Genomic DNA, 139,212 nt, shown 5'->3' with positions numbered 1-139,212 from the left:
GAAAGAGCAGAGCTGGGGGTACATACAGCTCCACACAGCCTGAGAAGAGCCTCCTTTCTGCTTGTGCCCTGTACAGGTGTGACACAGGGAACAGAGATCTGCAGGTTCACAACACTTTCCCTAGGTCACCCATCCAGCCCCTGGAAGGGGCTGCCTGCTGATATCTCAAAAAAAAAATCCATCTTGGCTCAGTCAGGGCCATCTAAGGGGAACTAAACCCCACTGCAAAGGTGGGGAGCTGCCAGGTTTTCCCAGCTGAGGAACAGCATCAGCCCAGTATCCCAAACAGTCCCATTCTAGCATTTCCTAGTCTCTTGCCCAGTGTCACCACTTTCCCACCTCTTCCCAGCCACAGACACATCTTGGGGCATGGGTATATATAAAAAGTAGAGTTTATTGCCATTTCTATCTAGATTTACACAACAGTGTCACCGCTTCTGACATCAAAAGCAATGTCCCGTCACATCCCAGAGAACAGGCCAGGGACAGAGGGGAGCCCAGGAACATGGGCTGGCTCCTCCACCCCAGTGGGTTAGAGGACAGCCTGCCTTGTGGCTCTGCCCAGTAGTCAGTCCAGATCCTTCCAGCACTGCTGCATGGTTCTGTCAGGTGGGATGCCAGAGAGGAGTGAATCTGCCCCCTCCTTGGTGCCACTTGCAACAGCTGGCTGTCCACTGACAGGTGCTCACCCTTCCAGTCTGCCTTCGAATTCCCCAGATGCTGAGATGGGCATGGCTGACCCAGAGCGGGCACCCCACAGCCTCAGAGGCACCTCTTGTGCGCACGTTTATACAGAGATACAGCTACAGAAGATGCCCAAACTAACAAAACAAGCTTTTTTTCCTTGTAATCCCCACACTGCTGTGCATTCGACCACGGTCTACGCTGCAGCTGCCACCCCTGGTGCTGCTCAGTCTGGGTCAGGTTCCAGTAGGCTCCTGGTTGGCCTGCGGGACATATCTGCTTTGCTCACTAAACATCGATCTCCCTCCAGTGCCAGGCTTTGCCAGAAAGAGACCCCCCCTGCAGAATGTGGCCTGGGGCTTGGCGTGCGCTCCTTCCAACCGCAGTTACCATCACGGTGCCAACGACTGCCCAGCTCTGCTCTTCAGCAGAGCCCAGGACAGGTACCACAGATCTCCTCCTGGCACCTGGCGGGCAGTTGGATGGGGAGGGGGGGGTCAGCTGCCCCTGTCTTCCTTGCAGAAGAGCATCCTCATGAAGGAGACGGCCACTGGCTCTGCGGGCTGGCCAGGGCTGCCCAAGGGGCCTCGGCTCAGTGCCAGGATCTGGCAGTCCTTCGTGTGAGATGAAGGTGGAAACGATTTTGCAGGAGATTAAGTAGAAAGAGTTCTGTGGCTCTGCCCACCCCGAGGACAGAGCCACCTTACACCGCAGAGCCCCCGGAGTGCTGGGCCGGGGCAGCCACCCCGGGGCTCTGCTCCTCAGGGCACAGGACCTCTGCTGGGAGCCGGGATTGGAACTTCTCCAGCTGCTCAGGGCTGGCCAGGGTCTTCAAGAGGCTGTTCTCACGCTCCAGCTGGGAGTTTTTCTCCAATAGTTCCTTGATTTGCTCTTTCAGGACCTCCACTTCCTCCCGCACAGCGTACATCAGATGATTTTTCACAAGATCCTGCAAAAGGCCATGGAAGAGACCAATCAATGGAGAGTAATGCCCGGGGAGTAGATCCCTCCTGTTCCCAAGTGCTGGGGCAAATGCCAAATGCTGCAGAAGCTTTCCCAAGGACCATCCCTCCCCAGCTCACTCTTGGAACCCTGGCCAGGGCTTGGTGCTCATCCAGCAGAGCTCACTCAGCCGCCATCTCTCTGGTCTCTCTGCATCCAGAAGCACTTTCCAGCCCCCTCACCTACTCTGGCATTTGGGGGGCTGGAATTCCCGAGCACCCAGGGAACCCGGCTCGGGCAACCCCAGACCCCAAAAGTCCCCCTCCATGTCCACCCTCGCTCCCTGCGCACTGCGGAGTGGCTGGAACCAATGAGCTTCACGGCGGTCGCAGACAAAGAGCAGCTCTGCCTGGCAGCGGGACGGGGACTGGGGACCCCCGTGGGCAGAGAGACCCCCCCACCCTGGGCCGAGCACCCACCCGGGAGCGGGAAGACGATCCCCGTGCAGAGCACCCGCGGGGTGACGGGGAAAGTGTGGGGGAGAGGGGGCAGCGCTGCAGCTCACCATCGCCTGCTCGATCTTGTTGTCAATGGCCACCACGCTGGCTCCGGAGGCGCTGGAAGAGAGCGGAGAGGCCGAGGGTCAGCACCGAAAACCTCCCTTCCATAGGGGTCCGTGCACGGCGACACCACCCCCTCAACCAGTGCATCGCCCTCCTCCCCAAGGGAATTCCTTAATTCAGGCACCGGTCGCGTACGTCCTTCGCTCCGGAGCGGCAATGCCCCCCACCTCATCGATGGGTTTCGCAGCAGCACCCCCGGACACCGAGACGCCCCTTCCCCAGATCTCTGCGGCGAATGGCGGGGACGCCGCGGCGCACCGGGGCTGTCCCTACCTGTTGTCGAGCTTCACGGAGACTACATCCCCCCCGAGCAAGGAGGAGAAGAAGGAGATGGAGAAGTTGTGGAGCTGGTAGACAGCCACCTCCATGGGGTACTGGTACATGCCGGTGCTCATGGCTGCGGCCGCAGGCACACACACTCGCAGGGACGGAGCAAAACGCAGTGCCGGCGGCTGCGCGCCGCCCCCGCTTATATCGGCGGCGCCCACCCTGCCGGGAGGGGCGGAGGCGGCGGGGCCCGCCCGCCGGTACTGCCCCCGCTGCGGCACTCCGCCCCTCGCAGCTGCTCCCTCTGCAGCCCCCCGCTGAAACCACAGCGCGGCGCCGTCCCAGAGCACGGGCCCCGCGCTTCAGCACCGTGTCCCACTCAGTCTGCACCCCCACTCCACACCCCTCGTCTGCCAGCAGAGTCCTGGAACCCCCGGCACCCCTAGTGCAGCACCCCATAGCCCACAAGCCTCAGCATCCCATTCCTGTGTTCCCGGGCTCCCAGGCGGGGGGACACACGCATCTGCCTGGGGGCTGGGAGCAGGCATGAACCCGGTCTGCGTTTGGAGGTGCAGCCTGCAGGTCCCGCACAATGAGAGCCCGTGACTGTGAAAGGGAGGCAGGAGGGAAAGAGGAGCCATGGGCATTCAAAATAGAGCCCGGAGTGCAAAATAGAAACGTGAGTGAAAAACAAAGGGATTGCTAAAAAACCGGGGTGCATTACAGAAACGGGGCTGTAAAACAAACGTAAACAGGAGTGACAACAGAAACCAGAGCAGAAAAACAACCCAGGCGTAAAAAACAACTCCGGGAGGAGAAATGAAAACCTGCGCGCAGAGAAAACCCGGGGTGCAAAACCAACCCAGGGTACAGAACACGCCCTAAAGTTACAGAACAACAACTGCGGAGTAGAGAACAAACCCGGGGTACAGAACAACACCGCAGAGTGCAGAACAGTCCCCGGATACAAACAAAGCAGAGGTCCAAAACGAACTCGGGGTACAGAGAAAAACAAGTCCAGGGTTCAGAGCCAACCCCGTGTGAAGAACAAGAAATCTAGGGTGCAACAGAGTGACCTTGTGATGCAGAACAAATTCCGGCTACAGAACACGCCCTGGTTGCAGAACAACAACCATGCAATGCAGAACCAGCCTGGGGTCCAGAACTAAATCGGGGTTCGTAACAAACTCGGCAGCACTAAACACCCCCCCCCGGGCTGCAGAACAGTGCGGGGTTACAGACCAAGGCAGCACTAAACACCCTCCCCGGGCTGCAGAACAGTGCGGGGTTACAGACCAAGGCAGCACTAAACACCCTCCCCGGGCTGCAGAACAGTGCGGGGTTACAGACCAAGCCCGCGGCCCGGCCCAACCCGGCGCGCTCCGGGCGCGCCCCGGCTCGGCGGCCCCGCCCAGCGTTGCATAACGGACGCGCGGCACTGCAGCGCGCGGGGGCTGGGCGGAGCGCGTCCCCGCGTGCGCGCACTCGCGCGTGAGCCCCGCGGGCACGGCCGGCCCTGCCCGCGTCCACGCGGCGATTCATACACAGAGCAAGCGCGTCTCCTCCGAGAAGTGGAAGCAGGGTCCTAAAACGCCCCCAACATCCCAGGGGCTGCGGTGGCACTGCCCACCCAGAGCTGCCTCCACTGCCCTCGGCCGCCCACTTATCTCTGCCCTCTGGACCTGGGGGAACTTTGCTTAGTGGTTGCCTGCCGCCCCTGACTCCGGGGGCTCATCCCCTGCTGGGCATGGCGAGGCTGATGCTGGATGGCAGACCCCACACATGGCATAGTATCCAAGAAAGAGTTAATGCTGGCAGGACATGTGCACCCCAGGGATGCTACAAAGGACACTGAGCACCCAGATCTAGGGGTACTGATCGTGGCTGGCACTTCGCTGTTGGGAGAGGCCAAGGAACCCTGACTTGTGGGTGTGCTGCTGTGCCCCTTCCATGAGCAGGGAGGGAGAGCAGAGTGGATTTTCCCCATCAGAAAGGGAAACTGAGGCACAGTGCAACACAGCTGCTGCTGGGAGCAAGACCTCGCCAGGCAGCTCTCCACAAACCCCACCCCAGAGAAGGGTGAGGATGCTGTGCTGTCTGTGAACTGCAGCGGGGGCATATTTGGGTGCCCTGGGACATGTGGGTTTGAGGTCGGGATGTGAGAAAGCATCTTCTCCCTGGTGGGCCTGGGAGGGGGCAGGAATTATGCACATCCCCCTGTGTCAGCACTACTCCGGCTCATGCAAAGCTGCTGAATAGGGGCTGAGCAGGGTGCTGGCACTCAAGAGAGTAGGCAGGTGTCTGTCCCCCAAGCCCCGAGGCTGGCCTGTGCTCCTCCCCTCACCCATACCAGGCCCGACTTACCAGTCCCTCCTTCTGAAGAGGCTCGGGGAGTATGGTGGCTGGAAGGCCATGCCACCCTGTGACCCTGTTCCAGCCGCTCTGTTCCTAGCAGCGATGCTGGCTCTGCCTGTGGCTGCGTCCCCCCAGCTTGCAATGGCAGAGACAGCCTGGGTGTTGGCTGCATCCAGGGGCTCCAGCCACAGGGTAAACATGCTGGGAGATGACCTCAGCTGCACTCAATTGGCCCTTTCAAGGCCAATGGCCAGTGTGCCATCCCGAGCTGCGCGGGTGCCCCCTCCCTGGGGAGATGAAAGGCCTCTCTGTGCACTTGTCCCCAGAGTGGCTGGTGGTGGGCTTGGTGGCAGCCCCTGGGACACAGCTTTGTCCCCTGCTGGGAGAAGTCCAGACCACTCACATCAGGGGTCTTTTGACTGAGTTTGCCACTGCAGCTCATGAAACATGCTGCTTTCACTGGGGAGAAGACAGGAGAGATGGGGAGAGCATTTTCTCACGCAGTTGTGCCACCTCCTGTCTTCTGCAGAGAGGTGTCAACAGCAGGGAGATGGGGTGGGTGGACCCCAGCCTGCCCTCAGCCCTGGCAGCTGTGCCTGTGTCCCCAGCTCCTGCGATATGGCCGCCCCAGTCCTGGTTCAGCCTCCTTCCCAAAGGAAGCCCTAACATCTTTAGTGGCAGGGACCAAGGGCTCCAGAACCGGCAGACCAGAGCCTGGCTGGTGGTCCTTGTCTCACAGCTTGAGGTTCCTGCTCCCTGCCTGGTACCTTTCTAATGCAGCACTCAGACACCAAAAAACCCCAAATATTTCTGCAGCTGCTGGAGTGCAGCTGGAAAATGCTTTGGGGGGAGATTGCTTCAGCTCTGCCACCTCCAATATTTTTCCCATGGAGCTGGGACTATTGCAAAAATAAACCGGAGTAAGTCACTGATTTCTCTGTAGTCTTCCTGGGTCTTTCCACCCAACCCCGCCCGCATCACTGCTCAGGGCATGGGCTCCTCACCTAGGCTGGGCAGGATGCTGTTGGCCATCGAGAGGCCGCAGCAAGGGATGCTCTAGAGGGATGAAGAAGCAGATGTTTCTTTCCTGGCATTCAGTAAATGAGGGATCTCTATGCAGCCAGTGGCCAGGGCAAGTCAGGCTGGGCAGGGGGCTGCAGCCCCCCTCGCAGCCCCACACCTCATTTGGGGGTGGGGCTCCTGAACGTGTCGCGGGGCACACACAACCACGGTGCACCTTGCAGCCCCTACAAGAAAGTCCTGCCTGCACATGTGCATGCACACATAGCACACCCACATGCCCACATCCCTGCATGCACATGTGTGTTTGCAGCCCACACGAGCATGTGCTCTGCACACAGGGCACACCCTGCACATGCATGTGCACATTGGTGCACCCTGCTTGCACACATGTGCAAGCACATTAGTTTAGTACCTGGAGCTGATTATCTTGAGGGTCTTTTCCGACCTGAAGGCCTCTGTGACCCTGTGACACACACTTTGTGTGCCAAACAATTGCTGCTGTTCTGCATGCAGATGCAGGAGCGCTGCCGGCACCCCCTGCACACCCTGCCCTGACTAACAGCTGATGCACAGCCTTGCCTGCACACCCGCGTCAGCAGCATGGCACAGGGCAGCTCTGTGTGCCCCTGCATAGTGGGAGGGCACCCCCAGAGCTCAGGTATCACCTGCAGCCCTGCTGGCACCTCCCCAGTAGGAGCAGCAGCTCCCAGCTCTGCTGGATCCTGCTTTGTGCCAGCTCTCCCCAGGAGCCCCTTTGAGTTGCCCCAATGCCCCCACAACAGCAGGGTCCTACCTGGGGCTTCAGCTGCACCCCAAGGAGGCCCTTTCCTAGCACACCACAGCCCTAGCACACACCAGCTAGCAGCCACCTCCTCCCCTGTCACCTGCTCCTGCTCCTCCAAGTAGGGCAGGGTGGGCAACACACCACCTTGCTCTTCCTAAAGAGCAGCTCACCATGGACTCACAGATACCCTATGGCATCAGAGCTCTGGGAACAGTTACCCTGCGGCACCAGTGGTGGCTGAGAGGGGCCAGTGGTGTGAACTGCACCCCTGAGGCAGCAGCATGGCACCTCCTGCATCTACACACAGTGACAGGAGGTTCATCCGGCCAGGCCCGGCTCGTGCCTGTGGTTATTTTGGTGACAGCGACAGCAGCCACAATACAGGGTAGTTGTGACACTAATTGTTGTGCTCTCTGGGGAAAAAAGCACCCACGGTTGTCATCAAGCAGTGAGGAGAGGTGGCGACACCAGCCAATGATGATATCACCCCAGCAATGGCCCTGCAGGACACCCCAAAGCTGCCAGCAGCCCCCAAGCCCTTACACAGCCTGTGCCTCAGCCAGAAGATGCCAGCCCCCTACTGGGTGACATTAAGTGACAACTCCCTCCTCAGCAATGGGACTTAGAGCTCTGCAGCCACCACAGAGCTCTGCCAGGCTTGAGCAAGGGGTGATAGGGAGGAGGACAAGAGATTTATCTCTTGCTGCCTGGCATCCCACACCTGTGCAGTGCTGTGGGTCAGGGGACATATCCTCTCCCCACCGCCCCAGGGACAATCTGTGCTTTTGTACTGAGCCCTGTGTGTTGGACCTGCTCCAGGCACTGCAGGGCCACACACCAAAGGATGCTCCTGTCCTGGTAGTGGCCAATAGAGCTGAGAGGTGCTTGGGGCTCAGAAGCAGCCCCGGGGCTGGGGCTTCAGGGCTCCCCAGACTTGGCTCTCGGCCTGCTCCAGGCTCTGCTCATGGCTCCATGGCAGTTTTCCTGGCTTGCTCTCTCCCAAGGACTCAGCTCAATGGGAGGAAGGCCCTTCAGAGGGTCTGAGGCGTGGGAAATGTTTATAGCCTGGCCTCAGAGACACTGGAGAGCAAACTGGGAAAGGCGCCGAGCCAAGGCTGCCCAGGCTGCTCTGCAGAGCCAGATCTCCTGCTCCAAGGGTCAGAGCAGAGTGGGAGAGGAAAAGCTACTGCTTGCAAACACAGCTAAGAAAACTCTGCCTGTCATGGCCCAAAATCCTGCAACTGTGGTGGTACCAGCCAAGGGACTGGGAATGCCAGCACCAGGGCATCCTAGCTATGCCCTGCAGGAGCAGAGGGAAGTGTGGCTGGGGACACTGGTGATGGCTGGGGCCTGTGGTTGTCTGTGGCAGGAAAGACTGGGTGTGGGACAGGGCTGAGGAGCTCCAGGTCTTGCCCAGCAGCTCTATCCTGGCTCTGGGAAAGGAGAGGTAGTGCTAGGGGCTGCCCATGGGGAAACAGGCAGCTGAGGCATCTGCCGCAGAATCCCAGCATCCTGAACAGCAACTGCCTGCCCTATGGCACTGGCATGGAGCTTTTGTGTCAGTCCCAAGGGCTGTGGGCCCAGCACTGCCAGAGCACACCAGTTGTCCAGATCTTGGTTTCCTCCTCCTGGAGATTCCCTGGCTGAGCTGCTCCCTGAGGCCTGGGACTACCCTCCAGCTCAGCTGGTGCCTCCCAGGTGCTGTGTGAGACATGCAGAAATCCCATGCAACCAGGAACCCTGTGACATGGGGACCCAGGTCATGCCCATCAGAGCCCTGGCGGGGTCATAAATGCCCCAACCCAGGGCATGTGCTGCTCCAGAACAGCAGGTAACCACTCCTGGGCACACCTGAACATGCCTGGGTGAGGATGCACCCCCTGCCTGCAGAGCTGGTGCTGCTGGCCTTGCCTGGTCCCAGTCTCAAGCCAGGGGACACCAGAGTCAAGTGTGGCCTGCACAGAGGCGGTGGCCCCTGCCACACTGGGGAAGCCCAGGGACGGTTTCAGTGAGGGAAGGCCAGAGGGGAACCTACCCTTGGGAAGGCTGACAGGGAACATGTCCTCCTTCCCTTCATGCCCAATGGAGACAGAGTGAGCTCTGTGGCCATGGGCAGGGGACACAGGTGACCCACCCCACCAGGCAGCAGGCATGGGCAGGGATTGTGGTGTGGAGACTCCTCCAACCTGTCAGGCTGGAGGCAGTGTGGGGTGGTGGAGGGAGCCCTAGTAGGCTCCTGTGTCCAGCTGTGGGGCTGACTGCTTCCTCTGATAAAGGTACTTGGCTGTACTCCCAGTTCTGTTTTTTTCTAGCATGCAAGTGCACACCCTCAAGCCAGCCTGCTGAGAGCTGCAATTTTTCTTTAACTTTGTCACCAGACCCTCTTCTTCCTCCTGTGCCCCTAGCAGCAGTGGCCTCCCAGCAGTAGTGTGAGGAGGGGAGGTCAGAGAGGACCCAGTTTCAGCCGTGTTGGAAGCCAGAGAGGACCCAGTTCCCTTCTCACCATGTTGGAAGCCCCCAGAGTCACAGCTTCCCCAGGCATGCTGCTATAGGAGAGGAAGAGTTAAAAAGGCTCATTTGGTTGTTACCAGCCCTGGATCATGTGGCCAAACATCCTATTTTGCTGGTGTTTGGCAATACCAGCCCCATGCTGCTGCTGCCAACCCAGTGCAGACACCCCAGTGGGTGCCCTGCCAGGGACTGTGGGGCACCCTTGCAGCTCACTGCTCCCCACAAAGGGTCCCACAGCTGCCAAATGCTGAGGTGAGAGTGCCAGGCATGGCACAGCCCAGTGAAAACCCTGCAGCTTTCTTTGAGCACCATGCCTGGCTGTTGGGGCAGTGCAGCCAACCCCCCATGCTACCTGCTCCGATGGACCAGGCATGTCCAGCCCCAGGGAGGATTGCAGGCTGAACCCTTGGCAGAGCTTTAATCCACGAATCTGTCTGCAGAGCAAAGTGTTTCACACCCAGGGGCTGGGCTGGAGTGCTGTCATTGAACTCGGTGTTATTGCCTCCTGGTTACCTGTGCCCTGCCCCGGCGCTCCTGCCAGCTATGGCTCTGAACTCCAGAACTGTCCTTGCTTCTTAGCTTACTGTGTTATCCTGGACAGCCCCAACTGGGTCACCCCCACATCCTGGGTGCTCTTTTTTGGTCCAGTTTCAGGGGGTGGGGATAGAGCACAGGTGGTTGGAACACTGAAGGGACCTCCCACAGCACGAGGGCTACGCGGTGCCCTTGCACCCCACAGCAGGTAGGCTGGGTTCTGCCTCCCCCAGCCTCTCCTTCAGCTTTGCAGGGATCCTCAGCCCGAGAGAGGAACCCCAAAGTAGGGCCTCTGGCATCCTCCAGAAACAACCCCAGGCCCCTTTTCAGGCAGGAGCAGGCGCCCCAGAGCCCTGCTAGGCGCTGGCAGCTGCTGCCCTGCAGCGTGCAGGAGTGCCCGCTCACTAACTGGGAGGCAGCTCGTTATGTAATGAGGACAGAGGCAGGGGAGCTGCAAGAGCAGTGCAGCGCACCCTACGCTACCCAAATCTGCTCTTCCAGCCTAGAATAAGCCCTGTTTATGGAACCCCTCAAGCCCTTCACTGGCCCCTTCCCCAGGTGCTGGAGCCTGGTGCTCTCCTGCCTGGCCCAATGCTTGAGCGGAGTCCCAGCAAGAGCCCCAGCAGCCCCACAATATCCGAGCGACGGCTGAACCCCATTGGGGGTGCAAAGCCCAGACAGACCTGACCCGGCGGGGGCTGGAGACAGAGGAGCTGTGCTCGGCTGGCGCGTGAGCCAGCTCCCACAGGAGGTCAGGCAAGGACACGTAGGGCAGCACGGCTTCAGCAGAGACGGTTATTAATACCCCGCCTGGCCTTTGCATGGAATCCCGGGCATTTCAAATCAGGGACCTTTGCTGAAACCCTGCCGTCACTGACATTTCAGAACAATAACAATGTGAAAGACAATCGGTTCCTGGCAGGACGTATACCTGTGGGGCTGCCGAGGCTCTCTGCGTGCCTGATCTCAGCAGCCAGATCCCAACTTGCTTGTGCCAGCCCTTGGGAACAACCTGAGACCATCCCCTGCCTCCAAACCACCCCAAGCAGTCCTGCTCTTTTTCACAAATATATCACTGTGATGGTCTCACTAAAGGACATGGAAACATCTTGTCCTGCCCCATGGCATCTGCCACCCTCTGCCAATCTGGACAGGGCTGCCATCCCCAGGGAATTGCAGGTGGGGGTGGCAAGGACTGGATCCCACTCTGATCCTGGAGTCTGAAGGGCCCAGAGTTTCTTCTCTGCCACTAGAGTTGTTCTGCAGCAAAAGCCCCCTCAAATATATATATAAAACTCAGCACACAGACAGAGGATGATCTCCTGTCCCAAAGCCAGCCATGTTCAGCACCTGGATAAATATAACTCAGAGCTCACTTGCAAAGCATTGGAATGGGTTGTAGCCTCTCTCGCCTCTCCAGTCCTCTTCCCCCAACACACGCCCTAGGGTAACGTCGGAGATGATGACCTCAGAAGTCTTTTCCACCCTAATGAGTTCTGTGATTCTCTGTCCTCTACCAACAGGGTCTCAGTCCTTCCCAAGAGCAGGATCCACCTGGAGCCTCACTGGCCTTGGCAGTCCACTTAAAGCACCCGGATCCATTCACGGTCACGTCCCCTGGGCACACACACAGCTGCCAGGCTCTGACAACACATATCCCAAGCCTTTCCAAGTCCTTTGGTCCCATGCAGGTCACGGTGCTCCCCAGAAGTACAGAGTCAGCTTTAACCCTCTTTGTGCTGGGCAGTGGCCAAGGAGGAGGTGTCAGGTCCCAGCAGAGACTGTCCAGGATCAGGCCATGTCTCACCAGGAAAGGATACTGTGATGCTGGAGAGAGGAGGCACGATGCTGGGATCAGGGCAGACCCCTGCAGCCTCCTTCAGCTCCAACTTCTTCCTCATCTTTAAAGTTCAAAGCTGGAAAAAATCCTGTCCAACCTTTTCCCCATAGGGCCATGCTGTCATCCCTGCCTGACCTTGGGACACCTGCCTGCGCAGAGCCAAATGCCTGCCCTAGGAGATAGGCAGTGCTGGAGAATCCACAGAGAACCAAGATGACAGGCTGCTGGGAAGCTGACATTGGCATCACCAGACTGGCTCATCTGTGCCAGTCCCCTTGGCCATAGCCTTGTGGTCAGAGGCAAATGATTCCCTCCCAAGGGGCTGGAGGGGCTGAGAATGGCTCTCCTGTACTCCAAAGAGTGTTGAGAATATCCTTTTGGAGGGAGCTGGGTCTTGCAGGAGCAAGCAGGGACAGGCATGGTGCATGGTGTGGCATGTGCTGCTGCCAGCCCTGCTGAGCCATGCCAACACAGTGTGCTGTGGCAGAGCCCCTGTGAGCCTGGTCTGCTGGGACACAGGCCCCAAGTCTGCTGGGTCATGGGGTGGGGGTCGCAAGGTATTGAGATGCCCATGATGGAGACCACAGCAGGCTGAGCTGGCTGCCTGCCTGACATCTTCCCAGGGGTAGGAGGATTTGGGTATGCCAAGATCAGCACCTCCCAGCAGTACAAGCTACTCCCTGCCACTGAAACAGCATCTCCCCAGCACCTTGGTGGTGTGCAGGGCTTGCAACCAACACTGCAGGCCACACATCAGGCCATGTGCAGCTCTGTCTTGTGGGAGCAAAGCAAAGAAAGCCTGGTGCACGGTTCTGGAGGGCAGGGGGACTCTCCCGGCCCCCTCCATGGCAGAGCTGTCCCAAGGCCAGAAGAAGGAGAGTGGGACAGCTCAGTCCTACACCCACACCTCTCTCATGCTCACTCACGGCCCCTCTACCCATCAATATGTCCTTGTTGCTTCAGCCCACTCAACCAGCTGGAATGTCTGCCCTGGCCCTGCCACCTCGGGATGCCCTTTATGCCCTGGCTCCTCTCCTCCTGCATTGCTGCCGCAAAATGACACCCGACAGACAGGAACAAGTGGTGCTGTGACACAAATGCCATTCTGGTACTGCTGCCCTGGCAGCTCTTCCTTGCTGGCCTAACCTTACAGCGGGAAAGGCAGTGCTGCCCTTGCTTTGCCCAAATTCATGCTTCCCCAGCCCCTCACACAGAACTTCCCTGCCTCCCTGTGACTCCTGTGGCTTGCCCAGGCCTGGGAGAAAGCGGCCCTCAGCTCCTTTCATGGCTCCGACCAAAGGATGGGTCCTGTTGAATGGAGCAGCAGGTCTGGCAGTGCCTACAGATGATCTGGCTATGCAGAGGTATCCCCTCACAGCCTGGAGCAGGATGGGCACAGGCTGGCCAGGCTGCCAGGTGTTGCCCAGGAGTGGCTGGGCAGGAATGCTGGCACGGCTGGCTGATGTGGGCAAGCGGGCTGGTATGTACCTCCTCTTCCCACCCAGAGCCACGCAGTGCCACTTGGATCACAGGCTAGCACACGCCCAGCGTTCTGCTTCCCCTGCAGTGCCGACCTCCTCCCACATGCCTGGCTCCCCTCAGCCACCTGGCCCAGGAAAAGGTGCCATGTGGTCATGGGCCTGCTCTCCCTGGTCTACACTCAGTTGGGCTTGTGTTTGGGTCTGGGATAATGTTGGCATTACAGAGGGATGGCAAAGACTTTTCTGCCCCCTTCACTGGCACCTGCAGGGAGAAGGTGTGCCCAGCCAGGGTGGTGGCAGCTGTCCTCCCTATAGCTGGTGCTTCCATGTGCGCACGGTCCCTTGGCACTGCTGAGACTTCCCTGGAAAGCAGTTTGTGATGCCCTATGTGATGACATGGTGGGAAGAAGCCCTTTCTGCACAGGATCCCATGCACTCCTGAAACAGCAGGGCTTTCTGCAGGAGCATGAGCCCTGGAGGCAATTGGTCCAGAGTATGCCTTCCTTGTGCATCCCTGACAACATCCCTGCTTTGAGTAAAGGGCATGGAGAGCCTGGCAGGGACCACCCAGCCAGAGAAGCCCCCAGAGACAGGTTAGACATGCTGAAATGTGTGTTGTCTGAGAAGCCCAGCATTGACCTGACCCTGACTGAGTTGTCAGCCAGGGCCAACCAGGCCCAGAGCCAGACTCAACTCCGGGTTTAGGATCTTGGGCATCCCATGCTGTCCTGGATGTCAGCCACACATGAGGATGTGTATCCACACAACTTTGCCTTCCTCCTGTATTGCTGTAGGAGCACATCAGCCAAAACAGTGGTCACCAAATGGTTTGGGTACCCTGGTGCCAGCAGCAGGGTGCCCTTAACAGGCATGTTATCGGGGTGTTCCTCTGACACCCACAATCCTCTGCTGTGTATGCTATCTCCTCTTGGATGTGTTGGCTCATTCCCCAGAAGGAGAAAGTTCAGGCTGGAGCAAAACAACTGCAAACACAGGTGTGGGCACACCTGGCTCCAGTGCCTGGGGCCATGCACCTAGCTCCCCCATGCTGTGCCACCTAGGGGTGATGGGAGATCACCCAGGCAGCCTCCAGACCAAGGTGCCTGGACACTGGGTGTGACAGAGGGACATAGCTTTGCCACCATAGCACAGCCAGTGACAAACACAACGCATGGAGCCTCTTGGGACACATCACACAGCAGGGCATGGAAGACAGGCAGCAAGGAGTGCTAAGGCACACTGACAAAGAAATCCTTGTCCCTTGGCATCTCTGCTCACTCCCTACCTCACCAGGAGCACCACAGATCCCACTCCAGCAGCGATGAGTTTGAAAGCAGCCTGCTGTGCCCATATCAGTGGCCTCTGGCCCACAGGCACTGTCACTGGCTGCCCCAGTGAGCCGCCCAGGTGCTTGGCTCTGACCCCAGCCCTGGCAGCCCGTGCTGAGGACAATGTCTGTCTTTCCCCTTCACCCACGGTGCCAGTTTGCTGCAGCCTCCCAGGGAGGAGGGGAACCTCTCACTCCTGTTCCTTCTCAGCTGGGTAGGTTCACTGCTCCCCGTACGGGCCAGGCACCAGCGCTTTGGCAGGTGTCCCAGCTCCTCCCTTCCCACCTGAGCGGCAGCTTGGCGTTATGTAAGTGCAGGAAGAGCAAGGCTGGCTCGAGGCAGCAGCCTCTCGGCGTCAGACGCTGCTGGGCGAGGAGGCGGGAGTGCGCCGGGGTGGCTCGCGCATGGGGCAGCCACGTGTGCGCCCACCCGCCTGCCGCTCCGCGCACAGCCCGCGAGCACGCCCACGGCGCGTGTGGAGGGAAGGGGAGGGCGAGGTGTCTCTGAACGTGTGGGTGCTGCTCCCCGTGCACATTTCCCACCCATGGCGGAGCAGCAAGCCCCAGAGCCGCTGCCCACCGTGCCAGCCAGGCAAACATCTGTACCTGACACACTGATGGGCCACAGGTCTCCTCAGGGTAGTGGACGTGTCCCACCTGCTGAAGACACTGGAAGTCTCGGGCACCTGCGGCACTACTGGCCCAGTTCGGTTCTCTCAGGCTGAACTGGGGATACCCAGACCTGCTAGACCCCGTACAGGCTGCTCCCCTACAGGGTGTCACCAGCTCTCTGTCACCAGAGCCAGCCCCACACAGCGCCAGTGCAGGACCTGAGACAGCTCTGTCCACTCCTCGCCTCTGGGGTTCACCTCATCAAGGCCGGGGAGCCTGCAGAGTGGTAGCACCTGGGACCTGCTGTTCAGTCTCCTCTGTTCTCACTGCTAGAGAAGGGAGCAGGGCAGACCCCACAGTCCTCCCTCCTCAGTCTGCCAGGGAATGGATGGGAGCAGCCCCCAGCACATTCAGCCTGCCCAGAGCAACCCCGAGACCAGCTCGGGCAGGGCAGAGCCACTTTCCAGGGATGGGAAGTACCACTCCGGGCCAAACCTGCGTCCACTCCGGGGAGGGCCAGGGAAGCTGCCAAAAGGGCAGGAGCTGGCACTGGGACTCTCGGGCTCCCTACCCGGGCTCTCAGTGACGCTCAAGATGGCTTTTGAGGCAGCACAGCTGCTTCCCAAGGAACCTGCTGCGCTCTCCACGAAGGATGGGGCCGATGCCTGTGTGCCGCTGGACACTGTCCATGCCCCTGCGGGCAGTGTCTGTGTAGACAGAGGTAGCCAGGGAGATGAGCACAGAGTCCAGCGGCCAAGACACACAGCTGGGGGCTGTTGTCACTGCCCGGCAGACACAGGGCACCACAAGACAGGCACGGCGGGCATGGCAGAGCACCCAGAGATGGGCTGGCACCACGTAGGGACTCTGTGCCAGACGCGGCCTCTCCCCACCCAGATTCCACCGCCGCTGACACCCCCCAGCCCCGGGGTGACACAAGTCCCTTTCTCTTGCCAGCCCCGCACCGCTGCCAGCTCCGAGCCCGCTGCCCCGGGGCGCCCGGCCCCCGGCAGCTCACAGGCTCCTGGCGGTGACACCCACCTGTGGAAGAGGAGCAGGATGGAGAGCAGGGTCTGGTCGATATTCCTGTTGCAGATACCCTGGTTGAAGAGGTAGCAGGGGTCCCGCACGACGGGTTCCAGCGAGTCCTGGCGCATGATGGAGCTCAGCTTGTCGGTGTTGAGGTTCTGTCGGACCAGCTGCTCCCGCAGCTGCCGGAAGCTGCTCACGGTGGGGCTGCCCGGGTTGTTGTTCTCGCCGCCGGCCCCCTCCTCCAGCCCGCTCCGGTTGGCCAGATCCAGGCAGCAGCTGCAGCAGTCCAGCCCCACGGGCGACCGGCACTCCTCCGCAGGCGACGAGGACATCCCGGGGGGCCCCGCGCCTGGCCACGGCGGCGCCGCCGGGGCCGCTCCCGGGGCCGCGGAGGGCGAGCGGCTGCAGGACGCCCGCCCCCGTTCCGCCCCGTCCCCGTTCCGCCCGCCCCGGTTCCGCCCCGTCCCAGCGCATCCTGCCTCTGCTCCGCTCCTCTCCTCCGCTCGCCGCTCCGCCCCGGCCCCGCTCCGCCCCGGCCCAGCCGCTCTCCGCCCGCCCCGAGCGGCCGTTCCCCGGCAGCGCACCCACCCCACGCTTGGGTCCGGGAGAAGCTGGCGAGTTGGAACATGAGGTGACGTGGGGTGACGAAGGACCACGATGCCCCTTTCCCGGTGGGGACCCTCGCCCGGCTCTCTGCTTTCCGGGGGTGGCGTGGGTGCTCAGGAGGCTGGCGCTGCCCGCGGCATCACTCCTAAAGCATTGGCGCGGGCAGCCCGCGTGGCTCCGGAGACGGGGCAGGAAATAGGAAAAAGGGGATGAAAGGTCCCAGGACGGGGGGGAAAGCCAGGAAGGACCTGGCTTCACTGCTGGGAACGTCTGGTGCTGTCTCGCCCGAAGCCAAGCCAGGCGTGGGTGAAACGCACGAAGCCTTGTGGCTATGGATGTTGGGCACGTTGCGAGTCTCGGCAGATGCCTGGGGATCGGGGATATACAAGGGAAAAAGGGATTTCTAGAAGGAGGAGTAGTGACTTCCTGGCACTGTTGCATCTCAAGGTGAACATTTCTGCCACCACTGAACCGCAGTGGGGGGCTAGTGAAGAGTGATTGGGGCACATGGTGCTGTCCTGGTGGAGCTGGGGTATGGGACAACACCTCGGAGAGGTGGGGACCACTGGGCCGGGACCCTCGGAATGAGATTCGGGAAGGTGACAAGGTGCTGCGAGGCTGGACTGCTATCACTGCAGGTCAGTGAGCTCCGAGGACCAGCCCGAGTAGCCCTCACCCCTCAGAGAGATGAGGAACTGGGAGCTGGTGGGGAAGGGCTGGGCAAGGGTCCAAGGAAGCAGAGCTGTCGAGGGGAGGAGCAGGCAGGCTGGGGAAGCCCGCCATGGGCAGGCAGGATGCAGGGACGGCAGGTGGGTCTGTACAACGGGGTTGCGAAAGGGCTGGTGGAAGGAACTGCAGGAAGCAGTGATCAGAGGATTGCAGCATGTCTGAAGGGCACGGGATTGATAAGAGGTAAACCGGGTCAAAATCTGGCTGGGCAAAGCCACTAGGGCACTTGAACATCAGAGGTCCTGGTGGCAGCACAGTGCCCGCTGGGGTTGTTAACGGGGTAGCTGCTGCCACTGAAGGAGTGGCAGGAGCGTCCAACAAACATTCCTGTTCTCTGCTTCGCATGAAGAAGGAAGATGCATGCCATGAGAATGAAGCAGTTCCAGGCCATTATTAACCTGGGGCATCACGAGACTCCCAGATCCACCACAGATCCACAGCTGGGAGAGCGGCCACGGTGAACTCGGGCAGGGCTTCCCATGCCAGGCCCCATCGGACCTGGGGACCAGCAGGATCCAGCTCTGTGGAGGTGGCACCAGCCTGGGGTCCAAGTGTGGGCAGGGGAAACTGTCAGCCTGGGATGGTGCTGAAAACAGGTGAATTCCTAAAGGACGGATGACCCACAAGTGCTCCAGGAGTGTCCTCTCCTATGCACTGGTGGATGCTGAGGGCTGTTTTTAAGGTGCTTCCTCAGCCCTTCTTGTGGGCAATGAAAGAAGGAAGGGAATTGAGTCTTACCCATCTGCCCTGTGGCATTGTTGCGAGGACGCACGGAAACAGGAGGGCGCTGAGATGTCTTCCATCTTTTCGGTTTCAGAACGGCCCCCGCGAGCTGCACTCGGCTGCACCCAGGGCGGAGCTGCGCCCCACGCCGCGCTCCGTGGGCGGGTGCCCGCGGGCCCGCGGGAGGCTGCTGCCATCCCGTGGGCACAGGGGGAAGGACGAGCTCAGGGCTGGCACCCCTTCCTCGGCCCCAGCTCCCCCAGTGGCTCTGCCCCGGGCCCGCAACGTCCTGCCCGGCCCTGACGGCACTGGAGGTGGCTCCGGGTGCAGGTCGTTGACTCCTCCAGGCTCCTTGTGCCCTCTGGCTGTCGCCCCCATTCCCTCTAGCTGCAACACAGCTGCCCACAGGGCTTGGGGCTGCCACCCAGCCATCAGCTCCTTGCTCCTCATCGGCAGCCAGCACGCATCATGGGCTACCATCTTCTCATGTGCAAGCCACGATGAGCTCTCTAAAGCCCCAGATCCGAGAGCCACATCCTGGTTCAAGGTGATCAGCTGGTGGCGGCAGCTGGAAAGTAGGTTTCTTATGTTTAGCTCTGGCCTTTTTGGGTCCTGCTGTTCATGGGACTGGGACAGTGCTAGTTTCTGCACTCCCGCTTCCCTCAAGGGCACCCACGTGCTCCACACTCAGACATGTCATTGCAGCCCTAAGCCACAACTGGCACATGGTAGCATGCTGAAGGCAGTGAGGACTCAGAGCTGAGGCTCTGGGGCAGGGCAGGGACAGCTTTGGCCCAGAAGTCTATTGCACACAAAGGGGCAAAGGGGCTTTATGTTAATCCCTCGGCTCTGAAAGGGATTCCCTACGCCTGGCTGAAATGCAGGATGTTCTGCTCCCAGCTCAGGGCAGGGACTCTGGTCCTGCCTCGACTTCTCCTGCAGCCCCCTGGACAAGAGGGGGTAGTGAATTGGGAAGGAGAGAACAGGGGGAATGTGTGGGGCTGTGGGGGCCTGGGTTCAGCCAGCCCTGTGCCAGCCATGTCCCCAGCCATGTGCCATCTGTCTGTCTGGTGCCTGTCCAGGTCCCCCAGCCAGAGCCCCTCTCCCCAGTGCTCACTTTGGGAAGGCCCTCCCTGTGGAGTCTGGGAGAGAAGATGCAGCAGCCTGTCCTGTTCTCAGGTGGTATCCAGATCATCTCTCCTCAAAGACCCCGCTGCAGCTGCGTCAGAGCCAGGTAGGACTCTGGGTGCAATCTGCCTGTCCTGCCTTCCCTGTTCCTTCCCCATTGGTGCAGTGGTGAGAGCTGGCTCATGCCACTGGGCCGTCTGCTCCAGGGGAGCCCACCAGTGCCAGGCCCCCTGCCAGGCGACCCCCCCGCGCCTCCACGGGTGCTAAGAATAACCAGCGCCGTCAGCAGCCGTGGTATTTGCAGGCACCGCCAGTGCCACCCCCATGCCAGCCTGCTGGGCACAGGATCCATCTGCTCCCTGACGTAAGTCAGCAGCCATGGGGGGAGATGGGTGGGCAGTCTTGGGGCCACGTGCGGCTGTGAGGCGTGGTCCTGTCTCCCTGCCCCCCGACCTCAACAGGAGCCAGGATGCTGTGGTGGGACATGGAGGCATTGCTGCCCAGCGCCCAGTATGGGAGCATGTGGAGCTGCCTGCCTTTCTTTTGTCCTGCTTTTCCCAGTGTTCCACAAACAAACACCCTGTTCCCAGCTCTGCAGCACCTCTCGGATATCGGGGTAGCCCCCATGGCTGGTGACAGTAGCTCTGCCTTCCTGCCTGCAGAGGGATGGGGAACTAGCAGGCTCAGTCACCCGGAATCTCCATTAAGGGAGATGAGCCATCCCAGAGGTGGTACAGAGCAGTGTGTGGGGCAGCTCCCCTGAGCACCAGAGCAGCTGTTTCCCTGTGCATGGGGCCACAAGGACCAACGCAGCTCCCTGAGCTTCATGTGTGGTGGAGTCAGAGATCTGCAGCTGGCAGAGGAGTGGGCTGGGGATGCCTCCAGCTGTTGCCACTCTATTATTGGGGTGTCCCACCTGGACTGTTCCCCAGGAATGCAGAGCTGTATTCCACAGGAATGCAGAGCTTCTCCTCTGGGACCCATATGAGCTGCATTTGCCCCTGTGCCCAGGCTCTGAAGAGAGGATTCTGCAGGGACACTGTGCTCCTACCAAGGGCAAACTTAGTGCAGAGCCTTCTTCCCAGGCAGTGATGGTGAGTCATGCAGAACCAGGCTGGGATGTTTTCTTCTCTCTGTGTGACACTCCAGTAAATCATATAGGATGTCCTAGCACTGGGCCAAGGCGACCTCTGGCATGTGGGGCTTCTTGCTCTCCTTTCAGCATGGGGACTCACACAGCCCCAGGAGTGGCCCTGGGCACAATGGTATTGTCAAGGGGCATTTCCTACTGAGACAGAGGGTAGTGAGCTATTCCAATGCAAGGCTTTTCAACTCATTGGTGGGGGGGGCGGTTAAAACCAAGCTGGCATTGATGAAATGCCTGGGGTTGTCTGGCAACAAAGAGGTTAAACTTCCTGTTCATCCACATGGCAAGCACTAATTGTCGTGGAGAAACCATCTTCAAGCTCTGTGAGGAGCACAGCAAAGGGTCATAGGAGCTGCAGGGATGCACTGGGGAAGTATTGAAATCATTATGGCACCCAGCAGTGTGGGTGCTGCTGGCCAGTCTGGCAGAGCATGGGGTGGGCAGGCAGGGCTTAGCTCTGTGCCACTTCGCCTGTTTGGAAATCGGGGTTTGGAGTGAGCAATCTCTGCCCATGGTCTGAGACTGGGGGCACTCCCTTGCAAAGGACAGGTGAGGTTTGGGGTAGAGGTTCAATACGGATGGAGCCACACTGGTCGTTTGGGCATTTTCAGATTTAACTTTTTTTTTTTATTATTGTAAAATAGCCTATGCTTCCCTCTGGTGGGGAAGAATTGCTGTGCCAGTAGGATAAAGTCTATGGCTGCAATTGGACAAGTCATACCACAGTGAAAAACCTTTCCTGGGTACCCACTGCTCTGACAGTGGCTGTGGGCAATGAGCCACCTGCGATGCCACCCACAGGTAATGCCTCTGTCTCCTATGCCTGGAGCCTTGCACTTACCCACTTTCCTGCCTTTATTCCTAGCCTGTGATTCTCAACATGTTCCCAGGTGTCCAGGGATGTTGCTTCCCTCACTGGTCTTAGGAACAGCCGTGTTCCTGCTTGGCCCGGGTGAAATGAACCCAGCGGGTCCCGGAGCTGTTGGTTCTTGCACCACTGGAACAGAGGACACACAGCATGGGGGAAGCTTGGGGAGGAGGTGGGATGGCAGGATGTGGGACATGGGATGCTGGACTCTACGAGGATCATCCCAGGTCAGGCACAGATGGGGCAGCTGAGTTGTTGCAGAGGATACATGAGGTGGTGGGAGCCATCCCTCCTTCCTGCAGTGGACTCAAGAGGACAGAACCTCCCAGGCACGAGTGTGTGTGTGTATGTGTGTGTGCATGCTTCCCTTCCTCATCCTCACTTCCGTGGGGCTTCTCTGTGCTCCAGCTGGTGTTGGCAGTCATGGCAAGTACTGGGAATATCTTATTTTTGGTGGCATTTGAAAGAATGCAAATATTCAATGAGACATTACATCTTTGCCCTGAGACTTGTGAGCTGCCTCCCCACATCAATAAACTCCAGTTTTGAATATTTTGAATGAAGAAGTGGTTTTGGCTGTGAGTCCTTCTTTCCAGCCCTTTTGTGGAAGGGGAAGCAGGGTGTGTGAGTGCTACCTCATGGCTTGCCAACACACCCACCCTGCCAGCTCAGAGCAGCAGCAGTGGATTTAGCCTGAGGTGCTATTGCCTGGCACCTGCTGGTCCTGCAGGTAACCCCATTACTGGTGCCATCACAGACCTAGTGCTGATGTCCCACTCCTCTGGCAGGGCTGCCTGGCATGTTGCTGGAGATGCAACAGATACATCCCCCTCCAGGCTCATCTCTGGGGACTGAATGTCACACGACGGGAGCACAGTGGGCTGCAGGTATGTTTGTTTGGACTGACCCAAGAGCACATTGGACTGTCCTGGCTCCTCCTGGCTGGGTACCAAGCACGCCCTCAGACTCTGAGCCTTGTCTGGAGGGATTTTGGGGATGCTACCCCACTCAGACCCTTCCCTCAGCCCATTTCTTTTGTCCAAACCTCCTATACCTGTCCTCAAATTCTCATGGTGGGCACACAGCAGGTAGGCAGCCTTGGAGACCTTCTTGCCCTGGAGATCTGTGGCAGCATCTCAAGGAGCAGTGCCTGATTTGGCCACCCTCGAAGACACAGAGCTTCTCCTTCAGCCCCCATCTGCCCTGTGCTCACAGCATGCTGGCACCAGGGATCGGGGTTTGCTCAAGGCTCAGCGTAAAAGAATCCCCCCCACCCCTCACCTGGGGTCAATGAGTGCCTCCATCCTTCAGTTTCTCCTGTGAAGGTGGAAGAGCCTCAGTGTCAAAAGTTGCTGGAGGAGGTGTGACGCAGCAGCTGGGCTTCCAAAACCGTCTAATTTGGGACATTAAAAAATAATCATCCCTGCAAAGCAATTAATTTCCCTGGAAAGCCCCTGCAGTTTTGGGATCATTTCTTCCTACACTTGTTAATTTATGGGAGACATTATAAGTGTTAATTTACAGGAGAGATTATAACTTATCACAAAGCAAAAGCAGAAAAGATATGGTTACAATTTCCAATTCTGCCTTTAATTAACACTGGTGGTGCACTGCCCAGCTGTAGCAGTACCAGGAGCTGCCACACAGTAAATCCTGCCTGAAACACTCACTCGAGTGACCACAGAAATGTGGGCTTTATTAATGTGAATAAAGTTGCTTTATGACAATTTAACAATTTAATCGTGTTCAGTGCTTATCCAGTGGATGCCCAAGTGAGTGGACAAAGTCTTGCCCTTGCCAAGTTTTCCATGGTCAGGGATGAAGACGGAGGCTGGCCAAGCTGTGGAGATGAGGTAAGCCTGTTCTGGATGCAGGAATCAAACAGACCTGTGGCTCCAGCTCCTGTCTGAATGTGTCTAGGTGATGGGGGTCTGTGGGGACAGTCCTGCTCACAGCCTGGCCAGGGAAAAGTAAACCTGTCTCCCCCAGATCCTTACATGCTGAGCTGGCTGGCATGGGGCAGTGCCATGGCAGAATGGGGCCTGGCTGCACTGGGGTAGCTGGGGGCTCCCAGGGTGGACAGTCCTTTGAGGTTACATAGAGAAGGAGCTGTACTAATTAATGATATCTCTGTGCTGCTTTTTGGGGAGGGGATGAGTGGGGCTGCCTGTCCCATCGGTGCTGGGGCAGTCTCCCACCTTGGAGTTGCCTACAGTCTTCCTGGGACCAGGAACTGGCTGCCATCTTCCTGTTTATGACACCAGAACGCACACCTTGGAAGATGGGTAGGTAGCAGGAGCTAGAACATGGCACACTGAGCTCTCTTCTGAGGGGTGCGTCCCAAACCCTGCATCCAGACGCAGAGTTGTTGTGGACCCAGCTGTGCTCCAGTGACACCCACATGGCTGACCTGTGCTGTCCCCCACCCAGATCCTTCTGGGAGAGGACATCCTGCTCAGTGCGTGCCTCTGCACCTCGCTTGTCCCCAGCTGCAGGAGCTGGGACCTAAAATAGCCAGCAGGTGTGGCAGGCACAGGGAAGTCCCCGTCCCTGCTCATAGCACAGCCAGCACACGCAGGGCGGAAATAAACACGCCTGTGTGCAGACACCGACACGCGTGTGTGAGCAGCGGCACACAGACACGGACACGCGCGTGGGTTCCCCGTGCTGGGGCAGCTGCAGCCGAGTTTCCATGCCCGCGGAGCAGCCGCTGGATGGCAGCAAGGCCCCGGCAGAAGGAGCGGGGCTGGGGGTGCCGGGCGTGCGGAGCGGGGCTGGGGGTGCCGGGCACCGGGCGTGCGGAGCGGGGCTGGGGGTGCCGGGCACCGGGCGTGCGGAGCGGGGCTGGGGGTGCCGGGCACCGGGCGTGCGGAGCGGGGCCTTGCGGAGCACGAAGGGACCAGAGGAGGGGCGGGCAGGCCCACCGCACCGGGAGTGTCCTGGTGCCAGGGTGTCCTTTATGGAGCCTGGTGAGATCTGAAGGTGAAGGATGGCTGTTGGGCAGCGGTGAACCGGCAGAGCCAGGGAGCTGCGGCAGGGCAGAGGCAAGGGGCAGCCTGGAGGCAGGATCTGATGGGCATGGCACAGGTCCTGCTGCACAGCCCGGCAGTGCTGGGCATTCCCCAGGGGCAGGGGCACAGCACCTACCTGTCCAAAGGCCAGGGGTACAAGGTGCCACAGTGTAAGGGATGGAATCATAGAATCATAATTTTTGTTGGTAAAGACATCTGAGGTCACGGAGTCCAACAATTAGCCCAGCACTGCCCTGGTGCTATTTGGCCCACAAAGCCTCTTGAGCCTTTGATCCTAATTATTGTAGACGTAATGAAAGCACTCTGGCTGCCATCCCTCTGGTAGCCGCTTGTGCAAACACCAGGGGGAAGAACAGCCCTAAGGAATTAAAATTTTCTGGCAGATTCTGTAGCAAACGGCTTTCTGTAGCAAACTAGCTGATTCTACCGATGGCCTTTGCACAGGAAGATGCCTTTGTGCAGGCATGAGCACGACACCCCAGTCTGATCCAGGTGTTTCACACCTCTCTGGCACTTCTGGACTTGGCAAGAGAAAATCAGGTCCCAGGCTGTTGGCTTCAGGAGCCCAGGAGAACATGGAGCTCTTCTGGAAATGCTTCCAGCGAATGAAGGATGCTCCTGGTTCAGCTGCAGAGGGCTCTTTGGATGAGAGAATGAAGGCTCTTTGCATCCATTGAAGTGTCCCAGAAATGGTTCTGGGGTGATGAGGTGCTCTCACAACTGAGAAAGGTTGGGAAAAGCACTCAGGGCAGCTGTAGCTGAGGACAGCAATGACAAGAAGGATCCAGGCCAGCATGGCAAGTTTGGTCCTGCTGGCAGCAGAGTCCCTTGTTCCCACACTTTTGAAAACAGGAAGACAGTCCCAGGGAGATGGTGGGGAGGAAACCAGCGAGGGAGGAGCTCTGTGAGCCACTGGATCTTTGCAAAGGGCTTCTTGTTCCCACCTGGATTTCTGGTCTTGCTTGGACTCTGTGAGCTGCTGTAGCTCTCTTTCTCAGGCAATGTCACTAAGCCTCAGAGAGGAATTAATGGGCTCAGGAGTCTGAGTGGCTTAGGGAGAATGTCACTTCTAACACTTCCCCATGGGAACCAGGTACAGGAGTGGCTGCAGGGAGGTGATGGGTGGAAGAGCTGGCGGAGTCCAACCTGGCTGCAGCTGTGTGGGATTCACAAACACCCCCAAAGTGCTGATGAGGTAACTGGGGCACTGTTGGGATTGGCACATTGTTAGCAGTATGGGAATTAGAAATTCCAGGGTGAAGTAAACCAGGTAGCACAGGCTGTGCTGTGATGGGCTACTATTCAACCAGCTGGGAATTGCTCATCAGAAGGCTGGGGCAGAGCAAATGAATAAACAGCGTAAATAACTTTGGAATGAGGTAAAAGTGTGTTATAAGTTTAATATAATTAAGGTAAATTAGTCATTACATGATGGTGAGACATGGACATGTAACAATGCCCTTTAGGCATGTCTTATTTGTGTGGCCTTTATGAGTAAGGGCTGCTGGGATCCCTCTGTGGTGTAGGTGGGTGCACGAAGAGGGGAACCCCTGCACCCCACGTGATTGGACTTGTGTTCCTGAACACAGCCTCTCTCACTCTCCAACATCCAGGCTGGGTTTCCTCAGGGACAGGAATAGTCTCAGCACAAAGAGAGAAGACAAGGCAGGATGCTTTCCTGTCAAAGACTCATTATTCAAATTCAAGCTCCTCTTCAAAAACCAGAATGACAAGAAACAGCATGGCTCAAGCACCAGTGATCTCATGGGAGAAATGTTACAGGTGGGATCTTAAGCATCTAGTTTCTGTAACAGAGGAAAGCCTTGGGTTGGTTGTGCCCTGATGGATTCCCCAGGATGACTTCAAAGGAGCCTCTCTCCCCAGCTCCCAGCTCATCACCAGGCTGTTCCATCTGAGCAGGCAAACCCCAGGAGACAGAGTGGAACTCCTTAGAAGCTGGAGTCTTGGGAGGCCTTGGAGGGGTGCTTTTGGTGTCAACAGCATGTGCTAAACCTCATGCTCAGCCCTTTCCATTTGGCATGCTGTGTAACAGCCTCCCTTGCTGCTGTGCTGCCAGGCTGGCCTGAGTAGCACAAGGGTGCCTGGCCAAGGTAGTGCCCCCCAAGGTGAGGGGGCACAAATGACCATCCTTACCCCAGAGAACTTCTTTCCTTGAGCACTGCTTTGGGAGATGTGTGAGCTGGTGGTGGTCAGCATGAGCAGGGAAAGACAGCCCTGGTCCCTGGAAGCACAGCCCTGGTCCCAGTCCCTCTCCCTGGAAGGATGTCCTGCCTGCTCCCTGTTTGCTTCCTGGGGCAGAAATAGCCCTGCTTGTCTGCTGCAGCCTGGCTTGTGCTAGACATCTTGCAAGGCCTCAATTTAAACAATGAGGGACCTCAGATCACAACCTGACACCAAATAAAGGACAAACCTCAGCTGAGCTGGGCTGTATGTTCATTGGCAGTGTCCTGCCCTTGGAAGGCTGCTTGGGAGTAGGCACTCCAGGGAGAGCATGGAATGGGGTGGCTCATAGGTGGATAATTGTCTCCATGGGAGGATGGAGTTCCCACACTCAGACTGGTACTAGGGCTGTGGCTATGCCAGAGCTGTGTCTGGACTCAGCACTGCTGTTACCCACAGGAACCTTGTTCCCAGGTCTCTGCTCCTTTATTTCAAAGCTGCTGGGTTTTAAGCCCTTGCAATTTCCCAGAGAAGGAAATCCCTTGGCACCCTGATCTTTAGCACCCCTTTGAGTACTTTGTGGTGTTCCTGGGAAGAGGGATACCTGGGGAGGAGCTCACCTGGCTGGGAAATGAAGGTGATTGTTCTGCACTGTGCTCCTGTGGGCTCACATAAACCCATTCTAAATTCCCTGAGGGTCCAGAGACAGGAGTGAGGAAGAAGTGCAGAATTCAGCCCAACCATCAGAAATGGCTCTTGCTTGGATATACTGCCAAGCATCCTCAGGGCTCATCAGGGGTGTGAATAACCTGCTTTTTCTTCTCCACTACTTCCTTTCCATTAGCATAAATTTTCAGCAGTGTGCTGGCACCATGAGCTTTGGCTGCTGCTGTAAGGGACACTCCAGTGTCCATATGAAGTCCTGCTAAGGCTGACCTGGAGGGGATTTACTGGCAGAGCATAAGGACATGGACCTGAAGTGACAGCAGACATCTTGCTGGGTGAGGGCTGCCTTTGGTCAAGGTTTGTTCAACACAGATTGTTTTGTCCATTAATTGCTGATGCATAACCAAGGCACACTCAGCATCAGGTATATCCCATACAAGGGACCTCAGGTGATGCTGATGGACCTGACACATTGAGCAGAGTCAGCCTGGTCCCTCTTGCCCCTGGTGATGTTAGTGCATGCTCTGGGTATGCCTTCCCAGTCTAGGACTCCTCCTGGCTCTCCCACATCTTCTGGTGCTGAGGAAGGTGTCAAGGGCCATGCTGAAGCATCGGGGCAGACTCCAAATCACCTCTGCCTCAGAGCAGTCCCTCACTATTGTCAGAGTGCCACTCCAGTGTCACTCCTGCAGAGCTGCGTGCCCCAGCTGTGTCCAGCTCTGGGGGCACATGCCCCTCAGGGACAGGCTTAGGAGGAAGGAGCTGATGGTGCCAGGAGAGAGACACCAGCTCGTGCTGCCAGTTGGACACCTCAGCACAGCCAGGACATGGCACCAGGTCCCAGCACTGCACCCTCACCCCATCCTGAGGCACTGCTCCAGCCATTCTTTAGAGTGTAACTTTCAGGCTTTTAATTAAATGCCCATGAAACACTCATTTGAGATGCTTAATTTAAAGTGAGAGCTAATTAATTTTATGGGCCTTGGCCACCTCTGTTTCATTTCTGAGTTAATGCCTGGGCTGTACTGGTGGAGGTGCAGAGAGCAAGGCAGTCTCTGGCTGCTGGGACAGTCTAGACAGCCCAGCTGTGAGTGTGGCTGGAAGCCCCGTCAGAGGCTGGTGGTCCTGTGTGGGGCTGGTGGCCCTGTGCAGGGCTGGTACCTCACTTACCCTCCTTGCCAGGCTGGCTCTTGCTCCAGCTCAGCTGAGCAGGAGGAAAATAGGGCTGAGTTGGGCCTCTGTCCCGGCTGGTCCCACAGGGCTGGACTCACATCCAAGCACCACATCCCAGGGACACAGAGCCTGTCCCTGTTTCCAGGGACTGGCTCAGCATGACATTGCCTCACGCATCATTTGTCAACCTTTCAATAACCTTTTCTCCCACTTTAGAGTGGATTTGCTTTCTCATAGCTGGCCTCCCCAAGATCCCCAGCACCACTGCAATGACTCCCATGGCCATGGGAGCTTGGAGGAGCTTCTCCAGCAGCATCTGCTCAGCTTGGGGATGCTCAGAGCACTCTGCCCAGCCCTCCAGTCCCAGGGTGTCCCTGATTATGATCTCATTGGGAAAAACATAGAGGGGCAGCCAGCCTCCACCTGCTCTGTACACCTGTGAGCCAAATGACCACCAAGGGACAGCAGTGGCACTTGGCAGAGCCCCTTGAGGCTGGCTGCAGGGAGGCTGGGAGGCAGAGAATGAGACCTGGAGGGCAAAGCTCCAACCAGGAGCAGCCCAGGGCTGAATGAGGAAGGGAGGGAATTCCCTGCTAGAGCTGACACCAGGCCTGAGGCATGAGAGGAGAAGGTAGTGGGGAGGGGGTGTCTGTCTCTGCCATGCTTCAGACCCACTGGGAAGGGGCTATGGGTGGCTCTGGTGAAGGTGTCCAGGTGCTGAGGTCCAGCTGGGTCCCTTGGCATGGTGACCCCATCCCTGAAGAGCTGCATGTGCCACTGCCTGCACCACAGGGAACACAGATGGGTTGTTTTTGAGGGCCTGGCAGATCTGCAGTCTCCTGCTTTATGGCTGACTGTAAAGGGCCTGCTATAAACTGTGATTGAAAACATGAATCATCTCACTAATTAAGCAGAGTTATTTCCATGCCAGGAAATCTGTCTCTTTTGTCAAGATCTTTGTTTTCAAATGGGAATAAATCTCAGGCAAAGCTAAAGATTGGCTCCTGAACTCTTTATCACCAAGTAGCAGTGATTTATCCTGTGATTTGCCATGGCACCAGAGAAAAAAGAGAATTAATAATAAATATTCATTTTTAAGCCACATATGTTAGTTTGAAAGACAAGTGTCTACTAGGGAAGGCAGGAAGATCCTTTGGAATGGAGAATGTAAAACCCCTCTCTCTGATTTATTATAATTTTGAAATTTAGGGGCTCTTAGGTAAATATATGAGGATAGGGATAATAGTTCTTTACTAGTATGTATATAACAAGGCAAACAAAATTACAATAACTATGACATTAACAACAAATAGAACTGGGGACCGAGTAAAAGCCTTCTTGGCTGCCAGCACTTTCCCCTTTGGTGCAGTTACTGTCACAGCCAGCAGGAATGAGCAAAAGAATCTCGGGGTGGTGGATGAGATGTATTAGAAGTTCCACAGTGGTAGCTGGAACTCCAGGACAGTGCCAGCTACAGCATGGAGAAAACTAGAGCAAAAGCAAAGAAACAGCTGAGGCGGGGCAGCGGCGGCACAGCTCCGAGCAGGGCAGGGAGGGGTGAGGTTCAGGATTGCCAGGGGACACGAGGGTCAGGATTGCCAGGCACTTGAAGTTCAGGATTCCTGGGCACACAAGGTTCGGGATTCCCGGAGCACACGAGATTTGGGATTCCGGGGGCACACAAGGTTTGGGATTGCTGGGGCACACGAGGTTCGGGATTCCCAGGGCACATGAGGTTCAGGATTCCTGCACGAGGTTCAGGATTACCAGGGCACACGACGTTTGGGATTGCCGGGCACACGAGGTTCAGGATTCCTGGGGCACACGAGGTTCAAGATTGCTGGGTGTTATAGGTAAAAATTGATCCAGCCAATTAGATAAAAAATAAAAATAAAATTATTCACGACCGACATAGAGTCCTGACCGCCAACAATCAAAAAGTAGCGCTGACTCCGGGATCGGAGCGGGTGAACTATGGTCTGGCCTCTATTGCACCGAATCCCCCTGTTCAGCACCGAGGCCTGGCAGAGTTCGATTTTCATACTCTTTTTCTTGCCCGTGGCAGAGTCCCTTTGTCTCTTCCTAGAGTCTTTCACATTCATGCAGTGTCTATTCTCTGTCCTATGCTGGACAAAGCCCGGTCGGGAATTGATGTATATCGGTCTCCAGTTCCTGGAATCCTTCATTCAGATGTATGTCCTTGGTGGTCCTGTCTGTCTGAGGTGGACATCTACACGGGCGTCATTGCTGTGCGTTTTCTCGTTCATGCCATCGGGGAGTGCCCATCTCCTGTGCGGGCCAGGTTTTCTTCGTATGTTAATGATGCACCTCCTCCTCGGCTGTCCTGTGTGGCAATCACTCTTTCCCCTTTGCTGTCATGATCTTAAAGCTTTATTTTATATTATGTTAATAATCTTACATTTCCAGCACAAATTACCCCCTTATTCATAACACTGGGGCACACGAGGTTCGGGATCGCCAGGGCACACAAGCAGATGGTGATCAGTCCCTCAGGGCTGAGCTCCAGCAGTGCCAGTGAATTCTCCCCACAGTAAGTGATAGCCTGGCCATCCACCTCTGATGCCAAAGAGAGAGAGCAGCTGCCCCAGCTGTTGTCTTTTTACCTGCCCCTCATTCTCATGCTATCTTTGTCCCTCAGAGAGAAACTTTCAGAGAAAAAAAATGTATAGTCAGATGCTCTATTCTTCTTGTGACTTCAGACATAGTCTTTTGTCTTTTTAAAGTACCCATAAATATCCATAAGTACCCAGTAGTTAGTTTCTTAGCAACTTATGGGAAAAAAATCTATAAGTAAAAGAAAAAAAAAATAAACCCAACACCAAACTAAGCCTGGAAGTGTCTAAACACCCACCAGAGGAGCATTACCATTCCACAAACTGAGTTTGGTTTGGCTCTGAGAGCATCTTGCCAAGGCCAGCCTGGTCTGGTGGGGAAGATGAGGGCACTTTGGGCACTGCATTGTCTGGCAGGCTCGGTCAGTGGGAGATGTGTGCTCCTCCCACATCAGCTGGTGAGGATGACAAGGAGGGCCACAAATGTACCTATTTGTGCTTCAGAGCTTGTAGCCAAAGCATCAATTGATGTGATACCCCACTCTGCATTGCACTGGTTCCTGCTGAGACCAGTTTGGGCAAGGGTGGCTTGATGCTCATAACCCCTCTGAATCACCGGACTCTGGGCATGGCCTGATTCAAGGTGGGAAGGAGATTCTCTAGATAGCATAGGCTTCAGGAGGGGTATGCAGGTGCCCCAAGCCCACATCCTGATCAGGTCTTTGTTCAGTGTGGCTGTGAGCCCTCTCTCCTCCTGTCCAAGCAAGCTCAGACTCATGCTGTCCTCATCAGGGGTGGTGTACCCACGCTCTTTGCAAAGAGTCTCGGCATGACAGTAAATCCCTGCAAATGCTACTTGCAAATTTCTTTCCAGTGTTGGAAGAGCTGGAGGACCACATCAGGATGTTAATGTTGCAATGGTAACATCATTATGGCTGCAGCACTGTGCAGGTACAGTTGCCTATGGTGGGCTCTTCCTGGTGGGGTCCTGTGGTGGGACCCGAGCTTCTGCCAGCCCCCAGTCCTAAGGTTGTGCCTGGTCCTGCCAGCTCCCAGAAGCGGCCTCATCCCTGATTCCTGTGCCATTTGCTTGTAGTGCCTTATTGGTATTTACAGAAGGTTCCCAGGGAGTTACCTCACGTCCACCAATTTGTGACTCAGCAATGACAGAGCCTGCATAAACACAGGAATGAGGCACCAGCAAACAATGACAAATAGTGCAAGGTGTTCACCAAGGAAGATCGTCTGACCTGTGTTAGCAGCATCTGCACAAGTCAAGAGAGAACGTGGAGCAGCTTAGAGCAGTGGGTGCTGCAGCTGAAGCCAGATGTTCATGTTACTACAATGAAGAGGAAGGAACCCCAGCCCTGAAGCTCCTGCTCCTTAGCCTCCACTCTCTGAGTGGATTTATTTGCATTCATGTCTTTGTGGCAGCTCAGCCGAGCAGCCCACAGCAGCATGCTTGTAGTCATGCAGAATGGACTCAGCAATGCAGCAGGAAGGACCATTATGGTGGGGTGTGACTCTGTATCTTAGGTTGGAAATGCAAGATGTGTCTGGGGTGTGTATTCTATTGCCACCTGTTTTAGACATGGGGCAGTTATCCTCTCTTAATTAGGCCACCTGTTAAAACCAGGTGGGGCAGTTTTCTTTATCTCTTCCACAACCAATCCTCCCTGCAGGAGATCTTTGCTGTTTATGGCCAGTGAGTGTCCCTGCATGGCTGATAAAATTACATCATTCCATTAGGAGAAGCTCTGCCTAGGGGGGAGGAGCCAAGCATTCCTACCTGGATATAATCTGAGGTTTGGAATGCTACAGGCAGCCTTTTCCCACTGCATTCCCAGAGGACCAGCTTTCTTCTCACACTGCATTCCCAGAGGAAGATCAGGCCCATCTACGCCAGCACTGAAGTTTTCAGAGGAAAACTCCACCCTTCTCCAGGATCCCTGCTCCACCAGAACCACATCTGGCACTGCAGGAGGGCTGCAGACACCATTTAATGGGACTGCTGCCAACAGCTGGTCCCACAGGGTATCAGGTCTTATTCTGATTCTGTCAGTGTTGTTCTATATTACTGCATTTTTATTTTAATTTTTTATTTTAACTTATTTCTTTTAAATTATTTATTTATTTTATTTATATTTTCTTTTCATTTTTTTCCCTAATAAAGAACTGTTCCTACTCACATATCTTTGTCTATGAGCGCCTTAATTTCAAAATTATAATAATTTGGAGAAAGGGGGTTTGCATTTTCTGTTTAAGGGAGGCTCCTGCCTTCCTTAGCAGACACCTGTCTTCTCAAACCAAGACACTCTGGGATGCCAGAAGCTGCTTACAGCTGGGGCTGTAGCACAGCTGTTGTGGAACAATCCTCACATTGGCTTGTCCACTGTAAATGTGGCCCCAAAGCCCTCATCTGGTTTACAGAAGGTACCAAGTAGGGATGTCACTGCCTCAGGATGGTGGGGTTCACCAGGATTCTGGTGGTGCATCCTTGTGCACTGCTGTGCCTGTGTCCATCGCTGCTTGAAGGCTGTGAAGTGACCAAACCCCTCTCAGCTCTGTAGAAGGCTTGGGGCTCCATGAAGGACCTGCAGGGAGGACTGGGGGGCATGCTGTGTCCCCCACTACCTGTTTCTTCTGCAGCAAACCAGGTTGGGATCTCTTCTTCACAGCCCTAAATTCCAGCACCACCCCAGCTGTTTTCTGCTGCCTTCAGAGCACTGGGAGGAAAGGGTGGGGGCTTGTCACTGTCAAAATGCTGTTAATTGGCTGCTCAGGCTTCCTTCTACAGTCTACTCAGACTTCGCCTGAGCCACTCCAGTCCTGCCTGAGTTTACAGGGAAAGCCTGGAACTACCACTCAAGCTCACTTTGAGACCTGGGGTACATATCCATTCCCATTCCAGAAGGGAAGTGGGGAGCACTCCTCTCTTGTCACTGCCCTGGGTGTGATGGGCACCTTGAGGCTCACACTGGGGTCTTATTCACCAGACAGCATGGGAGTCAGGGAAGGGTTTGCATCCACATCCACACCCATATCTACACATACGTGAGTGATTTGTGCTGTGACACACCATGGCCAGTGCCAGGGACAAGAATGTGCCACTGGGCAGAGGGACAAGCGTGTCTTGCTGCAGAGTGTGGCTGACCTGGGGCTCTGCAAACCAGTTTTGCCATTCCAGATGCTGGGTTTGCTATGAGTGTCTTTATCCAGCAGCAGCAAGCACCGATGAGATAATTAGAGCTAAAACACGGAGTGCAGCAGGAGAGCACTGCCCTGTGCTGTCAGGAGCTGTGATGTGTTTGGAGTTGCTCTTCCCACAGAACTAGGTCTCCTGTATATGTGCTGATATAAAACCTGCTCCCTGGGTGATTTTGAGTGACAGGAAGAAAACATCTTTATTACCTTGAAAAACCACTAGCACACATCACTTCTGCCACAAGGCAGATGGGCACTGCCAAGAGTGAGAACCAGCTCAAGAGCAGGCAGTGGTTGGGGGGAACTGGAGAGAGAGCTGGCAGTGCCCTGGGGCAGCAGAGCTGTCACCGTCAGTGCAGAGAGCTGGGGGGCTCTGAGTTGTGCCTGGGCTCCCCAAAAAGCCCTTTCAACCCCTTTCATCTGAATTACCTCCAATCTTCAGTCCACAAACAATTTGTATCGCTGCCAGATGTTTTCTCCTGCTTTAAACAAGGGATTTTCAAGGAGATGATTTTCAAAACCCATCTGTATAGTGAAGAGCAGTAGATGAGAATATCACTGACAGTACAAAAGGCCTGGGGAAGGGTGTGAATGCTGCTGGAAAAGCTTTTTAGGTGAGTAGATGCTCAGGATTGCTTTGCCAGTGTTTTCAAGGCATCTACCATTTATCCACAGTATGCTCTAGGTCACCTGTGGTGGCCCTGAGGGGCTCAATTCTTGCCCCCAAAACACACAGAGGGATTTACTAGAGAAAATTTTAACAAACATTTCTGATGGTTTTAACTATTTCTTGCTGTCTGGGAGACCCAGCACAGCCAGCACATCAGTGTGTCCTGGCAGAGCAGTCAGGCAATACGACCCACATTTTTTGTTGGCTACTAGTAATAAAACAGCTCCAGAAACTGTTCAAAGGGTCACAGTCATCAGGGGGTCACTTGTGTTGTTCTAATGTAGGTCTCGGGTGAAAAGGAATGTTTGGGACCCTGGGGATGATGACACCCTAGTGTGCTGGTGAGGACTGTGAGGGCTGTGGGGCCCTGTGGGTCCAGGGATAAGTACAAGGATGATGCTGTGTGTGGCCAGCGATGATGCTGTGCATGTCTGGGGATGATGCTGTGCATGACCAGGGGGGATGCTGTGTGGGGTGCAGGGGGGATGTGGCTGCAGAACCAGTTAGGCTGGGCTCTCTGGTCTCAAGGTGCTGGCAGAACAGGCTGACCAAGTGTTTTGAGGACCTCCGCAGCCCTGTGCTCACTTCCCACCCCCTTCCTCAGGACCCCATCCCATCTCTGTTCTATTTCTGTCAGTCTCTGGCTGTTTCAAGCTCTTTTCCAGGGTGGGCTGTCAGGCTGGCTGTGGTATGAAGCAGAAGCTCCTGACATACCATAAGCACATGGTGAATAGCGAGAGTCTGCAGGAGCAGTGGGAGATGTGATGGAATGCTGCAGAAGCAGCTTTGAGATGGCAGTGAGTTGGGAGCCCCAGGAGTGAGGAGTGGCTCTATGCAGGAGCTCCAGTGGCTCCATCCCCTCAGCACCCTGGAGCAGGAGCAAGCTGCTGGGATACTGAGAGTGTGGGCTAGGAGTTGTGCAGGAACTACAGCATCTGTAAAACCCTGGCACTGTCCTTTCTGTTGGTGAGAGCCCTCACCCTTGCCCTTGCCTTCACCCTGCACCCACCTGTACCTCCATAGAGAGTGGTGGTAGGTGGAGACAGCTTTGCCCTAAGACCAGCCATGCCTGGAGGCAAAGTTTCTGCACCTACAGTACTGGGAATTTTGCTGCCCTGTTTCTGTGCTTCCAGCAGGCACCATGGGCTCCCTGGAGAAAGAAGAGTAGCTAATGGTTCTTCTCATCTTCCTTCCTGCACAACAGCATGGATTGGGAAAAGTGGGTCAGTAAGGGGCTGAGACGGGCTGGTTCCTCTCTTCTGGGCTTTAGCCCTCAGCAGCTGGGAAGCCCAGCACCCTCTGGCAGCCAGAGCCTCCTGTGGCTCCTTGTGGGGTGAGGGAGATGGAAGAAGAACAGCAAGTTCCAGATTAATTGCAAGTTCAATGACTGTGTACATGAATATTTAATTATCTACATCTGTCATGAATATGCATGATATGCAGATGTGAATGGGAGCCAGCAGAGAGGTGGGTGTAGGCAGGAGAGCAGAAGAGGTCTGGAGTGGGAGGAAAAACTGACGCCAGTAGCACCAGCTCCCAGGGAACACACTTGTCCCTGCACTCTGGCACACAGGGACACCAAATGGAAGGAGCTGTGGGCCTGCAGGGGACAGTCTGGGGCAGGCAGCATGGCACCTGGGGTGGTGTTGGCACCTGGGGTGGTGTTGGCACCAGGGGTGGTGGGTGCCTGCATTGGTGAGACCTGCTGTTACACCCACATCTGCACTGTGCAGAGCAAGCCTATTCCTTTTGGCAGGGAGAAGCAAGAACACACTGAGAACTTCCCTTATGTCTGAGAACATATTTCTCAGTACTCCTCAAGGACTCTCAAAGAGCTCCAGAGATGCCCCAGGTCACAAAGAGCCAGCAGATGTTCTACAAGCCAGGCACCCCAACACCCCATCTCAAGGCACTGCTGCCAGATAAGAATAATCTTCTCACAGGAAGGAATTCTTCCCTGTGAGGATGCTGAGGACCTGGCACAGCATGCCCAGAGCAGCTGTGGCTGCCCCTGGATCCCTGGAAGTGTCCAAGGGCAGGTTGGATGGGGCTGCAGTGAAACAGATGCAGAGCAAGGTATGTCAGGGAAAGCCTTATAACCAGTTCTTGTGGGATTGTTACGGTGATTAGTGTTGCTGGGGCTAGGCTGACAGAGGCAGGTACTGGGGTGTCAGCACAGAGCTTTTTATTACTTGTAATTACAGCGTGAAATAGGTTTGTTTTGGGTTGGGTTTTTTTTCTAGCATTAGGAAAAGCTATTATGATATGGGGGCAAGACTGTTACTCTCCTTAATTTTCTCATAAAGAATACTGTTGGTGGTTGTTGGTGGCTCCTGGGGCAGAAGGGCCATGGTAGAACCACATCTGTCCACTGTCCCCTGCCTCCTCTAAGAGCACTCAGCACTTGGATATCCCGTCAGGTGGCTCTCTGCCAGCCAGGTCTATGCCATGGGTGTTGCTACTTCTCCTAAGTTTTCATAAGAACAGCTCAAGAGGAAAGAAATATACTGCCTCAAATTCTCTGGAAGGATTATTTTGGTTTAAAACAGAATTTCACATCAAAATACATGAAACACGTACTCTAGTTTCCTCCCAAAGAAGAAACAAATGTTTCACCCAGCCCAAGCTTTGGTATGAATGTGGTGGTGAAGAGCCAGTGTCTCCCCAGTTTCCAGCAGATGAGGATGTGCAGGGAGAAGCTGGCTCTGGAAAGGGCTCCCAGCCGTTCCTAGAGGATGGGAGGGGGCTTGTCTGCTGACACTCCAACACTGTGCTGGTTTTCCCTCTCCAGCCCCTGTTTAAAAGGGATTAGCTTAGAACACAAAAAGCACTTGCTTTACATGGCTGTTTGATGTTCCCTCGGGCTGGCTCTATGCTCCCTCCGGAGCACACAGAAGAGAGCACATGTGTGCTGCATTAGCTCCTCACTGGGGTCCTGCTGGGCAGTGTATTCTCTCTGTGATCCACTCCCAACCAACCGAGTGATGCGAGGGTTGCAGTGGAACTCAGGGCTCACTGGCGGCTGCTGCTGTGGCAGAGGGTCCCACTGGCCCCACCATGGTCACTCGTGCCATCCTCCAGCTCCTGTCCCTCCCAGTCCCACCAGGTAAGGCATCTGATGGATCATTGTCAAAGGGACTCTTGGAATAGGTCTCCTTTTCCCTGCTTCTTTTGCCAAAATGTATTAGGCAGTATTGATGCTGAACACATTTCTTGGATTCTTTTAAGCATTTTGTTTCCCTGCACTGCACAGATTGCAGCAGTAATCTTCTGTTCTGAAAAATCATTTAATATTTCTGAACCCACCTTTCCCTCAGATTTCTTCTCTGGAGTCCTTGTTACTTGTGATGTCCTGTCACATACACATCATTTCTGTAGAACAACAGTCTTTGAGAAGGAAATAAATTGCATCCTTTCAGTTCTTCAAATAACAGGACTTGCTCTGAGAGTTATGGGATTATATTTCCTCCTTCAAGGTTTATATGCAAAATGATGTTGCTGAGGGATGGGCACAAAGAGGAAAAGGCATTTGCCACAGAGTGAGTGCCTGGCTTGGGGCTGGCAGCAGCAGCTCACGGGGTGAGCCCCACAGGGTTTAGAAAGAGCTAGCAAGCCCAGGGATAGGGCAAGGGCAGGACCACAGCTGCCAGCAGCTGCATCCATCAGCCCTGTGCAGTTACATGAGCCCTGACCATCAAAAAGTCTGGAATGCTGCAAAACTCCACTGCTGAAGGATTTGGGGGCACCTTCCTCCAGGGACGTGCCTGTGTGACCTTGTAAGGACCCGGTGCCAGGACACACTGGAAGTAGAACTCGCCTTTCTGCTTTTCCCAGTCAGCTTTAACCCAAATCCTCCACAGTCTCTTTGGGCTACAGCTGCACACCAGTGCTGCAGCAGCAGGGCACAGGGAGGGGACAGGCAGGAGATTGAATGGAGGCTGTGACAATGCTCAGGGGGAAAACTCTGGCCTGAACCAAGTGCTTGGGCTTTGCTTCTGTGTTTGATCTTTCCCCCAGGGAAGCAGGGAGGAAGGGCAGGATTTTCTCTGGCTTTTGCAGCTTCTCTTCCTGCTTTTGCAGATCTAGGTTAATAAATAAATCATTGCAGCTTATTTTCTAGCCCAGATCCTCTGGTGCCCTGGTTTGCTGCACGTTTCCATCAGTGAGAGGCGGTAGGTGAAGGGCAGTGCACCCATGGGAGACCATATTCCCTGTGTGCCCAGGACAGCAGGGCCCTTGGGCCAGACCAGTGACTCAGGATGTGCTCAGGAAAGTGTGACATGGATTAATGGTACAGTGGCACTGAGTGGTGCCTGGAGCTGTGCTGTCCCCTACACCCCTGCCTTGGGAATGAGGGTGTCCATGGAACCCCTCCAGCATCTTGTGAACTTGCAGAACCTCTGGTGCTCAAGTGTGGCTAAGAGGATGAACACATGTACTTCCACCTCTGGAACATTAGGGAAGAGGAGGACGTGCTCATCATCAATGCCTTGAAAGTGGAGGGTGCAGAACTAACTGCACTGGTGCTGCAAAGAGCCCACCTGCAGCACAGAACCACTGGCCCCGAGGCACTCAGAGAGCTCACCATGGAACCTGTCCCCCCTACTGGGGTGCAGGAGAACAGGGCTCCCACAGGATCCAGGGGCTCCTTTCCATGTGCCCAGAGCCAAGCTTCCAGCCCAGAGACCAAGTCCATGAGACCTTTCCCAGCTGGTAGAGGTTGCTTATGAGCCAGAGGGGATCACACAGAGGGGACATATTGCAAGGGGACCCTGTCCTTGACTCAGTGCTGTCCAAGTGCTCTGTCCGTGAGCTGGAAGGAAAGAGGCATTTTCAGGGGGCATTTCAGGCTGCTGGAGTTTCAAACATCGATAGAAACATGGCAGGTGTACAGTGTGGTGGGGAGCCAGAGGGGAGCAGGACTGGCCAGTGGTGTGGGTACAGCTGCACTCTGTGCAAGAGGATCCAGCTGCCCCTGCCTGTGCTCTGGAGCTAGGATGCCTTTGCCTGTCCTGCTCATGGCAAGATGCTGAGGGGCTGGAGAGGCTTAAAAGCCAGTGACAGGAGGGTGGGCTTGTGTGATGGTCTGAAGGACTCAGGTCAGTCTGCGAAAGCACAGATGCGTGGGCAGGATTGATGTGCTGGGCTCAGCTGACCATCTGCATCACTGCTTCCAGGCTGCTGCCGTCGGCATTTTCCCACCGCCTGCTCCCGCGCTCTCACGCTCACCTCCCGGTTCTGTCTCCTCACTGAAGCTCCATGGGGCCCCCTTGGCTGGAGGAGCACAAACACTTGCTCAGGGACAGCAAGACTCCCTAGAAACCCATCCTATAGAACACAGGAGCCATGCGTGGGGCAGAACTGGTCCCTGCTCCCAGAAAATCTGCCTGGGAGGAAGGAACAAGCAGCCCACATGACCTTAGGAGAAGGGTTCTGCTGGGTTTGCAAAGGCGCTGACACATGAAAAGTGCATTTCTGGCCCCCAGTGATATCATGTTCTCTCACAAAGGTCTTTAAGACCTTTTATTCAGAGATTGGAGACAGGTAGCTCCGTCCACTGTGCTATCAAGGAAGGCAGCTCGGGGGGGCCAGGTGACTGACATTGGTGCCGCTGGTGCCGTTGGTACCAGGCAGTGATGTGGGCAGCAGAGGAGCTCAGGGTGCAGGCAGCTGCCCTGGGGCTGTGCTATGCTCTTTGTGCCACAGAAGCACAAATGGTCTCTCAAAGCCAGTCATTGACATCAGAGCCACCAGCACTGAGAAAATCAAAAGTTTGGGAAACTGCTGGGGTGGGAATGCTGGGGATGCTGGTCAGAAGGGTGGGCATGTTGTGCAGCACAGCTCTTGCTGTCAGGCTCAGCTGCTAACATGCCCCAGCAGTATCCATCAGTGATCAATGAGCCACTTCAATGTCAGGTGAAGGAAGAAGAGGATGGGACAGAGTAGAGAGGAAGCCCTGCACTGGCCTCTTGTGCATTAACTCATGCCATGCATGTTTGGCAAACCTCTGCTCCCACTGAGCATCACAGCTGGGGACCTCAGTGGGTAAATCACTGCCTAAAACTGGACATCCCATCACTTTTGTTCAGGAGCAAGTATCTCTTGTGAGAGGCCATTCAGTATCTGTCAATGCTAAAAATGTCTCTCCTCAGCAGCACACAGCACATCTGCTTGCAGATCCCACCCAGGAATGACTGCCAGATGATGTGGTGGGAGGAGGTTACAGATAACCAGGACTAGGCATCTGTAACCATGAACTGCCCAGGTAACTGAGTTCCTTCCCAGCTGCGTCTCCCTATGGACAGGGATAGAGGTGACCCTTAGCTCACGACCTGTGCTAGAGTTTGGCTCAGCTCCAGCCTGTGGGCAGCTCCTGGCTCCAGGCTCTGGGCTGTGAACAGTCCAGGAAGGGGAAGAGCAGGGTCAGTCCAGAACAAGCCCTGCTCACAGTCCCCATCTCCTCCCTGTCCTTGGACCCAGCCATTACAGATTGAACCAAGCTGAGAAATCAGACAGCTGAAAAATAACCCTTCTTTCTTGCCTTTCTTTTTCTTTGGGTTATTTCTCAGCTGGATTTGTCCCTGCTCCAGTTCACAATGTTTTGCCCCTGCTGTAGATCACAAAGGACTGGGCACAGCAGAAGAACAAATTCCTCAAACTGACCCTGGACCCACGGGAGATCTGTGCCAAGCTGTGCCAAGAGGAGCAGGGGCATGGGCTGGGAGCCAATGTGATAACCCCAGGGCTTTCCAGCCCAGCTGACACCCAGCGTGTCCTTCAGACAGCATGTGAACGCAGTGGAAATTCTGGAAGGGATGGAGGCTTTGAATCTGGGCTGCAGGCAGAGGCAGAGCCAACCCCTGGGGCACTGACAGCAAGCTTTGGCACCCTGGGGTTTGTACCCTGGGGTATTTGAAGCTGTGGCTGCCCCATGCCTGGGGCCCCAACTTGGCCTCCAAGGCCAAGCTGGACAGGACTTGGAGCAACCTGGTCTAGAAGACAGTGTCCCTGCCCATTGCAGGGAGGTGGAACTGGATCTTTAAGGTCCCTGCCAAACCAAACCAGTCTGTGATTCCATGGTTCTATGGTTTATATAATGGGATTTTTACCCTGGATTGTTATTTGTACCCTGGGGTATTGCTGTCTGAGTTTTTTAGACATCCAGCCTGAAAACAGGGGGAAATATAAGTCCCCACCATCTGTTACCAGCAGCATCCTTCTCCTGATTGTTTGTGGTTGATACCAGTCACCAGTTACCCACTCATCATTTAAGCGGCTCTAATTTAAATTTGATTATATTTTATGGCTGACATAATCCATATGTGGTTTAATTTTCTATCTTCTTTTGCAGCTCCAAAGATTCAGTCAGGGCTGGGGAAGGTTTGAGGCAAAGTGGCAAATATTGACCCTTCTTTCCTAGAGCCCACCCTGCCCTGAGCTGGATCCCTGGATGGCACAATCAGGGACCTCAAGCAGCCAAAAGAAAACAAGCTATTTGTTGCCTGAACAAAGTGTCTGCTGAGCTGGGTATGGGGTGGCTGGGTTTGTCTCCCAGACACAAGGTGACTCCAGCAGCCCTGACCGAGAGCTGCTGGCCATCCTCATTCTGCTCCTGCTCTGACAGTGTAGCCATGCTGGGGCCCATGGCACTGTGGAATTCCTGACATGTTCCCAATGTTTGTATTTTCTTGGAGAATTCAGTGAGGGCATTAGGTGTGAAGAATGGATCTGCCTTGGAAAGGGAGGTGTTACCAGGATGGTGATCTAAAAGGAGTCAGCTGAAACATAATCAGAAACCAGACACTGGAATTAAACTGAAATCTTTTTTGTTTTAACCCTGGGGACTGGCATTATGCTGCAAAGCAGCTGCTGTGCCTTGGGAAACAAGGAGCCAGCTCCCCTGTATCCTAATGGAGAGGGATCACTGCCAGGATCACAGCAGCACCAGTAAAGAGGACTGGTTTTTGAACTCTAACCCCAGTTCTCTGATACTAAGTGTTCCTCCAAGCCAGGGACATGTAATCTGGAGACAGTGGCAGCATTTCCAGTGGGCTCTTTGTGCATGGCTCCTGAGGTTCCCTGCCCAGGCCTGGCCCACAGTGCAGATGTGTGGGATGGCCAGTCTGACACAGCAGCTCCACATCCTCCATCTCGCTGTGCCAGGGACCAGTGTAGAGGGAAACAAACCCAGCATGGGTGAGCAGCAGAGCCAAGGCCAGCACTCCTGGTTTTTGCCTTTGACGTGTGTCTATTTCCAAAGAACCTGGATTGAAATAAAAGGCCTGGATGGAGGAGAAAATGTTTTTAATTGCAGTGGGTCTGCTCTCTTCTGGTATTACCAGCACTGTCAGAGATTTGGCCTTCCACACAGACTGCCCAGCAGACTCACAGCCCTTCCTATTCCCTACTGCCGTGAGATATTGCTCTGGTTCCCAGTGCACATGCCAGCCCAGCTGTGTCTGGTTATGGTGGTGGGAGCTTTCTTTGGGAACAGATGGCTGAGTCCCTCAGCCCTGGTGGCATTAGCTCCCCTGTCCTCCTCGCAAATATTCACGTGGTATCCCCTCTCCTGGGGCTGCCCTCCCTTCGTGCACTCCAATGAGGGCTTCCAAGGGCTTGAAATATTCACAACCCACTACTGAGGACCTTTGTCCCTGGCCTGGCTAAAAATTAGATCTTGCTTCAATTAGTACAAGAGAGGCTACCATAGCTAGTCAGGCCTGAGTCCTGAAGGCAGTTTCCCTGCTGGCCAAAGGAGATTGGAAATGGGGGTGCCAGGGAACCCCTTCTCTTCCTGCACACCCTGCCCAAGCAGTCACAGTTGCCCTCCCCAGACCTACAAATCATTGAGCAATGGGCACAAATTCATTTACTACATCAATTAAAACACCACTTCCTCATATTTTTTTCACTTGTAGAGAAACAACAACAGCGCCAGGAAGGTATATAATTATGGCTCATGATGGCAAATTTTACATCCCCAAATTGGAGTGTTTAATTCAATTAGACATTATAAAGCTCTCATTATCCCCTTCAGATATTAATAAACTCAAGAACTTACAAGTCGCCGTATTTGCAGCTCTTGCCACCCCAAACTGCTGTTATTTATATGTTTCTAAGCTGTTTCTAAACAGAACAGATTTTTATTGCTTTCTGGCCCTATGCCCAGAATGAATGGACAAAATTTTGGGGAAAAAAAATTAAAAACTGGAAACTTCTCTTTCTGGTTTTATATCCTTTGCCCATTTCACTGAGGGGTGCATGAGCTGTGAAAAAACCCCAGAGGTTAATGCTGTGGGGGTTGTGTCTGAAACCACTGGGGTCTACTCAGGAATGTCCGAGAAGAGCATCCTGTGGAAGATGAGCAGGAGACACTGCCCTTGTCCCATGTCTGCTTTTGGGAGCTGTTTCTGGAAACGGGTTTTCTCTGGTCCCTTTAGGTTATGTGCTGTGAGGTAGAGCTGCAGATGGACACAACCCAGCCCTGCCAGCACAGGGCCGAGGTGCGAAGGCAAAGTTCAGCAAACAGGATTGCCAAAGTGTGTGTTTGTTCATGCTGTCTGGGGATGTTGGCTCAGCAGCCAGACCCCACAAGGATTTTATTCCCAGGGTTCCGACCGCAGGGTGATCTCTGGAATGACTCAGAGCATGCTTGGCTGAGCTCAGGCAGCTGTGCCCAGCTGAGCTGCTGCTGTCATGGGATACAGTCCTCGAGGTCTTGTCAGCGTCTTGTTTTCACTTGTGGGAAATTGGGATAACTGGGGGAACCCAGGCTAGCCACCATCTATGATGCTTCTGGAAGGCTCCCTGCCATTCCCTGTGGCTCACCATGTCCAGCCCCCTGGTACACACACAGCAGGATGCTCAGGTGCAGGAGGTTCCCCCCCAGACTGGTACAGTCAGTCCCTCTGTCATCCCTGAGGAAGGGAGTGCTGCATCAAAACGGAAAGAAGGGAAGTTGAGGTTGTATATATGGAAGAAATTGTTGCCTGTGAGGGTGGGCAGGCCCTGGCACAGGTTCCCCAGAAAAGCTGTGGCTGCCCCTGGATCCCTGGAAATGTCCAAGGCCAGGCTGGACAGGGCTTCGATAACCTGGGATAGTGGAAGGGGTGGAATGAGATGAGCTTTAGGGTCCCTTCCAACCCAAACCATTCCATGACTCTCTGTCCCCAGAGGCATATGGATAATGGGAGTTTTGGAGATCACCTGCCTTGCAGAGATTTTTGGAATTTGGTTTTGCCTGGTCCTCAAACCTACAACCCTTACTGGCCACATGTGAGTCAGTGAGGCCCCTGGTTTGATCTGTGCCTTAGAACTGAATCAAATGGTGGCATGTCCCAGGTCACTGTGGCCATGGGCAGGTGTCAGGGCTTGATGGCATGGAGACAATCTGCTGTGTGCCAGTGTGGAGCCCCCGGGCAGGCACTGCCTGCACAGCCCCACACACGTCTGAGAGCAGCGCCTGGCAGGGCAGAGCAGGTAACTGAAGATGTTTCATAACCAACAGCAGTGGAGGAGATGAGGAGCTGGGCACAGATTGCTTCAGACACGCTTCTGACAATTCTCTAGCTCCAGACTGTTTCAACTTTAGCTGAAAAAGATTGAGCTATTAGTTCATGGTGCAGAACAGAACTGCCCAGGGCTCGTGGGGCCAGGGGGGTGATGTGAAAGTCAGAGAATTATTTTGTATGAATGTTCTTTTTTTTTTTTTTTTTTCCCTAAGTCCCTGAGGCTTTTCAACTTTTAAATCTGCACTCTTGTGTGGCAGCTGCATTGACCAGCTCTGTCATTTCAATAACCCATGCCACACAGCTTTCTGGAAGGCTCATTGGCATGGGGGAACACAGCAGCTCATCCTGGTGCTGGGATCCACTTCCAGAGTTGTCTTCTAAGTTAAACTGACTTGGATGCATAGGATGGGAGCAGTGGGAATGCTGAGGACTGGAAAGACCAAGCTGAACATCTACATAAGCTGGAGCCTCGTGAAAGAGCATCACTACTGTGAGAACAAGCTGCAGAGAGGGGCAGGGATCCAGAGGAGCAGAGGAACATGTCAGTCTTGTCACAGTGAGCTCTGAGATGGGCACTGAGCATGCCCTGGAAAGGCTCCTTCAGAGTGTCTCTGAACCAGTGCTGAACAGGTTCAGTAAGAGTATCAGAGATGAGAAAGCACATCAGGACCAGTGATTTGTTTGATGAATTCAGGCAGTGATTCTGTCTGCAGGTTATCAGAAAAAAGTGCTTTGATTTGCAGAAATTCCTTCATTATTCCCAATTACTCAGAGCGCATTGTGCTGCCTCAGCTCTCTGTGCGGTGCTGGCTGTGCTGGTGGCCCCTGGTCCTCTCCTGGGGTCTCAGGGCAGTGCCCAACATGGTCCCTGTGCTATGACTTCTGGCCAAGACTCCACAGACAGCTTGAGCCTGCCCCGCCTGCCCCACACATCTTCCTTGGGAGTCAAACTTTTCTGTTGAAGCCCACTCACTGTCTGTCATTTCTGACACAGCCATGAGGACATTCGAAAGTGCTTTTCAACGGAAACAAAACCCAGCATTTTTGCTTAATTTTTTGGTGCTATCAAAAGCTGCTCGCTGCCCTATTTTTAGCTCCCCCAGAACAAACTGCATGAGCCAGTGAAAGAAGCAGCATGCTGATGAGAGGGGGGTTGTTGAATCCCAACCTCCCACTGCTCCTACACACAGGCTGAGCCCAGCAGGGCTCCACACTGGGCATCCCCTACCTCACAGTGCCCCAAATGGGGGTGTTGATCTCTCCTAGCTGTGAGCATGAAGTGCAAGTTGGCAAAGACCTTGGAGGAGTATTAAGACCTCTTGGTTCCTCAGTAGTGTCTTCCTGTTGGGAGAGAGCAGTCCAGTGGAGCCCAGCCTGCCAGGGCATTCATGGATGTGCTCAGTCCCTGCTGAATTGATTCTGCCTGTGCCTCAAGGTTTGAGCTTAGGTGTGCTGGGAGAAATTTTCATTGTGAGTCCTTGTTTGGGAAAGAACTGCTCCACGGAGAGTTTTGTCCCAATGAATCACGCTGGAGGGAGGACTTTGTACAGACAGATCAGCTTTAAAGCTGCAGAGTGGGAAGGGACTTTGCAAGGATTTTAATCCCAGAATGTTTCCAATCTTTCCAAAGAAAGGAGAGAAAAATAAAGAGACAGTGAAAGAACCATCAACACATCTCTTTTAAAGCCGCTAATGGAAGATTCCCTGAGGTGCCCAGTTGAGCTGGAAATCCTCCTGCTTCACTTCTTGACAGCTTTCTCTCTCTGCCTGAGCTGTTAGCCCAGACACCTCTGTATTTTGGCACTCAAGAACTGACAGACATAGCAGGACATTGCTGGGACCCAGCTGGACCCGGGCCCAGGAGTCATGCAGACCCCTGTCTCTGACCCATCTTTTCCCCAGGTGTACCCCGGGACAGGTGAAGGGTTTCTCTTTTTAATGGTGCTAACTCTGACTTGCATGCCTGTGGTTAGTGATGGAGCCAGTCCAGCTGAGATCTGTGCTCCACGTGATGCAGCCAGCAGAGGCCATCGGGGCCAGGAGGGACAGGTGGGTCTTTGCCATCCCAGCACACCTGAGCTGACACAAAGACATAAGCTGTGTCCTGCTCCTGCCTTCCCCTTGCCATGGGCTGTGGGGATGTGTGATGTGCACCACCAGCTCTCCAAATTTCCAGAGGGCTCATTTTATGCCCCTTCTGCATTTCCTTGGAGAGAAAGTGTTTTGATCAAAAGGTGTCAGAACACTTGCAGAGATCAGCTTCGACTCTGTTTATACTGTGGGTATGGGAGAGACCCAACAGTCCCATGCTGCACCCATAGGATATGAATACAGAACAGACCTGTGAGTACCAGCAGAGCAAAGTCTGGCACACTGAGCAGGTGTGTGTGTCCCAGAGCACCCACTGCACCACAAGCAAGATCATTAGCAAGCAAGTGGCCCATCACTTAATCACCTGTGTGTTGTCATTGACTTTGTGTCCAGCCGCAGGGAGGGAGGTCACATTGCTCCCAACACCCTGCTCTGGGACTGTGTGCTTTTGCACTGGGAGTAAGGTGTAAAAGCCTGTGGTTGCTCATCTTGGGCACTTTCAGCCAGGCCCAGACAAGCAGCTTGTTAGTTCTTATCTCAAACCAGAAATCTGGATGGAAACCTGAAATCAAAATACCCCAACCCGGTGAAAAATACCTGGAACAGCATCAGAGTGTTTCCCTCTCCAAGGCAGCAGCCACTGGGAAATGGGTGTAGCAATAACAAATGGAAGATGCATCCAAAAAATAAACAGTTGAAGTTTCTTTGCCCCAGCAGATCTGCCTCATCCCCTTATGAAGCTAGGACCTCATATGAGGTGGCTGGTGGTACTGGCAGGAGATGCCACAGTCTGCCAGGCCCAAAGTCTGCACAGAACTAGCATGGGAAGAGCCAGTGGTGATTAATGCCTCATACTTCTCCCCAGAGGTCCCTAAAGCCTCCTGTTTGGTGAGTGTTCCAGCACCTTTGGTGTTGGTCTGTTTTTGTTCATTTCTAAGTTGCAGTAAAACTCCCAGAGGTGGTACTGGAACACCCCTGGCCCTGCTGAACATCTCTGGACTGTGTAGGACAGGTGCAGGGCTCTTGACTCTGTGGGGAGGCAGCATCCCTGTCTGCCACCAGGACAGAACCAGAGGATGTGCCTCCCAGGTAGCTGCCATGGGGAAGGATATCATCTTCCCATGTATTTCTGGTGGCTCTAAAAAAAATTCCAAAGAGATCTTGACATCACCCTCACTGTTTTTCTGAGAGGTGTCCCACAGCAGGGACCTCTCCACCACCTGCAACCAGTATGGTATGACCAAAGGGGTGAGGAGTGGTGACATTCCTTGTTATCCACAGGCACAGGAGCTGCACTTGGGGACTCCATCCAGCAGCTGTGGGAGGTGGTTCATTCTCCTGGTCCCCTTTTCCAAGTGACTGAGCTGATTCCTCAGAGCCATTGAACAACACGGGTTCCTGTTCCCCACAGCTGGTCTTGTGGCATAGCTCCCTGTTCCTGCCCGTGCTGAGGCTCCTCAGGGAATCTCACAGCTGCCCTCCAGCCTTTTGAGGAGTTGAGGATTTTGGCCAAAGGATTTTAACTGCTGAAGGCAAGTCATTCAAATGAGACCACAGCTCCTGGCTGGGTAGCTGCACAAAGGGGATGAAACAGCGTGTCTGGTCACACATGCTGCCTCTGGAACAGGCTGTGGAGCATCCTCTGCCCAGAGGAGAGCAGGAGGAGGAAGATGCTGTGGAGAGCAGAGTGATGAGCCCTGATGGAGCCACAGACACTGAAGTTAACTCTACACTGGGATGTGTGGCTCACTCTTCATGCTTGGAATCATTCCCAGAGGTTAATGCACCCTTCAGTAGGCCACGCTGACACCTGCTCAGCTGAAGGCAAAGAGTACCCACTGCTGTTTATGGTGTAGCGTTGCTGGAGACCCTCTGAGCCCCACATGCCCCACACACACAGAGCTGGGAAGGGAGGGGAGGGACGTGATTCACCACAGAGGGACCAGACTGTGCTAGGGATCAGAGGAGCTGGGGTGGCTGTGGCCAGCCATGAGGGTGGTTTCCAGGAGCAAAACTTCTGTGGGCAGCAGGCTGACGCCAGTTTTGGGGCTGGGAGGTGCTAGAGCTTATCCTGACTTGCTCCACACAAAGCCAGGCAGTGATCCCACCTTGGCTCCCCTCAAACCACCTTTGGTCTGGGGTATGTGGGATGTCCAACTCCTTCACAGAATGCTGAAAAAAGAGATGAACCAGTGCTTCAAAGGAAGCCCAGAACTCCCTGGGTTCTGCAGGTGATTCACTGCATGTGAGGAAGCCCCTCTCCCACTCCAGTGCTGGGATAGATTGTGCTGCAAGCCCAGCCAGCCCAGCCAAAGCCATGCAGAGGGACTCCAAGTACACTGAGCAGATGGCATTACCCATCCCCACAATAAAGGGGGATCTTGTATAGCTCTCACAGGGAATGTCCTGCCCAGGGCAGCCTGGGCTCTGCCTCCATTGGTACTGGCCCAGACACAAAGCTGCAGCACCAGCTGAGTTTCACCTGCCATATGAGAGCTCCTGAAAGCCCTGACAGCTCCTGGGGTCTCCATTCCCCACTGAGCTGGAGAGGCAGCTCCTGCCCTGCCTCTGCTGTGGGGGGTGTGGGCAACAAGACAGGCTCTTTATGGCAGCCATAGTGTCCAAACAGAGCCAGAAAGGGCAGCTGTTGCCAAAAGGATCTGCTGCCTGTGTTCCTGGGTAGTTCCAGCACCATGGCATCCTTCCCCTCTAAAAACAGGCAGCACTGCCTGCACACCTCAATGGCACAACCACAGCCCCAGGGCTGTCCCAAGAATGGGGAGCAGAAACATGGCTGAAGACAGTGTCACCACAGGGTCACAGGGGCAGGGCTTTGCCCAAGTGCTCTTGTATGGCCACTTATGTTCTTCATCTGGCCACTGAACAGCAAAATGCCTTGAAAAGGCTGGGAACAGGCAAAGTGTCACAGGGATGCATGTGTGACACACCTGGAAAACACAAAGCAATGTGCTTGCACCCACATTTCTGTAGCTGGATAAAACAGAGCAAAATTATCTATAAAGGCTAATCCACAGCTATCCCAAAGTCACCATGTCTGCCTCTGCCTTCCCACAGATGTGCCGTTGACAGCACAGCAGCATTTAGGGATGCATTGAGGACCTTCCTGGGAAAACACACCTAAAAATCCTAATCTGAGCCTTGTACTCATCTGACCTGCTCAGCACCACATGATCTGTGTAGCAAATCATCTGGATACCAAGTAATTACAGCCTGGTGCTAATAAATGAGCAACAAACTCATAATTATCTGCAGAAGTTTTGATGAATGATTTTTAGAAAACCCTCCATGACTCTTGCTAAGTTTGGAAGGATTTAAATCTCTCTGTGCCTGTGGGTATGAGTCAGTGGGAAGGACAATCACTCCTGGGAGTAGCATGGGGCTATCGCTGATGTCCTGGCTTGCAGGGGAGAGTTCTGTGCCCCTTGAGGTGTCTGGAAAGCCCCAGTTCTTGGTTCCTGGGGAGCAGGGCAGACAACCTGTTCTTCTGTGTGCAGGGGGATCCAGAGCCTGCTCAGGGACAGTGGCAGTTGGGCTGGCCTCGGGTGGTCTTGCACGGGTGGTTCTGGTGGCCATCCACTGCATCCATCTGGTGTCCCGTCCAGCCAGCCGGGGCAGGGCAGGCACCACGGCCCAGGGTCAGTGCTGAGGGGCGGGCAGGGAGCTGCCCTGCAGTGGCCTCGTCCTGCCTGGCTCCCAGCATGGCTCCTGCTGTGGTGCAAAGCCAGGAGAGCTGCCTCTCACCCAAAAAGGGCTTGGCACCACCTGATCCCAGCCAGAGATAATGGCAGCACTGGGTGGGAACCCAACCAGGGCTGGTTGTGGTGCAGGCAGTGGGTAGGGCTGTGTGGCACTGCTCTGCGGGTGTCCAAGAGCATCCACAGGGTCTCTGGGTTGTCCTGCTGGGGCACATCCCACAGGTGACATGGAGGGCGTGAGGCCGCCTTCGGCCAGACCTTCTGCTGCAAACATCCACTGTGCTCATCATCCCTGCTGTGCTCAGCACAGGGTTGGGTTCCCTGTTCTGACAAGGTCCCGCTAAGGTGACTCCTGGGCTCTGCTCCCCTAGCCCCATATCTCTCTCTGCATGTGGGGATGGGGATGAAGGCTGAGGATGAGGCCAAAGCACACTTCAGCTCAGCTCCATCACCTCAGAGTCCCATCCGTGGTTTGTGCTTGGGCTCAGCACACACGCAGTCCCTCAGGACTCTTACGGGTTTTGCTGCTGCTCCCATCAGGACAGGCAAGCTCTGGGAGCATGGGGCACTCTGTGGTGATGCCCTGCAAAGGCTATGGGCAGCCCTGGAGCTCCCCTGCCCACTGGAGCCCACAGCAGCCCCTTGGGATTCCCAACAACTCCCCTACCCTCGTCTCCTGCAGAATGCCTGGGGAGGTGCTGAGCTCTGCCCAGCCCACTGAGCACCAACCCCTTCCAACAGCAACATCCCCCCAAGAAAGCAGCATCCCGTGCACTGAGCCAGCTTTCCTGCCCTCCTGAGCAGGTGGAAATACTCTTTTCAGACCTGTAAACCTTTGTGAGTGGCTATAAAGTTGCAAAAACTCACCCAGTGCACTCAGCACCTGTGAGGACTGACCCAGGTACTCTCTGGGGCTGCCTGCTGGAGGGGGTGCCAGGCAGCACGGTTCTGAACATTCTGCTCACTATGAAAATTAATTGAAAGTGGTTTTTTCCTCACTCTGTCGAGCCAGCAATGTGTTCCCCAAACACAACTCTCAGTTGGCTGGTGGGTGTCTCAGAGGGCTTCTTCACTGACAGAGTGAAACACCTGAAGCAGAAGTGCTCTCCAAAAGTCCTCATAGCCCTGATTTGTGATGCTTTATCCTTGGCAGTGAGGCAGGAGCCATTAGGATGGATGTGCCGGTGAAGGAGCACATTTCTCACGAGAGCTGCAATTACAATAATGAGCTGTGTGAGAGTGAAACCAACTTTTCCAGCAGCAGCAAAGCAGCTCCACAAACCTCGGGATGCGACCAGCATGAAGGGACAGTGTTGGGAAATCTACTTCCATCAAACAAACATCAGATCTCCTTAAAACCTTATATTGACATTCTCTTTGCATCTGTGAGTTGCTGGGAAGGCAAGAAACTTGCCTTACTTTAAGTAGATGGTGAGATAAGACAATCCTGCTGGAGCTTTAAAAATAAAAAAATAAGTGCGAGTGCCTTGTTCGCAGGAATTTGGTACCGGCTGAAGACTGAGATCCTCAGACATCTGCACAGTGGTTTGGTCAAGCAGGAGCCTCTCTGGAAAACAAGGAGATAAACCACCTCCATAACAACACTTCTGAGCCATTAGATGTGAAGTTTTTACCTTTTATCTCCATCCAAAAGAACAATATTTTTGTTTTGCCATGTCAGCTGAATGGACCATCCCCAGAGAGTGGGGGCAGCTGGGATGACCAGACAGCTCACCACACTGATCAGCTCAGCTCTGGGTCCCATCTCTCTGGGAATGAAGCACAGGCTGGTGGGTGTTCAGAGCTGGTGGTGGAGATTCCACCACAATCCTCAGTAAATGGTTTGAGTAACTAATCACCCTCCTAATGAGCTGAGTGAATTGTGTTTCCCCTCTGAACTGCTGGGTGATACTCCCAGCTCAGCTCTTGTGCCAGACCTGTGTTAGGTGAAAGAAGTTTTTCCCACTCAGAGTCAGCTCCCCATGCAAGTTTTCATGGGCTGGACTGGTGTCACCATGGCCTCTGCTATGGGAAGCAGCTGAAATTTTGAAGCCTTACCACAGCTTTTCAGCTTCTCTACATGGTTTTAGCTCCCATATGCAATGTCCCTTCTCTTCATCAGCCCCAGCAGCAATGGAGGGGGCAAGACAGTGTATGTGTACACATGTGCATGGTTCCATCCTCCACTTCCTCTTTTTCCTCCCCCAGACTTCAATTTCCCATCAAGCCTGAACATCGCTTTAATTTGGAGCCAGCGCACACGACTCTGCTCCCGAGCCCCACGCCTGCCGAGGGAGGAGCAGAGCAGCAGGCAGTGCACCCTGTTGGACCTGTTCCACAGGGAATTCCTCTCCTGACACCGGGGAGTCACAGCTGGCTGGGGGAGGGGTGCAGAGAAAAGGGGCTGGAGCTCAGGGAGGCTTCACTGAGCCTCGCATGTGGACCTGAGGGCTGACAACCTGTCGTGAGGTGGCAACCATATTCATGGGGAGGGTGGTAGGGTCTTCTCCCGCCAGACTCAGCCACATCCATCAGTGTCCCTGTCACCTCATGCAGCCTCACTTGCTGTGCTTTCAGCACCAGTTGCTCTCCCAGCTCCTCTCACTGAACAGCAGCATATCAGGGTATTCTTGAGATGAGCTTCTCTCGCTCTGATTTGCATTCTGTTCTATTCTGCATGGCCTGCCTCAGTCTCATCTGACTGGCTGCCACAGTGGGACACAGTGAGGCAAGCTCCACTCTCCAGGCTGCCTAAAAGCTCTTGGCCTCTCTCCTGGCTGGAGAGAAACCAACTCCCTAACCAGGGCTGTGTCCAGCTCTCTCCCTGGGTTTCAGCCATTCCTAAGGTTAGCTGCTTCCAGGAGGCCTGTCTGCTCCTGTTGCCCAGATAAACATCTGAGCTTCACCCGCTGCAGTCTCGCCAGCCCCACACCTGTGCCTTGGCAGCTTCTCTGCCTGTGCCACCTCTGGGGAGAGACTGTGGGCAGCCAGACCACGGTGATGTCTGGGACCACGCAGCCTCTGTTTCACAACCTGATTCAGTAAATGCCCTCAATGAGCCTTTTGCTCCCTTCTCTGCCTTAGGAACAAAGACAGTGCTGTTTAGGAACATGAGTTATTTACTGAGGGTGGGCAGCGGGTTCAGGACAGCCTCATGTGCCCCACACATAGGGATGGGCACCTGCTCAGCCAAAACAGGGATCGTGCTCTGGCAAACCTCAGTCCTGTCTTCCCAGTTCCCTGCCCAGCACGTGCTCCTACCCAGAGGTGCTACTGTGAGCCCCAAGGGAGAATCTGCTGTCATTTGTCTCTCCTTAAATTCCCTCAAGTTCAGCATTCATTTATTCTCTCAACTTCCAGCTGATGAAGTGTGAACAGGGAGGAGGAATCACTTGCTCGGTGCTGCAGGCAAGGGGGTAGGGGAATATATAAGCTGGAAGAGCACATCTTTCCTTTTTGGAAAGTCTTTGTTATCCTTTGATGCAGATGATGATTGTTGAGGAAATTTTGAGTGCTCTGGAGTGAGCATATTGCTTTTTTCTGGTTATAAGCCTGACCTAGGTCTTACTAAATGCATATTTGCTTTGTTTAATTGCTAAGATATCCTAATGCTGGGCTGAAAAAACTATACCTGTTATGTGTCAGTGTGTGAGGCTCAAAGAAAGTGGAAGGTTCATGTGAACATGGAAGGGCTGCCCTGAGTGTGTGTGAGCTGTGAGCTGTGAGCTGGGGAGGGGGAATGCTCCTTGCAGCATGGTGAGTCGGGGCAGCTCTGGTGATGTCAGGAGCTGGCTGGGGTTGAGGAAGGCTGGTTTTCCTGCTGAGAGCTGGCCTCTCTTCTGCACAGCACAGGGGTTACCTGCAGCATTTCCCAAGCCAATGTGGTGACTGTGGGACCCCATGACAGCAGCCTGAGCCATCCTTGGCTAGGACCTGGTGAATGCAGATGTGTGCAACCTCCTTTTCCCTTTGTGCTGTCACAGGGATGTGTGTGTACAAAGGGACATTCTCAAATGCAACTTTGGAAGTATATCAGAGGAAGGAGAAATTCTCACAAAAACACATTAGAAATCTCTGTGCTTTGAGAGCTAGTATTCCCCTTGCATGCTCCACTGAGCAGGTCCAGCAGCCTGAAATCAAGTTCATGGGGAACACTGCAGCAATGCTGCCCTGCTCCTTGCAGTGCATGTCCTACTGAGTGCAGTGCTGCGCTCTGCAGTGCGTGACCTTGGGAGTAACTTCTGCACTTCCTTCTTGTTTTATTTCCTACTCAATTGATTGTTGAGGGGTCAAAATTGTGTTATTTGGTATGGAGGCCAGTAAACCAGCTGGGAAAAAGCTTACCCCACTCCCCTGGAGGGACAACCCTTAAGCAACAACTCTGGTCATGGCGAGGGAAAAAAGCTTCCTCCAGAACGCATTGTTGTTGTGTGTTGATTCCATGTATCCCATTGGCCCTTCCCCTTAGTTCTGCTCCTGTGCCCTCATTGTTCATTCTGATGCTCTGCCCCACCCCTCGCTATCCCTATAGAAACCTCTGCTCTCTCTGCCTGAGTGAGTTCTTGGCACCTGGACCCCTCTGCGGTAAGGGCTCAATAAAGGCCCTCTGTGGAGCCCTACAGGAAGACTCCGTCCCTTCCTTCTGCGTCGCTTGTGGCTGAAACCACTGGGCGAGAGCAGGACCTGCCTGTGCACCCAGGATGTCTTTTTAAAGACACTTCTCCAGGAAGGTCGCGGCACTCCACCACCTCTGCCCACCACGACACTTGGGTGCAGGCTGGATAGGCTTGGGCCCCTTTGCCATGCACAGGCAGGCCACCACAGCTGGCTTTGCACATGGGATGTTGTGCAGAATGCAGAATTACAGGTGTGTTACACTGACCCCTGAGCTCCACAAGCATCGTGCATGTTTTTCCAACATGAATATGTGACAGTGGGGACCCACAGCCCAAGGATGCTAGGGAAAAGTACAGGCAGCATGTCATCCCTCTGTATGTCCCTCAGCCTGACCTGAGGGATTCAGGAGACTTTTCCTTGGCACAACAGGTCTTTGTGTGCAAATCTGCTGCTGAGCTGGGCATGGGAGAGGGCAAATGGCATTGGCAGTAAGAGATGCGCAGATGACTGGAAACCTGTCTGGATAGTTCCCATCTATCAAAGCCTGCCTCCTTTCCCTCTTGAGAGGTCCTGGGGAGGGAAGGCAGAGCAGGGGATTTCTCACAAACAGGGTGACACAAAATCCTGCGACCCTTCTGAAAGAGCTGGACTGGATTAGGGAGTATCCAGGCTTGGTAACGGATGGACTTGGGAAAACAGACTTTCCTGTTCAGAAATCAGCCCTCAGAGCCTGTGGAACAGCTCATCTAGCTGCTGGGGCTTTGGGAGGTCTGTCAGACCACGGGGACTTAACAAAGGTCTTAACACTGCCACTGAGCCCTTGTGTGAGGATGAGGCATCGCTGTTATCCAGCAGAGTAAATTCCGGCGCAGATGAGTACTCCACCTCCCTCACCATGGGAGAGAGCTGGAGCTGGTATCAGGCTCTGAAATTCCAGGCCTCAACATGAGGTGGTGCACAGCATCCACTTCTATCCCTGCTCTGCCGCTCCCTTCGCAGCGGGAGGGAGCGAGAGCAGAATGCCTTTGGGGAAGAACTGGGGATAAAGGAGGTGCTAATGAGAACTGGAGAAATGAAATCATCAACATGTAGAAAAGAATCGAGAAGAAATTCTTCTGGTGAGATTCATCAATCCAGCCCTGATCATCTCCACACTGCCTGCCTGCTCTTCAGAAGGAGTGGGAAGAGGGATGCAGAAATTAAAAGGATTTTTTGCCTCTGTGCTTTCCACTGGAAGAACAAATTTTTGAGGGGGAATCCTGCTTTATAACCTCATGTTATTTATTCAGTCAGCATCTCAGGCACACGGCACAACTCAAGTGTTTCCATTCCTGTCTGTGCAATGTGGATGTGAGTGCAGACCAGCCTTGGGCGGGAAAATCTCAATTCCCCGACTCCAAGCAAGACACTCAGAGCCGTGTGATGCAGAAACTGAGATGGTCCCTATTCAAAACACACAGGTCCTAGAAGGGCTGCTGAGCATGTGCCACTCTGACAACAACACGCCTTTGTGGGCAGATGAAGACGATCTCCCAACCCTGAACTACTCAGCACATCAGCGTGAGGAGCTCTATCATTCTGCTGCCCTGCAGCTCATTAAAGTGCCATTTGAAACCTACCCCTTCTGTGTTTTGAGTACATGCACAGACACAACACCACAGTAACTGTAAACATTTGCCCAAGATCACCTCTGCCACCTCTGCCGATAAATGCAGGATCCCAGCTAATCCAGCACCCACCAGGCCTCGAGGGAGGCTGGCATCTGCAGTGATCCCTGAGGAAAACTGTCTGAGGGACTTAAACATACTGTGTCTCTGAGCTATGGTCTGGTGGGTCCCAGCCCACTCTGGGCCTTGGCATTGGGTCTGTTCAGAGACAGCTGCCACAGCTGTGCACATCCAGCACAGCCCCTCAGCCAGGGAGTGCCAGCAACAGCCAGATTCTGCAGAGCAGAGGAGGCACAGGGGCTGATCTCCACTGGGCATCCCAGCAGCTGCTCCAGCCCCACGAGCTGGTTCACAGTGTGCAGAGGAGACACTGAGGCTAATGTCTGCTGTGCCACCCCTGCAGCTGTTCCCTGGCCCTGCTCATTCTGCAGTGAGGCTGGCACTAGAACTGGGAGCTGGAGGGATATGGGCACACTACGGAGCTGGCCACCACTGCACAGTGCCACCATCTGGGCTTTGTGGCTTTGTGTCCCTGGCTGCTGTGGGAAGGAGGCTGAGGCTGTCAGAGATCAGGGCTGAGCTGCCGCTGGTATCTCCACTCCAGCGCTGCAGCGAGTGCTGGGCAGTCAGGTTGTCACTCTGTGACCCTCGGTGGTGGGACTTTGTTGTGACCTCCAGCCATCTGCTCACCGTCACTGGTCTCAGTTCCCTGCAGCCTAATGTGCCATGTTTGGGGGCTGCACATCTCTGCTGTTGCCCAGCCACGGGCTCTGGCTCTGCTCAGAGCCTGAACCCACCCCTGGCTCTCTGCTGTGGGCTACGGGTGGCTCTGAATTTGGAAAAAGTAGCTTTAATTTCCTGCCAGTCCAAGGGTCAGAGGAGGAGGCTCTGGTCAGTCTGTTCACTCAACTCACATTGCTCTGCTGGTCCCAGGACAGTTCTAGATTCTGTGATTTGGCCACAGCTGCTTGTGCTGTGCTTTCACTGCTAGAAAAGCAGAGATGGGGTTTAATGCAAACAACATGGTGCATATTAACTCCACTGCTGTCAGACCCTGCTGGAAGCAAGCATTTGTGATCCCTCTGCACAGTGAGCCAGGTGAGAACGGTGCTGGAGGCAGCCTTGGATGCTCAGCGGCCTTGCATGTGTCCCGTCTCACTGGAGAGCCACAGCAGGACAGCTGCCGTGTGCTCAGTGCCCGCCGGGGCCAACAGGGTCCCTGTCTGTGTGTGTGCAGTGGTGATGGCGCTCAGGGCACAGGGGTCCCGCTCACAGCGCCTCCGCCAGCACCTGCCGGCAGCTTCCCGGCCTCACCTTCAGATGCACCAGGAGCCTGGATGTATTTTTCCTCAGGTTTATTTTTAAAAGACGGCTCATTTTACACTCTGGGCAGCCTTCAAATATAAATAACCTGTGCCACATGTCCCCGTATTACCAAGGAATAAATTACAGTTCTGGGTTTCCCCTCCCATGTTTCCCTTTGATGTTATTGCTGTGGATACATATATATGTGCACTTTGCACGTAACAATCCAACCTCACCCAGAGCTGGTTTGCTGTAAGGAGGACACTGGGTGGGACTTTGTGATGCTGAACCAGGTGGTGAAAACCCCATTTAATTCATTTTTCACTTTGAAAAAAATTAAACGTGTTGAAAGTCCCGCTGCCAAGGTACCACGTCTCACCATAAACACACGGACATACAGTGCCATCCATGGCGTGGGAACACACAGCTCCCCACATGTCATAGGGACACACACTGCCCCCCACCCCACAGAAGCACACGGTGTCCCCCATCCCAGGGGACACACGCTGCCCCGAAACCCACAGGAACACCGAGTGCCCCCCACCCCAGGGGAACGTGCACTTGTCCCGCGCCAAGCGAGCGCGCAGTGTCCCCGGCGCACGGAACACGCGCTGTCCCCCCGCCCCGCGCGCTCCCGGTACGTACCGGCGGCACCGGGGCGGGCGGGTCACCGGGGCGGGCCGGGGGGGCTCCCGCGGGCCGCCGGTACGTACCGGCATCGGGGCGGGAGGCGGCACCGGGTCGGGGAGGGAATGTCGCGACCCACTGGTAGGTACCGGGGCGGGAGGAAGCACCGAACCGGCCGTCGGGGCCCCGGCGCGGCCTTTCCCGCGGGTTTGCAGCAAGTGCCGGGGCGGGGGACTACCGCCCTTCCCGGGAGCCGTTGCCGGCTTCCCCCCGCTCCCGATCGCCTCTCCGCGTTGCGGAGTGCGTCTGCCAGCCGGCTCCGTCACCTTCCGCCGCTTGGCGGGGAGACCCTGGTGGCCTGTCCCCGCTCGGGGCTTCCCGCGGCCTTCCCGTTCACCCGGTTCGCCGAGAGCCGTCGTGCTGGGGAGCGGCGTGCGTTAGTGGCGGAGCGGATGCCGACTCACCGGCTCCCCGCCCGCGGCTTCAGGGATCCCGCGCGCCCCTCGTCGTGCCCCCGCCGTTCCCTCTCGCCCCGGGTTTTACGCTGGAGACTGTCGTATCCCCTCTCGCCGCCCAGCCCCGTGCCAGCTCCCGGCGGTTTGTGGTGCCGCAGAGCCGGCGCGGGGCCGGTGCTGCCCTGATCCTGCTGGGCCCCCCACGCCCCTTCCCCCGGCGCGGCTGGACCCTGATGAACTCCAGCGCCATGGAAGTTTATCGTATCCGGGCTCCGTGAGCGGCGCTTCGGAAGCCGCAGAGGAGGGACACGGCCACAGACATGGGAGGTGTGCCAGCGCTGCCCCCCAGGGCACTGGGGGCCGGGAGACGTTTCCGGGCTGCTGCCCGCACTTTGGGGTGTCACTGCTGGCAGCGGAGAGTGTTTGCTTGCGCCCAGGATCTCTGCAGCTGCTGGAAGACGTGCTCAAGTGTCACCTCTTTCTCGCGCTTTATTTTCCTGTTTTGCCTCGAAAAACATCCCAACCGCAGGTTTATTGCCCCTATGTGCACAGCTGGCGAGGGCTGGAGCACAGCTGGCGAGGGCTGGAGTGCCGTGAAGGGCCGTTCTGCCCCGCGGTCTGCGGAGTTTCCGGCGAGGGCAGATGGCTCTGCTTGCTCGTCATTCCCTCAAGTCCGGACACGCCGGCGTTAATGGCTCCTGCCCTTCCTGGCTGCCGCCCAGGTCTCCCCAGCCAGCCCGGAGGTTTCGGCTCAGCTTTTGTTGTCAGAAGGCAGCTTCAAGGAGACCGGCTCTGCCGGAGGAGCTGCCGCAGCCGGGTGGGAGCTGGCAGCGGTGCCTGGCGGAGCACAGGGCACTGTTGGCTCCCAAGTGGCAGGGGGGCATCATCAGGCAGCGTCTGGCAAATCGGGGGGTGCCACCGACCTGTGGGCCTGCCGGGGAGGCATTGAGTATGGGCTCGAGCTGCTCCAGACCCTTCTGCAGTGCCCTTCCCTCCTGTACCCCGGCTGCAGCAGGCAGTGACCCTTGATCTGTGCTGGAGGGGCTGTGCAAAGCTGCCTCCACTCCCCCGGGTGTCATGGGCTCAGTGCTGAGGTTGTCCCTGCTGCATTTCACCATCGAGGAGCAGACTCAAGGCTTGGCTTGTGCCCCTGACCTAGGGGTAGTAAAACTGGCCACAGTACAGAGGGAGGGAAGGAGGGAGGCTGGCCCAGGCAGCAGTGCTGGAATACTCTCGCACCAAGGGGATGTTCCCCAAGGATGCTCCTGGGAAAATACAGTAAGTGCAGTAGCAGTACAAGGAGGACGGGTGAATTGATGCCAGCGACAGCAGCAGCTGTCTCAGTTCAGGCAGGTGGCTACAGAGCCCTGGATGTGCCGGCTGCTGCGATCCGAGCTGGGTCTGTGCCCTGTGCAGCCTTCCATGGCAGCTGGGAGGCCGTGCCTGTGCACGGCCCACGTCCTGCCTGGCTTGGAAGTGCTGCTTTGCAAAAGAAATGGAGCTGCAGTGGGAGATAAATCCCTGCCTTGCAAAGCGTGCACTGGGTGAGCTGTGCTGGCCTCTGAGATACAGGCAGGGCTCAGGCGTGTCTGTCAGTGTGTGTGCCAGTTTGTGAGCAGAGTGGGATTGGCCCTGAGACTATGTGAAATTGATAAATTACTTACTTTAAAAGCCAGGATTATGTTGCCTCCTGCTCCCCTCCAGGGATGGACAGGTGTTTCCAAACCCACGCTGCAACTCCCCTGGGCTCTCTATGGGTTTCTGAACTGTTGGCTGGGACTTCTATAGTGGGGAGGGGCACCTTGAGCCTTTTAGCTCTTGGGTCAACCCCTGGCTTTAAAGGGTTGGTGCATCCCGAAGGCTGGTCACTGGAGAGACCTAGGCTGTCCCATCAGAGATGCTGGAACCAGAGCTGTCTCTGCAGGCTGCACAGCTGGTTCATTAAAGGAAGCTGATGAGCAGTGTGATTATTTTGTTCCTCTGGAAGGAGTTGCTGCTGTCAATTAGAAATGCCTTCTGTAACAAATCCACCTTAGCTTGCTTGGAACCCCTCTGAGGCTGGTGCTCCCCACACTGGGGTGAGAGGGTCTGTGGCTGCTCCCCTGAGCTCACTTCTGGAGAGGGACAAAGCCTTGGGGAGGCTGGAGCCTGTGTTGCTGCTTTCCCTTGTTTTTAGTGTTCTTTGCCTGGAAAGTGAGTGTGTGTTGCAGCCTAATGAATGCCTGGCTGTACCTCATCTTGTGCGAACGGGCAGCCCTGGCAGCCCTTTGAGCAGCGAGCACCCTTGTGGGGATGCTGATGACCAGCCTTGGGCTGCTGCTTCCAGCGCCGTCACTCGCAACTGTGGAGCCTGGGTCCCAAAAATGTCAGGGCAAGGAGGTCACCAGCAGGAGAATGGTGTCTCTGTGTGGCTCTGAAAGGCGCCTTGTGCTGTGCGAGGGTGGGGGGCTCCAGTGGTGGGCAGAGAACATCTCACCCCTTGGATCCTGGGCGCCTGCGTGTGTTCCTACACTGTGCTGGAAACACTGGCTTGGATCTTCGTGCCAGCGGCCCTGGATGTGCCTCTCATCCTTGGGTGCAGGCAGGGGCACGGTGCTGAGCCCGGAGCCTGCGGCTGTGTCATCCTTGGGAGAATGCGGGGCAGAGCTGGACATGCTGCAGCCCTGGCTTTTGGAGTGCCAGCGGTGGGGCCCTGCCGATGCTGGCAGGATGTGGTGGCTTCAGCATCTGCCCTTTCCCTGTCTTTGTCCCAGCCCCTGGCCCAGAGAGCATGGCCAGTGGCAGAACTGCCCTTTTTATGCCTCTGGATGTGCTGCCCTTTCTCAGGAAACAGCCAGTTGTGCTTGCTGGCAGTCCATCTCTCTGCCTTGCTCTGGCCACTTGCCCTGGGCTCAGGTGGGTCCTGTGGCCAGGATGGGGACATCTTTGCCCTTGTTTTCTGGGGCTGCCAGCTCACTGCTGTGGGGAAGGCAGCCCCCAGCCCCCAGTAATGCCTTTTAACACAGCAAGGACAGGAGTGGGTTGCTGGCCCCCAGGCCTGCTCCAGTATGGGAATGGGCTGGGTGACAAAAATCTGGGATGCTGGTGGGCTGCTCAGGCTAGACCACTTTTTATCTTCTTTTCATGCAGTCTCAGCTCTGTGGTGCCAGTCAGCCTCCATGCAGCTCACTGATCTCTGTGTCACTGTGGGCTTGGCTTCCTCCCCCAGCAAACAAACCTTAAGTGCCCTGGGTGCCAGGAGGGCAGGGGACATCTCTCTGCTGGGGGGGTTTCCTGTGTTTTAGTGCTGCTGTGATCCCTCTCATGGAATCATAGAATAGGCTAAGTTGGAAGGGACCCATCAGGATCAGTAAATCAAATTCCTGGCCCTGCACAGACACCCCAAGAATCTCATCATCTGCCTGAAAGCGTTGTCGAGTGCTTTATGAGCTCTGGCAGCCCCAGGGGTCATCACCACTTCACTGAGGGGACTGTCCCAGTTTTCAATCACTTGCTGGGTGAAAAAACATTTCCTGATGTCCAACATAAATATCATGTCCCTCTCCCCCTTTCCCTCCCCCTAAATTATGTCCCTTCTGTGCGTTTGTTCACAGGGGATGTGGGCTGTCCCAAATGTCCCCTGGTGCTACACCAGTGACTGCTCCCAGAGCCTGAGACTGGGGAGGGGACACTGCCCCACTGCAAGTGCCATCAGGTCCCCCATTGCCCAGGTGTGTGGGAAAGCCCGGTGTGTTCTGTGTCTGCTCCCACCTCAGCCAGGGCTGCCCTGGCATGGTCCAGGAGCATTTTGGACTGTGCTGAATCAGGGGAGTCTCTTAAATCGAAGTGGAAAAGGCTTGTGGTGATTTTGATGGAAACAGTTTTTTACTGAAGGGGAGGCTGCCTGGGAGGTCCCAGTGAGGAGCTGCTGCAGGAGCCCAACGCCGCCACCAGGTCTTCCCGGCTGGGTGGTGGAATCTATTTTGCTTCCTTTTGGGCATTTCCCATGGGATTTCCGCCCTTGGACAGGAAAAGGGTGCGGATGGGATCCGGTTGGAATGGAATCTCAGCCAGAGCAGCCTGTGAATGAATGGAGATGTTGCTGTCACTGTGTGGGTTAAACAGCTTCCGAGTTTTTCACTCGCAGTAGAGTGACTGAAGGGAAATGTGGGAGAGGGAGAGGAGGGGAGAGTTGTGGGGGGTTTTTGTTTGTTTGGAGGAGTTAAGAGTTTTTGATTTTTCTGAGATTTTTTTACAGATGTTGCAGTTGGATGCTGCAAGCTCTCAGGTCTCAAAACTGTATTTTACAGATCTCGCTATCTGGTGATGCTGCTAGAGAAGGAAAACCCACGGGCTTGTGAAAAGCCAGTGTGATAAATAGGTGGAAACTTGCTGCATCACTGAGACTCTGAGGGCAGATCCAAGGGACTCGCGCTGCATCCGTGCAGGAACACATACAGCAGGTCTGTGTGCCAGCTGTGTCAGGGATCCCCCAGCTTCGCACACTTTCTGTGGGATTCCAAAATGAAAGGGCTCCATGCCTCTGCAGAATGTCATTATTGTGTTTATAACTGAGATTTGTGTCTCAGAGAGAAATGAATCGCTCAGTCTCTTTCTTGTTTTGCAGATGCAGGAAATCAACTACTACACAAACCCAATTTTGAGTTGGTTGACGGAAGGGGAAAAATTGCATTCAGGCAGGAGGCAGAGGCCTGGCTGGAGTGGGGTTCTGTGGGGCACAGAGGAGGTGACAATGTGTCAGCTGTCCAAGGTGCAGCCTGCGGCATCCTCTGACACCACAGCAGCAATATTGAGGAATAAATTAGCTTTCTTTTTCAAAGAGACACAGAGCAGCTTAAATGCATTTTGTGGATGATCCTCAAAGAACACCACAAACCTGGTTGTATAACAGGACTGAATGCAGTGAGGCAGGGAAAGGTGGTCTCAAGGATGGTCAATAACCCAGAGCAGGGGTGGGTTGGGGCAGTAGCACCAGCCTTTGAGCTCAGGGCGTGGGGCTGTGGGCAGCAGCTCTCTTTCACTGCCCCCTGGGCCTCCTGGGGGGAGGAATGTGGGGAGAGTTTGATCTGCATGGTGACCATGGCTCAACACTTCTCTAAGGAGCAGGCTGGGGTTTTGGCTGGGTGCTGTACTGGCTCAGGCTGCCACCCACACTGTTGTGCTGATGTTGGGACCTACTGTGACACTGTGATGCTGGCACTGCTGGCTGTGGTGCTGTTCAGTGCTCCAGCACTTGGATGAGGCAGACCGTGGGCCTGCCAGACAGAATATATATCTATACACATACTATTAATTTTTTTAAGGTGGATTTTTATTTTTTTACTCTGTTGCTCCTCTCAGTACTTTCCTAAGCCTCTGGCCACCATTGTGGTCAGTCCTGGAGTGACCCTGCAGAGTGCTGTGCTCCCTCCAGCACCACAGGAATTTGTGTCCAGGAATTTGTGTCATTCCTCAGCAGGTGTGTGCTTTGCCTGTCTGTGGAGCCACAGCCATTTCCCATGGGGAATCAGGAGTGTCAGGTGCTCTTGGAGGCACCTTGGTGTGTCAAACCCCCAGGGAGGCTCTGGAATCATCTGTGATCATGACAAATGCAAAATTCTGAACGTTTTGTGCTCCTTTCAGATCATTAAAGAACTTATAAGTGTGTGAGAGCAGGTATTGTCTGTGCCCTGCCTCTTGTCACCAGCCAGAAGCCTCTGCCTCCCTCCGGCAGCCCACAGGGAGGGAGCAGGGATGGCAGGAGGAAATTACCTTTGTAGTTACCTGCTTCATGTCCTGAATTGCAGCTGAGCAGAGCTGAAAGGGATGGCGGGCAGATCCACAGCTCCTGCATGCTGCCAAAATTACCTTGGCTGCCCCTCAGAGCAGGGAAGAGAACTTTGGAGAGATGCAGTGTGGTGGAGGCAAGCTGACCAGGAACAGGGGTGATGGAGGCAACCAGCATAGTCCAAATCCTCCACCCAGCTGGGGTGGGGATAATGGACTTCGGTTTAGTGTGCTCTGGGATGCAGCCTGTGCTGGGTTCAGGGTTGTTCCCTGGTCCATTGCCACAGGCTGATCCATGGGGTGATGAGGTGAGCTGCATGGTTCTCCCCTGGCTCTGTGAGCTCCGTGCCTGCCTTCAGCAGTTAGTCCCCATCCTGGCATGAGCCATGGGAATCCATGTCCTGCAGTGGCACGGCTGCTGGTGCCCTTGGCTAAGGAAACTGCTCCCGGGTGGCTGGGGGAGTGAGCCTGGGGCTGGTCCCAGAGGATGCAGTGAGGTAGGTATTGCTGGTGGAGCGTCCTTTGATGTGCTTCATAAAGTGTGAAGGACACCACTGTGGGTGTCGGTGACATTCAGAGCAGACCGTGGGACATGGGGACAGCCAGTGGTTCTGCCATACCTGTCCGTTCTGTGTGCTGGAGCCTCCTCCTCCTCTCTAGAGATCCAGCCCCTTGACAGGGGATATTGCAGGGGGAGGCTGAGCCAAGGGGAATTGGTGCTTTTTCGTTTATAAATGTATTTTATTTTGAGATGACGGGCAAAAGTGCTCCTGTGCAGCAGTGGAGAGGCCTCCCCAAAGAGATGCTAATGGCTTTGAGTCACCTCAGGGCGTGGGAGCATTTTGTCTTGAAAGGCTTTAAATGACCTGTGTAATGCGCTGGAAGAGTGTCCAGGGAGCACTGGGTCGCTGTCATTCGGCAGCGTCGGGAGGAGGACTGGGAAATGTGGCTGGCCTGTGGAGCACTCCCAAGGGACTGGGGTAGGAAAAAGGATTAAAAATTGCTGTAGTTTGAAAACAAGCCCTAGTTGGGCCTTCACTGTCATGAAGAGGAGGTAACTAGGAAGAGCAGATCCCGGCTGGCTGCGGAGGGAAGCGTGGGGGTCCCGTGGGTCCCTTCCTGCAGCGATGCCGGAGCGTGGCTGACCCGGAGCAGCGCTGGCATCGCTGGCTGTGCTGTGCTGGAAGCGGGGCATGGCTGCGAGCTCCATCTCCAGACCTCTGCTGGGACCCTCGTGTACGGGCCCAGCTTGAGCTGGGCTGGCTCTGGGAGAAACGTCTCTCCGAGAATTGTGCTCGTGCGCCTGGAAGCCTGGAATGGTGAAGCCCCAGGCTGAACCCTCGACAGCGGCAGCTTTCCTCCTTTTAAATCATTAATCTCTTTTAGCTGGTCCGGGAGTGCAGTTATGCCAGTCTGAGTGCCTCTTCCTCAGCATTGCAGAGTGAGGGGCAGAGGGAAGGAGGAGGGTGGAAAAGCCCAAAATATCCGCTACCTGCTTTGTTTCTGCACTGGGCATTAGCACTAATTATCCCCCCATTGTCTCCAGTTCCTGCAGGAAGCGTTGTTTATCCTTTCAGCCTCCCAGGAATGCAGCCCAAGGAGCTGTGCAGATATATTTAACCGTGCACAGAGCAGCACAATGGCCCTTGATTTCCCGGCCCTGTGGTATCTCTGGGAAGTGCTGCCGGTCTGTCGCTTTGGGGCGGGGAGGTTGGAGGGCACGCTGGGTCGGGACAGCGACAAGGCTCCGGGCTGACTGCACAGCCTCCATGCAGGGAGGCCGGGGTCTGCCAGGGGTCGGAACTGCTGCCTTCCTGCTGCCGCACTGAGCAGCAATATGGGACTGAACCGATGGCATCGGCACTGTGTGTTCCCGTGGGCTGGCGGCTGGTGTGGTGCCGGGGTTGCATGTGCTCCTCGGAGCTCCATCAGCACACACGGCAACCCTGGGCCAGCAGGGACGTGACAGAGCCTTTGGTTCAGAGAGCAGCTCCTGTCCCCTCTGGAGCCCTTCTTGCTCCCTTGGCCCCATTCAGTTTTCTCCCTTGCCATGAGTCAGGTGGTGCAGAAGGGCAGTGCCCAGAACAGGTTGGGGGCACCATGGTGGGATGCCCCTCCTGGGCTCTGTGCCTTTGCTGGGGTGGGACTGTGCTGTGCAGGGGGAACCCCCCTTCATTGGTTGAGCATCTGTTGTTATTCCATCCCCCAGAAAACATCCCTGCAGCAGCACTTTGACTTTTGCACAGCAGGAGGGGCCCTGGAGAGCACTGGTGTGGGGCCAGCTCCTTGCTGGTGTGCACTGGCCCCTCGCTGTGGCCATGCAGCACCGGTACCTTCCCAGGTCTGAGTCTGCGTTTCCCAGCTGTTTCCCATGGTGGGCTTTGCCATGAGCCCAGCCTTGCCTTCACTGTGGTAATGTCTCTGTACCTCTTTGACCTCTGCTCCTCTGTGGGTGAGTTGTGCCAGTATGCTGCACTTGGTGTCCTTCAGGAAGCACAGGAGTGGGGATAACCCTGGTGTGCCTTGTGGGGTGCAGACCCTGAGGGATGCTGGTCCCCTAGTACAGCACTGGGGCTGTGAGCACAGGAGCTGGCTGCTGCTGCTCCAGCCTCTGGAGAGACCAAGGGGTTTTCCTTGCAGTGCACTCCTCCTCAGCAAGGCAGACCTCTGTGCCGAGCTGGATGATCTCTGCAGCGTCCATCTGGGGGATAAGAGCTGTGACTTGCTCTGGAGCCCAGAGGTTATTCCAGAGCACCAGCTGCCACTGCAGCTATGCCCTCCCTCATCCTTGCTGGGCTAGGGGCTGGTGGCTGTGGTAGGGATGAGGCTGGGCTGGAGCCGCATTGCAGGCAGTGGCTGGGGAAGAGGGGAAGGATGCGGAGCCACAGGGTGTGCCTGGAGAAAGGCTCAGATCAAAAGGCTGCTGCCATGTGTGGTCTGGCAGGAGCCAGCTGGGAGTGGGGCTGTTTTCAGAAGCTGCTAGGTCTGCTCGCCTGCTGTACAGCATCAGCTGGAGAGGCTGGCAGAGCAGGGTGGCAGGAGAGCACAGAGCTGCAGGAGAGGTAAGGGAGGGGAGCAGTGGAGTCCTGTGGCAGGAGGGGAGGGACGATTTGCGGGGGGGTGGCAGGGCTGTGCAGGTGCTAGATGTGCCACTTTGGTGGCATGCCCAGTCCCCAGCTGCTTTTCTCAAGGGCCAGGCTGGAAGGGGGTCACTCACTTTTGCAATGGCCTTGGGAAGTTGGGTCAGCTCCTGCTATAAGCCACGTGCCTGCAGCTGTCCCTGGCAGTGCCACGGCCCCTCCCTTCCAGCCCTCGGCATCACTGTGACCCCTAGCTTCAGCTGAGGTTTCAGCCCCTGAGCTGTGGGGGCAGCTGCTGGCAGAGAGGCAGGGACTGTGGGTTTCATTCCAGGGGGATGGATGGATGGACGGACGGACATATGCAGCGTGTGGGAAAGAGGGCTGCCATGGATTGTGACCTACCAGAGCCTGAGACTGGCTGCTGATATCTTCCCCAGGAATTGGAAGCAGCTGTGCTGTGCTCCGGGGACCTGCCACAGTGGAGGGGCTGGAGAGGTGCCCTGGGCCTTTTGTGTCCTGTCAACCCCCAGGCCACTGATGAAGATGGCAGGGAAAGGTTCCCACATGGTGTCAGTGGGAATTGCCTGATAATGTCCCAGAGAGCAGTGTGTGCCATTGCTGCCTGGGGTGTTTTCAAACCCCTCCAGCTGATGAGGAATCCACATGGCATGATTTTTGCCTTATGGCTGCAGGAGCCAGGGAGCAAACTGCAGGGATCCTTCCTGATCCTCCCTGCAGCTCAAGGGCCCCTGGGAGCCCTTGGTGGACACATGCTGTGCTGAGGTCCTGTGGGAGCACTCCAGGAGCTGTCACCTTCCTGGGCACTCTTTGTAGAAAAAGAGGAAAAATTTTCCCTTGTAGCAGGATATCACTGGAGATCAAGCAAAGAATCTTTGTTTGGTGCTTGGTTCTCTGACATCATGGAGGTCAATGAGGTGGAGACCTTGTAGGCTTCAGCTGGAGCATCCTTGTCCCGTGCAGGAAACCCAAGACAGCCCTTCCCAACCTTGGGGCTTGACAGGAGACATTCAGGAGTAAGGAGATTTTGTGATGGAGCAAAATGGTCTCATCCCATCGGTGAAGCTGCCTTTCACGATGAAGGTGAAATTCCCAGAGGGAATAAAGTGCTGTGCAAATGGAAGAGTTAAAGAGCACAAATGGCCAATGCCTGCTGGGCTCTGGTGGCTCTTCTGGAGGGTTTAAGAGTGAAGCAACTGAACTGCCAGCACACAGGGGTCTCTCATTGAAGTGAACTGCTGCATGGGAACCCAGCCTCCTGGCTCTGTCTTTCATTTAAGAGATACAGGGAGAGCAGTGGAAATTATGTGGAGCAACCTTGCTGTAGTACTAAGCAAATTGGCTGGGAAAATAATTAAAGATGGTATGGAAATGCTGTTTCAGTTTGATGGATTAGGGACAGCAACGCAGGCTTTTATAGGGGGAATCCAGTTTAACTGCAGCAGGCTGTGTTCTTTTTCCAGTATGGCAATAAAGTGATTGGGGAGGGCAGCTGGGAGACAGATCATTGGGATTTTCAGAAAGCTTCAGACAAATCTGTGGACTTACTATGGTGGGAGTGGTGGGAGGAAAGACCAAGTTCTGTTTGATATGTTCAGGTGTTCTGGGAGGAAGGAGTAGAGGAGATGATGTGGCCAAGGGGTTCTCTGTGCTGGCCTGGCTGAGGGATGTAGCATGCTGGCTGCAGCTTTGAGCTTTAAATTTGGTGCTAAATATGCACAGCTGATGGAAATAAAGCACAGAAAAAATAAGTAACTGTGGATGTGAATTGGCTGGAGGAGCCTGGAGGCCTCCCCTCTCTCTGGGGTGCCTTCCTTAGGTCAGAAGCTGTTGCTGATTTTGCAGCTGGGGCTGTGTTTCCTCCTGGGACCCTGTTTCTCCTGGACAGGCCCATCCCAAGGGCAGATTCAGGCAAGTTGGTGGGGAAGGCTGAGCTGGCAGGAGTGCAGGGTCATTGACAGAGCTGGGGAAATGGAGGGGGGACGTCTGCCCCTCGAGCTGCAGAACGGGTCCCTGCTGCCGTGGGGGCTGCGCTGGGCTCCTCAGGAATGAGACGGACGAGATGTGGCTGCTGCACGGGCTGTTCTGTCCTCCCCTCAACACCGATCCAGTTTTGAACTAATTTTCCTGAGGACAACAAAAAGGATGGAGACAACTGCTGCCCAGATTTTGTATCCTGCTGTCACTGTGCCAATTAAGGAAAGGGTTGCCATATTTTATTACTTTTTTCGTTAATGCACGGGTGGAGCAGCATAGCTTTTCTAAAGCCTCATTCTTGGAAGGGGCTGAGCAATCTCTGCTGGAGCTTTTTTGAGGGGGAGGGGAAGTTAAGAAAAAAAGAGGGATAAAAAGGGGAAGGGGAAATAAATAATCATATTTGGTGTGGAAAATACCAGCCTGCAGAATTAACATTTGTCTGAACACATCTGGATAGCCTGGTGTGGGACTCTGAAGACTGGCCAAATTCTGCCCTGGGTTGGTGCTGGGAGAGACCAGAGGGAATTTTATGTGGACTTGGAAAACATGGGTAAAAATGGATGTTCGAGGGGAAAGTGTGAATTTTGGGTTGGCTGCCTGTGGCCTCAGGTGATGTACACCAGGATGTCCCCTCCCAGATATGGATGGGGTGATGTGGGAAGCATCCCTCCTTCCATGTCTCTCCTTCCTTCTTCCCTTGGTGCCAAACTTCTGCATCTCTGCTGTCAAACCCGTGAAGTTCAGGCAGTTATGAAGTGCTTTGATATTGTGAAAATAATAATTTGGAGAAGAGGTGGGGGAACCTTTGTATCCAAGAACTCTTGGTTTAACTGCCAAGGGTAACCAGTGCACCCTCACCACGCTCCTGCTGCTCCAGGCTGGCACAAGGGTTTGGAGACTATCTGGGCTGGAAGGAAAAGCAGTGGTCACTGTGTCCCAGAGGACCTGGCACTGGCTCTGCACTGGCCCTGTACCATCCTCAGCTCTGCCCCCCGGGGGTTTGCTGGCCTTGCCTACCTCTTCTGTTAGTCATTGATTTCCCACCCCCTTTTCCCTCAGTTTTGGGCAAAGCTCAGATCAACACAGAAGAATGTTTGGTTGGATGTCATGTGTTGTTAACCTGCTGGTGCTGCACGTTGTCATTAGAGGCCAGCATGGACAGGGCCTCTGACTCTTGGGCACAGAGGACACAGGGCTGTCTATAAACAGTTGTTAGTATTTTATAACTTTTATTTTTAGGGAGTTAATGACTCTAAAGAAAGCAGATTTTAATCTAATCAACTATTCCTTGAGCTGTGTCAGTCCTGGACATCAAAGAGAACATCAAAGTGAGAGGCATGAAAGGCTCTGATGGCAGCATGGCTGCTTTGCCAGGTGTAGCATCTTGGAGCAGGGCTCCTCTCCCTCCTCCGAGGGGGCTCTTTCACCTCCTGCAGGGCACCAGCACCTCCAGGTGTGCTCCTGTCCCTGCTGCTGTACTGCCCTTGAGCAGGCTCCTGTGCCTCCTCCACACCTCTGAGAGGGCTCCTGCTTCTGTCCCAGCCTGAGGCTCCTCTTGGATATGTCACAGGTAAAAGCTCTTGTCTCAGCAAGGAAAACAAGATTAATGTACAAACGTCCCTCAGTTACAAAACTAAAGGCTGTTTAAACTTTTTGCATTGTTTTCCCTTGGATAGCAATGGAGCTGCATGTGAAGCCTGAAGTTGGATATGGGAGTGTGAGATGCTGCTCTGTGGGACAGCTGGCTCTGGCAAGGTGTTGGGGAGCCTCTCACACCAATCATGATTTTTAAATTATTTTCCCAGTCTTAGTCAGGCTATGAAACAAATCCTGTTCTTGTCTTTTTTATTTTTATTTTTTTTTTTTGTCGTCTTTGTGTTTGCTGACCAGAGAGAAGCTGTGAGTGGTGTGGGGAGGCAGGAGGGGCTGTGCCCCCCAGCTGGGCTCACACAGCAGGGTGTGGGGCTCTTGGGGCCAGGCAGCCTCTGTGTCTGCAGCTCTGGCACAGGGAGGGACCGGTGTGGGAGGTTTGCCAGCCCAAGTGCCGGGAGGTGCCCGGAGCACTGGGGGTGTGTTGGGATGCCTCATCCTGCCAGGCCTGCAGCGTGGGGAGCCCACTGGATCCAGGACAGTCCGAGCAGCCAGCAGGCACAGGGCCAGGAGCGCTTCCTCCCCACTGCTTTCCCATGGCTGCGGCAGCTCCGAGCCTTCAGAAACCCTCCGTGGGTTGTGCAGAGGAAGCTGCTGGGAGCCCTTGTGCTTCTCTGCTTGTTTGGATCCAGTGACTTCTCCACTGTCTCTCTTGGGAAAAAGAAAAATAATTTTAAATGTGTGTATGTATGTACAGGGCTGCATTTGGCCAGCAAGAGCAGCTTCAGCATGAACGTATGAAAATATCCAAGGGATTTATTTTATAAGCCCCTTGAGCTGGTGCAGGGAAGAGCTCAGGGTTTCTTCCAGGCACTTGCATATCCTATTGCAGACAATGGGGAAGAGATGGTGTGGTGGGATGGGGGTGATGGAACTCATGTGCTCAGTGGGATGGGGTGGGCATGTCCCAGTGTGGCACCTGTGCAATTTTCCATTTGCAGGTGCTGGCAGCAGATCGGGGCTTCCAGCAGCCAGACCCTTTCCTGCTGCTGGGTCATCCCCCTGCACTTTGGTTACAGCCCTTTTTCATAGAATCCCATTCTGATTTGGGTTGGAAGGATCTTAAAGCTCGTCCAATTCCCTGTCATGGGCAGGGACACTTTCCACTATGTCAGGTTGCTTCAAGTGCCCTCCAACCTGGCCTAGAACACTGCCAGGGATCCAGGGGCAGCCACAGCTTCTCTGGGCAACCTGTGCCAGGGCCTGCCCACGCTCACAGGGAAGGGATTTTGTCTTCTTCCCAAGCAGAACCTGTGCACCACACCAGGGTGTTCCTGGGGTGAAAAGAAGGCTGGGCTGGGCACCATGTTACTTCCCACAGGGTCAGTTCCTGCAGCAGTGCCAGGGTGAGGGGTCCCTGTGGCTGTGACTGAACAGGGCTCTCCTTACATCCGCAATGAGGGACACCACAGTGGACATCACTCGGATCCTGCCTTGCTGTGGCTGAGGAAATCGGGAGATACCCCTTCTGCACTGGGTGCTGGGTGAGAAAGGAGAGGCTGGATCTGGTTCCCCATCACTGCATGACTGTTTGGGAACGTGCTGGGATGCTGGCAGAGGCTGGGTAGCACTTGAGGTGCAGCTCCTGGTGCTCTGCAAACCATAGTTGGGAGCAGCAGGTTGAGTTGCCTGCTGGGAGCTGTTTTCCAGCCTCGTGCAAGGGAAGGGAGCTAAAAATACAGCTTGTTTGCCTTCAGCTGGAGTTGATTTAGGTATCCCTGGCTGTTGTGGAGTGCAGCGGAGGACAGCCAGTAGTGGAATTTTGCCAACTATAATTTCGCTGCTGTGCCCTCCCCACCCTGCTCCAAAATGCAATGGCCAGGAAAAGCAGGGAGCAGGATGGGATGTGTAAGAGCTCCCAACCTGCTCTGCTCAGAGTTTCCACTACATGATTTGCCTTTTCTCCTTCACCAGAAGCAGGCCTGGAGCTGCTGGAGGGGATGTTAAGAGGTTTATCTCTGCCATACAGAGCAGCCCTTCTGCACGGAACGCCAGCACGGCCACGCCCCGGTCTTGGCAGCACACACTAACACAAACATGAAATCATGTGGTTTTCTCCTGGTTTTGTCTCCAGCCTTATGGTCCAGGTCCTGCCCTGGCTGGGCTGGAAGGGGTGAGAGGAGCTGCTGCTCCTCCTCTCCCATCCCCTCCATACGGCTCCTGTCCCGCTGTGACTCCAGGCTCTGCTCCATGTGGGGTGAGATAGCTCCAGCCTGTGCTTGCAGGGGCCTGGCAGGGCTGGAGCTGACAGCATCAGAATGCAAAGGGTGTCAGGGTGTTGCGTGGGTGATGTGTCCAACGCCCCCAGGCACCTGCTGCTGGAGGAGTGGAGCAGTAGTCCCACATCTCTGCTCTCCTTCCTTGCAGGTTCCTGACCACCTTCCCTGGTTTTTGATGCTGAATCAGGATTGTGTTAACTAAAGATGGAAACACTGGAGTCAGAATTGACCTGCCCAATCTGTCTGGAGTTATTCGAGGACCCCCTCCTGCTGCCCTGTGCCCACAGCCTCTGCTTCAGCTGTGCCCACCGCATTCTGGTGTCCAGCTGCTCCTCCAGCGAGTCCATCGAGCCCATCACCGCCTTCCAGTGCCCGACCTGCCGCTATGTCATCTCCCTCAACCACCGGGGCCTGGAGGGCCTCAAGAGGAATGTGACCCTGCAGAACATCATCGACCGCTTCCAGAAGGCGTCTCTGAGCGGCCCCAACTCCCCCAGCGAGAGCCGCCGCGAGAGGACCTATCGCAACAGCCCTACCATGTCCGTGGCCGGCGAGAGGATCGCCTGCCAGTTCTGCGAGCAGGATCCGCCCCGCGACGCCGTCAAGACCTGCATCACCTGCGAGGTGTCCTACTGCGACCGCTGTCTGCGGGCCACCCACCCCAACAAGAAGCCCTTCACCAGCCACCGGCTGGTGGAGCCCGTGCCCGACGCGCACTTCCGTGGACTGACGTGCCTGGAGCACGAGAACGAGAAGGTGAACATGTACTGTGTCGCTGATGACCAGCTCATCTGTGCCTTATGTAAACTGGTGGGCCGCCACCGCGACCACCAAGTGGCATCGCTCAGCGATCGCTTCGAGAAGCTGAAGGTAAGGATACAGGATTCCTCCAGAGTGCTCTGAAGCTCAGTCTTTGTGTAGGAACTGAGGTTGAAGTGAATGTGATGTGAACATGTGTGGATGATGTTTGACCTATATGAAGTTTGAATTCCTTCTCCACCCCCCATGAATTCTGAATAAGCCTGCACAACACTTTTCATTCCCTTTTTTTTAAATGAAAATAACATACTGCAAGTCCCGTCTGAGGTCATGCTGGTGAGGCGTGACTGTGGCAGCAGTCATGTTCCCATTAGAGCCCTGCTTATGCCTTTCTAAGCTGCTGGTTCCTCTGGCCTTTCTCCCTTCATGTTCCAGGCCTGTTCTGCCCCAAAAGTGCTTTTCTGGGATCTTTGACCTGTTCATGTTCAGAACAAAGCCACTCTCTCTGCTCTCGTGTATTTTGAGGGCAGAAGGAATACTTCAGTGCTCCAGCAAAAACACAGAACACCTGGGGGTTTTTTTGTGCAGACCAGATAATTTTTTCCTCGTTGTTTTTAAACAAACTGGTGCCTGGAAAGAAATCTTCCTAGATGTCCAGTTCCTTGGGCTGGTTTCCCACCTCCCTGTTTCCAGACTTTCCTGAACTTGGTGTGAGGTGCCCAGTGCTGTGACTAAACACCCATGATGGTATGAGGAATGGGATGGGATGTCCTGGGTGTTTCTTCTTCATATTCCAGCCACCAGGTTTGGCTTTGGGTTATTGCCGCCAAGTGAGGCCTGGGGAGGCTTGCTTTGCCTGCCCATCTCCCATCTCATCATCCTCACCTAGGCTTCCCCAGTGTGCAGAGCTGCGCCAGCAGCCCTGTCTGTAGTCCAGGACATTCTTTTTCCATGAGGAAATGTCTCAATTAGCAAATTGGAAACCTTCAAAAGCAGTGACCATGTATGTTTGCATGCAATAAAACCTGGGCAGAGAAATTAAAACCCTGGAATATTCCTCCCTGATCCAGCCTGTGCCAGCCAGGCAAGTCCTTTTGAGAAAGCCTAGCAGTTTGCCAGAACACTGTTTCCTTTTAAATAAGAGTCCAAAGTGATTTTGGCCATGGATGGAAGCTCTCCTCTGCTGAAAACGTTCTTCCTGTGCCATTCATCCTGCCCAGCTCCTCCGTCTCTGCAGGGCTGGAGGTGCTGGGGGTGCAGGGGTGAGGGTGGCCACAGCTGCCTGGAGAGGACTTCAATGTGTGTCCTTCTTCTGGTTCATCCTCCAGCACATCACCACCTCTGGCTGTGCATTGGTGGGGATGGTTTAGGGTGTTTCTTTTCCTGACACTCTGCCTCCACTGGAGAAATTGCTCAGGATTGATGCTGGGCTTCACCAACAGAGCCAGTATTTGTTTTGGCATCTTGTGCCATCTCCTTACATGGCCTCAGTCCAAGCTCTGACCACTGTGTGCTCCTTGGCAGCAATGAAAATCCTTGCAAGTACCTGAAATACTTGAAATCCTTAAATATGTGCCGATAGGATGCTGCTGCCTGGGAATCTGTGGCCAGGGGAGCAGCTGCTGCCTCCCATGGGCCTGCCCCATGTCCTGTGCCCAGGCAGGGCTCTGCCCCTCTGTCCCCTCCTCAGGACGTCACTGGTGAGCTCCGTGGCTGCTCTTGGAGCTCTGCAATGCTCTCGGGCAGCCAGCAGTCAGCAGATGCACTTAATCCCTGGCTTTGATCCCGCATCCTCAGTGAGCTGGGAACGCCTTTCAAGTTAGATTTTTTTGATGAAAAATTGGGTTTTGAAGTGAGTAACTTCCTGTTGTCAGAAGGGCTGTGCTTTCCACAGAAATCTTTGGTGGGGAATTTTTTTTGTCTCTTTAGAAGAGCTGAGTGCCTGAAACTGGACTAGTGTGTGTAAATGAGAAACGTTCTCCCAGTGCTCCTCTTTCTTCCAAGCTGGTTTTACATCTAAAGTCTCCAGTGTGTGCCAGCAGCCTGACTTCCCTGTGGATTCTCTGCAATGATCCATACATACTGTGTTACACACCTCCAAATGTTTTAGGAACCATGTTTAATCCCTTTAATGCACGTGATGAGTTTATTTTGTGTATCTTCAGCTCCATTTGTTTATGTCGTAAATTACAATTCCAGCTGGTGTGAGCAGTTTTCTGGATTTAAGCAGGGATCCCATGGATGCCAGGCAGGATGGGGCAGAGGATGGAGTGCTGGGCCATGTCCAGGAGCTTTCCGAAGCTGGGATGGATGCAGTGACATTCTCTTTCCCTGGGAAGGTTCATGTCAGGGGTTATCAGCTGCAGATACCATTCCATGGTTCTCTGATTCCCCAGTGCAGCAGGCAGCGCTGCTCGCACTGTGTGAGCATGGCTGGGAGCACACATCGGGATGGTGGTGCTTGTTTTCCCTCTCTGTGGGTGTGGGAGGGCTTGAGATGTTGAGCACTGGCTGGAAGTCGACATTAAAGATGAAATTAAAACTGTGTGTAGATTAAGAGCAAAACTAATGGCCTGACCTAGATACAGCAAGTGCCCAGGATAGCAGTGCATTATCTGCCGAGTGAAATCTCAGCCAATTATAAATTCAGATTGCTTGAAATTTGTAATTGGCATCCTCTCTGCAGTGCCTGGCTGGGTTCTGCCCGTGCTGCAGTGCTGCTGCCTTGCTGGGGCAGGGTTACACTGGGGGACACAGCAAGAGCAGTTCTGTTACACTGGGGGACACAGCAAGAGCAGTTCTGTTACACTGGGGGACACAGCAAGAACAGTTCTGTGTGCAGAGCTCCAGCTGGCTCCCCCATCCACGATTTCTGGTGGAAGGAGTATTTGAAGAAAGGATTTTGCCTTAATTACTGGCCACTGTCAGTGGCTTTTCCATGAGCTCTCCTCCCTTTGAAGAGCCAGAGATGAGCCAGCTCTGAGGAGGCTTTTCCTTTGCTGGTACTGTCTTCTGTAGATTGACAGGCTGGAAATATGCAAAAGAAAGAGAAGTGTGGTGTTTTGTAACACATCCACTCTCTGCTGGAGAAAGAGCCATGAGCCAGGTGGAAAACCCATCCTCTGTTACCTGTCAGAGCAGCACTGCCTCCCGTGGGGCTGTGGGAGTGAGACCAGGATTAACAAAGCCTCCCTGTGCTGACAAATTGTGCAGAGAGCCAGTAGTGATTCCAAGGCTTTTAGGGACTGGTAGGGTAGAAAATTGAGGAAAACCCTCCATCACACTTCCCCCTGGGACTTGTTCCACCTGGGAACAAGTGTGTTCCCACTAGTGCAGGGTGAGTCACAGACTGCTGCTTGATTTATAATTTACTGCACTGCCATGGGGCTCAGAGGAGTTTTGGTGTGTGTGTCTCTATTTCTTCACACCAAGAAGAGTCAGTTGAGGACAAGGGCTGCAGTTGTGACTGATGAGACTCCCACAGAACAGATGGGGGCAGTTGCCAGTAGGAACAGAGTTCTGGTGGTGTCTGAGCTGTTGGCACCTGAGCCCTGAACCAGGGATGCTTTGGCTGCTTTATTTCCAGAAGGGGAGAGAAGGGGGTGCAGCCCCAGCCAAGGCTCACTCCAGGTCAGGGGTGGTGGAGGCTGGAACCCCCCACTGCTGTGGGGACCTGAGGAGGGGACACGTGTCCCCTCAGGTGCTGCAGCCTCAGCTGTGCGGGCAAGGGCCTTTGGGCACCCCCAGCTCAGCCCTGAGCTTCTCAACAGCTCTGGGTGGTTTTAGTGTTATCTCAGAGCTACTTTTTTATCAAGTGACCTCCCTGAGCAGGGGGACCTGTGCCACACACCAGGGTCCCCACCACAGGGTTCTCATCCCCATTGCTGCCCTCAATGGCACAGCAGCTGGTGCTCAGCTGGCACTGAACACCCAGAAGATCATCCTCATCCCTGCTTAAATTTTGATTGTTTGGAGGTCACGGGGGCCAGGAGCCAGTAGTGAGGGCTGGAATCTTTGATTATTTGCTTTGCTTCCCAGAAATCTTCTTTTTAGGAAGAGTTTTCCTTTTTTACCTTATTAATAACTAAGCTGTTATGGATATTGAGGTAGCAGAGCTGCAAACTGCTTTGATTAGATTAATCTCTCACTTTTTCCAAATCTACTTCACATCCAAGATTATTTCAATGTTGCTATCAAGAGCAGCTTGAGCTGGAAAATGAAAGCATAAAACTGTGTGAAAATCCCTTGGTGGCTCTATGTTTGGGATGAGGCTGGAGGATTCATCTCTAGCCTTTGTATCCTAGGAGATGGCAGCCCAGAACTGGAGTCCAAGCTCTCTGGAGGGAGAAAGATGGTTTCCAGGTGAGGTTCTTTTGAAATAACAGGTGTCACCTTCTTTGTGTTTCTGCAGCAGGGTGTGGTTACCTGTCTGCTTTTCCATTCTGTAGGTTGTTGAGCTGTTCAGAAAGGCCTCCCTTTGAGGCAACCCTCTTGCACAGAGGGGCTGTGGAGGGTGTGAGTCTCCATCCTTCCCCATCCAATGGCTGCATTTCTGGAGAACGTGCAGCTGCTGCATTTTCTGTTTTGTTTGGGTTTTTCCCTCTTTGTGCTCCTGGCACTTCAGCCATGTCAGTGACAAGCCCTACCTGAAGGCAGACTGTGCTGGGCAGAGCTCAGTGCAATGGGACAAGGGGTCTTGAGCTGCTTATGTTGGAAGGTGCCACCCTGTGGACACCTCATTTGAGGGAAACAAAGTCCATTTTTGCTTTCAAAATTGCATAGCGAGCAGTTTTGGAGAGCGTAGCCCTACTTCAAGGCTGGGCAGCAGTGCTGGCCCAGGAGCAGCACTGGGCTGCAGGGCTGGGTGGAGTGGGCTGTGCCCAGGGGATGTGTGCCCTTGCATCTCCCAGGCTGCATGCAGGGTGGCTGCTTCGAGGCCACCAGCCCTCCTCTCCCTGCAGCACCTCCCTGGGAGATGGAGGAGCAGCAATGCTGTCCCTCTCCCCACAGCTGGCAGCCCTCCGTTCCCCAAACAACCAGCAGCTTTGCTGAGGGATTGATATTCCTGCCCTGAGTAGCTCTTGTTTAATATTCAGGATATATTGCATTTGGGTACAATGAATATTCAAGAGTGGGAATGAGCAGAGCTCAGCTGATGCTGCTGGCTGAGCGCTGGGGGTGATGCTGGCTCTTCTCAGGCTCTGCTTGGTGATTCCTGGCATGTGTGTCCCTGAAAAATGGGTCCCAGCAACATTCAGTGGCTTTGAGTAATTTGGAAAGTCAGCTACGTGCAGTTGAGTGTCAGATGAATTTCTCAGGAGGCTCAAAACCTTGCTCTCTGATACTGAATATTGCTATTATTATCACATTAGCCTGTGAAACACCTGACAGGTGTAATTAAGTGATTTTACCTTGACAGCTGATGTGTTTGGTTTTTTGGTTTTTGTTTTTTGTTGTTTTTTTTTTAAACAGCTTTGAATATCCAGTTGAAGTAGTTTGATGTGCTTTTTTGGAGAAATCAATATGCAGTAGCAGCACATCTGCTGATAAATCCTCCTCTGGCAGGAGTGGAGATGGATCTCAGGGACCTTGAGAAAGAGGGGAAGGGGGTTACCTTACCAGCTGTAGGCTGGTTCTATGAGTGTTCCAGCTCCTGTTTTGTGCTTTCAGGATATCCAGGGAAACCATCCTCTTGCTGAAGGGTGCTTGTTGGCTACTGTGGAGCTGACAGATTCTGCTCCCCATGGGAGCTGTGACCTTTCATTTGACCTCAAAGGTCTTTTCCACCCCAAAGGATTCTGTGAGCAGCAGCAGATCAGCCCACCTGGGTTTGGTCTCTGTCAACAAACAGGTAGGTCTGTGATGAGGAAAGCAGAGGTGTGTCCCCAAAATTTTCTGAGCTGGCTTCCAGATAAACAAGTTCTTGCACCTCTGATGCTGCTTCTGAGCTCTTGGCTGGGTGGTCGTAGGAGGGCATGTCTGGAACAGCTGGAGAGCCCTGTTGTTGCAGGGCGTCGTGCCCCTGTTGTTGCAGGGTGACATGCCCCTGTGGTGCTGTATGATGTGCAATGGACATGAAGTCTGTACATGTGAGGTAGAACATTATGTCAGGAGGTGGGATGCTGTGCAGCCAGGCTGGGTGAGTTCCTGCTGACTTGTTACACTAATGAGGCACTCAGTCCCCCTGACCTGCCTGTCGCTGTGCTGGGCTCTGGCCATGCACAGCAGGATTAGGGCTGTCTTTGGGTGTTCACAGTGTCTGTGGGAGCCAGGCCCTCTGGGGCATAGATCAATGTCCTTGGCTCTGCTGCGTGGAGCAAATGGAGTCTCAGATATGAGGAGCAGGGATATTTCCAATCATCTTAGTCTCTATGGCATGGATTAGGCATTTCCTGGTCCTGCTGGTTGCCTTCCCTTCATTTGGTTGGTTTGGGAGAATATTTTGCTTTGATGGGAACATGTCCAGCAGTGTTCTTGGGAGGGATATCAAACACTGCCACCGGCATGAGCTCCCCTTGGGTCTGACCCCATCACCTCTGTGCATGTGGAGCTTCACCAAATGTGCTCCAGGATGGAGAGACCTGGGCAGGATGGGCTCCTGCCCCATGGCCACAGGTGCAAGCAGCCATGGTGGCCAGGGAATCAGGTGGGATGTCCCAGCAGGAAACACCTTTTCCTCCTGAGAAAGCTGTTGGATAAATTTTCATCCTGCTATCCCCTGCACCCTGAGCACAGGCCTTCTGGAGCCCATTCTGAGCACTCCAGCTTTTCCAGGCATTCACGTCTGCTTGTGAAAGGCTGGGATTTGGGCATTTTAGTGTTCAAAATCATCACAATATGCAGCCAAATAATTGTGAGCCAGCTGAACCCCTTTGTGCCCTTGTGGGCATCTCTGGTTTATGGGATAAGCTCAGCAAATAATGTGCAAAAAGGTGTGTGTCATGCAGGATGTGCCAAAATGATAAATCCAGATTCCTCCCTTGTTTCTCCAAAGGGCTTTTGGGAGCCAGACATCCGGTATCCAAAAGAAAACATGCACGGGTTGTCTTTCAGCATGAGTTCTTTGGCTTTGTTTGTTTATTTTTATGGTGATGGTAATTGGAAACTAAAGGTCGAGAGACAAGAGAGCCTGATGGATGTGCTCACTGCAGCTTTGTGTCCTGGCTGGAGTCAGATGCTTGTGGTAGAGTGATCCATAAAAATCCAGCCTGTAATGAAAAACATGAGAAAAACAAGCCCCTTCTTTGGCCTGCCAAGGAAGGAGCCGTGTCCTGCCTGAACTTCTCCCAGTACTATGGAGAAGGAGAGGTTTCCAAGTGGTTCAGGGGTAATGGAGCTGCATCATGATGCCTGACAAAACCCATACCTCTTTCTGAAGTGTGTTTGTAAAGTTTCATCTCAAAATAACTCACCCTGAGTATTTCCATACTTCTCAAAATGGTGTTTTTCCTGGATAACTGGTGCAAGGAGCCATTTTTTATTAACACTGGATGGAGGATTGTGTGTTTATTGGGTGCAGAAGTTGAAAGCTGGCTATTCCCTGATGGCATCTGCAGGCATAAAGCTGGGCCACGATGCTGGGAAGCTGTGAGCAGTCAAGAACGTTGATGTTCTAGGGGACTAATGACTAGGTTAAAGGCAGGAGAGTCTGAATTTGTTTTCAGCCACATCTGCTTCCAACAGCAGTGGTTTTGTTAGCAGACTCCTGACAGTCAGATCCAGCAGGAAGCCACACAGGCTGGAAAATGGAAGGATGCTTAGAGAGGGTGTTAAGGAGAAAGCTGGAGCAGGGAGGAGTTTAGGAATGTGTTTTAGGAATCCTGTTTGCAACATAAACTTACTGGTTTTGTTTGGAATGTGCCAGGTGAGGACAGAGCAGGTTATTTATGCATTGCAGAGATGGAGGTGGAACATGTGTTGTGGCTTTCATTGCATTCTCCTCCCAGAGACTCAGACACCAGTACAGGGACCATGAAGTATTGTCCTCCAGTGGCAGGGCTGGAGAAAAAGATGCAGTGGCATCTCTTCCCCAGCCCCTTGGGAACATCAGTCTACTGGCTAAAGCCAAGGGGTTGCAATTTCTATTGTCACAGCCACCCACTCAGGAGGCTCTGGAAGTGGTGGGACACAGGTAAACTGAGTAAACCAAGGACTCAGCCCATCTCCAGGGGCCATGGAGCAGGGCATGGCATGCAGTGTCCTCTCCCCAGGCAAGGTCAGGCTCTGCCCACTCCCACAGCCTGTGTGTATCTGCGGTGAGGCTTCCACATGGCATCACGCTGCTGTGGGCCTTGGCAAGCCCCTGCTTTGATGCCATCCCAGGGGCAGATTGCTCCTGGGATGCTCCTGGGCTTCCTGCGCCTTTGGAGTGCCAGCTCTGAGCAGTGCATCAGAGGCAGGGGAGATTCACAGCTGCTGAGGGCCTCTTCACAGCGCCACGGGCTCAGAGGGGGCTGCTGCTATTCCATTGGTGCTGGAGGAGTCCTGGGGTTTTGCTTTAATCTTACAAGTCACGGGATGAAAGGGTGAGTTTTTAGCAGAGCCGGGCTACAGGGGGTGTGTGCGAGGCTGAAGTCTCCCACTGTGCATAGTTTGCCCAGTCCCAGGTGTGAGCTTCAATGTGCCAGCTTCTCCACCTGAGGGGTCAGAGCATTTCTCTTGGGAGCAGCCTCTCACCTCTGAGGGGTCAGAGCACTCCCTTGGGAATGCCCTCTCCCTTCCCCGAGGAGCATGGCCACAGGCCATGCTGGGCTTGCTAATGCCAATGAATGCCAGTTGCTGGGGACCAGAGCAGTGCTCAGAGAGGAATCTGGGGTTGGTCCATGGCTGATGCTTCCACTGGAGACAAAGTGCTGGTTATTTATTTCTTGGTCTTCCCTATGTTTGTGCTTTCCTTCGGCACATCTCCCAAGCACCCCTCAGGGGAAGCCCACCGTGCAGGCAGCATTCCCAGCAGTACAGCCCCATGGCTCTGCCAGTGGTTTTGGGGGTGGCAGGTGCTGCCAGGACCTGCAGTTTGGGCATCTCTGTTCCTCCTTCTCCTCATCACCATCTCTGAGCCCTGCAATCTACCTCAGGTGTTGGCGTGGTTATGCCCTGGAAGAAGAGAAATTATTGTCCTGAGCTCATTTTTATCTGTTTTCCTGGTGAAATGAGGGAAATTTCTTCCTTCTCACACAGTTTCCCTTCCCACACAGTGATAGTGTGGCCACTGGAAAAAAATCAATATTAAAGTTTAGGACTGGGAAGAGGGTGAAGGAGGATGGCACAGCCTGAGGCTGCTCCCAGGGAGACTGAGGCCTCCACCCACAGCAGGGACCCCCTTGACCCCTTGCAATGGCCCTGCCTTGGGAAGGCCAGGCCTCTGCCCAGGACCCTGTTTGCTCACCCCCTTCCTCCCTTGTTCAAACCCAGCGTTTCCGTTTCATTTGATGCCACTCGGTTCTTAAAGCTGTGATTCTGAATTTCACAGTGTTCCTTGTCAGTCCCAGCAGGAAATATGTTTGGGACCAGTTGGGAAACAGAAGGGAAAAAAATACCAGAAGGGTTTTTTTTCACTCCTTTGATCTGCATTTATTTATTTATTTATTTATTAGCAGAAAGCGCAGCGAGAGTGCAACTCATCTCCCACAATCTGTTTGCTGCTTGCTGGGTATTAGAGGATGACACCAGCTGGGCTGGTAAAAAAGTCTTAAAAAAGAATAATCCCGAATCCACATTAGCAATTAAACATGTCACTTCCTGAACTCTGGAATTAACCCATTTTGTTCCCACTTTTTCTCTTCTTTTTTTCTTTTTTTTTATTCTCTCTTACTTTGTTTCTGGGTTCTGGTTGGAGGCTGTGCCAGATGGGGGTTGTGTCTCAGACTGATGCTGAGTTATTTTATATTCTCCTCAGGATTAATTAATGCAATGCATGAGCAGCTCCTGGGTGATGGCTCTGCTCGGAGGGGCGTGGGGTGAGCAGTGCATTTGGGTCAAAACTCTGGCTGCAGGGTTTGAGACACTGAATCATGGACTCCTTAAGGTTGGAAAAGACGTTTAAGGTCGAGTCCAGCCATCAGCCAGCACCTTCACCTTGTTCATCACTAACCCATGCCCTCCCAACCCTTCCATGGTTCTAACACAGCACCAGGGACAAAGCCCATTCTATATGGGACCAGAGCCTTGAGAAAGAGACACGGGAAGCCATGGGGGAACCACACCCTTCCCATTCTGGGCAGCAGGAGGGTAGGAGGGGCTGTTCTCCAGCCCCACCTTCCCCTAGGCTGGGCTGCGGGGGCCAGGCTGGGGGGTTTCCCATCCTTTCATCTGAACTGGGTGGGAGCAGAGCAGAACAGGGCACGCCTGGGGGTCCCGCCTGAGAGGCAGCCCTGGCACTGAGCTCCATTCACTGCTGGGCTGAGGCACAGGGAGAGTGGGGAAAATTAAGGAGAATAGAGAGTAATAAACGTGACGGTTTTGGAATCATTTAAATCCAAGTCATGCCCATCCAGGGAGTTTATTGTTCAAGTTGCCCACGGCTGAGCTTTGTGTAACCATGGGTTAGTGAAGGGATCCTGCACACCTCCAGTATGATCTGTGGTGAGTTATTTAGTGCTCAAAAGCTACTTTTTAATTGTTGTAAAACAAAAATTAGAAATTAAATTCTAATGGGGCTGTACCAGAGCCCAGGCCGAGGCCTCTCATGGAAGCTGTTGCTCACAGCAGCCCTGCCAGCACATAAATCTGTGGCGTCAGAGGGAACAAAAAGTTCCCATTGGCAAAGATAGTCTCTAAAGAAAGATGAGGAGACTAATGGTGGGAAGAAAGGAAAGAAAAGCAAATTAGATCAAGGTTCAGCGGGTGACCCTCAGGGTTGGGGTCTGCCAGGGAGATCAGTGTGGGAGGGTTACTCTTGTGCCTTGACACTGTTAAATGTTGAAAGAGCCTTTTGACCCATCGGTGGATGAGCAGGAAAGGGGCTGCTGAGGCCAGGAGTGGGCAGGAGGAGTGGGCAGGGAAGGGGTTCCTATGTCAGCCTTTCATTAGAATAACTCAGAATGTGCTGCAGAGAATGGCCCAAGTGTTTTGGCTGATGCAGCTGAGCTCCTGGTGTGGTGGCAAAGGGTACAAAGAGGTGAGGCTGTGATTTTCCTGGATGTGGGAATTCCTGTTGTTCCTTCCATGTGCATAGTCTTCCTGAGGTGTTGCTCCACTGCTGAACTTCGTAGGGAGGTGCTGCAGGGACCTTTGGCATTCCCAGATTCTCTCTCCCATTGGGAGTTGGGAGTCAGGCCAAGACCCCAAGGAGCTGGGATGCTCTGTGCAGCTCCCTGTGCTGATGATGCCAGTCTGCTGCCCACCAAGCCAGGCCCCGGTGGGACTTACTGCACTGAAGGGTGTCTCTGGTTCAAGCTCCATCCCAGCTATCCCAGGGGATTTGGGAAGCCCCTCCTTTGGGAGGAGAGGGGATGTGAAATCAACATCATGTCAAGTCAAGCATCCCAGGGCTGGTATGTATGTTATGCTGAGACTTTGGAGAGAAGCTCAAACGTTGACTCAAATCCACTCCAAAGGCTTGGCGGGGGGAACCCAAAGCAAACCCACAAGGTGTTTGTTTATTTTCTGAAACTCTTGGGATTTTCCAGCCAGCCTCATGACTCCCTCAGACTGTGACTCACTGGGATGCAATGAAAGACCTGCGCTGGGCAGCCAGGGTTGGTGGGCAGGGGCTGGCAGGGGACCCAGGGTCAGGGGCTGCCTGGGGGCTGCTGCTTGCCCCTTGAGAGCCCTTGTGTTGCTGCTGTATGCCAGTGATGGTGGCTGCAGCCTGAACCAGGGCTCTCCCAGGGAAACAGCTGGTTGCTCTCGGTCCACGCTGGGAAACCTTGTGCGTGTGGAGATGGTCTGCAATTGTGAGGACGGGGTGACAGCGACACTGCCCCTTTATCAACCCCTGCCGAAGGTCCGTGCTTGGCCCTGGGGTCCTGCCTACAATGCTTGAGGCTCCCCTTACTGGCTGTATCCTGTTTCCTTCCTAGTGCAGAGGAGGGAAGGAGACTTTTCCTTTTATCGGAAATTGATGAGCTTTTTCTGGAAAAGTGAACAAGGGCTGGTGGGAGTTTTGCACTTCACTGGGTGCAGCTTTAGCCAAGTTTGAAGCAGCTGGAGCAGGTTTTGGCATGAGCACTTACCCTGTGCTCAGCACGAAGGCTCCAGTGGTCCCTCCCCTCCTTGCTTCCCAGATGTTGTAACTTTTGGAAAAGTCTGCCTTGGGTTGGTTCCCAGTCCCGTTCCTGAAGGTGGTCTGTCGAGAGGCTTGGGCAGCGGCGTGGCACGGGGTAGGGAGCTCCTGGGGTGCTCAGCACCACTGGCTGGCACATGGTCATGGTTTTGGGGGTCTGAGGAGGGCAGCAGGGCTGGCTGAAGGCAGGGCTGGGCACACGGGCTCCCTCTGCACTGCTCAGACCCGCTGCCTTCGGGCACCTTGGGGCACCTGCCAGCACTGCCACTGTCCCCAGCCCCAGGGCAGCCACGGCAGGCAGGGCTGTTTGCTCCAGGAGGGAAAACCTGTTCAGGCATTTTCTCTCGTGCCCATTGCCATAACACATTGGAGCTTGAGTAATCCATGGGGCTGGTGCCCAAGATCTGCTGGATAAGCTGGCACTGGCGTTGTGCTGGAGCAGCCCAGGAGCGTGTTGGGATGTGCTGGAGGAGGCCGTGGGCTCAGACCCCTGGGCTGGTCTTGGCCTCAACCCAGAGTCACCAGTGGTGCCCTGGCTGTGCAGGGGAAAGTGCACTGGCTTTGCTGGCCCAAGATTTCAGTGGCAGCCACGGTGCCACTTGGTGTGGTGGGACTCTGGGATACAAAGGCTTTGAAAGTTCAGTGTCCCTTCCACATCTCTGCCAAGTTCCCCCTAGCACCCTGTGCGTTGCAGGGGCAAAAGGAGTCCCCAGGCAGCAGTAAGGCTCTGGCCACAGAAGAAACTCCGAAAATGCTGGGTGTGCCATTGCTTGGTGATTTTGGTGACTTTTTGGTAGGTTTAGGTATTTTGTTTACTTTTCCAGAAGCAAAAGAGTGAAGGGATAAAGGCAGAAGGATTGGGACTCTCTGCTTGCATGTACACAAGGGGTTAAAGCCTTCTCCAGCATTGGTACATTCACCCTGAGGCTCAGTTTGTACCCAGTGCATCTATCTCAGCATCTCCAGCGCTGGTTTGAACAGACTCACCATGGCTTTACATAAGCAACAAATCAGCCAAAATAAGCCCCGTCCCAGGCAGTTGTTGGTGTGTTGGTTCTACTTCCCAGAGAAGCCCAGGGGTTTGCGTCCTCCTGCGTGCTTTGGCAGCGCCCACACGGAGACCTGCCAGCCCGGGCATGGCTGGGCCGGCCGCTGGCAGCTCCCCGTGCCAGCTCCCCGCGTTCCCAGGATCCTGCCTGCTGCCCCCGCAGCCAGGTGCTGGGGCAGGGAGCCGGAGCACCCGCAGAGCTCACCCAGCCAAGCAGCTCCCACTCCCCTCGGCGTGGCTCCCAGCCAGCCAGGGAGAAACTCAGGGCAGGTTCCCCGGGAAATGTGGGATGGCCTGGCTGAACATGGGGGTGAACGTGCCCCCGGCAGCTCTCACACCGTGCTGGTGCTGAGAAGGTGGAAAAGTTGGTTCAGTGCAGGCACATCCCACCCCAAGCAGGAGTTTGGGAGGAGGTTATTTATGCAGCAGTCTCCACGGGGTTTACACTTCATAGGATCACAGAATATCCTGAGTTAGAAGGGACCCACCCCTTCTGGCCAATTGCTCCACTTTTTCCATCCAAATTTGTTCTTCTACCAGGGGAGATGAGGAAGGGAGACCCGGGTTGTGGTGTCACCCTCCAGCCTATGCCTGGTGCTGCTCCATGCCAGCCTCTCACAGCAGGAGACAGCTGTGGATGAGAGGGGAGGTCTGCCAAGGGGCACATTGGGTTTAATTGTCCTCACTTGCTCCTGTCCTGCCTTCCCCAGCAGTGGGATGTGGGTTTCTAAACCATCCTTGGGGAGTCTTCATGCTCACTTGCACAGGAACATAACAAGGCCCCAGTGGAAGAACAGTCATCAATGGCTCCCAATGCTATTCTCCTTTGTCTTCAAGGTATTAAGGGAAAGTAGCACTTTGTTTCCTTCAGACAGGCTGTTCCCTTGTCAATCCAGAATAAATAAGGTTGCCAGGGCTGCGTGGGGACATGCTCCAGGATCATCCTGGCTGTCCTTGGGGTGTTCAGGTGTCTTTGGGATGTTCAGGCATCTTTGTAGTGCTCAGTGCTGGGCTGTGTCTTCCTGCTGCTGCTGCCCACCTCATGCCATCTCCCTCCATCGGGGTCAGGTGCTGCCAGGTGCCACCAGGTGCAGCCAGGAAACTCTGGGTAGCATCAGTGCTGGATGCTGTCTCTTTTAGCCCTGGTGCCTGAGTGCTGACACAAGAGCAAGGTTTGCAGCTGCCTTTCAACCCTGACACTGAAGTTTTGTGACAATTAATCTTGCTATTTATATCAGTCTAATTAGCAGTGTTATTAATATTATCGAGGCGCCACAGTTGTAATTATATGTCTGCTTAACATGTGCTATCAGTGCTGTTCCAATCCACTGTGATTCCGCCTGACATTATCCCACCATTAGCATTGTTTGTTGTGTGCTGCAGAAGATAATTTGATGCTTCTAATCACTGCAATTCTCATTAGCAAACTGTCCCCACGTGCCCAAGCTTTTGAGAGTGATGCCACCAAATGCAAGGGATGTTTCTCTGGGAAATCTTCCCCATTTTGGGGGTTTCCTGTCCATCAGACTCTCTCTCAGAAGAGAGGGAATCCTTGGAAGATCCTGCCCCCTAAAATAAAGCAAGTAGATCTTTGCTCTGGCATCTGCAGGAGCTTCTCTGGTATTTTGCCTGGAAAAGGTTTTAAACTGAGAGGAATCCTTCGATGTGAGACAGGTGAAGAGATGTGTGTGATTCCTGACGTTCTCCCACCTGCTGTTCTGCCTCGGCCGACTGTCCCGTGGCTCCAGCTCCAGCTCCTGCTGCTGCAGGGATGGGGGAAGGAACGAGAAAGGCTCTGAGTGTGCGCAGGAGCTGGATCAACAGGGAATTAAAACCCAGCTGCTGGAGCGTTTGATCAGCTTGTTTGATCATCAGAGCTGGAAGATGAATTTTCAGGGCATGCTGGGAGAGGGAAGACTCCTGAGTGCGGGCTCTGTGTTCTGTTATCAGGCGTTGGCAGCCAGCTCAGGGCCCCTTTCCAGCACAAGCTCCTGATGAGGAGTGGGGCGGGGGGGAAAGGCTATGAAAAAGGAGGGATGAGGAGGTAATATTCAGGAGTCTTGGCAATGACTCACTTGCCCTGTGTCATGCTGGGAGGGGGCTTGGAGGGGGCTCCCTGGGGCGGGTGCTTGTGGTACTTCTGGCTGCCCAACTCAGTTCCTGCAGGTGGGATGCACCCCAGAGATGAGATGGGTATCACAGCCTTGGAGATGGGTGTTTCAGCCCAGAGATGGGTGTCACATCTTCCAGACAGGTGTTTCAGCCCCAGACATGCTGTCATAGCCCAGAGGTGGCTGTTGTAGCCCAGAGATGGGTGTCACAGCCCCAAGATGGGTGTCACAGCCCCAGAGATGAATATAGGCAGAGTGGTTTCCATCCCTTTGGGTTTCTTACTGAGCTTTTCTTATTGGGTGGTCCCTCCTCATCCTTGGACATTGTCACCCAGCAAAACCTCTTCGACTTCCTCCTCCTCCTCGGCCCTCATTCCCCATCCACTTCCAGCTCTCATCCCTTCCAGCATGGATTGTCTGATTTCAAGCTCTGCCTCTACCCAGCTCTACCCAGATGGAGGAACTGAAAAATTATCCATAGGGACAGGAGCTGGGTGCCAGTGCCATGGCAGGTAACAGTGAGGTGCTGATAAAGGCAGTATAAGCATGAGGAGGATGAGACACCAAACAAACCTCAGTCTGGGACAAACAGGCAGGCTGGAGCTGAACCATTTGCAGACATAATTTATGCATTTATTGCCAATTAATATTTTAGATTAAAAGTGTATTCTGCAGTGTAACATTTTAGATTAAAGCTGTGTTCTGCAGTGTTTTGGCTCAGTAAAGCCGAATCCTGTGTCATGTTCACAGCACAAGTCAGGCTTGGTGTCACCCCTGTCACTTGTCACCGACCTCTGGTGCCAAGTCTGGCTGATCTCTGCAGAATGATCTCCTATGACTCCTGCCATAATTTAAAATGCAGGAGCTTTAGCTTCACACTCCAACTAATTTTGTATTTGTAATTCAGACCATTTCTTCGCGGTGTTTAGGTGTGAATTAGGCGTGAATTCTGTTTAGAAGCAACTTTACGTGTTTCCCATTCAGTTTGGGAGCAGCCAGATCTCAGTCTTGATGTGCAGCCCAGATAGTGAGGAGGAGGGGAACAGGTACCTTCATCAGAATTCTTCCTTCTTTTTTGCTTAAATTTTGCTAATTTGGTTTGGGAGGTGAGATAGGAATTGAATTAAGTGATTAGTAAATCTTTGATAAACCCATTATCTGGTGAAAATCGCAAAGTAGCTTTTTTGATGTTGAATGGAACCAGATGTTCTTTGGGAATGTATGAATCTTCCATGAGTTTCTCTCTAGCACTAAACTCCCTGCTCAGTGCATTCTCTTTGAATTGCATCTCTTCATTTCTGCCACAGAAGCTTGGCTGTTTATTAAGTGCCGATAGGAATTTACATAAATGACTTGCCAAATCCCAGATTTCCTTTATCAGCCTCAGATGGGTGTTTGCACCCCTGAGATTATATTGCTGCTTGGAAAAGCTGTCGGAGCCTGTGGAACCCCAGCCATGCTCTGAGCCAGGTGTCACAGGTGCCCACGGGATGGTTCCATGGCTCCTGAGAACACGTCCTGTATCACAGGGCTTTGCCTAATGAAACTCTCCTGGTTCTGAATCACACAGAGAGCCCCAGATGAGCAGGAAATTTTAATGGAAAAAGTGTTTGTTGATGCTCTTTCAGGTAGTTTGTCCTCTTCTGCCTTTAGTAATGGTTGGTGACACTGAATCTCCTGCTACTCAGACACACCTGTGTACCTCACATCAGTATGTGTCAGTCTTTCTCCCTGGAAATTCCATCTCTGAATTTGCACACACCCTGAGAGTATTCCAAAGGGCTCTTCCCAGCCAGACAGTTACCTGCAGCAAGAGCAGTTAACATGATTGCAGTGTCCTTAGAGCAACCCTGGAGACTGCTGTTCGCTGGAGTTAGTGTCTTGCCTTGCCCTGCCCTGCCCTGCCTTTCCCTGCTCTGTCCTTCCTTCCTTTTACTTGCCCTCCTCTCCTTTCCTCTCCACTCCTCCCTTTTGAGGAAAACTTTGACGGTGTTCTTTGCCTACCATGTATTCATAGAACTCATTCACAAGGTGCATCTTCTTTCCACCAGTCAGCTCTTCCAAGAGGATATACATATTTATGGAATAAAGCATTATCTGTCTTTTGTACTTTGAAAGGATTTTGTTCACTTTGGCTTCAGAGCCAGCAGTGCCAGGGTGCTGGCTTATGCCTGACAGTCAGTCCTCAAATGTGGAGCTCTCAAGGTGTCTATGGTCTGATCTCTCCTTGAGCTGTGTTGTTGTTGGTTTGTCCTCTGCTTATCCCTCTGCCTTATGACAGCCCCTCCAGGCACATGGTGTGTTCTGGTTTCTGATCCTTCCCCATGCCTGAGACTGTTGCTCTGTGTTTCAGGCTGTGGGTTGTGCCTGTCCTTTGGAATTTCTGTCTTCCCAGGGTTGTGGGTGACTCCTACTTGACCTTACCCTAGGGCTTGCTGGGCTGCTGTCCCCTGAAGTGCTGCTGGTGGAGCTCTCTGGGCATGGGACCCTGTGAGCCATCCCCCCTTGGGGGTCTTGCAGACCCCAGATGTGGTGGGATGTGCAGCAGGGATTTGTTCACCTGGGTGTCCTTAGGACATTGAGGATCTCGGGAAGGATCTGCACTGCTGCCAGCACCTGGATCCTACAGCTCCAGCAGCAGGAACCCCAAGAGGTAGAAGGAACCCTTGCAGCCTCCTCAGAGCGATCCTCCTGTGCACGGAGGGCTTTGAGCGTCATCCCCAAGGCCACAGTGGCCCAAAGGGGTGACAAATTACTCCCTTTTGCTGCACAGGAGAGACAGAAACCTGAGAGGACGGAAGGCTGGAAGGTTGAGACTGAAGGAGCAGGTGGACATCTGCAGCACCTCCTTTCAGTTTTTTTCTCTCTTTCCTCAGTTTTTGTGGTTTCATCACTGTGGCAGAATAAAATAGGATCATTGTTAATGGCTTACTTTTCTGACAGAAGGGATTTTTCAGAGAAGCAGGAATTCCAGTGACATTCAGCTCCATTGGGGACAACAGAGCTGCTTCCTGGGTTCCTCCCAAAATGAGCTCTGGGGTTTTCTGGGGCCAGTGGGAGGGACTGCAGCTGGTGGGGAGCTCTGGGACTGCTGCCAGCACTGGCTTCTTTTGCTCACCATCACCTATCCTGCAGTGAACTCAGAGAGGGGAAATGGGGAGCTGTTCCCCAGCCCTTCTACCCCTCGGGCTGTGCAGTTGTGGTGGTTCCTACAGCAGAGCATCAGAAGATGACCCCTCTATAACTCCTGGTTTGGAAGGAACCAGGAATTACTCCCTTGAGAAAAATTCCTGGAAAAAGGCATTGTTTGGAGCACTGGAAATCTTTTCCTTCTACTCTATCTTTTTAAAGGAATAAATAAAAATAGTGGGAAATGCACAAATACGCTCCAGGCTCACCGTAGTTTGGGAATTTTTAATAGCAAATGTAGCACATTTAATAAGATGTCTGAAAATCACATTCTTTTAAGCTGAAAAACACACGGCCTGAACTGAGGAGTAAAATCTCAGTGTTTAACTAGGACAGCTCCAACAAGCATATCATGCTTAGATGACTTCAGGAAAAAAACTGGCTTATCACAGTGAGGACGAATTTAATAAAATATTTAAACCATTTTCAATACTTCTGTAATGGTACAGAAAACCAGGATAATATGCAATTGGAGAAGAATGGCTTTGGAGAGATTGAAGGATGTAAAGACTGAAGGACCTAAATCAGCCATACACATTTCTGCCAGGATGAACCTCTGTGATGCCCAGAGGCTGTCCCATCCCTGGAAGTGTTCAAGGCCAGGGGCTTAGAGCAACCTCGTCTAGTGGAAGGTGTCCCTGCCCATGGCAGGGGGTGGAACTGGATGAGCTTTAAGGTCCCTCCCAACCCAAACCATTCTGGGATTCGCTGATTCTGGTGGGTGCTTGGGGAACTGGGGGACCTGCCCAGATGTAAACAGCTGCCTTGGGTGCTGCTGGCCCCATCATACCCATCGAGGCAGCAGGCAGTGCAGGGTGGCATTAAATGTCCTCTGCAGTCTGTTGGGTGTCCTGTGGGAGCTGCTGCCGTGTGGCTTGTTCACAGGAGCTCCCCACCCTGGGCTGGGAGGATGCCTGGTGCTCCAGCAGCGTGTGCCTCACATGTGCCCTCTGACTGCTGGGGGGGCTGCAGCCTTGGCCTGACCTGCCACATGTCCTGCCTCTCCATGGCCTGGAAGTGGGTGTCAAGATGTGTCCCAAAATGTCTTGGTTGATAAGGAAGGATGCAGGAGAGGGAACACCCAAACGCTGCTGTGCTGTGCCCTGTCACAGGAATGAAGGGAACCAGCCTCTGCTGGAAGTGTATTTGGTGGAAGTGTGGAAGCTGAACTTGTCTTTGGGTAGCTCCTGGTTTTCCCTTCCAGTTCCAGGAGCTGCAGAAATGTGCTGTGCTTTGGCAGGCTTCTGCCTTGTGCTGACTTTCTGGTGGAGCCACACACTTGTGATGTAGGAGAAGGTCTGGTCACCCCCTAACAGGGAGGGTGTCAGCTGCCTTATTCCCATCCTTTTTCTCATAGCCAGGAAAACGGCTGTTGGGAGGAAAGGGTTAAAACTGGAAGATTTGGTGAGGAGGAATACTTTTGCTCAGTGACCTTGCATCTGGGAATGCTAAGAACATCAGTGTGGGAAAACTCAATTTATTATGCCAAGTTTTGTTCATCCTCTGCCTGTTTTGAGAAGTAGAATTCTGGTGTAGGGGTAACAAGCTTTGACAGACATGCTGGAGCCTCCTACTGGGAGACAGAGAGACCATAAAAACACAGTCTTGTGATAAACTGCGTGTGCACAAGGCCCTCTGACCCACTGGGGCGGGCAGCCCTGCCTGCTGGGATGAGCTGAGCCTGAAGGAGCGGTGTCCCGGTGTGTCTGTGCTGCCCAGCATGGCGAGCAAGGTAATGAAATGCTTCTACTGCTGGCGTTTCCGCTGTGGTCTGGTGTCGCCCTGGTTACCTGCGTGTGTTGATTGCCACAGCAGCCCGGTGTGGCTGCCAAGGAACAGCTCGTTCTGGAGGAGACACGCGTGCGTGGCCGAGCTCCGGCAGCAGAGACTCTCTCCCACCACCAGCCATTTGTCTGCTCCCTGCGTTGAGGAGGACAGCCAAGGACTTCCAGGTGTTCGGGCTCTTACAGTATTTAGCCTGGAGGAATATTTTTGGAAGAAAAGCCCCTGCTGCTGTTAAGTAGCACAGGGACAGGGGTAAATGAGGAACAGGGAATGTGCACCCTGGAGCTGCACCAGGCAGCCAGACACAAACCTTGCCAAGACAATGCTCAGACCAAGTCTGCAACTAATCAGCGACTTTGGAGAAACAACAACATTAAAGTAATTTGTGTGACTTCTCCCCCTTGTGACTTTTCCCCAGGACACCTTTGATTTACAGAACTAGCGGCACTCCCCGGCCCTCAGGTTTCTGTAGGAGCAGGAACATTTGGTCAGATTCCTGGGTAATAGAGGCCAAAGAGTGAGACATTGGAAAGAGGTGAGTGGGACCCTAGGTCACTCCATCAGCAGGTGATGGAGCAAGTTTTACCTGCAGCCATTTCTGTCCCTCTCATTTCTTCAGTTGAGATGCACCCTAGAAAAGGAGGAGCTCTGCAGGCATAATTAAATGCTGGAGCCATCACAGATGTGTGGCACTGGTAATGGTGTGGGTATGAGTGACACCTACCCATGGGTGAGGCAGCTGCATGGCAGTGTGCTTTTTGCTCATGTGGCACAAGCATCAAGTTAGCTCCTCAAAACCAGGCAGATTTGGGTGATGCTGGTTGGGTCAGCCCAAGAGAAGAAGCTGCAGAAGAGCCGACAAGACACAAATCCAGGATGTGCTGATTCGGCAGCAGCACGTGCAGCAGCTGCAAATCCCATACTCAGCTCACCCCGTTTGCTCGAGTTTTTCTGCTTTAGTTTTTCTCTCAATTTAAATTCCCAAGGAAACACAAGACACAGTTTGTACTGATGCAGCCCACGCGGGAATGCTGTGAGGAGGAGCATGGATCCCACCTGCCTGCCTGCTCCCCCAGTCCCTGCTCAGCCCAGCACAGCTGCTCCTGTGGGCTCTTGACAGTTCCTTCCTTTCTTTCATCCCATTTACAAATTGGAGCATGGCCACTGAAGTGGTGGATTTACCCCACTGTTGGCAGTATCCAGCCTTAGGTCTTGCCAGGCTGGGATTACCCTGTGCTTTCTGTGAGGTGAAGGGGAGGAACTGGGGCCACCCCCAAACTGGGCACTGGGGACATGGCTGGAGCACTGTGTGCCCAGGTAGCATGGGTGACTCCCACCACAGGGCTCATGGTGGATGTGGCTGGGAGCCCCAGCTGCGACAAACCTACCCCTGTGCCCCCTGCATCCCCAGCCCTGCTCCCCATAGGGAGCTTCCTTCCAGAGCTGCTTCCCAACTGAAGTAAGTGTAGAAAGAGCAAGTCAGGGTTTAAGCCTGATAGATCATCAGGGATTAAACCTGATTAATGGATTTGGAGCTGCTCTTTTCTTGTTCACACTGATATGGGGACATGGGGCATGTCACTGCACCCTCAGGTGTGTGTTGGTTGAGTACATCCCCCTGGTCCCCATCCCCTCCATGCCGGGGTCACTGCCAGAGCCCCTTTGCCTGGCTCAGGCTCTGGCTCTTGACTCTTCATCACCATCGGAGCCCCCCCACCCCCATGCTGTGCAGAGCCACTTGGTTTCTAGGTCAGTTCTGCCAGTGGGGCAACAGCAACCCCGAATGCTGGCAGAGGTTTCAGCTCTTACTCAGTCTGTTTGGCTCCAAAGTGACTTAAAATGCATTAATGTCACACATGGCAGCTCAGTCCTGTCCTTTGTCACATGTCGTGTTGTCTAGGGACATTCTCTGAGAAAAGCCCAGTAGGTGACTGGTTTTGCATATTTTTCCCCAAAGTTGTTTTTTTTCTTGGTGGTGGGAATTTATTCTAAACATAAAATCATGGAATCACAGAATGGTATGGCTTAAAGGAGACCTTAAGCTCATCTTGTTATACCCCTTTTCAAGAGGAGGGACACCTTCCACTATCTCAGGTTGCTCCAAGCCCTGTCCATCCTGGCCTTGAACACTTCCAGGGATTCAGGGGTAGCCACAGCTGCTCTGGGCACCCTGTGCCAGAGCTTGCCCACCCTCACAGGAAAGATGTCTTCCATATATCTAACTTAAATTTCCCCTCTTCCAATTTGAATCACCTGTATGTGCTGCTGCCAGGGCTGGCAGTGAGCAGTGCCGTGTTCAGCTCTCTGTGCAGCCACAGGAGGTGGGAATGGGAGCATCCACTGGCACGGGAGCAATGCCAGGCTCTGGACTTGCTGTGGCCACTGAGAGGAGCCTGATCTGTGCAGGGCTGTCAATGCCTTGGAAGTGTCCAAGGTCATGTTGGACAGGGCTTGGAGCACCCTGGGATAGTGGAAGGTGTCCCTGCCCATGGCAAGAGGTTGTATGAGATGGGCTTTATGGTCCCTTCCAAACTTCTCTGATTTTAGTTTGGCAGTGCAGAGGCAGCTGTCAGTGGAGTGAGGGGATGCTGTACCAGCCCCACTGTCACTGTCCTGCTCCAAGATCTCCCCAGAGAAGATGGGGTTGGAACAACCCTGGTGGGAGCTAGCTGCAGCTTACCCTGTCCAGCTGCTGCTTCCCCAGAAAGCTGGCCCAGCATTCCTGAGACAAACCATGTCAATTCCATCATCCCCAGAGTGGGTGCCTGGGGCAGAAGCTCAGTGCAGAGCGGTGTTTTGGCCAAGAACAGGGACATGGGTGGAGGTTCCCACGGCTCCAGTGCGATTACAGCTGTCTCATGCTATCAACAATTTTGTGCTTTTAAAAAATGAGCAGCTCCCTTAGGAGCTCCATGGCAGACTCCTGATGCCCTGGGCAATGTCCTGGTGACATCTGGCTTCCCTGTGCTGCTCCAAGACAAGTCAGAGGACACCCAGCAAGAATCGTGCCCCGTGCTGGGACCTGGCAGCACATCCTCAGCCCCAAGGGCTTGACTGTGCATCCTCAGCATGGCAGCAGTCCCAGATGGCCCCTGCAGGGCCTCATCCCCTGCCCTGTCCAGGTGAGGCTGGCAAATGCTGCTGGCTTCCAGGAACTGGATTTCCTGCCGCTTTGGCATGCAGGGAGCATTTTAGAGTGGGTTTGACTTGGTGCCTATGTGCCTGCACGTGGGTTTGTGGATGCACACAATATGTGTTTGTGGTACGCAGGAGGATCAGGGCAGGGATTTGCCTCCATTATTGGAAGTGATTATAGATGAACGGGGGCAATGAGAAAAGCCCTGAGGAAATCTCTGGAAGTATCACTCTCCAGTTTCGGCTGCGTTCCCATGAGGATGAGTGCAGAAACCTCTCTGGGGAAAGGCAGAGCCAAAGGACACTCTCTGTGCCATCATGCCAGGTTGAGTCTCTTGCCCCTGAGCAGTGTTGAGGGATGGCAGCAGCCACCCACCACCCCTGCATTCCTGTCCCTAGGGCTTTCCCCAGCTCCAGGGTTCTCCAAGTCCTCCCATCCCACACCCACCAGTTCATGCCACTGGAGGAGATCTGAGGCTTGCGTGGCCCAAACCCCTGGGGACTTGGGCCCCCTCAGCTCTGTGTGATGCGTAAGGAGTCTGTTCTTTGGCCACCTGCTTGGGGCTCAGAGCCTGCTCTGTTCCATCTCTCAGCTGGCTAAAGCTGGTTCTCAGAGTGAACCAGCTGCCAGACTGGTGGATGGGCTGGGGACTGGCCATGGTGAGCAACTGTGGCCAGGCACAGGCATGGTTGTTTGATGAAGCACAGGGACTAGGAGGACACCGCGTATTTATAGATCCTGAAGTTGTCTTGAGCCTGCAACCTTGATGCCTTCTTCAAACAGAGAAATAAATCCATGTTTAGTTCAACTGCTTGTTTGGTATTTGAAGGAAAAGGAGTTGTTGCTCATTGTGCCCATAACTGAACAAATGTGAGCATTGGTACTTGCAGGTCAGTGTTGTGTGATTACTCTCCTCTGGCAGGGTGGGAATGGATTTATTGTGTATCTGGTGACTGACAGGTGAAGGGGTGCAGGTGTTGAGCTGCTCTGCTGGAGTCATGGGAGGGTTTGGTCCTGTGGGTCTCTTGACACTCGGCATAGGGGAGGTTCAGCCCCTGTCCCAAGGTGCCTGGGCACTTCCCTCTCTGGCCCTGCTGTTCCTGGGTGACCCAGGCCCTTCTCCCCAGTGACTCCTGCTCAAGGCCTTTTTTATCACTTTTTCTCACTTGTCTCCCCAGTTGTAAAGAAATCACCTATTTGTGTTTCAGGAGAGAAGGTGGAGGTTTGGGGTATTGACAGGCATTTTATAAAGCAATTAAAACCCAACCCCTGTAATTGCTGTAATTTATATACACCTACAAAATAACCAGCTGGTGTGATCCAGGCTTCAAGCCCATTTTATTTGTTTTAGCACATCAAACAGATGGAAACATTCCATCTGTTTTGCTGGGATGCAGAGGGGTTAGCAGCGAGGGTCTGTGGGTGCACTGAGGGGCAGGGGAGCAGCAAAGGGCTGTGGAACCATCACTGGCACCAGTATAGCACCTCCGATTGCCTCAGCATTGCCACAGAGTATGTGTGATGAAGGGATTGGTGCTCTGGGAAAGGGTTTGTGTGTGTTTGTGGATGAGAGGAATGAGACCATCCCCTAGAAAACTTGGGATGCTGCAAATGGGGTGTGGGCACTTGTGCTTCAAAGCTGTACTCTGGCCCCCCTCCCTGCCCTCCATCACAGCTTGGAAGATTAAAGCAGATTGGTGTGAGTTCAAAGCTGCAACCTCAGTGCAGCCACGCTGGTGATGAGGGAGGTAATTAGCAAGTGAAATGTTCGTTGCTGTAGTGAAATGATGTTTATAATATTGGGTTATGAGGAGAGGAGGGTGGGAGCAGCTGGCTTTCCATTATCCATACAGCCCCGTTCTGCAAACCCTTCTGGCATAACCTAGGCTCTCTGGGTTTTATTCCATTTCTCCAGCCTGTTCCTGCATTCTGCCTTACTTGCCCTTGGCCAGCAATTTTCAGGGTTGCAAACAAGCTCAGGATATTTTAGGAGCCAGTGGTTTTTCAGGAATGAGTGCTCTGCCTGTGCTCTGTGCCTGTAATTCAAGTTCTCCTGGCTCAGTAGCCCCCAATTACCCATGTGTACGGAGAGGGGCCGTGTTTATGGGCCTGCTGGAGTCAGATGAAAGCCTCAGACTGCAGTTCCTACCTGCAGATGCATGAACCACCTCAGGGACCCTCTTCCAGCCCTGGAGTTTAAAATATTAATAGGATATCATTTCCTGACAAGCGCTGCAACAGGTAACGAGTGCTTTGTTATAAAGCATTCCCGTTAGCAGAGCACGTGGAACTGGCAATGCTGTGTCTCTGAGATTGTTAACACCCAGAAACTCTGTTCCCCCCATGGCCATGGGTGTGGATATCCCCTCAAATGGACTCTTCATCGGTACTTCACTGGATCCCCTCCTTCTCCCAGAACAGTGCAGCCTGTGGGCACCAAAGCAGGCCCTGCATCCCTGTCCTCTCAAGCCGTGAGCTGCTGGCAGAGATCTGCTGGCCATGATTCACTGGTCATGACTCCCTGGTCAAGAGCTGCTGGCTGGGATCCACCAGCCATGATCCACTGCTCATAATCTTCTGGCCCAGATCCACTGGCTGTGATCTGGCTGAGATCTGCTCTAGTGAGCAAAGGGCACCGTGGCTGGGGAATGAAAGCCAGCACAGTGCAGCTGAGCTCTCCCTGCCTGTGCCATTGTAGCTCCAGCTGAAGTGGTTGGCAGAGAAGGCATCCCTCTCCCATGGCTTTTCAGGCTTTTGTTCATCTCCCTCACCCTGTGCAGACCAAAATTGATGATGAAAATAGTCAAAATTCGCTCTCCAAAGGAGTGGCAAAGGGCAGACGCCCATGTTGTCCTCTCCAGCTAGTGGCACCCCAGGGTCACTGCCGTGCTGGGCTCAGTGTATGGCACAGCCTGCTGGCATGGGCAGGAGCTGCCGAGGACCCCCAGAGCTTTTGCCCAAAGTTATTCCAGTGTCTCTCCCTCAAGTAGTGTGCTTGGTGGCAGAGGTTCTCAGCTGCTGGCAGGGGACTGAGGACACTCCAGCTTTGCTGATCTCTGTATTTTTCCTCTTTCTCCCATTTCTGGACCTGCAGCAAACCCTGGAGACAAATCTCACCAACCTGGTTAAACGCAACAGCGAACTGGAAAACCAGATGGCCAAGCTGATACAGATCTGCCAGCAAGTGGAGGTGGGTGAGGGCCAGGGGGGGCTGGGGGAAGTGCCCGGGGCAGCTCCCAGCTCTAGGGAGTCAATGCATGGATCACCCCAGAGTCCTTTCCTGGGGCTCCCCTGGGAGCAGAGACAAGTGTGGGGAGTAGTCCCAAGCAGTGGAGGACGCAGGGATGTTTCCCAGGGGTCTGAAGGAGTTGTCATGATTGGGAGCCACTGAGAAGAGACATGGGCTGCTGAGCTGGCTCCAGGCAGGAAGACCTGCCTACTGCTTTGTGCTGGGGGCAGCAGCAGCTTTTGGTGGAAGACTGAGTGAAACTGAACATGAAAACAGGTCTCAGCCAGATGACGCTGAGCCTGTAACAAGGCTCATCAACTGGGTGACACTGAGCCTGCAAGGAGGTCTCAGCTGGGTGACACCAAGCATGCAGCAATTCCTGAACCATCAGCTTCCCACAGGACTAAACCCCAGGCAGGTGCCGGGATCGCAGCCGTGGATTCAGGGGGAGTTTGCCAGTGCCTGAGGGAATGCAGCAGTTGTTTACTTCACCCACAGCACCCCAGGCCTGGCAGCGCATTCAAGTCCTGTGCCTCCCCTGCACTCCCCCAAGCCATCCCATGGGCCCAGCAGCCAGCAGGATGCAGGAATGCTGTGGTGGGATGTGGGGATGTTGCCTCAGGATACTGCAAGTAAGATGGAGGGATGCTGTGGCAGAATGCAAGGATGCTGCAGCAGGATGCAGGGATACTGCAGCAGGACAAGGGATCCTCCTGTGCAGGGTGAAGCCATTTGCCCGCAGCAAAGCATCTCTGATGCATTTGCCTAGGGAGCTGCAGCTTGTCCTTTACCACCTGAATCTCAGAGCAGCCGGGGTTTGGGGCCGTGAAGGTGCTTCAAGCCCTGTGGATTCTGCAGGCAGCATCAGTGCTTTGTTCTTCACTCCCTCAATAATGTCCTGATGATCTGGCAAGAGGAAGTGAGTGCAGAAGCCCTTTTTGTGAGTGCCAGCAGGGCCAAGTGTGCCGCCAGCAGCTGGCAGCCGCTGTCACAATGTGCAAAGAGAAGGAGGAGGGGGCTGAGATGCTCTGAACTTCCAGCCAAAATAAGGAGCAGAAAAATCCCACTTCACTCTGCAGCACTGCTGGCCTTCTGTGTCACGGGTGTTGTCCTGCTTCTCTCTGCCTGTGCACCACTCTGCCTGTGCACCGCTCAGTAGGAATGGCTTTGTTGGATTGGTCTCTCCTGGGCTTCCTCTTCCCCAGGGCTCAGTGGGCTTGGACTGAGTCTGGGAATACAGATAGCATGGATGTTTGGCAGAGAGAGAAGGAGGCAGGATGAGTTTGCAGAGCTCTGGTGACAGTCACCAGCCCTTACTGCTCTGATGGGCCATGCTTTGGCTATGAGAACCCACCAGGGATGGAGCAGGGATGTGGCTGGATGTCCTTCCAAATGCATTCCTTTGAATTCAGCTCCAATGTCTTAATGACCTGACATAGGATAAATTGAAAGATGTTTGGTATTTCTGTCTGATCCTCAGAGTCTGAGACCTCTAAGCTGTCATTTTTGACAGAGCTTGTGAGTTTTCAGCTTTGTCAGACACTCTGCTTAAAATAACAGTTCAAATAACATTTCTCAGCTATGTTGAATGCACAGCCAGGCCCTCGGAGGCCCCTTTGCAGAGAGCACAGTAAACTGTGAAGCAGAAAATTTCTGTGCTCTCCATCAATCTGATTCCAGGGAATTTTGCTTCTGAGATATTTGCAGACATGACACACAGGCAGGCACATACAATCCCCATGTACTCTGCTCCTCAGAAACATTTGGTGTAAATCTCATGGTATGTCTAGAGAATGGTGCCACCAATACCTTGGGGGACAGGGGTTCACCCCAGAGAAAGGCACTGCAAGTGTCCTCAAGGCCCTGAGCCTGTGCTGCCCCTCAGAGTGACTCTGGTGCATGGGGGGTTGTACTGAGAGAGGTTGAAATGGCCAAATCCTGTGGCAGTGATGGAAATGTGGACCAAGGAGGGCAGATAACAACCCTGCAGAGAAGCTGAGTTTGTAAAATAGGGATGGTACCAGCCCAATGTCCCATTGTGGGGAGAGCAGAAGCTGCAGGTGTGCCATGGGACTGTGGCCTCTGTATCACAGCAGCCTCGGTGTGAGCTTCTGCTCTCCCCAAGGCACAGCTGCTACACAGCTAAAAACCTCTTGAGGACTGTGGAGGTGGGATGGGGTCCTCTGCTCCGTGCTCGAGCTGCCAGGAGGAGGCTTGCCTGAGTCAGGCTGTGGGCTGAGATGCTGCTTCTCATCCCCACGAGGTGCTGGACAGGCTTTTCCCAGAGCTGGTTTATTTCAGGACTGTTGTCCCTAGCACATTCCCCCCCACCACTGAGGTGAGTGAAATGTTTTTTCTCTCCCTTGTTACAACTAAAAGCTGCCCAGCTTTCCTGCAGCCGTAGCACCTGCTGAGTATTCACCCCTGAGCCAGCATTTACCTGGGAGCCGGTTCATCCATACAGTGGTTTGGCCAGTGTCCAGGTGCTCTTGAGCCAGGGCTTTGCCAGGAGCATTTCTGGTCTGCAGTACCCTCTCTATGCTCTGCTGGCCCTTTGGGGGAGCCCCAGCCTTGAAAATGTCCTGTTTTGAAGTAGAAGGCAACTGGGAAAGGACTGTGGTGTCCTTTGCAACTTTACCTGCCTTCAGCCCCCCCAAACATCAGCATGGTTGAGGGGAGATTTCTTGCCCTGGGCAGGTTTTCAGATTTAGGCTGTGGATGGCTACAGATTTGTGTTATCCTGTAGCCATCCTGTAAGGGGAACACTCCAGGCCTGAGGGACTGTTGGGCAGCAGCTGGTTGGAGGGGTGGACCCAGGGCCAAACTGAGGTGCCCCAGTCTCCCCTCCTGTCCCTTGGCCCAGCATTTCTTTCTTGCCCCTTGCTGTGCACAGCCTTCAGCCTCATATTCCGTCACCTTCATGTGTCCCAGAAGCTGAATGAGAGAAGGAGTCCAGGTTTGTGCTTCTGGGAAGTGGGGGTGACAGCCATCCCTGTGGTCACACAGCTTTGAGGGACCAGGGTGTTGCCAGATCTGCCTCAACAGCTCTGCCACAGCAGCACAGCAGCTCTGCCACAGCAGCTTGCTGCAGGCTCCAAACCCTGGGGCTGTTCCCCACCCCCTGCTACATGCAGCAGATTGGGAAGATTTTCCACTGTTTTTCCTCAGTGGAGCTCTCTTTGCAGACCATCAGCTGTCTCCCACTCCAGTGTTGCATAATCTGCTAGCCAGGTTTAAAAAAAGATCCTGTAACAAAAATGTGGTTCACTCAAGGCTTCCTTGTTTCAGAGAGGTTTGGGAGTATAAAATGAGGAAAACTGATTTCTGTCCTGTAGTGTGCTTTAATGACGTGCCAGGGCTTGATTCCTCTTCCATGAAGTGCATTCCCCCTTGTCCTGTCCTGTCCTGTCCATCCTCCCATGGGTACTGGTCTTCCCTGGAGGCAGAGGACTGGAACCTCTGCTTGTGCCCCAGTGCACTCTGTGTGTGCACCACTGTGAGCACAGCCATAACAGCGTGTTGTGTGTCCCTTCCAACACCTGTGTGCTGCTATTCCTGGCCAGGTGAACACAGCCATGCACGAGGCCAAGCTGATGGAGGAGTGTGATGAGCTGATGGAGATCATCCGCCAGCGCAAGCAGGTCATCGCCGTCAAGATCAAGGAGACAAAGGTGAGGGGTCCCAGCTCGTGTGTCCCTGGTCACAGGGCCCTCCTGTGCCCACGGGGTGGCTGCTGCAGGGTCTGCCTCCCTAGGAGCAGCACTCCCGCAGCCGGTGATGCTGCCACGTGCCAGCCTCGGGCAGAGGGGCTGCAGCAGCGTGTGTTGCCTTGCCATGAGGGGTTTGCTTTGAGCAGCACTGATGCATCTCCTTGTCCAAACTCTAGGTGTCCCCTGGTGCCTCCCTCCATGCCAGCCCATATCCAGGTGTCCATCACTGCTGCTGCCCCAGGGCTGCTCTGCCAAGGACAAAGCATGTGCTGGCTGGAGGAGGAACAGTGTGTTGGTTAGCGTGACAAGTTGGTGCAGAGGTTTGGATCACTCCAGACAGCTTCCTCAGGGCTCTTCATCACTGTGGTTCTAATAGAATAATGTGGAATTAATATTGAAGGGCCATAGTCCAGTGCTGCAGAGAGAGCAGAGGCTGCATGCTCTGCATTGCAGCACAGCTGAGGGGGGGAGCTGCTTCTTACCCTCATTTTTGTGGGACTGTTTGGACTTTTCCTCCAGTGGCTCCAGGTGTTTCCCGGTGGTTTCTATGTGTAGCATCCCACCCCAAAGGGGAAGGGACCCAAGATTCATAGGTGCTCATGGTTGAAAGGAATGACAAATGGGTCAGGGTGCTGGGGGCACTGCCTGTGCTTATGGGGGGGGACCTTTTTACAGGTAAGTTTTGCCTTTCCTGGGAGTTCTCACTTTCTCTGCAAATCAGTTCTCATGCACAGTCCATTCTTCCAGACGTTTCTGGAAATGGGTCAGAGGCTTCAGGGGTCTTTCGTGGTCTCGATTCCCCTACAGTCCATGCCACTGCTTCATCTCGCTCCTGTGTTGTGCTTATCTCCAGGAGTCACAGCAAGGATGTTTTTCCTCAGGACAGTGCTGCCCTACCTCTGTGGGGCCCCTTCTCCAGCTCTAACAACCCTCAGCTGGCTCTGCAGCTGTCCAGCTGTTGGTGTTTGAGACATCAGCCTCATCTGGGCTCTCCACATGCAGCAGCGAGAGGGCTGTAGGGCCGTAGTTCTGAGGGTGCCCAGGGGAGCCTGCATGACCCCATTGCTGTTCTCACTGAGCTTGGGTGTGCACTGGAGTCCCACCACGGTACCCATGGCCAAGCCCCAAATACAGATGCTGCCAGGCAGTTTGGGAGCAGGTTCCACCACGTGTGTAGGCAGAAGAGCCACCGGCACAGCTCCAGGACACCCTGGCAGCGGTGGGAGCTTTGGAATCCTGCTTCTACCCCAAGCACTCCAGAGAACATATTTTATGTAACGGTGCTGGGGTCCACCTGTCTGTCTGCTTGCTCTTCCCACCCTCTTCCTTGACTCCTCCAGGCTATGCTGTCCAGTTCCACCCATGCTTAGAAAGACCTGGAAGCTCCGAGATGTTGTTTTGCTACAATTGGCAGCTGGGTAGAGGCAAAGGGCACAGATTAGTGCCCAAACCCTCCGCAGAAGCAGTGGAGAAAGGAGTAACCTCTAGTGGCTGGTTTGAAGTGCTCCAGTCGAGGAGTGAGAAATTCTGTTTTCCTGATGGATTGCCATTTGGTTTTCCATTTGTTCTGCCCTGCTTTGCCTGCCAAATGGTCCAGTGGATGTGTGGAGCCTGGGAGAAGGGAGGGGGAGAACATGCAGATTCCCTCACACCTTGGTCACCCAGCAGTTCAGTTCAGCACCTGTGAATGTGATATCTGCCATTAGCTCTGTAAACACTTCCCCTGTTCCTGAGGTTCCCTTGCCCTGTGCTGAGTGACTGGCAGGAGTTTCATGACAGCCTGCTCTCCTCGGGCTGGCATGGGGGGACATTGCATTTGCACAGGAGGAGTGGAGAGAGGATGCATTGTTCCCCAGGGTCCATCACATATGGGACCCTCAGAGCAGGTGCAGGCTGTGCCCTGGGGCTTTCCCACCCCCAGCAAAATTTAACATGGAAAGTGCTTGCTGTGCTCCCTCCCCAGAGCCATTGGGACATTCCTGTGCCCTTTCACTGCTCCTTGCTCACCGTGATCAGCTGCTGGCTCAGGGTTCCTTCCCTCTGTGCCTCTCAAGCTTCTGCTCCTCCGACAGGTGATGAAGCTGCGGAAGCTGGCCCAGCAGGTTGCCAACTGCCGGCAGTGCCTGGAGCGCTCCACAGTCCTCATCAACCAGGCCGAGCACATCCTGAAGGAGAACGACCACGCACGGTTCCTGCAGACTGCCAGGAACGTGGCCGAGAGGTGGGCTGGGCTCGGGACACTGCTGCTGGAGGTGGCCCCCGCTTGGAGGTCCCTGCCCAGAGGTGACCCAAGTGCCCTCCAGTCACTTCCCTGGAGATCCCCAGCCATACCTGCAGCCTCCCACTGTGCTGTCCTCAAATAAACCAGGTTCCCATCCCTCACAGGACAGGGGCTGCATGGCAGGTCCTAACAATTCTGTGGAAGCAAGCCCCCTTCCCTGAGGTAGGAAAGTGGTGGAAATGCCAGTCCAGAGGGAGTTCAGGGGCCAGTCAAAGCTGTAAAGCCCAGGGATGGAGCCCCCCCACTCTCAGGGAACCTGTCCTCGGGTTAGGCCACCCCCTGGGTGGGGGCAGTGGTCCGTAGGTAGCTGTTTTCCTGACAGCAGGTGACGCACAGGGAGGCTGTCCCCATCCCTGTGCCTCCCTCATGCACCCTGTTGCATACTGATGGTCCCTTCTTTCCTTCCAGGGTCGCCATGGCAACTGCATCCTCGCAAGTCCTGATACCAGATATCAATTTTAATGATGCCTTTGAAAACTTTGCTTTAGATTTTTCCAGAGAGAAGAAGCTGCTGGAGGGGCTGGATTACCTAACAGGTGAGTGCTCAGGTGTGCTCCACTTTGTATCTTCCCCTCAGTCCCTTGCCCTGTGCTCCACCAAGGGCTGGCACACCTATTTTAGGACTTAACCAGTAACAAGTGCCAGGTCATCTGTGGCAGAGCAGGGCCTGTGCTGTCCCCAGGACAGTGACATGTCTCCATCCTCCTGTTTCACACTGCTGTTCCTGGAGGATCCATGGAAAAGACCAGAAAGCTTAAAAATTATGGTCTCCATGACCTGATGGGGGAGGCTGATGCCCATAACGATGCAAGAGGGATAAGGATTGTATGAGGGTTCATAAGGATTACAGAGGAGGAATGATGAATTAACTAATTATTATACTTCTAAGGCACTCTGTGCTTTAACATTTCTCTTTTCCTGCCCTTTTTCTGGGTCACCTGGTCCTAAATTATGAACCCTTGTGGGCAGGACCTCAGTGGGATCCTCAGTGCTGCCCTGATGCCCCAGCACAGACTGATCACTGCCCTTGGTGGTCTGGGAGCAGCAACGGTTGCTGGATCAGCCTGTGCTGGAGCACTGGAGGGATGAGAGCTCCAGGGAGGCAAGGACATCCTCACTCACCCAAATCCAATTTTATCATCATGAAGCAGATCAGCTTTCAGTGCAAGATTAGCACAAGCATGTCCAGATCAGTTATGGGATAAAATACTTACTCCACAACCAGGGCAGAGAAATAAGTGGATTTGAAGCAGGTTCTCAGCCTGTTTCAGGGTGAGGGATGTCAGACCTGATGGAGAAGCAGTGAAAACCCTGTTCTCTGACCTCTGGCTGCCTGGTGAAACTAAAAGGTTTAGTTCAGTGGGAAACACAATGACAGATGAAATGAGAGAGGTTTTGGTGTTGAGAGACTACTCCTGCCGCAAGCCCATGTCAGTCCTAACATGAGTAGAAAAGGCCTGGGTTTTTAAGGAAGGAAAGCCCAAATTGATCAAAGTCTGTGGTCTGTGCCATCCCACAGCACCCAACCCCCCGTCAGTCCGTGAGGAGCTCTGCACGGCCTCCCATGACACCATCACCGTGCACTGGATGTCAGAGGACGAGTTCAGCGTCAGCTCCTATGAGCTCCAGTACACCATCTTCACTGGCCAGGCCAACTTCATCAGTAAGTCACCACACTCCCCTTCAGCAAGGAATCCCATGTTGCCCAGACAACCTTTGGCTGCTCCATCCCTGGAAGAGTCCACGGCCAGGCTGGAGCAACTGGGGACAGTGGAAGGTGTCCCTGCCCATGGCAGGGGGTGTCACTGGATGAGCTTTTAGGTCCTTTCCAACCCAAAGCATTCTGGGATTCTGTAAGGAAAACATTCTTAGGTTCATCAGTGTTTTCAAAGGATGGGTATTTGTGGAGGAAACAGCAGCAAATGATCTACCAAGGGCTAGTGAATCAGAGCAATGGACACCTCCTCGTGTTGGGGGCGGCATCCCTGAGGTGCTCTGGTCTGCACTTGGTGAAGCATCAGGAACATTGGAGGCTCCTGTCCATTTCACAGCTCCCAGATCCATGGATACCTGGCATCATACGCAGGGCAGCGCTGGCTGCTCCATGGCTCATAACTAAGGTGGTTTATAAACCCTCTGGAATGGCTCTGAGGCATATTTCCTGGTAATTTTTCATGAAAATTACTGCCATACCTAGTTGTTTTTCCACAGTGCCGCAGATTTGTCTCACAGGGATGGGATTTGATTTGAGGAGTGAGGACAGAATCACTGATGGTCTGTGGCTTGTGAGAAAGTTTTGTTCCTGGTTTTCCTAGCAGCACTTGCCATTGTGAGAAGTGCTGACAAGGTGCCTCAGAGCGGGTGTTTGGGCTGCCGTCAGTCTGTCCTGCTGGCTGGAAGGAAGTTGGCACCGGCAGCGTGGTGTCACGGCTCCGGAAGGCTGTTCAGTGCACTCTGAAATGTGCAGGAAGCTGCCAGAGAAAGTTCCTTGTGACTTTCCAAGCTGGATCTCACCTCCTCAGCCCTGGCCCAGCCTTTCCCCTTGTTTTAGAAAACAAGATGATGCGTTTCCTTTCCATGGTGGCTGTCGGGTGCCGGCGCTGCTGCAGCCAGAGCCGCCCTGCTTGGCTCTCCTCTCTTTCCCAGCTAGAGCACATTGTCTCCAGCTCTTTGTCCTCTGGAAGCCTGGAGAGCTCAGCCACCTCTCTTGCTGTGCTCTTGGGTGGCCACCAGCTCCATGTTCCCTGCACTTCCAGCTGTGGACAAGATGGGGACTTGCTGGTGTCACCTTGTGGTTTTTGTAGGGAGGATGTCTGAAGGTCCGTGTGTAGCTCTGTGCAGTTTGGTCTGACAGGTTGCTCAGTGCTTGCTCCTTGAGGAAGAAGGACTGTTCAGGGATGGAGCATCTATTGCTTCCTTACCCTCAGCTAGGAGGATTTTGCCCTTTTCCACTCAGGATTTCCCCTGCTCCAGCTTGTGCCCTTGCTCTGGGACGATGGCAGGGAAGGATCTGCTCTCACCTTTTCCCACATGCCACTTTGGACACATGTGTCTTGGAGTTCCATACACCGAGGGAATTGGGAATGAGTCACCTGCCCACCTCTGGGGCCTGGCACAGGCATTGGGAAAGGAGGAACTGTGGAGACCATGAGGGTGAAGAACAGTGAGGGCAGTGCTGGAGGAGGGCCCAAAGGGTCACACATCAGAAGTGTCCTCCTTGGCCAGCCAGAAACCTCCAGGTTGCTCTTTGTAGAACAAGTGAAGAAAACATCAGTTAAATCCCTGAGAAGAAAATCAATAACTTATTGTCCCTTGCAATAACACAGTTTGGGTCGTGGGACCGTGTGAGCCCTGGCTGAACTCATGTGAAGAGTTTGGCAAGAGCCAGACATTTTTGTGGATGATGAATGCTACAGTAAAAGGGATTTTTTAAAACTTTGGTGAGGGTAGGAGCGAGGAGGTTAGTCTTCAAGGCCAAGCTCTTTGAGGCTGTTTTGCAAAAGAAACCTACTTGTAAGGTCAAGTCCTTCTTGTTGTCATCTCTTAGCCACCTCGTTCTTCCTGATGGAGCATCCCCAGCTGGTCCTTCCTGCAGGAAGGTGACAGCGACCAGGCCAGGCTGAAGCTGTGCTCTCCAACGAGAGCAGCTCTGCATGCAGGCAGCAATCAGGATCACATCTGTTTTATTTTCTACTTCACATCACACTCCTCTGTGCCCCTCGGCCATTCCCATGTGTATCCCAAACCAAATTCAGGATGACAGGGACTGCAGCCTGCCCTTGTCCTGCGGCTGAGCCAGCCACTGAAGATAAATTAATTGAAAGCCATTGCAAAAAAGGTGTGGAGCCTTCCCAGCTCCTGCCTCCCAGCCCTGCACATGTTGAAACCCCCGCTCCAGTCACCCCAAATTCACAATGCACTCTTCACCTCTCACCAGATCTAGGAAGCCTCCAGCTACTTCTTCCATGCTTCCTTATTCCTTTTGGCTCAAAGCCCTACCCCTGTACTGTGGTAGCTGCCCAGATTCCCCTGAGCCCCAGAGCTTTGTCCCCAGTACAGCTACTCAGGTGCCCATGGCAGCTGCAGGTGATCCTCATCCCAGTCATGCCAATGGCAGGAACAGCCTGTGGCACTATGTAAGGCTTTTCCCCTTTCCTGGAGCGCCGTGTCACCCCACCTGAGGTGCAGTACTACATTTCCACACATGCCAGGCCCTGTAGCTCTGGCACTGCAAATCACTGCAGCAGTCAGTTTGGCACCTCTACGGTCTTGGATTCTTCATTCCTTCCCATTTCCAGAAAGAGTTCAGCTTGCTGAATGGTTTCCAAATGTCTGGATCTCTTCACTGGGAGCTTATTTTCTTTGAATCACTCTGCAGACCAGTCTATTCAGGGAGTTAAGCATCAACCTCCCTTAGCCATGGATTATTATTTCCCACCCTGGAGCACTGCAGGCTGGGCAGGAGCAAGCAAACACATTGATTTGGGTGCAAGTGCATCCCTTTCTGCTACTGGAATTGTATACTGGGGCCCTTGAGCAGGAAGGAGGCTGTCCTGTGGGAGCAGAGACATGGGAGAGAGTGACAGTGGGGTGGTGGTGGGAGGATGGTGGCCATCTCCCCCTCCCAGGCACCAACAGCTTCCTCTGCCGTCTGCCCTGGCTGGAAGGTGCTGCTGGCTGCATTTCCCTATCTCTGCACCCTTTCCCCATCACTTCCCATGGCAGCATCCCAAGATGCCAGTGCTGCAACCCTGGTCCTGTCTTACCAACATTGCCTTTGTGTGATAATGGAAGAGATTCTGTGTTGCTGTGATTTATCATCTCTGGAAATTTCCGTGCCACTCTGACCTCCCAGGCAGGTGGTAAATCCTTCCGAGGGACACGCGGGTCGTAAGCTCTGCATTAGCAGCACAGAGGCTTTGTATTCTGTCCTTCCCTGGGAATAAATCTCTGCCCCTCTCCTGCTCTGCAGGTCTCTACAACTCCATGGACAGCTGGATGATCGTGCCCAACATCAAGCAGAACCACTACACAGTGCACGGGCTGCAGAGTGGCACCCGCTACATCTTCCTGGTGAAGGCCATCAACCAGGCGGGCAGCCGGAACAGTGAGCCTGCCCGCCTCAAGACCAACAGTAGGTGCCCAGGCACTCAGCTGGCCGTGGCAGGTGGGGGAGGAGAGTTTCCAGGGCACCAGGATGCCTGGGGTATGGCTGAGTGCTCCTGGTGAGCGGGCAGTGGCTGGCAGTGGGATGGAAACACTGTGTTGTTAAATCACTGGAGTGCCCATCTCCCTTGGTGCCTCTGTTCCTTCCCTACCTCAGGGATGGTTTCCTGATACCCTATGTGGTGCCAGGGGCTCCCATCAGCCCTCTGCTCTGGTCAGCACCCATCCCTGGGGTCTTAGGTCATAATGGTCCATTCTTCTGGTGGCTTTACATCCCTGGGCTTTTTGGGGCTGATGCAAGGAGTCACAGAGCAACTGTGTTCTTGTGTGTGGCTTAGCTTGCTGAGGGTTGTGGTTTGGAAAGCCATAAGATTGAAAAGTGTCTCCATGGTGTTGGATGGGGCTTTGCAGCCACACACAAAGCAGAAGCTTTTTCTTTACAGTATCCTGGAGATGCCAAGGAAGGTTAAATGTGTTTAGGGAAAACTGAGCTCTGAGAGCAGTGGAGCTAGACCTGTCTGTTCTGGCACAGACAGAGCTGCAGGGTTTGTGATAGGAAACCTTTTTCCACTGAAAGACAGCAAAGACAGCAGAAGCAGTGGCACCCGTGGCCTGAAGGGTGACACAGGAGGGAGAGTGTGAGATCTTGGGGGAGGAATAAGTTGTCTCTCCAGGCTGCCTGCCCTGTGCTCATACCTTCCCAGTGCTTGCATGTCTCTCTGTGGTCCTGGTGAACACAGCCCTCCCATCTGTCCCTCTCCCAACAGCTGCTTCTGCCTGAGCAAGACTTTCATGATGATTTATCACCTCTACTTCCTCCTTTTCTTTGTGTGACATTAAACTGAATAAAACAACACTGAGGCAGTGGGGCTGAGGGAGCTGCTGAAGAGCAAATTCCAACCCAATCTGCCTGTTCATTAAAAATTTATCCCTCCTGCAGCTGCTGTTTCTCAGTGCTTCCCTGGCTTTGCAAGGCGCTCACTCTGGGAGTGGGGAATGGACGGCTTGGGAAGCTGGGAGCGAGGGCGGGTGGCCGTGGTGGCAGCTCCCGTTGGACAGGGTCTGCTCTCTGTGATCCTAGCTGAGTGCCAGTCACCAGAGCTGCCAGCAAGCTCTGAGGGCTCCTGCTTGGGGATGGACTGGGTTCGATCAGAGTCCAGTCAGGTGTTGAGCCCCCCTTGCTGCAGGGATGTGTCTGCAGCAGCTTCTTGCATGTTTGAAACCTGGAGCAGCCCCACCTGAGACACTGCACAGGCTCTGTGTGATTGTGGGTGTGCTAATACTCAGATGTTGAGCAGGAGAGGCGTGTGGCATTGATGGGCACATCCCTCTCTGCCACCAGTTTGGTGTTCCTCTGCCATCTGTGTTTATGGAAACTTCTGAATTCCTGAAAGGTTGATTTAGCCATATATATGGATACAATATATACTGATTTATTTCCTTCTGTGGCCAGCCTCAGGGGACAAGGGCTCCTTTAGGTGTCCAGTGGTGCTGCCCTGTGCTGCAGCCCCAGCATGCCCCCACTGGCTTTTCCTCCTGCTGGTATTTGGGACCAGGGTTTCTCCTTTACCAGTGGACAATATCCAGAGGATATCACACCCATCCTTTCCCACTGCTGTAACCTTGGTGGAAGTGTCAGCGGCTCAACACAGCGACGCCTATTAACATATTTCACAGCCCGTTCTGTGTCTGAAGGGATGTCTGGAGAGATCTCTCCATCGCCAGAAGGTCAGTGTCAGGAGACATCGATTGCCTCAGCATCAGCGCTGTCAGTGCTGGCACTAAATCTGCATTCCTGAACAGAGAAGCTTGGGGAGAGCAGGTTTGGTTTAGTGACAGAGAGACCATCTTCTGCTGAGGCTGGGCCTGAACAGGACTTATTTAGGAGTGAGTGTCCAAAAGTAGCTGGAAGTGCTGGAATGCAGGGACAGGCCCAGCTCTTGCCATAAATAAAAGTGCAGGGAAATGGGGTTTACAGCCCTTGCCTTGGCCACTGCATCCTGGCCTTATTTTTCCTTGCAATTCTGGCTTTTCCTGATTTCTGCATATTTGTCAAGACTTTAGTGTGCTACAGGATGGCTCCATCCACATCCCACGTGAGATGTCAGGAGTGGGTTTGATGCCTGAGCAGTGGGCTGCAAGGTCAGTATTACTGATTAAATCATGTTAGTGCAGGTGTTTTTAAGGGCAGGATGATCCCTGCAGAAACTTTACAGCAGGGAATCTGAAAATTTAGATGGATTTATGGCTTTCCTATGACTTGATGACTCAGCAGAACAGTGCTGCATCTTTGTTTCTTTCTTTGCTGAAGGTGATGTCCTCAGGGGGGACAGGATAGTGGTGGCAGCTGTGCTCTGTGGGTGTCCTGTACCCCACATGTGGCATCTTGGATGGCTGGTGGGCGTAGGGACCCTGCCACTGCAGGCAGAGAGGATGGACGAAATGCAGGAAGGGCTGGCTTTGTGTTCCTGTGTTCCTGCAGCTTTCTTTGCTCTCTGGGCAGAACGTGGTGGGTGCCTGCAGCATCCTTGGGTACAGAGTTCGTATCCATCCCTCCTTTCTCTCCACGCATTTTCAGCCAAACGCAATCACCAGCTGTCTGCCCTCTCCACCCTGCCCTGTCCCTGTGCCCTTGCAGCCAGAGGAGTGGGGCACAGAGGAGCTGCTCTGCTACAGGGCACTGGTGGCACTGGTGGCACCTCTGCACTGACCCCCGGTGGGCTGGGCTGCTGGTCCTGGATTTGGCCGAGTGTTGGATGTTGTCTCCTGCTCCTGGAGATCTCATTCCAGTCATTTCCATAGCTGTTATGTAAAGCAGCTGTCCCTCCAGGTGGGTGACAGGATCATGCCAAGCCACAGTGAGCCCCTGCTCGCTGTGAGGGGTGCAGGAGCCCTGCAAGGTCCAGGGCAATGGGTGGGTGTCTGGGGTCCTGCAGGGTGGGGATGCAGCTCCAGCACACACCTCCCTCTGCCTGGCTCCATCCCCACATTCCACTGACCTTGACCATGTTTCTGGCTGCCTCCTCTTTGCTCCCTCACACCCAGTGCCAGACAGGATTTCCTCTGCTCTGCTCACTCTGGCTCTGCTGGGAAGGGAGGGCTAATCCAGCTGATAAACGCTCCAGGGGTGCAGCCGGCTGTGTCCAGCCCTGAAGGCAGCTGATTCCCCACAGCTCCTGAGCCTCGTGCAGGGATGACCAGCAAAAGGCTACCAGGAATATCCCAGCAAGCTGAATTTGTGGGATAAAGGTAATCTGAGTGACCAGCCCAGGAGCTACACATTAATGATGAGAGGAATCATCGCAAGCCTCGGCTGTCTGCAGGGCAGGGCTGGAGGGCTGGGGAACAGTGACTGGGAGGCACAGAGGCTGCTGATGGTGTGGGAGCAGGGAGTGAAGGCTACAGTCAGAACTCCCTCTGGCAGCTCCCCTTCTGGGGGGTTGAGGTTGGGACTGTTATGACCTCTGTGAAGTCTGTATTTTTTCCCAGTGCCAGAGTGATATGTTGGGAAGGGTGGCAGTTTCCTGGCTGTGTTCTCTGAAATACCCCCCAACCCCTCCAAGCCTGCCCATCACACTCACTGCCTGTGCATGCAGCTCAAGCACTTGCTCCAGGACACGCCAGCACAAACCATTGATAAGGGCTGGGCTTCACTTCTTCACACTGACCTTAGCAAGGGGTTGCCTTCGGAAACAGAGCTGTGAGTGTCTCTCTCCTGATGGAGCCAAGTATTTTTATACCTCACTTCCTCAGAGCTTGTCTCTTTGCATTACTGCCAGGAAAAGATATGGCAGAAAGATCAGAGCAGCCAGAAGAAGGAGGGGGCAGGTCACTCCCAATTTGCAGCTTTACTTTCAGGCTTCTCAACTCAATTATTCAGCAAATTGGGCTCCAAGGAAAACCAGCACGAGTTGCCATCAGGTTACAGAGCACAGCACAGATGAGCTCCGCTCTGCAGCTGCAATGGTCACTGATGTTGCAGCTCTTTGCAGACATTCCCAGGTGTCCTGGGGTTCTTCTTGTGTTTCCTGGCTTGCCAGGGTTTTCTGGCTGTTCTGGGGGTCCCCAGGCCAGACTCAGGACCCCACTGACGTGGTGGTGTCATTGTTTCTTCTTGTTGGGACTCTGGGTCTGCAGCCAAAAATGAGAGTGTGAAGGAGGACACAGCTAGTCATGCCTCGAAGTGGGTACCAAAACATGAGGGTGAAGATATTGGCAGAACTTGGGGTGTTCTATTCAGCTGTCACTTGCTTTGTCCTGAGGCAGGTGAATCCCTATGGAAATGCTCTCTGGTCCCTGTGTGCACTTTACTGCATCTCACATGAAAACACAGCAGCAAAACTCACCTGAACTCAATTTGCTTCTTTGTAGCATCTTGGGGTTTTGTTTGCAAATCCAGGGTAGTCTGACGACTTTCAGAGGGAAATCATGAACAAAAAAGGAGGCGGTTGAAGCTCTGGAACATCACCCAGATCTGGTCTGGTTTTGGGGAAAACACCCAAGCAAACCACCATTAAATATGCAAAGCTGAGAACATGGGATGTGAAGAAGCACCTTTTCTGCACCATGATGCTAATAACACAAATCCTAATCCATGTGTCTCCTCCCCACAGGTCAGCCATTCAAGCTGGACCCCAAGATGGCTCACAAGAAGCTGAAGATCTCCAATGACGGGCTGCAGATGGAGAAGGATGAGAGCTCCTTGAAGAAGAGCCACACACCGGAGAGGTTCAGTGGGACAGGCTGCTACGGCGCAGCCGGCAACGTCTTCATCGACAGCGGCTGCCACTACTGGGAGGTGGTGGTGGGATCCTCCACCTGGTAAGGCACCACCTGTGTGAGGGGGCATGCTTTCCCAGTCCGGCCTCTGCCAGAGATGCCCACCCTGTGCCCTTTTACAGCAGATGGGCTCTGAAAGCACAGGGTGCTCTAGCCATCAGGGCTGGGCTCGGTGCTGTGCCGAGCCTGAAGGATGCTGAGCACAGCTTCTCCTCTCCTGCAGGTATGCCATCGGCGTGGCTTACAAGTCAGCCCCCAAAAACGAGTGGATTGGGAAGAACTCCTCTTCTTGGGTCTTCTCCCGCTGCAACAACAACTTTGTTGTGCGGCACAACAACAAGGAGATGCTGGTGGAGGTGCACCCACAGATGAAGCGCCTCGGTGTCCTCCTGGACTACGACAACAACGCGCTCTCCTTCTACGACCCAGCCAACTCCCTCCACCTCCACACCTTCGAAGTCTCCTTCATCCTGCCGGTGTGTCCCACCTTCACCATCTGGAACAAATCCCTGATGATCCTCTCGGGGCTGCCTGCCCCAGATTTCATCGATTACCCTGAACAGCAGGAGTGTAACTGCCGGCCCCAGGAGTCCCCATACGTGTCAGGAATGAAAGCCTGTCACTAGGCTGCCCAGGCCTGCCCGTGCCCCATGGCAGCACTGGCCGTGCCGGTGGGTGCAGGTGGCCAGAGCTGCCCGCTGGCAGCCGTGCCAGAGAGCCACTGTGCGCCTGAGCAGTCGAGCACCATCCACACCCAGCTCCATCTTACTTTAATGGAAAAAGTGGAAGAACCTCGAATCACAGCTGGAAATCAACTGCTGTTAGTGAGCTCCAGGGTGTGCAAGAGTGGCTGGAGCAGCTCTTTGGCGGTTGCTCCCATCTCTCCCCAAGAAGATTGTCACCTGGATGGCTCTGTCTTCCCTTGGGGGGCTGGAAAGGCCAGGGCAGGTTTCAGGGTGACCTGAGGTGCCATGGTGGTCAGGGAATGGCTCGTGCATACCATGAGGCGCAGGTTGGGACAGGAGGGATGGGCTCTGGACCCTGCTGACAGCTGGTGTAGGGACCCAGAGCACTGAGCAGCACTTTCCTGGGAGGACTTTCCGTGTGGCTGAGGCTCGGTGGCTTCCCTGGTGGGGTGGATAAGGCTTGGAGGCCCTGGGCTCAGTGAGTGCTGGCAGTGGTGGATGGTGCATGGTGGTCCTGTGGAGGGAGGGTGGTGATCTGTGGGAGTGAAGATGGCACTGAGGGTGTTCCCAGTGGCCGTCTGTGCTGCAAATGGCATGCTCCTGATAATTTTCGGGGTCCTGCAGTGGAGACCCACGGACCCCCAGCCCACCATCTCCTCCTTTGAGAGCTTCCCAGTAACCAGGGAGGTCTGCATCCTTGAGAAGCTTTGGCCCCTGGGACGGAGATTGGCAGCTGCTCCTTCCTGATGCAGGGTCTGGCCAGCAGTGCCCTGCTCCACATGGGTCTCCATTATGTCCTGTCTGGTGTCCCAGCAGCAAAAATTCATCTTCCTAGTCCGAGGCCACAGTAGAGTCCTGCTCAAAGACTACCTCTATGCTCTGTGACCCAAAATCTCAATTTATGACCCTGAATCTTGACTTCTGGTATGTTCTCCACCATGCCAGGGAATTGGACTGGGTGGATTCTAAAGATCCCTTGCAGCCCAAACTATTCCATGATTCTGTGGTGGTGTGAGTGTGGAGCCATCCTGTTTAGTCCGTGGCAGAGGACTGAGTCTATCCCAGAGCCTCAGAGTCCCTGGGTACTGGGAGCTCTTGCCTGTCTCCAGTATTCCCAGTAGCCAGAAGCATCAAGTCCCCTGGCCAAGCTCCAGTCTCCAGATTTATTTAAGAAGCCAGGAGGAGCTGGGCTTCCACACAATTCCTGTTGCCACCATGGGGTTTGGGGCCAGTGAGCATGTGAGTGGCTGGGACATTGTGGGGGCAAGGATTTCAGGCATTATGGTGGCCCAAGGCAGCTGGTGCTTGGGCTTTGCTCTGTGACATTTGAAACCCCTTTTCCTCCTCTAGATGTGGTGCGTCAGTGGGAGTGGGGACCACTGAGCTGGGACCACCCAGTTCTGCCAGCCTCTCCCTGTGGAGCTTGCTGATAGGGAACTACCCCTGCCCACTTGATCAATCCAGGGAAACCATGAGATTGAATCCTTTTGGACCTTAGCAGGATTTAGCAGTCCCTCACAGGATCCTTCTGGACAAAATGTCCAGCCCACAGCAGCATAAACACATCATGGGGTGGGTGACCAGCTGCCTCGTGAGTCAGGCACAAAGGGTGACATCAGGGTGGCACTAGTCACTTGTGGGGTTCTGAAGGGCTCCATCCTCGGCCCTGTGCTCTTCAACATCTTCATTAACAGCCTGGATGCAGACTGGAAGGGATACTAAGTCAGTTTGCTGGCAGCACTAAGCTGGGAGGAGCTGTCAACTCTCTCAAGGGTAGAGAGGCCCTGTAGAGAGACCAGACAAATTATACAGATGGAGAATCACCAACCATGTGAAGTTTAACAAGGGAAGGTGGTAGATTCTGTGCCTGGGATGGGGCAACCCTGATGGTGTGTGTGAACTGGGGAACGAGAGGCTGTGGAGCAGCTGTGGAAGGGCCCTGGGGTACCTGGTCCATGGCCTGTTGGATCTCAGTCAGCCAGGAGGGAAATCCCTGCTCTGGGGGCATCAGGCCAGCTGGGCCAGGGTGGAGATTGTCATGCTCTGCTCTGGGCTGAGGCAGCCTTACCTTGAGCCCTGAGGGCTATTTTGCACGCCACAATATAAAAAGGGATGAAGCTGTTAGAGAGTGAACAAAGAAGGGCTGTGAGGATGGAGAAGGGTCTGGAGGAGTTGTGAAGAGTGGCTGAGGTCAGTTAGTTTGTTCAGCTGGAGAAGAAGAGAGGGGAGGCCTCTTTGTCATCTTCAGCTCCTCCCAAGGGGGAGTGGAAGGGCAGGTACCCATCTCTTCATTCTTGTGACCAGTGACAGGACTGAAGGAAATGGCTGGAGCTGAGTCGGGGGAGGATTAGGTTGGATGTCAGGAAAAGGTTTTTCTCTCAGGGGGTGGTCAGGCATTGCACAGGCTCCCCAGGGAATGGTCATGGCCCCAAGGCCGCCAGAGGTCAAGGGGCGTTTGAACAATGCTCCCAAACACAGGGTGGGATTGTTGGGGTGTCCTGTGCAGGGCCAGGAGTTCAACTTAATGATTTTGATGGGCCCCTTCCAACTCAGCCTATCCTGTGATTCTAAAACCCAGGCTCTGGACAGGGCTCTTAGGGCTCATCCCATGGGGGCTGTGCCAGAGACAGGTTGAATTCATCTGGAGACAGTTCAGAATTCATCTGGTGACCCCTGCCAGTGACCTGGCCAAGGAGATGTATGTTTGGTGAGTCTGGTGGTGGCAGCTTTGCCCAGGAGGAGAGTGTTCCCCAGCATGCCATCTCTCTGTGTGTCTGGGTTGTGGTTTTTGGAAAAGGGAGGTGGGTAGCACCTTGGGGAAGGATCTGCTGCCGGCCCTACCAAGCTGAGAGGGGTTTCCCTCTGATCCACTCTGCTTCCCCATGGTGCCTGGCAGGGCAAGCGTAGGGGATACCCCCCTCCTTCTGACTCCTCCTGAGCAGAGGAGCAGCTCTGTTTGCTTCTTCCAGCCCCAGAGCCTAGGAGCTCAGGGAGGGTGCAGCAGGGGCATGCCTGCCATCCCCACAGCCTGGCTCATGGCCTGGTTTCACTTTGGGAAGTTAAATCACCCTTTTAGGTTGGATGTTTTTCATGGGAAGGTCTCATGGAAGTCCCTTCAGCTGGTCCCATGGGGCTGCTCGCCCTGTGCCAACCCAGAGGGATGTCAGGCACTGGAGGTGGATATTGGCCCTGGCAGTGCCAAGGATGGGGCCTGCACTGCTGGGATGGGCTCAGGGAGCATTCAGCATCCTCAGCTCAGAGACCATGAGCCCTTAACGGGACATTTGCGCCTGATGAAATTGCACTAATGTCATGCCAGGACCCGCTGAACCCCACACGTGTCTCATACCCAGCCAGATGGGGACTGGGGGAGCCCCACACCCCGAGCAGGGGCTGGGCGTCTTTCCCAGTCACCCACATTGTCCTCTGGTGGTACTGAAAGCAGAGCCCATCCAGTCGTCACCGTGATTTGGGGAGCAGCAGCCCCATCCCTGGGCCCTGCTGAGGACATGGAGGGGGACCAGAGTGCTGCTGCTGGTTCCTCTGCTCCTGGTGACACCAGTGCTCAAGTTCAGGATGTGTGGACTCCTGGCTCCCCTCAGCCTCCCCTTCCACGTGTAACATTCCTGCTTCCATTTTACTTGGGGGGAGGGCTGTTCTTCCTGTTGGGTTTTTCCCTTTTTGTTGGTTTTTTTGCAACTTCTTTGTTAACATGTGTGTGTATATATATATATATAAATATATATATATATATATAAAAAATATAATATAATATAATATATATACATTACCGTGTATGTCTCTATGTGAGGGAGGCCATAAGGTGAGGGCAGCCCTGGGATCTTCTTGCTGGCCATCACAGTGTTCCCCAAACCTGGCAAAACGTATGGCTGTGCATCTACAGGAGCAGAGGGGATTTGTGGTACCATCCAGCAGCAGCTTTCCTTGTGCTGGGCTCAGCCCAGCCTGGAGAGCCTGTGGGGTGGCCAGGCACAGGGGGTGCTAAAGCTCCATCCAAAAACATCTGTACACATAAATATAGAGCACCCTGCTGCCAGCCCCTGGATGATGTCCTGCTATCCAGGACACTGAGTGTGCCAGCCTGCCTTTTCCCTGTCCAGGATGGCTGTTATATTTTCTTCTTTGAGCCAGGTCTTATAAGCTCGGAATATATAATACACCCAAGATAGCTCAGCTACTTTTGGGGGCATAAAATAAGCAGGATGGCTTCTGCTGCAGTGCTGGAAACAAAAAGATTTAATAAAAGGCAAAACAACAAACAGAAAAGCCCAAGCTGGGTGCAGAGATGTGCTCCTGGTAAAAACACCTCACAAAAGCCCTTAGTTCCTTTGCTCTCTTCTTTTTCTACCCAGTTGGTCAGGCGGGACTTTTTGGCTTTATCCATTTAGCTGCCCTTAAGTTTAAGGTGAAGTCCCCAAGGTCCTATGAGGTGGCTTTTTACCCTAATCGATGAGAGGAACTTCTGGGCTTCTCTCCTTTTTTGGGGAACAAAGGATAGTTTTGTCACTCTGTCAACCGGGAGCACACTCCTCCACATAGCCACAGTGGTTCTGGACACCTCTGAGTGCCAGCCATATCCTGGTGCTCCTGCCCCACCAGTGGCCTGGAGAGGGTGGGGATGGAGCTGGCGGTGGGGCTGAGCGCTGGCTGTGACAGCCCCCTGCACAGAGCCCCTGCCGTGCCCAGGGACTGGCAGCGAGCAGGGGGCAGCTCGGGGGCACATCCCTGGGCTCTCCCAGGGGGTGGGCAGAGCCCATGCTGGAATGGTGCCACTGGGCAGAAGCTGCTGGAGAAGGCACACTGGGGACAGCCTCGTGTGGGGAGCACAGGCACACAAACCTGCAGAAAACAGAGCCCATTTTGGGACCACAAGTGCTTAAAATATTTAAGTGGAAAACATAGGGTGCAAACCAACACTGTGGAATTAAATATTTCTTGATTTATGCCTTTGCTCCAAACTTTTCCTGTTAAACCACCAGCACGTGGAACCTGCCTGGAGGATGAGTTGCTGCTTTGGCTAGGAACAAACCTGTGGCATTTGCATTGGTCAGAGCTCTGCCCTTGCTGTGGGTTGTCAGTGACGTGCAGCAATGAAGAGCTGGGTCTGGTGCTGGTGCTCCTGCTTCTGCCACAAGGACCCCACTGCCCAGAGCCCCACACTGGGGAGTGGGGAGCTGCAGTGCCCAGGGCCCACCGCCTCCATCTCCAGACATTTTATTCCCTGGTCCAGAGACTGGCAGGGTAGCCCCAGACCACCACAGCTTGCCAGGGAGTTGTCCCAACCCCATCCCCTTCATCCATCCCATCCAGCTTGGTTTGCTGCGTGTCCTGGGACAAGTGTGTGGGGTCTGGCAGGGATCTGCAAGTGCTCCTGAGCTCTGGCCACTAGTCAAACAGATCCTGACACAGTTTCCAAAAGGCAGAGGTGCCCCAACCCTGGTGAGCAGTCCCCATGGCAGGAGGGACCTGGAGCCCTGCCACCCAGCCTGCCCAGAGCCCAGTGAGCACCCAGCGAGCAGCAGGGACACAACAGAGCAAAAATCTGGTTCTTCCCATATATAAGAGGACACAGATCATCTCCTTTTACCGTGGAACAGTCATCCCTGGGAGAGGACTGCTCCCCTCTCCATGGGGTTGACACAGTGTGGGAACCTTCTTTTCTTTTAAACTGAAAAATAAAACCTTCCAAAGGAGAAACATTCCCTGAATGGCCACCAATGGCACTTGAACAGCAGAGTCTCAGGGCGGAGAGGTGAGACACCGCTCGGCTCTGCTGTCAGCCCACCCCAAAACTGCTGTGAGAGCACCCCCGTGCAGCCCATCAGTCCCAGTGAGCCTCTGGACCCTGCGGGGGTCCATCTGGGGGCTTAGCCTGGCTGTCACAGCAGCTCAACAGCCTGGACCGTCTGCTCAGTGCATCCAGAGCTTCCAGAAAGGCGGGAATTCTCTGCGTGGATGTGTCTGACACTGCTTCCCCGTGCTGCTGGCAGGATTCCTGCCTTGGTGGCCCAGGCTGGCTGTGGGTGTTGCTGTGGATCACCAGGATGGATGCCAGCCCAGTGCCTGGAGAGCTGGTGGAATGGGAGGTGCTGGGAAGGGCACACCTTGGCAAAGCAGGGTCCCGGGGGTGCCAGGACTCACACTCACCCCGATGGAGTGAAAGGAAACTCTGGAGATTGCTTCATTGTCCATGGAACCACCATGTTAGGTGGGGAAATGAGTCCTGGGAGGGGAGGAGGCATTTTCCTTGAGGCTTTCCAAAAGAGCACTTCATTATCCCTGAAACCCATGAGTTTCATTAACCAGAAACCCATCTCCAGGACAAACCACAGCCCAAGGCAAGGCCCGAAGGGATGAGGAGAACTGGGACAGCAGAGCTGGGAGCTTGTCCCTGCTGGGGCTGCTCAGGCTGGCTTGGCTCAGAGCCCACTTGGTGCCAGCCCGAGGAATGGGCATGACTGGGGGATGCTGGGCAATGGATTGGCCTGTTCTGAGATGGTGCCAGGGAAGAAATGTGGCAGTGTCACCTCTGTGTCCTCTGGCTGTGGCCACAACTCCCTGAGAGCCATCCCCACCGTGGGAGCTCCCGTGCTCCCTCCAGCCAATGCCAAACACTGCTCCAGCCCTCACGAGCGCTGGAGATGGTCCAGGGCTCTCTGTCACAGCTCCTGGAGACCAGGGGAAGCTGGTGAAAGGATGTCATCCCTGGTCGCCTCTTTGCCCAAAACAGCCAGTGTCAGCATGAGCCCAGGAAGGAGCTCTTCCCTTTCTCTTCCTGCTTTATCTGATGCCTTTCCCTGTCAGCCTCAGGTTTCTAGGAAACGGCATCCCTCGTTGTGAAAGCCAATTTAAAACCATCACTCACATGGCAGGTTGTTTCACAGAAAGGAAAAGGCTGCTGTGAGAGGATGGAATGAGCTTTGCTGCTGCTTTCCAGGAATGTACTTTAGACACAAGAGGTTTCAGCATCACAAATGCTGAAAATCAAACCAGAAATGCATTCTACAAGTCAACTAGGAGGAGAAAAAACAGAGTGTGGCATGACCTTGGGAAGGCTAATGGCAGGTTTTGGGGGACTGAGTGGAAGGTTGGTGTTGGCCTTTTATTTTTCATTTCTTCTGTAGTTCATTAAATAGGAAATTTTTAAAAATCCCTCCCCTGAGAAAGCTTAAAAACACACTGCCTGGGAGCCCTGGGGCTTCCCCCCTGCTCTGAGAAGCTGCAAAAGTGAAGAGATAAGAGCAATCACTGGGTTTATATAGTGAGTGACATCAAGATATCTCATCTGTCCTGTCTGCAATAGCAATGGCTTGCACTGGGGTGGGATAATCCTCACTGGGAACACATGCTACAGCTCTCCCATCCAGGAATGAAAATCCCTTTACCTGGTGATTTCACTCCAGGCTGGGAAAAAAATCCCAATAGTTAAATAAATGGACAGAAAAGAAAATGACACCCTGGCCTGCTCACAGACTGCATGGGGTGAATGAGTTAGAGTCTGGGCTGGCCCAAATTAATCCTTAATGGAACTTGAGATTTTAAATCCTCATCTGAATAACCACCCCCTAAAACTGAGTGTTCCTGATTATTAGACTGAGCATCGCTTAGTATTCTTGGTCTGGCTATGGAGTGATGGACAACACCTGGAATGAGACCAGAAGCCTTTATTGAATAATTCTGGGGTCTAAGACATGTGAAAGGGAGGGAGAGAGGTGGTGAGGACATCAGTGCTTGTGTCTCAGACTAAAAATGGCTGCAGGGGGAGCCTCAGGAATTCTCCTGAGCTGCAGGAACCCATCTTGAGTTGCAGGAACTGTCCTGAGCTCCAGGAGCCTGTCCTGAGTTGCAGGAACTGTCCTGGCCCATCTCCTGAGAAAATCCCATCCAGGCTCACCACTGCATCCTCCAAGCTTTGGAGCCAGGCAGGAGCAACACAGGGACTGTTAATGGAATTGAGTCCAGTTCTCCATGGCAACGAGCAAGAACTGGGTCAGTGCAGGATGCGAGGAGCCAAGCACTCCCAGGAGTTTTAAAAGTAAACAGCAGCAGAAATTAAGGCACAAGGAGCTGGGGGGGACAAGGGGACCCTGGGACTCCTCGAGCTGAAGTAAAGCCCCCATCACCACGTGTCACAGAGCAGTGGGGTCCCAGTCCTGCCCAGGGAGGGGGGCACAGGAAGGTTCCCATGGGTACTTCTGCACGACACAGCGGGTCCAGGGCTGCACAGAGCAGGGGCTGCCTGGTCCCCGAGGCACACACAGCCCTCCACAGCTACAGTGAGCATTGAGCCTCAAAAATTCCCTCAGCCACAGCCTCCCTGCCCCCTATTCCCCACCACTTTGAGCCAAGTGCCTTCTCTCCACATGGCCCTTGCTCTCCTGCCTCCCTGCCTCTAATTTGCCCCTGTTTATTTACACAGGCAAGCAGGCTGACATCCATCACTGAGATTGTCTGTGCAGAGGCTGTCTGTGTGAAAATCCTCATTACAGCTCCTCGCTGACAGGAGCTGTGCTGGGCTCGCTGCCTTTGATCAGCCAGATGCTCGCGTGGAGCCTGGCTCTGTGTGGTGCAGCCGCTGCCTTTGCTCTGCACCCAGCAGCCGCCTGGCAGAGACTCCACCGTGCCCCTGCCAGTGCCCAGCTGCCTCTGCCACCACAGCCTGTCATTGATTACCTGAGTGATGGGGCCAGTGCTGAGCTGTCAGGTCAGCAGCGATGGGGGAAATGAGGGGGCTGCAGCGCAGAGCGCGAAGAACTGAATGGGACTGAAGGATGGAACTGAGGGATGGAACTGGGTAATTTTTAAGGTCCCTTCCAACCCAAACCATTCCATGATTCAAGGAAGCTGAACACCAGAACAATGAGAAAATTACCTGTTACTGATGGTCACGAGGCACCATCACAACCTTCAGCTGGTTTGATGATTTAATTGATGCCTGGGCTCTGAGCTTTCATGTACCAAAATATATGTCCATCATTTGGTAGACCTTTGCCCTTCATTTTTCACTAAAATCCATCTGTTCTGTTCCCAGTGTGTCTCCCTGATGTGAATAACTTCTCTTGAGTGGTGTCTCTTCATTTGTAAAATGGGCTTTTTAATCCTGCTCCACCTGATAATGAATTAAACCGTCTCTTAACATTCACACAGCACCTGGAGGGATGGAGAGAAGTGCTGCTGCTGACAAAATTAACAGTGTTATTTCACTCACTGCACAAATACACAGCAACATCCTCTGGGCCCATTGAGCACCTTCATCCTTGTGCCACAGTGTAGCCTGAGCCCTGTCCCCTGCACACACTGCCCCAGCTACAGCCTCAGCACTTCCCAACCCAGGCAACCACAGGGGCCCAAGGTGGCCAGAACGGAGATGGCCAAAGCCCCAGATGGCCTGGGAAGGTGGGAAGGGGGGGAAGTGGCCAAGTGGGGATGCTCCCTCTGTGTCACTGCAACCCTCACCTGCCCAGGACAGGCAGCACTGGAACAGTTTGGGGCTGGTTAATGGCATGGGAGCCCTTTATCCCTGATGGAATACGTACATCAGACATCGTGTACAGAACACCTGTGTTCTCAAGGCTCCTTAGCCAAGTGGGATTTTCCCCTGGATCAAGGTAATCAATCCTACCACGCATGGTTCCATGAGAGCTGGGATCTACCCCCTATGCCCTCTGCACAGCCCTTCTCGCGTGTCTGGGCCTGCCCCTGCACTGTATTTAACCTGGATTTCCCCTCAATCCTCTTAGAATCAGAGAATCTCCTGAGTTGGAAGGAACCCATCAGGATCAAGTCCAATTCCTGGCGCTGCACAGACCCCCCGACAACCCCACCCTGTCCATCCCTGGCAGCGCTGTCCAAACTCTCCTGGAGCTCTGGCAGCCTCGGGGCTGTGCCCATTCCCTGGGGAGCCTGGGCAGTGCCAGCACCCTCTGGGGGAAGAGCCTTTCCCTGATATCCAGCCTGACCCTCCCTGGCACAGCTGGAACCATTCCCTCAGGTGGAGACAGGCTCAGCAGGAGGCAGGTGGGAGGGAAGCACTTCCCTGACCTCCTCTCCAGAAATCCCTGTGCTCCATGCCCAGCTCCAGGCCAGTGCTGCTGGGTGACGCCTCAGCAGAACCCAAGAGATGCCCAATTATCCACGGACCCGAGTGACCGGAAACCAGGCTAGTGGAGGAATTTGTAATTAAATTGCCATTAGATGGGTAACAGATTGTCTGGCAGCTGACAGTGAGTGAAAATGCTCCATTCTGTCATGTTTTATCAGCATGAAAACCATTTGCAAGTGCTCTAATTACATTCCTAATTGCCAATGTGATTAGGGACCTGCAGCTGTTCATTAAGCGTGTGTCACCCTCAGCCAGCAATCTGGAAGAGAGAATATTTAATTAATTGAATAGCACATTGGATGAGGAGAGGGCTGGACCTGGAAGCTGGGAGCCTTGTGCTGTACAGAACTGGTGGGCAGCCTTCTCCTTCTAGCTCTGGGCACGGTGTCACACAGCCTCTGTTGGGAACCTAATAATATAAAAAACACAGGAGCTCTCCTGCCCTGACGTCCAGCCAAATTTTTATCTTCTCAGCCAGTCATGCTTCTCATCAGTGGAACAGTGTGAGCCACGTGGCTGCTGCTCCAGTGACCAAGGCTCTGCCCCAGAGAGGGTTAGGGCCTTCAAGGTGCCCCTTTCCCTGACACTCCATCCCTCCTGGCCACTCTTCCCAGCCCTCCCTTGTTCCCAGCCTTCTCCTTGTCTGTACTTTTTCCTTCCTCAAACGCACCCACAGCTCCCATGGGGTTTCCCATAAGAACAGGGAAGCTGTCCCTGGAAGTGTCCAAGGCCAGGTTGGCTGGGGCTTGGAGAAACCTGGGATAATGGAAGTTGTCCCTGTCCATGGCCAAGGGTTGGAACCAGATATTTTTTAAGGTCCCTTCCAACCCAAACCATTCCATGATTCCATTTGCTATGGTTCTACTTCCAGCTCCCCCTGCTTGCTTGAGCAGCCACACAGAGAGAGGGGAAAACACAAGTGCATCCAGATCAGCTCATTTCTTCAAATTTAACATACTCCAGTGCCTTAAAATATTCCTGGTCACAACAGGGAGAGTCTTAGGAGGCTTCACCTTAATCCCTGTTTAATTTCCACTTAAGAAAATGTCACTGTGAATGTTTAATAAGAATTAATCCTGGGTTTTGCACAGTTACTTTCAATTAAATAGCCCCAAGTGTTCCATGACTCTTCAAACAGACACTAAAGCACATTGAATCCTGCTCCCCATCCATTAACTCCAGTGCTTCTGCCTCTGCAGCCTGGAGCTCCCAGTCCTGGAGCCACTCCAGTCGTGAGGGATGATGTGGGGCTGCGGTTCCAGGCTGGCTCTGTCCTGCCATGGGCCCCTTTGGGATGATGCCAGGGTACCTCTCAGCCTGGACCTCATTTTAGCCCAAACATTCGAGCTTTCTCTGAAGGGTGGGGGCTGCCTGTAGTCACAGTCAGGTTGTGAAGTAATTCATGTGAGGGAGAGCAGAACCTGGCATTGGGTCAAGGTGCTAGGAGGAAGGGACACCCAGAGAATATCCCAGCCCCTCTGCCCACTCTCTGGACTCCCCAGAAGTGTGCAAATCTGTCTCTGGCCCTGCTGTCCCAGGTCTGGGAAGTTGCTTTTATAAAAACTGGGAAGTAAATAAATAAAAAAAACAGCAAGTCCACTGCAGAGCCAATTATTCCTCCTTTCATCTTCTTGCATGCTTCTATTTTTTTTTTCTGTTGCATAAGTGCAGTGCTTTGCACTTGTTATTATTGAATTTTCAATCTTTGATTTTGGGCCGTTTTTTCAGCATGTGGAGATTATCTTTAATTCCAAGGCTGCTTCTCTCCCTGCAAGCCTGCAGCACACAGGAACATGGAATCATTTAGATTGAAAAAGTGCTCTGAGACCATCAATCCAAACCATGCCCCCAGCACTGTCAAGCCCACCACTATCCATGTCCTCAAGGGCCATATCTACAGGATCCATCCCCAGGCACTGCCTCTCCCCTCTGCTGGGAAATGACCCCGTTTCACTTTAAGACACTTTGGGGTGCAAGTGCTGACAGTGATGCTGGTACCTGTCCAAACTGTTCCATTCAGCAGCTGCAGCCCCAAATCTCAGAATTGCCCCCATCAACCCCCATCCATCTCTACCAAAGGTACCCATGGAAATTTGGGTGCTCCAAGGAACCACCTCTCTGAGCTGCAGCGCTTCACTGGGTGAGATGCAGCAGGAGCATGTGACAGGAGAGGAAGGAAACTGCAGTCTGATCAGGATGGAAACAATTTTTATATCCACTGGTGAAAATGGGTTCAATAAATACCTGCCCCACCACAGCCATTTCCCACAACAAAGGCCTTCCTTCTCTCCCACTGGCCTCTCTCCGTGCTGGGACAATGTGGGTGCCGAGAGCCACAGCTCTGAAACCTTGGCTGCAGAAGAAAAATACCTCCCAAAGTTGCCTTTTTTGCTCATCTCCTCCCCCCAAGTAGATCCTGGGAGTTTGATCTATGGAGCTCAATGGAGCTCACTGCAGCCCTCCAGGATGGAGTGAGGCAGAGGAATCAGACAAAACAGCAGTGGAGAGGGAGATGGGAACACACAATGTGGATTTGGCTTCCTCATCTCGGAGGTTTTCTTTGGAGGAACCCTAACTGGGCTTGGGCACCAGGCTCTGGACCCAGGGAGCCCCTGCTCTGATAAATCATCTCCAGGACACAGGGCAAGGAAAGGCAAATGGTGGTTCAGGTTTCAGACCATCCTTGTTCCTATTGCTCCATGGGATGGACTTTTGTCCATTGCTTCTCTTATCCTCCCCACTTCCTCCTCCCAATTCCTCTCTCTCCCCTGTCCATCACCTCTCATATCCTCCCTTGCTTCCTGCTCCCAGTCCTTCTCCCTGCTCCCAGTTCTTCTCTCTCCTTTCCACCCCCTCTTGTACCCTCGCTCAATCTCTGCTCCCTGTCCCTCTCCCTGGTCTCGGTTGCTCTCTCTGTCCCTGTCCCTCGCAGTCCCCCCAGCAGCTCTCAAACCCTCACTCACTCCCTGTTGCTGGTCCTCTCCTTGCTCCCCGTGGCTCGAGCATCCTTTACCCGGGAGTTGCCCCTCGGCTCCGCCTGCCTCTCCATTCCCCTTCCCCGGCAGCCCCTGCCCCTTGACGAGTGCCCCTGGCCGTGTCCCAAACCCAGGACAACCCGGAGGCACGGCTCAGCCACTGCCTGGGCACGTGTGTGCCAATTTGGCAGCTCGCTGCAGGCACAGGGGCTGTGCAGAGCGCAGTCCCAGGGGACAGGACCCGGCCCCAGCCCACTCCTGCCCCGGGCCGGCGGCACTAATTGACGCCAGGCAAACCCCGGCTCTCATTAGCGCGGATTGCATCGTCCCCGCCCGTCAGACTCCGGGTCACCGGAGTCAGACAGCGAATTCATCACAACCAAAGGCACGAACGAGGCAGTCTGGAGCCTCCGGCTCTGCTCGGGCCCATCCTCTCCAGGGCTGGGACCCAATTAGAGCTGAGTGCCGCAGGCTTCCGTCCACCAGCACCACACTAAATGACTGCTCCTGTTCCCATTAGAGCGACTGGAGAGACACTGGGCAACAATTACTCCCTCTAATTAATGGCCAGATTAAAACAGGGCTCAGTTTTACCCCGTAATTTGAAAATGAGAGACTCCATAACTATCCCCAGCACATGAGAGCATCATCCTTATTAAGACCTTTTAAATTAAGATCTTTGAGCTACTGTTACACAGAGGCCATGAATTACTGTCTGTGTTTAAAACAGACACATTATTTATTGAAGCCATGGAATTAAGCCTTTCTAGTCTGCTGGAGACCTCGAGCAGATGTGATTCAAAGCCCGGTGCTGGCAGCCCTGGCCATGCAGCTCGCCGGGGCCAGGCACGACCAGGCTAATTCCCAGCTCCAGGTTGCTGCAGCATGACACAACATTAACCAGTCCAACTTCAGGAAATCCGGATTTATATTGTTTTAATTAGACTGGTCTCTTTAATCCCCAAGTGCACGCAGGACTAATGGTACGTGGTGGCACAAAGCGGGGGTGTTACCTCTCCCTCAGTCAGACCCACCTTGCAGGTTGCCATTAAGATTCACACCCACAATGACACCACCAAGCACATGCCTAGTTCCACCCAAGTCATCAGCAAGATCTTTGGAATGATTTTGAGAAGATAAACCTGAGGCTATTAGAGAAAAGACCTTGAACTGAACACGTCAGCAGCTCTGCAGCATGTTTGGTATGCAGCATCCATGCTGAAGAAAGAACATTCCTGTGCTGGAAAATTAGTCCAGAAGAGGAACAAGGCATTATTTCCCTCGAAGCAGGGAGGATGAGCACAGGAGTGAGGGACAGGAGGGCTCTCAGAGGCAGCAAGACCTTGATGGATGTCCAATACATCCACAACATCAGGGCTGGGAATTCAAATGAAATTTTGTGGAAGAAAATGGATGATGGTAAAATAGCTCAGCACAGCGTTGAGCTGGTAACTAGAACAGGACCACAAAATTCCAGGAGCTAGGGACATGTCCTCTTTGTGTTGTTATCCTTGCCCATTTCCCAGCCCTCTATGAGGTTGCAGCATGCCGTGCTGGCTCCCAGGGAAGAAATGTGATTTAAACAGAGACAAACCACCACAGTGGCATTTTTTGGGGGGGAAAAAAGTAGAGCACATTTCCACCTTTAGCTCAGCATCAAATGTGGTGCTTAAATCCTCTCCATCACCAAAGGTGCTTGACCTAAGCAAGTAATGGTGTGACATGGGAGCAATGGTGACAGGGAGAGGAGGCATCCCCGTGCCATTCCCACAGCATCCCCCAGCACAGGGAGGCATGAGCTGTGCACAACACAGCTCAAAAAACAAAGTGTTGGTGACAAAGAGGAGCCATGGAGAGGATGAGCAGGAGCAGCTGCCTTTTTCCCTGCACAACGTCCCAAGCTTAGTGCCTCTGGCTCCGGATCTGCCACCACTGCAGGATGTTGTTATGTTACTTCCAAAGATGCTTTTATTGACCCAGGTCTTGAAAATTAAGCAGAAACAGCTATCTGGACAAAAATATCAAATCCCTCTCCAGTCCCCAAACACAGTCTTGGGTCCTTGCCCTGCAAGGGTCTGCCAGCCCAGCCCAGCCAGGTGGCAGGGGACAGCAGGGAGGGAGAGCCCAGCCCAGCCCCAGAGCCAACGCTGTGCAGTAAATCGCAGCACAACGACCCAGAGTGGCCCGTGGATCATTTATCATCCTGCATGCACAGGAAAGCAGCAAGGGGATGATAAAAGTCTGTTCAGATTAATGGCTTCAGGAATTAGAGAGGAAGGAAATTTCATCAGCAGTGGAATTCCTCAGCCCTGTGCTGGAAAACACCTCTCTGATGGTGATAATTGCATGAGCCACATAATCACACCTTTGCCACATAACCCTTTAGTCTGGATGCTGTGTAACCCTTTAGTACAGATGTACTCATATTTCACAAAGGTTTTCCTTTCTTCCCTAACTCCTAGCACAGGTACTTTCCATCACCGCCTACCTTAGGACGTATCAAGGTTTTGTGCCTGTCTCCTTCCCTATTCCACAGGCTGCTGATGCTGTATCCTGATCCCAGAAACAACTTCAAGAAAATTAAAAATAAAAAGCAAGAGTTTTTTACAAAACCTGATGAAAAGCCAAATTAAAATTAATATACCTAAGGTGAAAAGAAAATAGTTGAAACCAGAATTCCCCCTTTCTCCCTTTTTTCCCCTCTGTGTGTACCCATATACACATATTTAGAGAACTTCAAAAAATTTCCATTCCATTTCAGCTGATCTTTTAACTCATTTCCAAGCACTTTGTAAAATGAAAAGACATGGGAGCTCCTCCTCCTGGATATGCCCAGACCCAGTTTCTGCATCAACCATTTCAAACCATTTATCCACTCAGCAGCTTTTTGGACCGAGGAGTCACTGAAGCTCCACACGCATCTGCAGGCAGCTGGATTTTAAATTAAAAAAAGGAGGCAAAGCTTAATCCAGGGCTGCCAGGGGGTCTGCACATGAAAGAGGTGGCTGAGATGTGGAGAGGGGCCGGGTTGGGGTGAGCTCCAGTGGGGCTATGGGCTTCCCTTCTCCAGCATCCTTGCCAGTCCTGGTGAGCCAGCCCTGGGGTCCCCAGCACGCCTGGCTGTGACACAGCTGTCACCCAATCCCTTTGGATGGAGAGGGAGTTCACCCCTTCAGCCCCAGCTCACAGCCCCCAGCACCCCGCTGCTGCTGCTTGAGTGTTTATGTCAGCTCTACTGGGAAAAAAAAGGAATACAAGAGTAGAAAAGAGGGTTTATTTACTTGCAGAAAAGGCAGCGTTGGAGCTGAGTTCTCGCCATAAGCACAAGGAATATAAATAGCACAGAGAGAGAAAGGAAATTCAGGAGCTGTTTTGGGAAGCATGGCTTGGATGGATTTAACAGCTCTGGCTCCTTCTGATGGCATTGTGCTAGGACATCAGCTTAAACCAAAAAAGCACAAATTGGGAAGCACTGCTTCTGCCCAGGAGTCATCAGGAGACAATTTTTCATATGAGCCGTGGTAGCAACTTTTCTCAGTTAAATCCATGGATAGCAATGAGGTTCTGGGACATTCACGCCACATTTCCCTCTTTTATGGCAACAGTTGCTATTAAATAAAAATTTTCTCTCTTGTATTCCCTGGCTGGTGACAGCCCCAGCCGCCTCCACAGGCATGGACACATCCATGGATTTACAAACCCCTGGGAGTGTCCTGTGTGTAAAACTGGACTGAAATGGGAGCCCTCTGGGGCTGCTGGGCTGCAGAAGAGGTTTGTGGCTGGTCAGGGGCCTGTGCTTGGGCACAGCTCTCCTGAGCTCCCATGTCTGCCCAGCACGGCTGGGAGCTCCAGGCAAGGGGGGTCAGGGATGGAGTGAAAGGGATGTTGTGGGAACAGGGGTCCCTTGGCTGGGAGTCTTGGCAGAAAAATACCCCACATTTTAACATCATGTTGGCATTAAAGGAGTCTTCCCTTTTCCACATACATTCCAAGGGTTTAGATCTAGATGACTTGACTGACCAGCTGATCCCCATGGATCTGCAAGAGTCTGAGTGGCTGCTGCTGACACATGGGGACAAGATTATTATTGATTTTCCAATGAAAACCCACAATACAGCCAGAGCCAAATAACCACCTAACCTCTCATCATGTTCTTGACATGTGTCTTCTACATTTCAACACTTTCTCCCCTCAGTACAAAAAGGGCTCCCAGACTCTGCAGCTGGCACAACTAACCCCTCCAGTCCCACAAATACACACCAGATCAAAGCAGAGTATTTCTTATTCACCCCAGTATTAAAGCAAGAAAACAAATAAAACCACTCTGGATTTCTCCAAAATAGAAGTATTACCATTTTCTTATTGAACTATTTTATTTGGATGAGGTTTGTTTCATTTTAATCTGAAAAAAACCCCCATATTGCATTTAAGATCATCAATTTGGAAAGTGAAATAGGCTTGTTTTCCTTTGAAAAAATCACAAAATTAAACATTTCAACAAAGTTGTTTTCCAGCAATAGGCCACCCAGTTCCTCTCACAAGCAGGAGAATTCTGTCTTTGCCAGGCCCTGCTCCAGCAGCTTCTGCCTTGTTTAAATTACAGTCAGAACCAATTACCACTGCCACCAGCCCAGCCTTCCCTCAGCTGCATTTTTTGTCTGACAGGGTAAAATCCTATTCATGCAGTATTTTGCAATAATTTTCTCTCTGTAAACAATTTCCCCCTGACTCCTAGAGACCTGATTTCCAGATTAATTTTCCTCTCACCAGCTTTTCTCCTTTCATTTATTTCTTTTTTTTTTTCTTTTTTTTTCTTTTTTTTTTTAATTTAACTGCTGGAAAAAAAATAAAGGTTTTCTTTTCCTGATTTATCTGTTTTCTCAGCAGTGCCAACCCCAGCCTTTCTCCTGATGCCCCAGGGCTGCAGGCGCAGAGAGGAGGCAGAGAAGGGAATGCAAAGGGGGTTATTTAAGAGGAGGGGATACTTTCCCACCCCATGAAGGGGATCTGACACTGGTTGCTGGGATGCAGGGCAGGAGCAGCACAGCTGCCCTGACCCCTCCTGCAGGCTGAGCCTTCCAGACCCTTCCAGCTGTTTAAGCCATGCTCAGACAAGCACAGCTCAACTCTCAGCCTTGGCAATGCTGCTGCATACCCCGAGGAAAGGGGCTTATGGAGGTGCTCCATAAGAATTCCAATCTGCCCTTGAGGCTTCCACCCTTTCCATGAAAACCTGGCCATATTTTCTCAGCCCCTCACAGTCTCAGAACAGCAGTTGCCAGAAGTGAGTTCCCGTGCTCCACACTCTCCTGTCCCTGCCTAAATTCCTACAGGAAGCTGGAGACATGTTCCTGCTGTCCCAGCAAGATGGAGACTAGTCCAGGAGGCTTTTCCCAGGAATGGCTTCCCACGAGGTTCTGCTCCTCACCCCGAGTGAGGCAGTGCCTGGATGGGGCTGGGCATGAGCCCTCCCCTCCAGTGGGCTCCACAGCACTGTGCTTGGTGCCCTGAGCTCCAGAGAGAAAAGGAGAATGGGACAAACTGAGCCCAAGGGGTGCCCCCGAGGAGACCTCCCAGATTTCCATTCCCTCATCCTCACCAGGCTCTGCCTCCTTCCTTTCGTTCTGCTCTGAGTTAGTCCAAGAGCCTCTTCCTTGTTGGTTTTCCCTTCCACCAATGAAGGATGCTGTAGTGCCTCCACTCAGCTGCAACCTTGGAAATAACAGTTATTTCCCTTCCTGAGCTTATGTTGTTTGCCCAGTTACCGAGCTCACCAAACCTCTGCTTAAACAGAGCAGAGGAGCAGCCAAGTCCACCCACCGCCAGCCGAGGGGAACGAGAGCTTTTGTCTGCTGAGGAAGCATCCAGGGGATTGTGAGCAGCAGTAGAAGCCCCCATCATCCACCTGAGATGACCCTGAACCCTGCCCACACCTGATGCACCTTGGGTTCCCCTCTGCCTTTCCTGGAGGAGAAGCAGAAGTCATGCATGGAGTCACACCCACAGGCTGTGCCCCTGCCCCTGCACCCAGCATGGAAAAAGCCAGTTCCAGAGACAGTGCCAGCCCCAGTCAGTGCCACACAGGAGGGACCAGCCAGAAAGGAGGGACCCCAGGGGATGAAGACCCCAGTACACCACAACCCCTTGGGTTGTTCTGAACCGCTGGCTCAGGCACTGCACTTTATCCAGGGGGAGTTTATCCAAACACTTTTTGGGTCACCTCAACAATACTAATGGCAAGACTTATTTTCAAGCTTTTCTGCTAAGCTGAAGCACTTTTTCTCTCCTCTTGAGTCATTTAAAGGCAGTTAATGAAGAGTAGAAGCCCTTACCAGGTTTTTTTTCCCCACCATCATGTATAATAAATGTGGTTTTGATTAAATTTTTACATGCTGCTTAATGCATCAAACAGGAATTTGCTATTCCCCGGGCAGCATGACAGAAACCCCTCCTCAACACAACACTCATTCCCTAGGCTGATCTGCAGTGTCACTTGCATGGGAAGAAAAGCTGGCAGTGACAGTTTCCTGGGGGATGCCGAGACAACAGCTGCTCCAAGGTTTTCAATCAGCATGCCTTCATTTCACAGCTCCAGTGCAAACATGTTTATGGTAAATAACCCATCTCAGATGGAGAGAACCAGGTAACCCTCCCATCTGTGCAAACACACATTTGTTCCTGGCAGAAACTTGGATTTTTGCTCATTCAGAGCCCTGTATAGCTGAGAAAACCCAAGGATCTGCTTAAACCAGCCTTATCCAAACTCAAGGCTCATTAAATAACATCTCAGCTTTGGCTGGGAATCTGTTTTAGGGAATGTGGGTGTTTTTCCAAAGGCCACGTGTGCTCTGCAGTACCCCCAGGGTATTTACAACAGGCTCCTGGGCATCCCAGGAAAATCCCTCCGGCATCTCAGCACCCCACCCATGGCAGGGGGGTTGGAACTAGATGGTCTTTAATGCTCCCTCCAAACCTTATCAGGCCACTTGCAACTCCTTCTCAATTCCCATCAAATGAGCAAGAGGAGCACCTGGGAGCTGCTGCTCCCGGAGCCAGACAGTGCCTGAGACTGGCACTCACAGGGCAGGGAGGGAGGGGAGGGTCAGGGGCAAGAGAAAGAGACACAATCTATTTCCAAAGGGTATCTGCTGTTTCTTGAGGTATCAGACCCCTCTCTCAGGGTTTTCTCCTCCTCTGTGCAGCTTGAGTGCTGCACAGAGGAGGAAACCCTGAGAGAGTTCTCTGGTTTTGGCTGGCAGAGGTTTGCTGGTGAATAGCTGGTGAGTGCAGGAGGGTTTTCCATAGATGTAAGGATTTTCCAGGAGTCACTCAGAGTTCCCAAGGGGCTGGTCAAGCTCCTGCAGCCCCTGAGGACGCGGACTTTCCTGAGATACACCGCCTGGCTTAGCTCCTCACCTCAGGCAGCAAGTAAAGCCTCCATCAGGTGAATGCTTCCCGAGGGAAGCTCAGCCAGCCACACACTGCTTTCCTCTGGCAGCAGCTTCTGTGCATCCAGCCTTCTGCTCTGGCACCCTCAGCAGGCCCAAGTGCAGCTTTCACCCTGCACATCAAAGCTCCTGTGTTCATCCTGCTGC

The 139,212-nt window shown here is 53.9% G+C and overlaps 3 protein-coding genes across 37 annotated transcripts; 2 read left to right on the top strand and 1 right to left on the bottom strand.

Annotated features, from left to right (window-relative positions):
- Nucleotides 1–374: 374 nt before the first annotated feature.
- TSC22D3 (TSC22 domain family member 3) lies at nucleotides 375–16,429 on the bottom strand. Of its 2 annotated transcripts, none has more exons than XM_039731089.1 (3): nucleotides 16,025–16,429; nucleotides 2,192–2,243; nucleotides 375–1,633 (listed from the first exon to the last, which is right to left on the bottom strand). In XM_039731089.1, the coding sequence occupies exons 1-3, from the start codon at nucleotides 16,345–16,347 to the stop codon at nucleotides 1,388–1,390; spliced, it is 621 nt and encodes a 206-aa protein (XP_039587023.1). In that variant the 5' UTR covers nucleotides 16,348–16,429; the 3' UTR covers nucleotides 375–1,387. The 2 variants fall into 2 exon arrangements, with proteins under 2 accessions (XP_039587023.1, XP_039587024.1); XM_039731090.1 differs by lacking the exon at nucleotides 16,025–16,429 and adding an exon at nucleotides 2,523–2,911.
- A 42-nt stretch (nucleotides 16,430–16,471) lies between these two features.
- On the top strand, nucleotides 16,472–33,017 carry LOC120512619. 32 transcript variants are annotated; one of them, XR_005630067.1, is made up of 10 exons: nucleotides 16,474–16,686; nucleotides 17,069–17,259; nucleotides 17,700–18,648; nucleotides 19,156–19,307; nucleotides 19,408–19,565; nucleotides 20,157–21,149; nucleotides 22,005–22,103; nucleotides 22,967–23,069; nucleotides 25,342–25,443; nucleotides 25,862–33,017. XR_005630067.1 is itself a non-coding variant. In XM_039731133.1 (7 exons), the coding sequence occupies exons 3-6, from the start codon at nucleotides 18,000–18,002 to the stop codon at nucleotides 23,036–23,038; spliced, it is 972 nt and encodes a 323-aa protein (XP_039587067.1). In that variant the 5' UTR covers nucleotides 16,473–16,686; nucleotides 17,069–17,259; nucleotides 17,700–17,999; the 3' UTR covers nucleotides 23,039–23,069; nucleotides 32,689–33,017. The 32 variants fall into 32 exon arrangements, 8 of the variants coding, with proteins under 8 accessions (XP_039587062.1, XP_039587067.1, XP_039587066.1 ...); XR_005630070.1 differs by lacking the exon at nucleotides 25,342–25,443 and having other exon boundaries at nucleotides 32,689–33,017; XR_005630068.1 differs by lacking the exon at nucleotides 25,342–25,443.
- A 26,250-nt stretch (nucleotides 33,018–59,267) lies between these two features.
- MID2 (midline 2) lies at nucleotides 59,268–122,306 on the top strand. 3 transcript variants are annotated; one of them, XM_039731125.1, is made up of 10 exons: nucleotides 59,268–59,390; nucleotides 74,563–75,284; nucleotides 101,763–101,858; nucleotides 105,461–105,568; nucleotides 107,680–107,828; nucleotides 108,297–108,424; nucleotides 109,408–109,551; nucleotides 112,861–113,022; nucleotides 117,668–117,875; nucleotides 118,057–122,306. In XM_039731125.1, exons 2-10 carry the CDS (start codon nucleotides 74,619–74,621, stop codon nucleotides 118,457–118,459), a joined length of 2,064 nt encoding a protein of 687 aa, XP_039587059.1. In that variant the 5' UTR covers nucleotides 59,268–59,390; nucleotides 74,563–74,618; the 3' UTR covers nucleotides 118,460–122,306. The 3 variants fall into 3 exon arrangements, with proteins under 3 accessions (XP_039587059.1, XP_039587058.1, XP_039587060.1); XM_039731124.1 differs by having other exon boundaries at nucleotides 59,276–59,327; XM_039731126.1 differs by lacking the exon at nucleotides 101,763–101,858 and having other exon boundaries at nucleotides 59,276–59,327.
- The last annotated feature ends 16,906 nt before the right edge of the window (nucleotides 122,307–139,212 follow it).

The sequence above is a fragment of the Passer montanus genome, unplaced genomic scaffold, assembly GCF_014805655.1.
Source record: "Passer montanus isolate IOZ18808 unplaced genomic scaffold, ASM1480565v1 scaffold76, whole genome shotgun sequence".
Taxonomy (NCBI): domain Eukaryota; kingdom Metazoa; phylum Chordata; class Aves; order Passeriformes; family Passeridae; genus Passer; species Passer montanus.
Note: the sequence above shows the minus strand (reverse complement) of the source record. Positions and strands in the feature narration are given on the sequence as shown.

Excerpts from the sequence above, each read along its gene's own strand:
- TSC22D3 (XM_039731089.1), bottom strand. The coding sequence starts at position 16,347 with ATGTCCTCGTCGCCTGCGGAGGAGTGCCGGTCGCCCGTGGGGCTGGAC. Across the intron at positions 2,244-16,024 it reads ATCCTGCTCCTCTTCCACAG|CGCCTCCGGAGCCAGCGTGG; the intron begins GTGGGTGTCACC and ends GCTCTCTTCCAG. Across the intron at positions 1,634-2,191 it reads ACAAGATCGAGCAGGCGATG|GATCTTGTGAAAAATCATCT; the intron begins GTGAGCTGCAGC and ends GGCCTTTTGCAG.
- LOC120512619 (XM_039731127.1), top strand. The coding sequence starts at position 18,000 with ATGCACTGGTGGATGCTGAGGGCTGTTTTTAAGGTGCTTCCTCAGCCC. Across the intron at positions 18,649-19,155 it reads CTGGTGGCGGCAGCTGGAAA|GTCCCCCAGCCAGAGCCCCT; the intron begins GTAGGTTTCTTA and ends GTGCCTGTCCAG. Across the intron at positions 19,566-20,156 it reads GGATCCATCTGCTCCCTGAC|GAATGCAGAGCTTCTCCTCT; the intron begins GTAAGTCAGCAG and ends TGTATTCCACAG.
- MID2 (XM_039731125.1), top strand. The coding sequence starts at position 74,619 with ATGGAAACACTGGAGTCAGAATTGACCTGCCCAATCTGTCTGGAGTTA. Across the intron at positions 105,569-107,679 it reads TCAAGATCAAGGAGACAAAG|GTGATGAAGCTGCGGAAGCT; the intron begins GTGAGGGGTCCC and ends CTCCTCCGACAG. Across the intron at positions 109,552-112,860 it reads TGGCCAGGCCAACTTCATCA|GTCTCTACAACTCCATGGAC; the intron begins GTAAGTCACCAC and ends CCTGCTCTGCAG.